The sequence below is a fragment of the Punica granatum genome, chromosome 6, assembly GCF_007655135.1.
Source record: "Punica granatum isolate Tunisia-2019 chromosome 6, ASM765513v2, whole genome shotgun sequence".
Lineage (NCBI taxonomy): Eukaryota > Viridiplantae > Streptophyta > Magnoliopsida > Myrtales > Lythraceae > Punica > Punica granatum.
The window spans coordinates 23,029,658-23,150,911 of record NC_045132.1 but is presented as its reverse complement, the minus strand read 5'-3'; the positions used below and the strand labels follow the sequence as shown (position 1 = coordinate 23,150,911).

General features: G+C 37.6%; 14 protein-coding genes and 2 non-coding genes across 18 annotated transcripts; 11 read left to right on the top strand and 5 right to left on the bottom strand.

Moving 5' to 3' along the window:
- Positions 1-2,083: 2,083 nt before the first annotated feature.
- LOC116210391 (very-long-chain 3-oxoacyl-CoA reductase-like protein At1g24470) lies at positions 2,084-5,504 on the top strand. Its single transcript, XM_031544258.1, has 2 exons — positions 2,084-2,766; positions 4,991-5,504. Exons 1-2 carry the CDS (start codon positions 2,108-2,110, stop codon positions 5,304-5,306), a joined length of 975 nt encoding a protein of 324 aa, XP_031400118.1. The 5' UTR covers positions 2,084-2,107; the 3' UTR covers positions 5,307-5,504.
- A 5,357-nt stretch (positions 5,505-10,861) lies between these two features.
- On the top strand, positions 10,862-14,511 carry LOC116211919 (very-long-chain 3-oxoacyl-CoA reductase 1-like). The gene is made up of 3 exons (XM_031546459.1): positions 10,862-11,474; positions 13,932-14,001; positions 14,105-14,511. The coding sequence occupies exons 1-3, from the start codon at positions 10,873-10,875 to the stop codon at positions 14,354-14,356; spliced, it is 924 nt and encodes a 307-aa protein (XP_031402319.1). The 5' UTR covers positions 10,862-10,872; the 3' UTR covers positions 14,357-14,511.
- A 2,142-nt stretch (positions 14,512-16,653) lies between these two features.
- LOC116212011 (very-long-chain 3-oxoacyl-CoA reductase-like protein At1g24470) lies at positions 16,654-20,395 on the top strand. The gene is made up of 2 exons (XM_031546580.1): positions 16,654-17,258; positions 19,757-20,395. Exons 1-2 carry the CDS (start codon positions 16,735-16,737, stop codon positions 19,830-19,832), a joined length of 600 nt encoding a protein of 199 aa, XP_031402440.1. The 5' UTR covers positions 16,654-16,734; the 3' UTR covers positions 19,833-20,395.
- Positions 20,396-21,906: 1,511 nt separating this feature from the next.
- LOC116210389 lies at positions 21,907-23,007 on the bottom strand. The gene has a single exon (XM_031544256.1). It carries the CDS (start codon positions 22,821-22,823, stop codon positions 22,026-22,028), a length of 798 nt encoding a protein of 265 aa, XP_031400116.1. The 5' UTR covers positions 22,824-23,007; the 3' UTR covers positions 21,907-22,025.
- Positions 23,008-34,153: 11,146 nt separating this feature from the next.
- On the top strand, positions 34,154-36,707 carry LOC116211997 (ultraviolet-B receptor UVR8-like). Its single transcript, XM_031546566.1, has 5 exons — positions 34,154-34,441; positions 34,550-34,899; positions 35,116-35,526; positions 35,782-36,151; positions 36,372-36,707. Exons 1-5 carry the CDS (start codon positions 34,199-34,201, stop codon positions 36,609-36,611), a joined length of 1,614 nt encoding a protein of 537 aa, XP_031402426.1. The 5' UTR covers positions 34,154-34,198; the 3' UTR covers positions 36,612-36,707.
- A 9,417-nt stretch (positions 36,708-46,124) lies between these two features.
- On the top strand, positions 46,125-48,460 carry LOC116212458 (probable pectate lyase 5). The gene is made up of 4 exons (XM_031547084.1): positions 46,125-46,443; positions 46,551-47,294; positions 47,444-47,582; positions 47,968-48,460. The coding sequence occupies exons 1-4, from the start codon at positions 46,319-46,321 to the stop codon at positions 48,187-48,189; spliced, it is 1,230 nt and encodes a 409-aa protein (XP_031402944.1). The 5' UTR covers positions 46,125-46,318; the 3' UTR covers positions 48,190-48,460.
- A 1,347-nt stretch (positions 48,461-49,807) lies between these two features.
- Positions 49,808-50,131, top strand: LOC116212272 (anther-specific protein BCP1-like). Its single transcript, XM_031546834.1, has one exon. The coding sequence runs from the start codon at positions 49,808-49,810 to the stop codon at positions 50,129-50,131; it is 324 nt and encodes a 107-aa protein (XP_031402694.1).
- A 476-nt stretch (positions 50,132-50,607) lies between these two features.
- On the bottom strand, positions 50,608-55,614 carry LOC116211001 (actin-related protein 3). 2 transcript variants are annotated; one of them, XR_004157608.1, is made up of 10 exons: positions 54,985-55,614; positions 54,428-54,890; positions 53,407-53,553; positions 52,998-53,090; positions 52,761-52,880; positions 52,481-52,591; positions 51,788-51,913; positions 51,603-51,701; positions 50,999-51,238; positions 50,608-50,900 (listed from the first exon to the last, which is right to left on the bottom strand). XR_004157608.1 is itself a non-coding variant. In XM_031545182.1 (9 exons), exons 1-9 carry the CDS (start codon positions 55,032-55,034, stop codon positions 51,158-51,160), a joined length of 1,290 nt encoding a protein of 429 aa, XP_031401042.1. In that variant the 5' UTR covers positions 55,035-55,614; the 3' UTR covers positions 50,608-51,157. The 2 variants fall into 2 exon arrangements, 1 of the variants encoding a protein (XP_031401042.1); XM_031545182.1 differs by having other exon boundaries at positions 50,608-51,238.
- A 509-nt stretch (positions 55,615-56,123) lies between these two features.
- Positions 56,124-56,197, bottom strand: TRNAV-AAC. The gene has a single exon. It is a non-coding gene; the product is annotated as a tRNA-Val (tRNA).
- A 244-nt stretch (positions 56,198-56,441) lies between these two features.
- Positions 56,442-61,746, bottom strand: LOC116211665 (protein SDA1 homolog). Its single transcript, XM_031546132.1, has 15 exons — positions 61,279-61,746; positions 60,713-60,889; positions 60,512-60,636; positions 60,297-60,435; positions 59,763-59,912; positions 59,626-59,679; positions 59,323-59,418; positions 59,181-59,240; positions 58,995-59,069; positions 58,862-58,915; positions 58,448-58,549; positions 57,692-58,357; positions 57,462-57,596; positions 57,174-57,281; positions 56,442-56,853 (listed from the first exon to the last, which is right to left on the bottom strand). Exons 1-15 carry the CDS (start codon positions 61,678-61,680, stop codon positions 56,707-56,709), a joined length of 2,490 nt encoding a protein of 829 aa, XP_031401992.1. The 5' UTR covers positions 61,681-61,746; the 3' UTR covers positions 56,442-56,706.
- A 12,654-nt stretch (positions 61,747-74,400) lies between these two features.
- Positions 74,401-77,940, top strand: LOC116210344 (protein terminal ear1 homolog). Its single transcript, XM_031544212.1, has 5 exons — positions 74,401-75,524; positions 75,699-76,332; positions 76,437-76,562; positions 76,776-76,917; positions 77,068-77,940. Exons 1-5 carry the CDS (start codon positions 74,855-74,857, stop codon positions 77,404-77,406), a joined length of 1,911 nt encoding a protein of 636 aa, XP_031400072.1. The 5' UTR covers positions 74,401-74,854; the 3' UTR covers positions 77,407-77,940.
- Positions 77,941-88,619: 10,679 nt separating this feature from the next.
- Positions 88,620-89,566, bottom strand: LOC116209953. 2 transcript variants are annotated; one of them, XM_031543713.1, is made up of 2 exons: positions 89,348-89,566; positions 88,620-88,920 (listed from the first exon to the last, which is right to left on the bottom strand). In XM_031543713.1, the coding sequence occupies exons 1-2, from the start codon at positions 89,450-89,452 to the stop codon at positions 88,831-88,833; spliced, it is 195 nt and encodes a 64-aa protein (XP_031399573.1). In that variant the 5' UTR covers positions 89,453-89,566; the 3' UTR covers positions 88,620-88,830. The 2 variants fall into 2 exon arrangements, 1 of the variants encoding a protein (XP_031399573.1); XR_004157383.1 differs by having other exon boundaries at positions 88,624-89,139; positions 89,348-89,508.
- A 681-nt stretch (positions 89,567-90,247) lies between these two features.
- On the top strand, positions 90,248-95,560 carry LOC116210124 (putative multidrug resistance protein). Its single transcript, XM_031543938.1, has 7 exons — positions 90,248-90,917; positions 90,991-91,045; positions 91,202-91,386; positions 91,458-91,915; positions 92,037-92,577; positions 92,676-94,624; positions 94,722-95,560. Exons 1-7 carry the CDS (start codon positions 90,735-90,737, stop codon positions 95,089-95,091), a joined length of 3,741 nt encoding a protein of 1,246 aa, XP_031399798.1. The 5' UTR covers positions 90,248-90,734; the 3' UTR covers positions 95,092-95,560.
- Positions 95,561-102,429: 6,869 nt separating this feature from the next.
- Positions 102,430-104,034, top strand: LOC116209951 (protein JINGUBANG). Its single transcript, XM_031543711.1, has one exon. The coding sequence runs from the start codon at positions 102,521-102,523 to the stop codon at positions 103,829-103,831; it is 1,311 nt and encodes a 436-aa protein (XP_031399571.1). The 5' UTR covers positions 102,430-102,520; the 3' UTR covers positions 103,832-104,034.
- A 6,958-nt stretch (positions 104,035-110,992) lies between these two features.
- TRNAT-UGU lies at positions 110,993-111,064 on the top strand. The gene has a single exon. It is a non-coding gene; the product is annotated as a tRNA-Thr (tRNA).
- A 7,690-nt stretch (positions 111,065-118,754) lies between these two features.
- Positions 118,755-120,675, top strand: LOC116211234 (cytochrome P450 86B1-like). Its single transcript, XM_031545520.1, has one exon. The coding sequence runs from the start codon at positions 118,842-118,844 to the stop codon at positions 120,420-120,422; it is 1,581 nt and encodes a 526-aa protein (XP_031401380.1). The 5' UTR covers positions 118,755-118,841; the 3' UTR covers positions 120,423-120,675.
- Positions 120,676-121,254: the final 579 nt, after the last annotated feature.

Below are 121,254 nucleotides of genomic sequence, written 5' to 3'. Positions count from 1 at the left end.
TTGCGAATATGTAGAAAAGGAATATTCCTCCGCATCGATCGTGGATGTACAATAAATTGGACCATCCGTTAAACATTATTATACAAAAAAATATCTTTTTGATAAAGAAAAAATTAGATATCAATCTAAAAATATAATACTCCAATTGATATCATAAATATATTTAGTTGTACAAAGAAGACAGATGTTAGAGCATCGCACAGTGGTAAGGTGCGCGTGTGCCATTGCGGAGGCCCAAGATCAAGTCTCGACCGACGCAAAGTGGAGGTGTGAGCACATGGTACTCCCATGTGCTAGGGGCTCGCTAAGCTAGCTCTGGCCTCCTGATAATTGTCTTAATTATTCATATTTTTTAAAAAATAGAAAACAATAAGAAAAATTCGAAATTTGAGGGATTTTTGTTTATATTTTAGAAATAGAAAATTTCTTCTATATTCCGTCCCTAAGAGATAAAAAAAATTGTTTATATTTTCATCTTTATCCTATGGACAAATTTATGGATGGATTTCTCCGTCCCTTGGAGATGGAACATTTCATCTCTATATCACACTTGATATGGTTTTGATAATGCAAAATTTTATCACTTATAGACAGAAAAGTTCATCTATGTTCCGTCGGGGTGTCCATGGAGATGGAATAGGGACGGATAATGTCCGTCTCGTATGGACAAAACTATTAGTCTCTAGTCCGTCTCATAGGGACGGATTAGGGACGGAAGTTTCCGTCGCTAAGCTTTGAGACGGGGTGTTTCCATCTCAATCCATAGCAATGCTAAAATTAAAAACGGTGCCAAGAGTGTCTCTATTCCGTCTCTATGGGTGGTACAGAGAAGGAATAGAGACAGATTTGTTCGTGTCTATCTGATCAAATACTTGTAGTGAAAGTCTTTTTGAGGACAAAATGCAGTGCAGTAATTTATGTTCTCGACTTAAAACAAAATCTTCTATATAGAATGTTCATCAACAAAACTTTGAGTACCTCTTTACATCAGAGCCGACTCAAACCTTCCGTGAAATAGGTAGTCTCTTTATATCAGGGTACACTGGAAAAAAAAAAGAAGGGTAAATTGCACTGGTGGTCCAAAATGTTTTACAAATATTACATGATGGTCCAAAAAGTTTTTTCGTTACATGATGGTACAAAATGTTTCAAAGTTATTTCATGATGGTACAAACCGTCAATTGGCCCTGACGCCGTTAATATTTTGCTTACGTGGCGCGTCCTATGTGTCATTTTTGTTACGTGGAACCAATCATAATGCGCCACGTCATTTAAGATAAAATAAAATTTTAAAAAGTCCAAAAAATACAAAAAAATAATTAAAAAAATACAAAAAAAGAGTAAAAATTTTCAAAAAAAAAAAAAATATTTTAAATTTTGTAAATTATTTTTTAAAAATATAAAAAAAATTTAATTTTTTTTAAAATAAAAATAATAAAAAATACAAAAAAGAGTAAAAATTTAGAAAAAAATAAAAAAAAATTAATTTTAAAATTTTGAAAATTTTGAAAATTATTTTGAAAAAATTTAAATTTTTAAAATTATTTTTAAAAAATTTAAATTATTTTTAAATTATTTTTACATTTTTTAAAATTTTTTAAAATTTTTTAAATTTTTTTTAAAAAAATTATAAAAAAATTTATATTTAATATTAAAATTATTTTAAATTTTAAATTAAAAGTTTAAATTTTTTTAAAATTTAAAATTATTTTTAAAAGTTTTTAAAATTTTAAAATTTTAAAATATTTCGACTACGTCAGCAAGGAGGTGACACGTAGTAGCCACGTCAGTATCGGCTTGACGGCGTCAAGCTTGAGTTGACGGTTTGTACCATCATGAAACAACTTTGAAACATTTTGTACCATCATGTAACGAAAAAAAAATTTTTGGACCATCATGTAACATTTGTAAAACATTTTGTACCACCAGTGTAATTTACCCAAAAAAAGAAAGTACAGACTTCAGTCTAAGGAAACAACAAAACACTGTTTTCTTTTTGGCTAAATAACAACAAAATACTGTTGAGAATTTATAAATGGCTTTTCTTCGTAAGTTCCAACTCATAAAGAGAGGAGACAAATTATATATGTTTATAATATAACGAGTAATGATAAAGAAAGAACCAAACAATATGCCTTACGCATGCAACGAGCAGCTCCCATGGATTCCTCTCATCTCAACTATTGGGTTTCTTATTCTCCTCGGGTACTTCATCTCCCTCATCATATGGTTCTCCAACACCTTCTTCAGACCCCCGAAGTATCTCCGGAAGCATTACGGCTCCTGGGCCATTGTCACGGGGTGCACTGACGGCATCGGCCGGGCCTTTGCCCGTAAGCTGGCTCGAGAAGGGCTCAACCTCATCCTCGTCAGCCGAAGCCCTGACAAGCTCGAGCAGCTCTCTACAGAACTACGTCTAGCCACAAACAACCGTATCCTCGTTCATATTCTCGTGTTGGATTTTTCCGACAAGGATGTCTCGGGCGGCGTCAGGGAGATCGAGGAGATGGCCTGGAACCTTGATGTTGGCGTCCTCATAAACAACGTCGGGATCACCTACCCGGCAGCGAGGTTCTTCCATGAGGTGGATGAGGAGGTTTGGACGAAGATTGTCAGGGTTAACGTGAAGGGCACGCTCAGAGTCACGAGAGCGGTTCTGCCTGGGATGGTCCGGAGAGGGAGAGGCGCGGTCGTAAACATAGGCTCAGGAGCAGCCATTGTAGTTCCTTCACACCCTCTCTTCACAATATATGCTGCTACAAAAGCGTAAGTCTTTACATCTCTTTCCTTGAAAATTTCTTTAGATATATGGTATAATTATATCACACGCACGAACAAATTACTAGTGATTATGGACACGTAAATGAACATTATATTACCATCGTTACGTTAGCAAACATCATCGTTGTTATTGTTGACGTCTAATAATTTCTTTTAAGATAATTATTGCTGAAATTGGTCATGTGATAATAGCCTTTCATGGTTAAGATCAATTATATGTCACAACTTAATTACCTGCAAAATATTACTGAAATTGGACATATATGTTGAATGATAGATCTCTCCATGCATGTGAGCGAATTCATCAGATTTGGTTAAACAAATCATTCATTGCTACAACTTAATTACCTGCAAAACATTACTGAAATTGGACATATAGGAGAATGTGGAATGGTAGATCTCTCCATGCATGTGAGCCAATTTATCAGATTTGGTTAAACTAATTATTCATTGCTACAACTTATTTACCTGCAAAACATTACTGAAATTGGACATATAGGAGAATGTGGAGTGGTAGATCTCTCCATGCATGTGAGCCAATTCATCAGATTTGGTTAAACAAATAATTCATTGCTTGAATTGATTGACCGTATATACATCTGTCTATGTTCTTTCCATAAATCACTTGAATTTTTTTTTTTTACAAGGGAAGCCCGTTGGACTAGTACATTGAAATAAAAATTTTAAATATCTAATAAAGAGTATCAGGTAATTCCGCTGAATATTGAATCTAGGATTTCTTGGTCATCAGACGAGAGATACGCCATTACGCTATACCTTTTCTTGATAAATCACTTGAAAATTTTATGTCACCATATGTACATGATACGTACATATATAGATACAATGTATATATATACATGGCATATGTCACAAATTATAAGAGAGTATGGAAAGTGCACTGCAAGTTAATATATTGAATTCTAAGCAATGAAAATACGTTTTCAAAAATATAAAAAATAAAGGTATCTAAAATAGTTTAATATTATATATATATATATATAACTCTATATAAAGGTTAAGATTAGCAGTCAAAATCCCTCAGTTCTCTTATACACTGATTTTGTCGTTTAGAATTCTTGAATCGATTGAAATGAGTTGATTAATTAATTTTGTCTCGACGAGACACCATAGAGGAATGATTTTCAGCCTTGAATACATAAAAGGTGTGTGATCAATGTAAATGTTGTAACAATGAAAAGGTAATCATGAGTCTTTTTTTTTTTTGGGTGAATTCTTTTTTTTTTCTTTTGTTTTCCTAATCGAAAACAAACATAATATAATGTATATGTATAGATGAAAACATGGGAATAAGAGATAATGAGAATACGAATTTTTCAAATGGGTGACTCCCTCAGATAAATAAATAGGACAATGTTTAAGGCATACATATCAAAATTTTCAAATTTTGGGGGTGGGGAAGATAAAAATACACAAGGATGCTTTCGATTACTGACGAAACTATTTAACAATAAACTATCGATCGATGTCCTTTTAGATTTTCTTATCATAAAAAGTGAAGCCCAACTTGATCTTCCTCTCATGAATTGAATTCTGATCAAATCTAATCGGTTTGACCCACAACGCCAATCCTTTTTTTTTTTTTGAAATGTTTAATGCATGCCCCTTGGAGGAATATTATAAGCTGCTAGGCTGGTTAATTAATTTGTTTATATAAATTGGGTAGCTGTAATATAATGCGTTATATCCATGTGATTCTTCCAAATTAGGAGGAATAGTAAAAACAAAAAAAAAACCGCACAAGCACAGAATTGAACCTGCGGCCCACGCATTTCAATATTAATTGGTGCAATCCATTCGTGGTCCAGTCTCTATATGCATATAATGATTGTGTTGTCCATACCACATTCATAGAAAACCCCTATCTAGCAATTAATATACATAGCAGATACCTCTGCATCGATGTAAAATGTGAAAAAAGGACCACCCGAAAACATTAATATTGACAACGAGAGATTGGTCCAGTGGAAAGTCATTATTTTACATCAATAGACCACGGATTTATACGATATACTTGTGTGTATATTTTATTCCCATAGGTCATTTAATTTTTTTGGTTGTGAAGAAGGTTTGATATATGGATCGTGTGAGATATGAAAAAGAAAAGTAAAAAGATTATGGCATATAAATGGATCTATATATATATATAATTTTTGGTGTGTGCGTGTCTAAATGAATGTGTTTGCAGATTTGTGGACCAATTGTCGAGATCCCTACATGTAGAATACAAGCACCACGGCATTGATGTCCAGTGTCAGGTACCTCTCTATATCGCGACCAAAATGGCGTCCAAAGTGGCATCGATTGAGAGCTCGTCCGTTTTCGTGCCATCCCCTGAGGACTATGCAGAAGCTGCCGTTCGTCACATCGGGTACGACTCACGGTGCATGCCCTATTGGCCCCACTTGGTCCAGTGGTTCTTCGCACGCTTGGTCCCCGATAGCCTTCTCGATTCATGGCGTCTCTCGCTTGGCCTCAAAAGGAGGGCTAAAACACCTCCTTGATAATCGATAGATGTCCTTCCCAATCATCATCTTCCGGCATACATTACATTGCATTTGGTGCATTATAATGTGGTAGTTAACAACGAAAACACGACTTTCGTGTTATATATAAAGTACTCTCTCCATCAACAATTGATTGAAATTTACTTTCACCAAAAGCCAAAAGGAATTAGTATTGGCGGGTTTGCCTCGTACAAAGCTGGCCCTGTCCCAATGGTTTATTTATTTATTCATCTCTTTTTCTTTTTCTCTTTTCTGTTTTTTTTTTCGAAATGTCTCCATTTGTTATAGATAATGTGGGACTGTTATTATAACATAAATTAGAAGTCTAAGCAACACGTTTATCTACTGAATGAAGAAATATATATGAGTCTAAGCATAACGAAGGAAGAAATATGTGAGTCCAGTTTCTCACCGAACAATTTATATATGACTGTTGCTATATTATCCTAACAATCAATTTAAAAGTCTTCATAATTCAAAAATTCTACTCGCAATGACATGAGTGATAATTCACACAATATTCAAGAATTATTTAATATGTACGAGTTTTATGAGAATTATTAGGCATCTATTTTGGGAAAATTTAGCATTTACACACTCAATCCTTTTCCTTTCTTATATACATAAATTTACAGTATAAGCAGCTTCAACAATAATTTAACTTCGGTGAATAATTTTGAAGAAATAGGTTTGCTTGTTTACCTTCTGTGCTTATTTTTCTTTTTTCTTTTTTAAATAATTTTATGTTATATCCGAGATGTGATATCACCTGCTGACACGACCAACGACCATATCTTTGGGGTTGGTGGCCACCAGTGAGGCCACCTCTTTCAAAAGATAATAATTCTCATCGTGACACCCATCCACCCCTCAAAAAAAAAAGATATTGGAGGCTTTGGTTTCTTGTTTTAAATAATTATTATTTTAAAATATTTTTATTAAATGAGGTCAAATGATATTTTTGTCCCTTAAAAAGTCACGTGTCATAAAGATTTGAAACTAGACACATTGCCATTAAGCAAAATTTGCATGTAACGCACTAAAATTTTAACTGTATATATTCTGTATGGTAATTGCGTAGATTTGAGAAGTTATTTAATTTTTTAAAATTATTTTAAAGAAAATTTATATTTTTCGCTAATAAAAAAAAACTTGTTATTTTTCAAAATACACTATTTCATGAAGAGTTAAATTCTTGGAGCGGTCAGAGAAAATGGCTCTGTGGCCCTTTCCCATATCACTTTTCGGCTTTTATGTTGATATATATTGATTTATTATGAGCCATGGGCTGGGCTAGGAACACTACGCTGAAGTGGGCCAGAAACATTCTTTCTTTTGAAATTGGCTTGACTCGAAATGATTGGTTTCAGGAAATTAATTTGTACGAGTTTATTAAACTCTACCTACTCACGATTCGACCGACTTTACCACACAACACATGCATTCTACTACAATCCTACCCAAATCCATAGGTTAGGTGCTTAAAGTCGGCCCTGTCTACGGGTAGATTAAGTCGCGAGTTTGACAACCACATTATCAATCATATATTAAATTTATACATTTGGCGGCACTAGTGTGCATGTGAACTATTCATACAAAGCGGAAGTGCATGTGATACCATTATTCCCTTGTCTGGCATTACAATGAAAGATCGACCAAATTATCTATCATCTATTATTACATGTGAAATCACTGCCTTTTAACATAATTCTTCTTTTTCAAGAATTGACAGAGGAGGCCACTATGGACATGTGCCCCCGCTTAAATATTCAAAGTTTAATTAATTCATTTCACTCTATCTTAATTTTTAATAAAATTCGTCATTATTATCATAAAAATTTTTGTGTATTCTTTAATTAAAAGTGATCTCACAAGCTTAATAAAAGGATAGCAAAAAATAGAATACAAGGACAATTGGACATCTATTTTGCGAAAACCAAATTTAAAACCTCAATAAAACATATGATATTCTATTACTCCCCATTTCTCCTTTAAAGATATACTAGTAATAATTTTCGTGCTTCCTTGCAGAACATACCATCTTTTCTGAGCTCAAAATTTTTTAATGAATTCCATCTGAAAATCTTACTTGTTATATTTCTTTTTTTGCTGAGTTTTATGTAATATATTTCATAATGTATGTATGTATATATATATATATATATATATATATATCCAAAAAGCATATGTAATATTTAGAACTAATAATGTCATCATTATTATATCAGGTCATATATTATTCAATATCAAATATACATATATACACGCACACACGTAAAAAGGTGGTGAACTTTTGTTTTGGCTAAAATTTAAATTCTTTGTCACATTATTGTGATTTAATAATGCAAGTAGAACATTAGATTCTATGGCTTTACATACAGATAATTATAATTATATTATATCGAAATTTAAATATTCATTTTAGATAAATCGTATTGTATGTAACCTATGTTAATTTGAATACCTTAGAAGTACATCTTCTCTACAATAACTTCTTTGATTTACATTATTCAACAAAAGATTATTTTAGCATTTTTATGAAGTTTTATCCATAGATTTCATAATTATATAAGGTAAATATTTTTCTTTCATTCTTAGAATTCAAGAAAGAATGAGAAACAAAAAATAATATGATGAAAATGGAAGGAGTACATACATATAAGAGAATATTATGGGAATGTGTTGGTGCCACGAGGTAAAAAGTAAAACTATAAATTTATCAATATATAGATAGATTAGAGGATTATTTTCAAAATTTATTTCTTAGTTATTTAGAATTTTTCAGTGTGAGAGTGAAAAAAGAGTTCCTTCTACATTAGAACTCGTTACATACTTTGTACTTCTTATTATTAGAAAATATTATGAAATTTTAAAATAAACTATTGAGGGTTATATTTCCATTACCTAATTTTTTGGCATTCTCATAGATAATGTGGTTCTCTTTTGACATTTTCACAGATGATGTGGCTCACTAAGAGAGCTTCTTAGAACTATCCTTTATAGAAGATAGAGATATAGAAATAGATATAGAAATAGATATGGAAATATATAGAATTACATAATTTCTTTTCCCTCAACCATCCCAAACTTAAGGGCCCATCCGATCATCTGTCGTACTTAAATCTATTAGGTTTCCACGCAATAGCATTCGCGTCAAGTAAAGTTTCCGGCCAAATACAAAGCTTAGACGAAGTTCATATGAATGATCATCACATTGAGTTGTATACTCGATTTATTAGTTTTTTAAGGATACTTAATTTTTTTTTCCATGAATCAAGAAAATTTGACATTTTTCAAAAGAAAATACACAAATCTATCGTGATATCACGAACATATATAAACGCATGAATCTCTCACGAAAACTTAAAATTCTTTAAACAGTAAAAAAAAATCAACTACGAGTTAACATTTTCTTTTTTGATTCTATAAAAGGTGTTGCAATACTTCCGTGTATCGCTTTTTGGTTTATATATATATGTGGGAGAAACACATTTTCGATCCTATAAGTTTGGACTTCAGTCAGTTTTGATCTTATAATTTTTAAAATAGCCGAATCAGTCTTATATATTTGCTCCGTAAGACACTCGTAAAATAGGGCAAGGGAGAGGAAGGAGCCCCATTCCGGGGAAAGGGAGCGTCCCTTTCCTGCGAGGTCGCCGAGAGGGAAGGGTGGTCGAAATCTAGCCCCCTTCCCCTATTCTTTTTTAATAATTTATTTTTTATTTTTTTCATTTATTTTTAAAATTTTAAGTTTCAACCAATAAGAAATTGCCACGCAATAGAAATTAACGGCTTGTCAATAGCTCTGTTATGATCGATTACAGAATAAACAAAAAATGTCTTATGGAGCAAACATATAGGATTGATTCGATACTTTTGAAACTTATAAGATCAAAACTGACTGAAAAATCAACTTATATGACCAAAAATATATTTCTCCCACATATATATTGATTAGAGGGAAAAAAAAAGGACCAAAAGACTTTACCTATTGCTAGACAACAGAAGAAAGTAATTTGCTTTTTTTTTAATGAGTAATTTATCATTACTTAAAATTGAGTACAAAGTAAAATATTCAAAAGAAAAAGATTACAAAAACAAATACATCGGAAGGATTCTCTTGGCTAGGTAAAACGGAAAATATGTGTAAAAACAGATAACAATAGTGAAGTACAACATATTAATTGAAGTAAGCCAGTCTTTGCCAAAGATCTGATCACAACCCTCTCTCGAGAAAGTCTTGTATGTAACAGTAATACTGCGTGGCAATGTTACAAGCCAATAAGGGTTTGTCATTTTGGTTTTTAGTAGGTAACCAAAAATAGAAAAAATCTATTGTTGACAAAAATAAGGGAAAAAGATAAAAACTCCATTGTGATTTGGAGTCGGGACAAATCGCACCATGTTATTTTGTTTGGAACAATTAGTCCCCTTATGGTTTGCTCCGTTAGACATAGGGGGTTACGGCGTTAATTTTTTTTTCCATTTTCAGTCATCAATCTTGAGCATTTTAATCATTTTGGTTCTAAATCTTTTTCTTTTATCATTCATATCCTCAACTTTTTATTTTGTTTCATTTTAGTCCTATAAAGAAAATCGAAAGGGAAAGAGGGGTTGGGGCTGCCAATCGGCGACCCCGATCCCTCCACCAAGGTCGCTAGTACTCACAGAGGACGTCGGCGTCGGAGGTCCCTGTTCGATTCAGGGTTGGGGTTGCCAATCGGCGATCTCGACCCCTCCACCGAGGTCGCCGGCGTCCTCTGTGGGTACCGATGACCTCGGTAGAGGGGTCGGGGTCACCGATTGGCGGCCTCGATCCCTCCTTTCCTTTCGATTTTCTTTATAGGACTTAAATGAAACAAAATGAAAAGTTGAGGATATGAATGATAAAAGAAAAAATTTGGAACCAAAATGATTAAAAGGCTAAAGATTGATGACTGAAAATATATAATAAAAAAAACATCGTAACCCCTATATCTAACGGAGTAAATCACAAGGGGGCTAATTATACCAAATAAAATAACATTGTGCGATTTGTCTTGACCTCAAACTATAATGAGGTTTTTGTCTTTTTCCCTAAAAATAATTTATTATTGACAAAAATAATATTTTTTTATATGTCTTGTAATATAATCTTATGTGGTAATACCGTAAAACATAATTCCTTCTCCTTCCCGATCTACATGAACCCAATAAAAACTGGATATGGAGGATCCTCAAGCATATCCATGCAGCTCTCAAACATCTTCGTTCAATGTCCACCCGAGAAAAAGTAATTTGCTATCAGATGATTATTCAAAAATTTAAATGGAGCTCGAGATGATCATTAAAATTAAGGAACGGTGGACACCACAGAGCGAATCATGGGGGAGATATCTTGTGAGATGGATGATAAATAAATATTTATACACACACATATATATATGTATATATATCTGATTAGGTAAAAGTAATAAAAATATTAATATAAAAGAGAAAAAAAAAAACCCCAATAAAGCATGCGTCTCTAGCAACCTTGAAACAAGCTGATAAAGCAACAATAGACATGGAGTTTCAGGACTTAATGCTCGTTGGGGTAAGTGGCATAGGATTCTTCTCTCTATGCTATCGTCTCTTTACCAACGCGAGATGGATCTACAAGATGTTCATTCGATCCCCCAAGAACTTAAGAGACTACGGCTTGTGGGCCATAATCACTGGCTCCACCGACGGCATCGGTAAGGCCCTGGCATTCGAGCTCGCCTCCAAGGGCCTCAACTTGGTCTGCATGGCCCGAAACCTGTCCAAGCTCGAATCAACTGCTGCTGAGATCCGCCATAAGTTTGGCCAAAGGATCAAGATCCGAAACATAGCCCTAGACTTCGACAAATCAGGTCCCACTGAGATATCATCCGCAATACACCACGGGATCCAAGGGCTCGACATCGGTTTACTAGTTAACAACGTGGGGATCACAAATTCTCACCCAAAATTTTTTCATGAATTCGAACCAGAGTTTATAGAGAGCATGGTAAGAGTGAACGTCGAAGCAGCGATATGGGTGACTAGGGCAGTGATTCCCGGGATGATGAAGAAGAAGAAAGGTGCCATAGTGAACATTGGATCCGGTTCATCCGCTACAGTCTCTTCATACCCTCTCTTCACGCTCTATGCAGCTTCTAAAGCGTAAGCATTATTTAATGTTCCTGTTTTACTATGATTAGGACTTCATTTTATCAGGATCACCGGGACATTTTCTCGCATTTTAATTTCAACAACTTGATGATATCTGAAATATTAGTATAGATTGATTTCTTCGGGTCCATTCTATAAAGTCAGCCTGAATACGAGATATATATTCATGTCTACGTATACGTACTGCATCTATGCAAGTATGTTTATCGTATGGCTTTACGTATAGGGATAAAAGCTTTTCACTCCTCTTTTTACTTGGTCGAATAGAAAGATATCTTTAAACATATAAATGAAAATTCCAAAAATTAAGCTCATTAACTTCTTTTTTGACATAAGATACGTAATTAAATCTATGATCCTTTTCACATGTTGATATCAGGTGTAGGTCTGCAATACACGTTTTTTCATGTCTTAAAACGTATATAAGAAAGACTTTTACTAGGACGATTAATGCTTGTTATAATAAGTAATACGGGTTGTGCCCTAAGTCCACCTAAGGCTAACTGGAGTAAGAGGATTCAGTATAATGACATTTACTTTCAATTCAAAATCAATAGGTCATGGGAATCCCTAACTAATCCATCACTAAGAAATCCTGAATTTTATTGTTATCAACGAAATTTTATAGAAAATGCGTTTAGGTTTGTCCCATAAAGAGATCAGCCATTACAAATTTGAAAACAGTCCCATTTTTTAATCCAATTCTTTTCAAGATATCAGCATTGAGTAATTATTCATAACAATCTCTTTCTCGGCCGTTACAACCAAGAGTTTCCAAATTTAAATTCTTGTTAGATAGCCGTCGGATTTCCCGAACTCTTTACTCGACTGTTGTATCCCTTTCTCAACCGGAAAAGTTAGTATAATTAGGCATCAGTCTCTATCACTCTCTCTCTATATATATAGCATAGAGTACTCCATTCCTTTTTTTTTTTTAAGTGATGACTCTTTATCTATTATCAAAAATGTCCTCAAATACACTCATCCAAGAGAAGCTCAAGGAACAAAACAGCAAAAAAAAGATTACAGATCAAAATTGGAGCATCGAACTATAAGGACAAGTGAGGTGCTTAGGTTGCAGATTGGGAATTCACATGACTCTTCCTTTTACATCAGCTATGATCTGCTTGGCGATGGCTTCAGAAATTTGCCCAGTCCCTTAAAACACTATTCCATTCCGCTCCCTCCACATTCTGTATATATAACATGTCCAACAGAGTCTCAAAATGATGATGCCCAAAGATTTCCCTTTCCAAGAAGATGCTATCTCAAGCTCCTCCTCCCAGTTGCTCCTGCTCCATTCCTTTTTTTGTCAGACTTTCGAGTGAGTTCGGATCACCTTCTTATTTGGGAAAGTTAGTTTCCCTCTTCTTTGTCGGGAAATTACATCGGAGGCGGCAATTATAATCAATTCGTGCCAACAGATACTTATAAATGCCCATATCGTCCATATCTTTTTCTTCTTTTTTTTTGGTTAACCGGGATGTTGAGGATTCGCCCGACTAATTCCCGAAACCCAAGAATCCCCTACGGTGCCTAAGATGGGTAAACTGGACCAATTGGCCTGGCAAGTAGTTTTAAGGGATTACGAACTTGGAATATGATGGTTACTTATACTCCCTCTATAAATCAAGCCAAACACCTTGAGGTTTTATCATCTATATCATTAGAGGTAAATTCTTCTACACCATGTGATAGCATGATGGAGACCAATAAATACGCACTTAATCAGCATATAATTATGTTGACGATGTTACTGTAAATTCGGAATTTTCTTATTAATTGGTCCATTGCGTCATGTGGCATATGCAATGCTACATATTGAAATAGTCTACATAGAACGGTGTATTCTGCTTCTGTATATTGACATAAATGAGCATGACGATGCTAACAATTTGATCGGCTGTGGGGCTCCCCCCTATATATGCCCGTCCTTTCCCGGTTCCCGGACGGCTAGATGTAGAATACTCTACTCCTTTTAATTCATATAGACTACCATATTTGCAACTTCTTTATTACTTTGAAATACTGGGTTCCTGACTTTGAGCCTGAGGACCAAAGGATTAATGGGGGTTTGTCCATTGGCTATACCCTCGTACATAGTTTTGCCATAAATTTTTTAGTTAAAGTTCAGCAAAATTTTTCCATTTTTATGGCGAGGCGAGGACCGCTGCATATGAATCCATGTAATAAGATTAGGAGCTAGTGCCCGTATTTTACTCGCAATGTCCAATCTTATGGTCGTTTAATTCATGTTAGTTAAGAAAGGGGACATAATATAGTTACACATACCCTGACCCAATAACTTAAAAATTCAAGGTCCGATTTTCATCATTGAGATTACATATGCTCATTTATTTAACTTTTTTTTCTTCTACTTATTATAATTGAAAAAAAAAGAGTTCCTATTAGCTCACAGAGAACCCTTCTTTCAAATTTATATCTCAGTTTCATGGCTACGCTCTCAAGATCCATTGGCTTGGAATACCAAAGTTTTGGAATAGACATCCAGTGCCAGGTAGATATATGTGATTCCCGTGATATCACACTTTAGTTGATCCATCATTGTTCACATGCCTTATGTATAGCGACGGATAACCGTACATGTCTGCATTTTTCAGGCACCATTGTATATCTCGACCAAGATGATAACGGAGTTAGGGACCAATATCTTGATTGTGCCTGTGGAGGCGTTCAGCAAATCGAGCGTCAGGTGGATGGGCCATAACGACCCCATCTGCTGTCCGTTTTGGTGGCACTCCTTGCAGTCCTACATCACGCAATCCTTCTTGGATGACCTCGTCATTAAGTACCTCTTCAAGACATTTCTCAGGATGCGCCGAGAAGCACTGGAGGAGAAGACGGGACGCTGAACTCGACTCTGTCTTTTATATTCGTAGCTACTATGTACTTCTGATTACATCATTCCTGTTCTTGGGACCTGCTTAAATTAGCTTGTTTAGGATCGGAAATTTGCATAATCATAACACATTAGTCCACTCGGCTTTTGGATCCAATGGGAAATTTATTCAACCATATATATATAGGCCAATGTTACTTTGTTGAGGATCCAACGGGAAATGGCTAGTATTCCATTATTTATTTTTTTCATTTACATCTACAAAGTTCACGAGTTTCCTTTATAATTGAAAATAATGTAAAACACATGCAATTTCCAGCCAAATAATACATGACAAAAATAAAAAGAAAGACTTCTCATTAAAGTTCAATAATCATTTCACGCTTGCGTTGCGAGAGACTGTTACTTATGATCAAAATTTGTATATTTTATTAATTTAAATATTTATATAATTTCTAAAAGGAATTTTTAATATTAAACTCTGAAATTCTTGAAAATACTTAATTTTACATATTTTATATAATAATAAATTACTTATAGAATTTAAATGTTTCAAATTTAAATAATATAAATTTATTTTGTACTTTTATCAATTTCAGTTATTTTTTTATTCCATGTATTTTAAAGTTTACTTAATATTTATTAATTTATTTTGTATTAAAAGCCTACATTTATAGTTTTATTTCTAAATTTTCACTCACATTTTTTAAATTTTTAGTAATATTTTTACTTAATATTTACTCAAATAAAAGTTCTCATCCAATTAACATTGATTATTTCCAGTGAATTTTATCAATTATGGATAACGTATTGATTATTTAAAATTTTTAATTATTTTATTTTTATAAATCGGATTTTACGTGCAATTTATAATCATAAAAGAGATTATTGTTTAATAAAAATTGGCACAATTGACTCATAGAATCAAACTAAAGATGAATTAAACTCATATAAATTGTTATATTTTATTTATTTTCCAAAATTATTTACTATCTCCTGAGATACTACTTCTTAGTTTTTATTTAATGTTAGTTTACTCCAAAACACTGATTAAGTTGAACTTTGAGATATCTATATGAAAATTAATTTAAATATGTAAGCAGAAAATTAATTTTAAAAAGGGTTGTTTCTTTCATTAATATTTTTTAATCTCCCTATCAACAGAAAATTCAAACTTTTAGGTGAACTGTTACCATGAAAATGATAAAGTTCCTAAATTTTTTAAAGTCAATCTTAATCTTTTGAAAAAACAATTCGTTCTTAGATAATTATTTGTAATAAGTTTTTTTATAATTATTATTTTTAGTAAGTTAAGTTTTTTTATTCACTCTAAAATAATAAGTTAAATTTCAATATAATATCTTATATATATTAATTGTATGAGCGTAAAATACATAATAGAAAATTATTTCAAATATCATAATTTCTTTAATTACAAATATATTTTTATTTTTAGGAGTATTTAAACGACTTTATATTTTCTAGAAATTCTTTTATGAATTTTCCAGAAAAAAATTATTTTTTGTAAAATAAGAATTTATATTATAATATTTTTAAAAGATATTACTAATTATTAAATGCTCAAAAAAAATGCTATGAATAGTTTTGAGAAAAGTTGCTTGTAATATTAATTAAGTTTGTTAGATCTAGACATATGAAGAGTCAGCGAATGAGTAGTTATGGGGTTATGTTTTTAGTACAAATGGTGGTATATATAGTGAATGATCGGGTAGTTATGTATTTTATACACACACGCATATATATATATATATATATATATATATATATATTTCTTTCCCAAACTAATGGATCGCGATGGGTAATTCATCAAAGCTAGTACACTGACATTAAGCACATCGCATTAATTAAGCAAACAGGTACATCACACGACGGTTTTACCTAATAGTTAGATAACGAAAAAGAAACCAATTTGTTACCAGAGGATTAATAAAAAATAAAATGGTAGTAATAGATATGATCATGAAAATTAAGGAATTATAGACACGTATATTTCGAATTATATCTATGGAGAAACACAATTAATCATTCTTGTGAATTTCATTTTTATTTTCATAGTGTATATATGGCCGATATATATATTAGCTGCAAAGAGAAAATTGCGTAGTGCATGGATACTCAATCAAAAATAAAAAGGAAACCCTAGATGAAGCGTGCAATTCGCAACTAGATCTACAATGCACAGCTTATTTATAACTTCTTTTTTCTTTTTCTTCTGTTTTCTTTTATAAGCTTATTTATAACTTATAGCTTTAGGGCAGTTACGCATGCATAGACATGGAGTTTCAGGACCGTGTCCTTTTCGGGGTGAGTGCCTTAGGATTCATCTCTCTGTGCCATCACCTCTTTGCTTTCCTCAAATGGCTCTACAAGATGTTCATTCGAAAACCGAAGGATTTACGAGACTATGGCTCATGGGCGATGATTACCGGCTCCACCAACGGCATCGGCAGGGCCCTAGCATTTGAGCTCGCCTCCAAGGGCCTCAACTTAGTATGTGTGGGCCGAAACCCGACCAAACTTGAATCAACTGCAGCTGAGATTCACCATAAGTTTGGCGAAAGGATCATGATCCGAAACATAACCCTGGACTTCGTCAAGTCAGGTCCCAATGAGATATCATCTGCAATAGACCATGGGATCCAAGGGCTTGACATTGGGTTGCTAGTTAACAACGTGGGAATCGCACATGCTTACCCGAGATTCTTTCATGAAATCGAACAAGAGCTTCTGGAGACCATGATAAGAGAGAACGTTGAAGCCGTGATATGGGTGACTAGGGCAGTGATTTCCGAGATGATGAAGAAGAAGAAAGGCGCCATAGTGAATATTGGATCCGGTTCATCTGTTACGGTCTCTTCATACCCTCTCTTCACGCTCTATGCCGCTTCTAAAGCGTAAGCTATTTAATTTATGTTTGTTTTTCTTTCCGTAATTGCAACTTTATTTTATCGGGATGATACGACTGCAACATTTCTTGCATTTCACTGTACATACACCAAAAGAAAAAAAAATCGTAATTACTAGACACAACTTGAAAAGATTACGTCTAGATATGATGATATATTATTACTGATTACGTTATTCGTATATTATGAATATTAGTAGATCATATATGTTTAGTCCGGTTCCCTATGGTTACGAATACAAGATTCATGTGTATGCATGGCATCCATTGATGCGCATATATTGCCCCGTGCATGAAGGTAGAGGATGGCATAATAGGGACGAATTTTCTTTTCTTCGTAGAATAGAAAGATAATGTTATACATGTAAGTGAAAAATTCCAAAACATGACTTATCGAGGAAAAAAGAATCCATAACATGATGCTGATAAATTTCTTCTTGGCATAAGATATATAACTGCTTTTGATACATTTTGTATCGATTTCTGGCGTTGATATCATCTCCCACGGGTGCAATGTGTATAAATATTTCAAAACCTACACGCACCGACTATATATTGCAGCTAGCTACATATTCCTTGTATTGGTATTGCAGCTACATTCTTTATTAATTTCCAGAAGTACAATATATATTTACTTTCACCAGGACTATTGTGGCGTATTAAGCAGTACATATGCGCCCTAACCTAAGGCCACGCAAATATTTATACGAGAGATTTAGTATAGTGATATTCGTTCAGCTCAAAATAAGTGTTTTTTTTTCATAATTTCAAATAATTTTTTTGAATAATTAAAAAAGAATATACTATTAAGAGGTATATTAGGTTGTATTTTTATGGACTTAATATTAAATTCTGAAAATTAAATACTTAAATTTTAAACACTGAATGAAATAAATGTCTAATTAATTAAATAAAAGTTTTCCGATGGAGCATATGTTGAAAATTTAGTGAAAATTTTACTTGCAGTATTCAAACACCACCTTGTCTCACGTATAATTTAATTAGTGAAAAATTTTGTCCGCTAGACAGATGATTGAAATTAACTATTCATGAATATCAAATTCCATCCCATCGCCCTTAATTCCATATAATCCGAGCCATCAAGCTATATTAACCATATAGCTTCCTTCCTGTCTATCGGTAAGGCGATCTAGACTTTAATCCTCTGCGGCCGTTCTTAAATTTTTCCCCTTTACTGGAAGTGAAGAGATTTTAGGCCGGATTCGGACCACTTGCTCTCATTTTCTTAACGTGGAGTCAAGAGATTTTAGGCCGGTTCAAATTCTCGTTAATGGGAAGAATTTTTTTTTTTTCAGTGTGTACCCTGGCATTCGGAAAGCTCAGTGGATCTCGACTAATTCAGTTGAGTCAGATCAGCCTACTGAGAAGTAAAACTCTTCCAGCGTGAATTTTCTCCATTCATAGTACTCCAACCCAGCTTGATTTTCCCGATAGTGGCTGGATTTTCTATGCTTGCCCCATTATTCCTCATTCCCACATTTCATTTATTTGACCGCTAGGCCTCCACAGTAATCAAAAAATTATAAATAATTAGCTCCATCGGTCTCTATCAATCTTATATAGCATAGAGTACTCCATTCCTTTCTGTTCGCTTCTCTAATTAAGTTCCCCTTTTCCTCGTGGGGCAAAAAATCGAAGCAGCCATTATCTGTCAAAGACAATGGCAATTAATTCGTATGAACACACACACACATGTGATGCCATATCATCTGGTTTTCGTCGTAATATGCCAAATTAATTTACGTATTTATGAATACGAATAGTGAACGTAGAGGATAAGGGAATTTCTTATTGGTCTGTTTCACCGCGTGTCATATGCCACGTGATAATCTATAGATGTGTATGTTGTGACCCTCCTTCTATCGGTTTAAATGACGATGCTATATATATATATATATATGGATTCGATTTTCCAACTCCGAAGCTCCCCAAGACCCACCTTTTAATTCCCAGTCTCCATACTCCTCAATCGATAGGTTGCTCTTTTTTATGCATAATAGTAGATTACTATATATTTGCAACTTCTTTATTAGATGTGGACTCATGAGCTGTCCTAAGTCCTAACATTGGGAACCAAAGGATTAATAGGGATTGTCCAATGGCTACTCTTTTTTCTTTTCATTTTTTTCCCCTTTTTTTTGGCTTGAATCGTCCAATGGCTACTCATATACTAGTTTTGCCGTGAAATGTCTATTGGAACCACGGGAAACCCCAATTATGATCAAATTGAACCCAAAATTTATTTCTCTTTTTTTTTTTTTTCTGAAGGCTGTTGCACTGAACACCTTTCTCTAATTATTCATAACTCTGAATTCTTGATTCGCATAGTAGGATTACGAGTACACTTAGTTTGCTTGCGAGCAACCAATTTTGTAATCATATCCTGTGTTTATAGTATGAAGGCATCACCTAGAATGATTTGATTACATATGCAGAACACTTTCGATCTTTCCTTTATTATTTCAGTTTCATGGCAACCTTCTCAAGATCCATTGACTTAGAGTACCAAAACTATGGAATAGACGTCCAGTGTCAGGTATAATCCCCCATGCTATCTACATGCATATAGTCGATTCATCATTAAATAACCTCGGAAGAATCTCATATCCATCCCTGCATTTTCTTACTTATATATGCCTGCATTTCTTTAGGCACCATTGTTCGTCAGGACCAATATGACGGGGTTGAGGACCAACATCTTCATCGTGCCCGCGGATGTGTTCAGCAGATGGAGCGTGAGGTGGATGGGCTACGACTCCCTCTGCTGCCCATTCTGGTGGCACTCCGTGCAGGATTACATCATGCGATCCCTGGACGCCCTCACCGTCAGGTCCTTCTTCAGATCCTTTCTCAATATGCACCGGGAAGCACTAGAGGCGAATGGGGGATACCAATCCCACCTTTGATAATCAGTAAAACAGAGATGTGCTCTTGAAATTCTCAAGCCTCATGGCTATATAATATATATATATATATATATATATGGTGATATAGTTCATGTTCTCCACTAACTGGAACATGGTTTGGCTTGCGTGGGCCTTTACTATTTGAAAAGGCGTATATAAATGCTTCTGTAGACCGAAAATTTGCAACATATGTAAGCATTGGTCCATTGGGCTTTTGGATCCAGATGGAAATTTATTCAATATAGACCCATGCATGTTGCCCGATCGGGCCCACGACCGGATCGGTGGCAATTTCCTCGTGCTACTACCGGCCGTTGAGTCAACTATTCATATGTGAATCGATACGACAGTTTTAAGCCTAAATATATGATGTTGGTAAGAGGAATTCTTCAGCTGAATTGTGGCTGTGGAAGAGATGATGAACATGTACCACGAGAGACACCGATGCCATAATGGTTTGGCAGCAATGACCATGATCGACTCTAGTTTCCTTCATGATTTAGCTTCTCTGCAATTGCGATTCAACAATGTCAATGTTCTTCCTCTTACAAATGGAGCAAAAAATATGTAGTATATATAATCGCATTGCCACGTGATCGTAGTCGTAGAGGAACTTTTTTCCTCCTATTCATGGCGGTCGGGGTCACCGGGGCCTTTCGTGCCAGTTTATATATATATATATATATATATATATATATATCCAGCAATATACTCCTATCATTGCTCAATTTGGTTTCCATGTGTTATTGAACGACCCTTTATATATTCCTAGCCTTTACCTTAAATCTTACTCAATGTAGACACTACATGCTGATTTGGCAATTTTATTTCTTAAGCTAAATTGAACCCCACCAATCATTTTCTTCTCTCTTCTCCCACAAGATAAGAGTCCGCGCTTAGCTGTCCTTAGCCAATATTAAATTCTTCTAACCCAATAATTAGGAAACGTATATATACGGAAAATTATGTTATCGGTCTGCTAAAATTATTTCTATGCTTTGCTTGTGAATACCGATTCTTACATTGAAATTGGCTCCTAATTAACCCGACACTTATATAGAGGCTATCCGACTCCAGATGCCCGAATCGGACGGATCATAGCCTGAATTGGATAATCTCATTTGAACTTCGACCCTATGCCAGCGGCTTATCTAAGTGACTCATGTGACCAGGGCTATATATATGGCCATCCACTTTTACTGACTGATACGTATTGTAGTCCAAGTAGACCGTATTCATTGTGCGATAAAATCACTAGAACGGTAATGGAGATGCCTGTTCTTTAGAGAGTAAGCTCATAACTCCTACGGGATGGAGCCGACGTGGTAGTAGAATCGATCCATGGATTTTCCTTCCTTTTATCACATTTTGCTCAAATGAATGAAAGGAATGGAATGCGATATTGCGCCATGTACGCGTCTCCATCTATTATTGAAAAAATTCTAAATGCAGTAAAGCAAATATGTATCTGAATATTCCTTTAATATGTATTTATTGAGAAAACTTTATTATAGATTAGAAGATTTGTCGGCTCCTTTAGTTTCCTAATATATATATATGTGTGTGTGAGTGTGTGTATGTCGGTGTGATTTATTATTAGAAATTAAGCTTAAGAAAATAGTAATAGAGAATAATCTATCTCAATTATTTCATTTTTTCGAGAAAGAAATTATAGTAACAATGAATTTGTGTAACAAGGGAAGGAATGAATGACTTCACAAACAAATATTCTTGGGAAAAAAGAAAAAGAATTTATAATACAGAAAGAAAAAGGGAAAAAGGAAAAGGAAAGGTAAAAATTATTTTTTTAAAAAAATTACGTTTCCTTCCTAACGATGTCGTATGAGTTGCTTCTTCCTAAAGACAACTTCGGTGTCCAAGCCGAAGCCGTCAACTTTCCTTACGTCGACGACGTCGGAGCGCTTAAACAGCGCCACCAGCGGCTTGACGCTGAAGAGGTCGTTGGCGGAGTACTTGTCGGCGCGGCGGGAGAGGGCAACGTGGAGGACGCAGACGCCGCCGGGCTTGAGGGTGCGCTCGATCTCCCCGACGAAGCGGTCCGGGTAGAGCGCGTGGTCGAACACGTTGGAGAACTCGAAGTCGAAGGTGGCGTCGGGGAAGGGCTGGCGGTGGAAGTCCCCCTCGACGACGAGGGGCGGGTAGGGGACGAGGTCGATCCCGATGGAGTCGTTGACGCCGACGGAGCGGAGGGCGGCGACCTCCTGGCCGACGCGGGCGCCGACGCAGAGGGCCTTGGAGGAGTTGGAGAGGATGCCCTCGCGCTTGAGGGAGTCGAAGAAGCCGGAGAAGACACGCACCTTGCGGCCCCAATCGCGGGTCGTCCATATCTGGCGGAGCTTCGGGTTGAGGGTCTTGTTGAGCTGCCGCTGGATGTAGGCATCGTAGGTGGGGTAACCCGGGCGGATCCTAAGGTCATCGCCCACGGCGACTGTCATAGCCGTGCCCGTGGCTGTCGCTGTCCCCTCCGTGAACTTGCCTCGGCGGAGGAGGAGGAGGAGGAGGAGGATGGACGGGAGGAGGAGGAAGGACAGAAGGAGGTACCTCAATACGACGGACCTCCCCGATTGCTGCCACTGGGAAGATTGTTTCATGGCCTGCTGCTGCATTAATTGATCATGGAATGAATCAATCAGAGCTTTCAAGGCAACAGAATGGATTGACAGGTCGGGATGCAGAGGGCATGCAAGCAGCCAAAGTGGCGATTGCACTTTGCAGCAATCAGAGCTCTCTCTCTCTCTCTCTCTCTCTCTCTCTCTCTGAAACTGAAATTGGTTTTCATTCGTTCATATATTCATATTCGTTTCACGATGACGACGACGCCCGCGAAGTGGGGTGGACGCGCGGACGGCTTTCTGGGGGGCTACAATCGAGTGCGACGCGGGTGTACCTGTAGAGCCACTGTATTTGCCACTTGCGGTGTAAACATGTTGACCAGACATTTTTTTTTTGTCAATCACGGTTTATTATGTAAGCTAATAGACGCACGTAATGGTAAAATGTAATCAGCATGATGAAATGTAAATTGCTGGATTGTGCTAACAATCGATATTCCGATCGTGTATATACTTCTTACAATCGCGTCGGGTTTATATTGCACCCGAAACAGCACGACATATTTCAGAGTACTCGTGATCATAGATGTAATTATACATTTGCACAAATTGCAAACATAGGTCGATGTTCATAATGATATATATATATATATATTATATACGTTTGCTGTGATATGATATATATTATAGTCAATAATAATAGTCCAGCAAAGTGTATTTCTTGCTTGTTATATAGTTAATTAATTACCCAATAAGGGAACTTTTTATAGTAAAATTCTTTGATCATCTCTATGGGAAAACATTGAAAAAATATAAAAACAAAAAGAGAGAGAACATATGAAGCTAGTGTGTGTGTATATATATATATCTATATATATATATATTTATATATAGTGATTTCTTATACTTTTTTTTATGGTTAGTCGAATAACTTAACTATGCTAATTCAAATAATCGAATGAATATTACAAATCGAGCTTTACCGCTGTATGTTCCTTGTCTCCGATGTAAAGCATTGCATGTGAGGTTTGGATGGGAGAAGGACATGCATGACTAACGATTGAAATGTTATGTTCTGTTCTGTTTTTTGGCTGGAAAGGAACGTGAAATTGGTGGTTGGAGTTGATATATTCATTCGTTCGTTCATGCAATGTTTAATTAATTTAAAGCTTTTGTACTCACCAAATATATATGTCTATATATAGATTGCAACAGGACGACAGAGCTTTCGTGTCGATGAGTATGGCAATTCCATGCACGTGTCCTCCATACTGGAAAATTTATTAATAACCTCACAAAATAAGAAAAGCGTATTATAAACTAAAAACATATGACATAATCGAAGTTCATTAATTCATTCCGTCGGCGGAAAATAGTAAAAAATTAAGCAAACATTTTCTATTCAGTATCTTTCCTGTTGGGTGCAGGCCTGGATGTTGGTTTCATTTTCATTCAATTATTATTATTAAATAAATAAAGAAGAAACCAGATACTCATATATAAACAATATAAATGGAAAAAAAGAACAAATCATTGCCATCTCATCATATCAATTGTCATATGATTTATTTGTTAATTTTGTATAATACCAATGGAATTGGCATGTCTGTCCTTCGAAGGTCATGAAAATCATTTATTTAGTATTTCCTACAAGAGGACATCGTCGTATGTATTTTTTCTTTCTGGGCACTTTACAAGGGGCCCAATATGTATATTATGTATATATCATAAATTATTTGCCCTCTACCTCTACTTCTTCGTTCCTTCTCATTCCAAGTAGTCAGTCCATTTCAGATGACTTGTGATTCATTAATTTTTTTTCCAGGAAAAAAAAAACTCAATAAGTCACTCTTCCCCTTTTCTTTCTTTATTTTCTAAAGGTCTTTCTATTCCATTTTTTTTAATTACAATGGACGTTCATAAGTCTAGCGCAATGAAATAGAAATACTAATAGTTAATAAAGAAATACGAATAGTCTCACCACGAGAGTCGAACTTGAAACCTCATCATTGTCAACAAGGACATATGCAAAATTACGCTTCACATTCTAATTTCTCAATCTTTTTTTTTTGTATCACCTGATAGCTGAAATCTCGATGGACCTTAACTAACATATATAAGATCGAGTCCGATTGGCCTATTAAGGGATACATTTCTCCTATATGAATATCCTCATTTTTCAATGTTTGAACTCAATACTTTATTTAAGGAAACAAGTATCGAATCACTTCTACCGACACATGGGTTTTATTCATTCTTTTTGTTCTATAGTTGAACTTATAAAATTTTAATTATTTCTTAACTTTTTGTAACTTTTTTCTCAATTTGACTCATTGAATTTAAATATTATCTGACAGTATTAACTTCTAAATCTATTTTCTTGTAATTAGGGGCAAACTATTTGGGTTCGAACTTAACACGACTTTCTGGATCTCTTCATCAGTGATCGCTTTTTGCAGGAACTCTGCTTGCTCTTGCGATAGTTTTCTGGGAAAGGAACTTAAACTTATATTTGATGCAATTCTTTTCTTTTTCATTTTGACATTTCAATAATCTTGCAAAAAAAGAACTATGAGATAGTATGTTTACTCGAGAAAAATATTATGAGTATCAAATTAGCTAATATATGGTGCAATGCTTTTCTTTTTCATCCAAAAAATATGCAATGCTTTTCTTTTTCATTTTGACATTTCAAAAATAAATTGATATGCCTCAACAAAGTAGTTTAACGTTATTTCAATCATGTTTTAAAATTTGACATGTCGAAAGATCATTCTATTATAATGTATTTCTTGATACAATATTTTGCTCAATAAATTATTTTAATTATATCCCAGCATTATCTATATAATATTAATGTTCCACAGTTCCATATATTTTTAAATAAAATAAAATATATCCGATTTTATTATTTAATTCCTGGTTTCTTTCTTTTTATGGAAACGATATCTATCCAATTTCGACGTGTCTTATATGGAGAGATATTAAAGATATATTAATGAAGGTGTTACAAATAAAACAATACATAAAATTTTTAACAAAGAATAGTTGAAATCAAATATAATCTAAGCATTGCATCCAAAGAAGAATATTAATCTAAATAAATTTACTTATAAAATCAACTCGCGATAGCGCAAGGACTTTTTCTCTCATTTGTAATCTCTTTATTCGATAGGTTGCTTTGTAGTCCATTTTATTAAAAATAAACACCATTTCTCTAATTCCAAGATGGTTTATAAGCAATCAATGTGAGTTTCTTTGGCTAACTCTATATTTCTTCTCTTAAGTAAAGTATCGGATTCGATTTTTTAAATTTTTTTTTATAAAAACATCAGGTTAAAATCTTGAAAATTTAAAAAGAAAATTATGGCTATGAGAGTTTTATCTTTTAATGGATCAACATTTGCTTAGATTAATTACGCAAAGCCCATTGCACTTCCAGTTACCGGTCCTATCGGATGGTGCATGCTAAGAAAAGAAAAAAAAATGTTTTAAATAATCGGTAGAAAAAAAAATTTCCATCATCAATGGGGAAGAAAGGAAAAAATGATTGAAGAAAATCCCCCTCTTCTCTCCGAGAAGATCATCCTAAATATCCTCCCAATTTCTAACAATCCAAACAACACCCAAATATATACATATACATATATATATGTATGCATACATGGAGAGAGAAAGAGAGTCATGCCATAGAACTCTTATAATCAGATTGCATGACAATCCCCTCCCGATCATTTTGGTCAATGAACGCTTCTGGGGTTTATTGAGCATCGGTGGGTCTATATATAGTATACACTAATATGATCGGTTGGCGATTGTTGTCATATAAACCGATGATCAAACTGTTCCTAGTACAATGTTGATGTCCTGTTCTTTGGTTGATTTACGTCTTGCCTCCTTTTGATGCGTAGTTCTCACGATTTTGCCATCTGGGCATGTCGAAAGTTGTCGACTTGATGTGTCTGGCGAATGGAGAAGTGTGACTAATGAAGCTCTGCTGATGAACAATGAATGATTTGCTACTTTTGGGACAAAATGTTCCTATTAAGCCTTTCTTGTTTGTCATATGGGAATGCCGAAAGTTGTTGACGTGGTTTGTCTGGTGAATGGATAACTGTGATGAACGATGCTCTATTGATGATTAATGATTTGCTACTTCTGGGAAATTATATTACCTTCCTGTTAGGGTTTTCGGGTTTGGACATTAGTTCAATGAACTACTAGTCGGTACTCTTAAGCGTTCGAGATATATGTCTCTGCCACAGCAGTTCGTTCGGCAGCCTCGGGCATGGCACTGGCACACTAGTGTACCAGACTGCTCCGAAAGTAGTCAAAGGATTCGGAGATGGCAAGGCTGTACATGTTGCTATGGGAGACTACACCACCTTTGTGGTGCTCGACAATGGCGATATCTATTCATTTGGGGCTGCAATCTGGGGTAATGTAGGACATGATGATGCTGCTCCTCTTGATGGGGAGGTTCGTCTTAAACTTTCCGTACTAATGTTTTCTTGCTAGAAAGACGAGTTAAATTTCCAGGCGTTCTGCCAGGTTACTTGTTACCGTACTTTTCTATACTGCTCGAGGAGACAGAAAAATAGAACACTACGGATGTTTCCGGCTTTCCACAATCGGCAGGCCAAAATCAACTGGGTTTGTTCCCCTTTTTCTTCAGGAAATGCTGGACAACTTCGTGCCGAACCCCAAGTTGGCGACGTCTCTGAAGGAGTTGGATGAGCGGATTGTGCAGATAAGTCCGAGGAACAACTATAAATGGTACGCACATACCATTGCTCTGACAGAATCTGGGAAGATATTTGCCTTTCGCACCGGAAACAAAGGCCAGCTGGGGAGTAAGCTTCCGAGCGGGCAGAAACTGCGGGCAAATCCGGAACAGGTGAATATCGATCTAATTAGTTAGCAGAATCCCAATTGGCGTGGTTCATTATGTGTCCTCTAAATTAGCATTGCCTTGCTTTCCATTAGGACAACACAGATATGGAAACTTAAAAAGGAGAATGACCATTTAATTGCTGAATTGCATATATCAATCTTTTCTTCCTTCCTTTTGGCCTAAGGGGGCCAAGGGACTAGGATTATAATTTACACCCGAAGACTATCTATAAGAGTCTGGCTGGTGTTCGTCCCGTTGGAAATCGTGTACGAAACCGTGAATGGCCTTGGTTGATTCGGCGTAAGGTGATCTTCCCGTGCCCAATTTGACAAGAATGTTTCTATAAAAGCAGTTCGTAATGATATAAATTATATATGTTCGCTGCGATATTATATAATATTATAGTCAATAATTTAGTCTAGCAAACTGCATTTCTTGCATGTGTTATTATATAGTTAATTAATTACCTAATAAGAAAACTTTTCATAATAAAATTCTTTGACCATCTCTATGGGGAAACCCTAAAAAATATTTTTTTAAAAATTAAAAAGAGAAGATATGTGAAGCTAGTATACAGTTGCTTGTGAATATTAGATTAATTAGGATTACATATAGTCATGCGTCGTCGGTGATCTGATTAATATGTGCTAGACAATCGACTCTTCCTGGACTTGATCTTTTATATTTTTTCCGATGGTTGGTGGAATATCTTAGCTATGCCAATTCAAATAATCGAATAAATATTACAATATTGATCTTTATCGCGGTATGTTTCATGTCTCCGATGTTAAAGCGTGCAAGTGAGGTTTAGTTGGGGGAAGGGCATGCATAATTAATGATTGAAATGTTATGTTCCGCTCTGTCTTTTGGCTGGAAAGGAACGTGAAATCGGTGGTTGGAGTTGATATATATTCACTCATTCATGCATCCAATCTATTTATATATTATATTAATGATCGCTCATCAAGGCTTGAGCGACAAGATGCCTCCAATCGCTTGATGATAACTTGCCACGTCAACTTTTTCACTCATTTCTTAGCTCCTCATTGAAAGTCAATTCAAATGCATCCATATGGAAATATCTATTGTATTAAAGAGGAATTTATTTTACCGATTTTTCATATGAAAATAAATTAGTCTTTAATATTAGAGCAATTTATTTTCTCCGTTTTCATATGGAAATAAATTAATCTTCATTATTCCTTTCATTTTTGTGACTCCATTTGATCCGAGAGAACGAGAGAAGGATTAGAATTATGGGATACCGTAGTAGCCAGGGCTATGACATGCATTCCGTGCTAGACTTTTAATTGTCGGAGCCCGACAAGCCGTTACTTGCCCGTTCCATTACATGCTCCAAGCAGTGCTTGCTCTACATTGTGGTCGGCATTGTGATCACCCCCACGTTCCGCTTTGTCCTCCCATCCAAGCCGACCACGACCACCACCAACTGATCTGGCCATCATATCATTCTCTAAATAGATTGATTTGTTTGGAAATAGAGACTGAGGGTTGTCTTGGTTTCAGTGTCCGTTAGATCTCTGCTTCCAAATTGGTTGGCTAAAGGACTCGATCGAGTCTTTCACACCAATTGATTTGCTTGAGTGCATCGATCTGTGAGGGGGGTGACTTTCATGCACTATCAAGCCGTTTGTTGGTTGTTCTTGGGTCTCTGGTTTATATGATCAAGCTCTATCGAGCTAAATATGGAATAAAATGTCCGACAATTGAGGTATGTTGTTGTGACTTTCCTTTTTTCAAATGATATGTTGATTACTTTTTTCTTTCCAAAATATTTGATTAGGCATTAAAACATCCTGAATGGCAATTGTTAATAGGAAACTCTTATACACCAAGATACAAGTTGGGAGCCAATTATATTTTATGTCGACAATGAATCGGGTGAGTATAGCCCCAGAGGTCCAAGCTACAGTAACTATGGTGTAAATGTTGTTCCAACAGAAGAGTATGCAGGAAGGTATGCTTGCAGTTTTCTAAATATGTGTATTCTTATGAGTTTCAGATGAATTTTTATACTTGGACTTTTGATGATTTAATCGGTGGTTGGATCAATGGTTGATTGGGGATGTGAACATAATAATGCTAGACAAAAGAACGGAGATGCAGTGTGTGATTCTTTACCTGTTAGAAGTTTGAATGTTAATATTTAAAGATTATTCTAGTAATGTTCATGAATTTAATTTAAGATATTAATTGAAACTATGACCGTAATTCCTTCTGTCCATTGCGAGCTCGAATCAATGAAATCCTTAATTGAAGAATCATCGCTGCAATCAAATTCTCTGATCAAGGGAGCCAGCAATCAAAATCCTCAAAGGATAGCCAAAATTGAAGGAGAAACGTTGCATGCATGGGTGAAGAAAGTTTTCAATATTTTATTATTTCCTTTTTCCTTCTCAAATCTCTCCATTGACTGTTTTTATTTCTTTATCAAGAGGTTTTCATTTGAAAGGAAAGTAGAGAGGAATCACTCGTTCTTCAAAGTATATATATGTACGTGTATACTACGATATTATCAAGGGAAAATTATTATGCAAATCCTATTTTGTTCCTTGGACATCCATACGGACTAGAGGAAACATGGATGGTGGAATGATATAGAGAATATATTTTGTCAATTTACATTCTAGATTTAAAAGGAGATTCGATAGTGGTAGAACATGGTTGTAGATTTTTGGAAAGCAATAAAATTGTGAATATAATTTATAAAATATCAATAATTAAACTATTACATTTCTTAATATATTTTACCAAAAAATTAGCTAAAATACGTAAAAGAAGGCGCCCACACAATGCGCGGGTAAAAAAACTAGCCTTTAAGTAAAATACATCCTCTTCCCTTTAAGCTTTGTCTAATGACAATTCATCCCATACTTGACCAAAATAGACATTCCACCTCATTTTAAATAGAAAAATTGATATTCCACTCCATGGATAATGTTATAGGAAAAAATTCTTTTGGTCCTTAATCTTTATCTTATTTTTCAATTTTGTCCTAATTAATATTTTGTTCAATTTATCCTTAGGTGTCACTATTAGTTCACATTTAATCTTGCAATTTAAATTATTGCTTAATCTATCGACATGCAATTTTTTTATGAATGAAAAATGATTGAAAATAAAAAAAAATATCTAAAAATTTAAAGGAATCTTGTAGCTACTAGATATGTTCGAGATGGTCAATGACCATTAAGGTTTAAGTTATCTACGGTGCGGGTATTTGCAATAGAGGATGCCCGGCCCTTAACATTGATATCTCAAATTAGAACCTCTAAATTATTTTTTATGGGGGATGGAGACTTTGTTGGCGATCACCTACCATCCATGCTTATAGATGGTGAAAATAGTCGTCTATAATTTCAATGGAGTGTTAATACGTAACACAAATTTCATATAAAAATTTGCATAAAAAATTTTAATGAGTAATAAATAATTTTTAAAAATTAATATATAATAAAAAAAGAAACGTCAACAAGGAGTAAGAGTGGGATGGTGTTGCTACCTCCTCGATGCATCATGGGGCCACTAGACAACCGTGATCTATAGGGGGTGTGAGTGCAAAAAAGATGGGGACTAGGGGGTAGAGGGGCACTCGCACCCACCCCCTAAAACCGAGGACTTCAAATGGCACTTGTAGTCGTCAACATTAGACAAGCTCCCTACGGTGTTGGCTGATTTTATAAATTTATTTTAAATTATTTTTTCTCAAAAATATTGTTAGATTGTAGACATGATCTCTTTGTGTCAAATGTAACAATTTTGAATATCGATTTTGGGATGAAGTCTCACTGACAGACACTCTTGCTCTACACCGTTAAGAGCCTCAATGGGTGTTGACAAATTATTTTCTTTTCTTTTCTATTTCCAAAGTTTTATTATTTTTCAAAATATTGCACATTGAGAGGTTTATCGAAAATTTAGATATTAATATCAAAGTTGATAAATTGTGTTACGCTAAAAATGAGAATAATTAAAAAAAGAATTAGGATAAAAGTAAAAAAGCAAAAATGAATATCGAGGATCAAAAGAAATAGGGTGGAGTGTCTATTTTACTTAAGATTGGGTAGAGTGTCATTAAGTAAAATCTAAATGGATGGGAACACATATTACCCATTAATTTATAGTTTTTTTTTGTACTTACCAAAAATATGTCTATATATAGTTTCCAATAGAACGAAAAGACAGAGCTTTCGTGTCGATGTGTATGGCAATTCCATGATAATTGTGTCCTCCACAGGTAAATTTATTGATAACCTCACAAAATTAAAAAAAAAAAAAGAAAAAAGAGCATATTATAAACTAAAAATATATGAGATGATTGAAGTTCATTAATTAATTCCGGCAGAAATAGTCAAAAATTAAGTAAACATTTTCTTTTCAGTATCTTTCAGGTTGGGCCTGGATGTTGGTTTTATTTTCATTCAATTATTATTAAAAAATAAAGAAGAAACCGGATACATATATATAAACTTTATAAAAGAAAAAAAGGAAAAGAACAAACCATCCCCATCTCATCATATCAATTGTCAGGTGATTTATTTGTTAAATTTGTATAATGCCAATGGCATTGGCATGTCTGTCCGTTGACCTACAGTACTCAGGTGAAAGTCAAAGTTTGGATTGAGCAGATTGATGATACAATGTTAATTACAATCCCATGAAATGATTCAAACGTTCGAGTTTTGATTCTATAATGGACTGCATCCATTGAGTTTACATAGTTCGATTTAATTAATTTTCCGCAATAGGTTAGATTTAAATTAAGCATGCACTAACTCTGTGAGTTTATGATTCAGATATTGATGAGATATACTCCACTATCCAGCGATTGTGATTCCAACGTCTTATCTCTTTTTCTCTAATTGAAAACAAAAAGTTAACAAAATAAACAAATGTCTATGTCTATGACTCTATTGAAGAAATTAAATAAAAGATGAGAAAGAGAGTGTGGAGGTATCAAAACGTGATGGACATAACACACAGGACTTGCCTATTTATAGGCAACAGAAAATCTTGAAACAAATATTCATGGATGCAGAATAATAATTGAATCAAATCTAAAATATCTCAAGGATATAAACTAATCAAATTGATCAATATAAGATCTTATTAAAATATTCCAATTTCTAAAATATCAAGATATTATCGCTCACATCTATGACATATAAAATCTATCTATCTATAAAAAGTTAATTCTAAGGGCCCAATATGTATTACAAGAGGACATCGTCGTGTGTGTCTTTTTTTTTATGGGCACTACACAAACAAAGGGCCCAACATGTATATCATAAACTCTTTGCCCCCCTACCTCTACTTCTACGTCTCTTTTCATTCCAAGTAGTCATCAGTCCATTTTAGATGACTTGTAATTCATAATTTTTAGTTAGAATAAAAAGTTAAGTAAGTACAATTGAAATCAAACATAATCTAACATTAATGAAGGTGTTACGAATAAAACAAGACATAAAAAGTTAAGAAAGTATAATTGAAATCAAACATAATCTAACATTGCATCCAAAGAAGAATATAATGTAAATATATTTATTCATAATGAAACAAAGTAATAAGTCTCTTTCTTCGATAGGTTACTTGTAGGCTTCTTTTATTAAAGAGAAACATCGTTTCTATGGATTATAAGCAATCAAGATGGGTTGGTTCTTCTAGTTCCTCACCTCTTTTTCTTAAGTAATTAAAAACACAAATTTGAATCTTGAAATGGGAGAAAATTTATGATTCAAAAAAATTTATCCATTATTGAGTCGATCTAGCTCGAGTGTGGATTAGTTGAAGCCCATTGGGCTTTCGGACTACTAGCGTAGTGCAAAAAATAGGTAAGTAAATCGGGCATCAGTAGAATAATATCCCCCTTTTCTCTCTAGAAGATCATCCTAAAGATCCTCCCAGGCATTTTGGCTGATGAACGCTACTGGGGTTCATCGAGCATCGGTGGGTCTTGTTGACTTGCGCTCTCTACATCCTTAAATATACTGATATGATCGGTTGGTGATCATTGTAATATAAACGTCCGATGATCACACTGCTCCTGCTACGGTATTGAGGTCCTGAACTGTCCTGTTCTTCGGTCGATTTATGTCTTGCCTCCTTTCATTGCCTGCTTCTTACTATTTTGCCAACTGGATATGTCGTATGTCAAAAGTCGTTGACTTGGTGTGTCTGGTGGATGGAGAAGTGTGATTAATGATGCTGTTTTGATGAATAATGATTTGCTACTTTTGGGACATCTTTTTCGTGTTTGGCCATTCTATCGATGAGCTTAATCAGTACTTTTAAGCGGGTTTATGCTTTTATTATGCAGTTCTTGGACCTGAGGATTGTTGATGAAACGTTGTATTTTGAGGAATATCTCTCTGCCACAGACAGTTCCTTCAAGTTGATTGTGCTTTATAGCGCAGGAATGGGTGAAAATGTAGCTGAAGTTGTCTCCTGTCTGAAATTTTTACGCAGAGCATTCAAGTATTTAAAATCCTCTCAGAAGAAGTTTGGCGACTGCCCAATGGTCCCACAGGGCTCAATGGACGTGACCATGAGTGAGGCTCCAAACGTTCAGTTCAATAACATTCCCGACCAGCTGGTTCCTGATGCTGCCCGTCCACCTTCGCCAGAGTCTCAACGGGAGACTCGCCACTGCCTTGGGGATCCTTCGCCGGGTGAATTCCCATTGGCCTCTGTCCCCACCATGGTTCTCCACATTCTCACGTCGTGCAATCTCGACCCTGTTGATCTGGCAAAGTTAGAGGCAAGCCCTACTACTTTTAACATATTGTATCGCAGACTGAACCTAATTGATGGAACTATGATTACCACGGTGCCTCCAAATGATCTCAAACATTTGTGGCTCTTGCAGGCAACCTGTTCCTTCTTTAGGCGGCCTATGAACCTGATACCTGAATTAGAACTGTCAATGTCTGAGGTTGCAGCACTGGAAATGTGCCAGAAGAGAGCAATATTTAAGCCTATGAAGCCCCAAGAACGGGAAGCATTGAAGGAGAGGTGCGGCGGCTCGTGGAAACTCGTCCTGAAATTCTTGTTAGCTGGAGAAGGATGTTATAGGAGGGAGAAGTCGCAGGTGACTGCTGGTGGCTGTCACAGCGTTGTAGTCACATCCGGAGGAGATGTCTACACTTTCGGGCTCAACTGCTCAGGACAGTTAGGGCACTCCACAACCGATAACGAATGGCAGCCTCGGCAGATCAGGTTGATATATATATATATATATATATATGTGCAGTCAGTCTTCAGAAATTAATAATATTTGAAAGGGTCCATAGCAGCTTGATACATACTTTTAAATAAGCGATATTTGAATGCGGAGCGGATACAGGAAAAATTTTCCTTTTCCAAAGTGAGTTTATCTTCCGTATTCGTAGATTAGGTTGGAAGACCAGCTGATGGAGCTGCACTGTGTTGCAGCTCTCTGAAGGGCATCCGGATCATCCAAGCGGCAGCTGGTGCTGAGAAGACAATGCTGGTAAGTGATTCAGGTCAGGTGTATGCTTTTGGGAAGGACAAGCTCAGGGAACGTGGGGATGAACATGATCAGGTGGAAAGGTCGAAATCGATCGCAATGCCAACACTCATGGAGTCGTTAAAGGGAGTATTTGTGGTTCAAGCAGTTACAGGAGAACTCTTTATGGCTGTTTTATCGAGGGAGGGCAGGGTCTACACCTTCTGTTGGGGCAAAGAGGAAAAGCTCGGGCACCTCACTGATCCTAACGATATGGAACCGCACCCTCTGAACGGAGCATTAGAGAATGTTCCAGTAGTTCAGATTGCAGCAGGACATTGTTACCTTCTTGCTTTGGCTTTTCAGCCTAGTGGCATGTAAGCTTTTTCTTCTGAATCCCATTCCATTCACTTACTAAGTGGAAGTTCGACATTGATGCCATACGGTTTCATTTGTTTAGAGACTCAAGATTCATAACTTTTTGGAACTTTGTCGGTCCAGCATTTTGCATGTTATAATCCGTAGGAACTAGGCCAATTGATTAGAAGTTTGAATTTGACATGACGCCCTGGCTGGATGGAGCATAACGTTGAATTAGATATGTGATTGAACATACATGTATTTTTTACCAGGTCAGTGTATTCTGTTGGGTGTGGCCAAGGCGGAAAGCTCGGTCATGGCTCAACAGGCAGTGAGAAGCAGCCCCGGCTAATCACGCAATTTCAGATGACCTTGAACCTGCAGCCTATGGCTATATCGGCTGGGACATGGCATGCTGCTGTCTTGGGCCATGATGGTCGTGTCTGCACATGGGGATGGGGCTCCTGTGGCTGCCTAGGGCATGGCATCCAAGCGTACCAGATTGTCCCTAAAGTCGTTGAAGGATTCGGAGATGGCAAGGCTGTACATATAGCTACAGGAGAGCACACCACCTTTGTGGTGCTCGACAATGGTGATATCTACTCATTTGGGGCTCTACACTGGGGTAATCTCGGCCATGACGTTGTTGATGGAGAGGTCCGTCTTTAGGGTTTCTCTGTTGATGTTTTCTTGCTAGGAAGATGCGTTAAATTTCCAGGCCTTCCACCGGGTTACTTGTTACCATACTTTCTATGCTGTTCAAAAATATATATATATAGTGCACTAGGACTGTTCCAGGATTTCCACGATCAGTCGGGCTGAAATCAACCGGGTTTGATCTCATTTTGTGCAGGAAATGCAGGACAACTTTGTGGTGAAGCCCAGGTTGGTGACGTCTCTGACTCAGAAGGAGTTGCATGAGCGGATTGTGCAGATAAGCCCGACGAACAACTTTAGGACGCACGGGCATACTATTGCCCTGACAGAGTCGGGGAAGATATATGCCTTTGGCATGGGAGACAAAGGCCAGCTGGGGACTAAGCTTCCGAGCGGACAGAGTCGACGGACGCAGCCAAAACGAGTGAATATCGATCTAAGTTAGAAGAACCCCAATTATTTGTCCTCTAATTTAGGATTGCTTTTCTTTTCATTGGTAGATTATGCATAGATGATCAGGACAACGAATATGGAACTTCGAAGGAGAGTGGCTATTTAATTGCTGAATTGCATATATCATTTATTATTATTATTATTATTGTTGTTGTTGTTGGTGCCAAGGAAAAGGAATCCTACAGATCTGGTTCTTTGTGGGACCCGGCACTTCAGTTCAGGTCGGACCCGTATCAGATGGTCAACGGGGTTGACCCTTTTCTTTTTTTCTCTCTCTTCTTTTTTTTTTTTTTGGTTTGGGGGGGTTCATAAGATTAGGATTGGATGTTGATCGCCAGGAGCTTTCTTCGGCTATGGGCTTTTTCCTGGAGGTTCATGCATAGTTTGGATGTAAGAATGAAGATTAAACTATCACTGTTATTTCTTTATTTTCATCAAGTCATCACTTAAGTTCCTCATTAATTTTTGTCATCGATTTGGCTTACACGTTGGGGTTCTTTCAATCAATTTGGTTCATGCCGTCAATGCCACTAATGGATGTTTGATGTGGTTGCTTTGTTAGACAAAACAGTATCAAAAAAATAATTTTTTAACCTGAATTTCCAAAACGACATCGTTTTGACAATTTTTTTAAAAAAATTATTATTATCGTTATTATTTTTTTATATTTCTTTTATGTTGAAGGAAGTGCAAACAATCATTGTCATCCTTCTACTTTTCTTGAGCCACCACTTTAGTCCTTCATCAATTTTTGCCGCCAATTTGACCCAAACGTTAGGGTTCCGTCTATCAAGGGGGCAGCGGCCGGTCGGGGAGGACCCAACCAATCTTCCCCCCCCCCCCCCCCCCCCCTTCCCGAATCCCTTTGTTTTTACTCTTTCACTGAGAGCGATGCTGTTGATCGAAGGAAGAAATGCATCAGCTCGTTGGAGAGGAGGCGGCTGCTCAAAGGGGTCTGTGGCTGAGCTACTACAATAGAGGAACGCCAGAAAGGGATTGAAGATGCGACCTGAAGCTCGCTATAGATCTCAGGTAAGGGAAATTGAGGCTAGTCGTTAAAGCTGGACACGAGGCTGAACCAGGGGTCCAGTCCAAGCTTCCTCGAACCTAGCGCTATGCTTTCCTCTAATTCAGTTATCCCTCTGCCCAACTCCGAGGTAGGCTCTGTTAAGAGCTTCCTGGTATGCGCAGTAACAATGCCTCCTATTTTACAAAGGGTACATCCTTTCCCGGTAACCTTCGTCACCGTCGTTTCTGAAGTGGGCCAGTCCAAGATCATACTGTTCTTCTATAATAGCCCCCCACATAGCAACTAATTTCCAAACTAAACAACCATGAAATCATCAAGAAAGGGGCGCAATACCCTATTCACAACTCTAATGAATGTCGCTGGGAGTAATATCCTGCATTTTTCTTTCTGTCAATGAAATTTTTTTCCAATCCATGAATATATTTGAATGGATGATTCATGAATCATCGACTTCCCCCAAAAACCATTGATTGGGAGCTAGCTCAAAGCTACAGAGTCCATTGTGGCGGCGATATACTGGGTGGAACCGAACCTGGTGGTTAAGAGAGAGAGAGAGAGAGAGAGAGAGAGAGAGAGAGAGGAGGGCTTGGTCAGAGCCCTGCCGAAAGAGATGGGAGGAAGTCGTCGAGGTGATGAAGCCGTGTGTTTGGGCCAAATTGGTGGCAAAAATTAATGAGGGACTAAAGTGGTGGCTCGAGGAAAGTAAAAGGATGAGTAACTGTTTCCACTTCCTTCAACGTAAAAGAAACATAAAAAAATAATAACGGTAATACTTAATTTTTTCAAAATTTTGTCAAAACGACGTCTTTTGGAAATTTAGATTAAAAAATTATTTTTTGACGCCGTTTTGTCCAACAAGGCAGCCACATCAGACATCCGTTAGTGGCATTGACGGCATTGACCAAATTGATCGACGGAACCCCAACGTGTAAGCCAAATTGATGGTAAAAATCGACGAGGGACTTAAGTCGTCACTCGGTGAAAGTAGAGGGATGACAGTGACAGTTTCTTCAAGAATGAATTATATTTCACGACCCAAACTGTCTATAAGAGTCGGGTTGGTGTTCGTCCTGCAGAAATCGAGTGGGAAACCGGTAATGGCCTTGGTTGATTCAGCATAAGGTGATCTTCCCCCGCCCAATTTGACAAGAACGTTTCTATACAGGCAGTTTCACTAGCAGGCTGTTTTGAAGGAGAGACCAGGACTTGCTGATACCTTGGCTTCGATCATAGCAGCAGATTTCCCGGCATCTTTAAGTCAATCGGCCCCTTGAAAGATTTGCTCTGTGCTGCAAACTACTTTGTTTACTAGCATATGGTCTATCATAGTTCGAGGACCTCATGAAAGATTCCTTGCTAACTACTCCAAGGATGAACTCGACGACTGCGCAACACCTTGTCGAGACTTCCCCAGCACCCTCTTAGAGCACAACCTACCTAGTGGCGGGGGCTAAGCCAGGAGTTGAGGGGCAACTTAGCCAATGGTCCTTGCCTTTGGGGTTCCAGGACATTGGTGCATGAGTGGCCCATCGGTTGGCATCCGCTGGCTGGCCGGCATAGCTGGGCCATGAATGTCTTTTGCAGAGACGTAGAGTTGGGGCCGCAGCTTGGATCCCCTCTAGTGTATTGTACCTGGTCGACTACAATTTAATTGAAATCTGTACAAGACGAAATTTGAGAACGTGCCATACAGGATAAAGTAAATCGGTTATTGCATGATCTTTCAAATCCTACAAATAAAGATGTGATAAATATATCTTCAATATATTGTCATGTCGCTGATAAAGTTTGAAAAATGTCAACTCACTGAAAGATATGAGTTAGATATATATAATGAGCAGACCTTTAAGTATCAACTTTTGAAATTCTAAGGAAAAAATTTCACTTTAAAAATACCCTAATCACAATTTCTATCTCAAAACTTTTCAATGGATGATAAAAATCAACCAGAAAAAGAAGGAAGGAAATGCCTATTTGAGAGAAGAAAAAAAGGTAATAAAATTGTAAACAGAATAATGATTCTGTTGTATTAAGTTCAACCTATATAAATCTAGTTCACACGTAGGTACGGGCTTTCATCTAATTATTATATAGAGCTAATGAAAATTAATTTAGCCCAAAAAAATAGAAAACTCATTGAGATAATATATAATATCGACTAAGGACCCATCTGTTTGAAGTCAAGAAATACCATCTTTTTGGACTATCTAATTTTTCCATATTTATAACGAGGGAGGTTTAGATTTCGTCCGATTAATTACTGTCATTTACATAAATATCCTGCAAGTCCACAGGATAGGTCAGCTCGGCCATATAAGCAGTTACTATTGGTATACTAAGGATTATTCTCCAACGAAATTTGTGGAGTGACTTGGAACAAGTAGAACCGAAATCTAAAGTTGTTTTAGGGCAGGATTTGAATTTTTTTTTTTTTTGAAGTCTAATTCAGATGATGTATGTCTGTATAGAAAAGTCATATAAAACGTGAAACTTCAACAGTTAAAAATTAAATGAAATGGATGGAGAAGAAGATGGGATGGGGCAGCTTCAAATGGGCTTCTGCAGTGAAGGATGCATGCCCATGCATTGTTCTTTCTCATTCATACCCCCAGCCAGACACATATCATGCACGCATGACCAGCTCTCAAAAAAAAAGGACAATGGTTTTCCGCAGAATTCTGCAACGACATCCATCATGCATGCAAAACCTTATCCCCATTTTCCCTCCCTAGCTTGAACTATTGGCCCATGGCCATGGACGATATGCATGATCATACAAGCAACTTAAGGGGCTACCATTGCACCAAATTTCATGACACATTTCATTATCACTCATCATCATCGGCCTCATATCTTCGAGTCGGGTTCCTTTAAAATCTGAAACTCGTAATACTTCATATATCTTACAGCATGATATACCGTTGTAACACTTAAATGAACGAATGGAGACAACGAAGCTTTTCGCTCCCACGTCCACAATAAGTATTCCTCCATCTCAATAATGATTTGCTTATAATGATATTTCTCTTTTTCCTATTTGCTGATAGCACGAGATACTCTTAACCTATTGGTGGTTGAGCCTGAGACGCGCCCTCGCTCCGACACTGACTTTGTCGCAATAATGAAGTACATCTATAAGGTTCGCGCCCTACATAACACCTCGTGGTTTTCTCTTCTTCTTTCGTTTTTTCTTTTTTTAAAGTAATGGGCAGCTGGATGTTTTCTCTTCTAGCTTCTGCCCGGGTCACATGATTCTCATAAATGCGCACAAAACGTACATTATTTTAAGTACTGAAGAAATTCCCTTACACAAAAACACTGTCCAGTTCTCATCATATATAATTATTAATCTTTCCAATTTGTATGTTTTATATATGTGCGTGGCCTTCGGATCGGGACAGGCCGAAAATGAATTCTCCCTCACTCACGCGTCTTTCTTTCTGACTGCTGTCATGTATATATATTCATTCACAACTGAGAAGCCTCAGCTCGTCTTGAAACTCCGTCGGTGGCAACTACATATGTACTTATATATACGACCAATTATAATGTACTTCAATTATTCTCTTTCGATAAAAAAAATCCATGAATTTAGTATAATAAAATAAAATTTTCAATAATTATAATAAATAAATACGGATATTCTCATCATAAAAATTTAATCTAAAACTTACTAATGATTAGATGAGGGCAGACATCACCATGCTATACCATTCTTTCCTTACTTTTTTCGATATGAATCCTGATATCCGGAAACCCAGTCAGATCTCATCTAATCTAGTCAAGCTGAGTCGGCCCACTAAGGGGTAAATCTCTCACAGCGTGAATTTTATATATTCACAAAGATTCGAACCTGAGACATTCCTTAAGCGAAACACACGCCCTTCTTTCCTCACTTTAATTATTCTTCTTGTGCAAAAAGCGGAAGAATCTCTTTTTTCCTTTTTTCTGAAAGGAGCTCATAATTTCTAACTTTACCTTGTCTGACAAGATAATTTTGTATGGCTTTTTTCGCATTTAGGAAGTAATGATCAAAATGATAGCAAAATGCCACTTATATTTGTTTTGGGAGCACATACGCGTCAGTTTGTCACCTTATTAGCTTAATTATTCGGGCACGCCAATAGATTTAATTTTCCAGTACACAATTATTGTAAATGATGCTGCATCTGCCACCAATACATATATACTAGGAAGGAGCACCCGCGCTACGCCGCGAGTCTTCAAAAACTCTTTTTATCAACAATTAGTATATTTGTACAATCGAATTATGGAACGGATATAAGCAATATTGAAAAATATATTAACAAATTAATATAGCATGACTCATTTTAAAACTGAATAAACACTCTAACTTATAAATTCTTTTAAATTTTATGAACATACATGAATGTAGAAAAAAATAAATGAGAAATTTAATTAAATGATATTATAAGATAAGGATGAAAATGTAAAATATTATATGAAATTATAGAATAATGATTAAATAGTTTTTACATGAATAGTAGAGAAAAAGTGATGAATGTATTTGAATTAAAAGTGTAAGATTAGAGGAAAAAATGCAACAAATTAAAGATTTTGGTAAATTATAGAAATTAAAAGAAAATTGTAATAAAGCAAACATTTGAAGGTAATGTCCGCCAAGTCACATGGCTCCCTGAATTTAAGATGGACCGCTTGTAATGTACCGTAAGAAAGATAAAGTATATTTTTCAAGTAATAAGTGGTTAAAAATCTATCTAAATAGTTTTTATTTATTGGAAGTGTTTACTTTATATAGCATGTTTAAAAGAGTAAAATAGTGAGAGCTACAAAATTAGAAGAAAGAATATTTTTATGTGTGTGAGTATCAAAACAATATTTTCATTGTTGTAGGATGTGCCATGTTTTAGTTAATTAATGTATAAATAGTTAAAACTTGTTAATTTTAGAATTTTTTGAAGGATGCGAAAAGTTATCAAAGTAAGGGACAAAAAGAAAAACAATCAAAATTTGTGGCTAAACTTAAACAAAGAAGAAAATAAAAGGTTGAAATGGCAAAGAAAGAAGAGGACAGGTGTGCTAATCCGACGCAAAAGGAAAGCGACAGTTTTAGATTTATTTATAGATTTATAGATTATAGATATGGATGTGTGTGTATGTGTTTGTTGAGGAGAAAGCAACTATTGCAATAAGGAAAAAGAAAAAAGAGCAAGTGGGGGATAAAAAAACAAAAAAGAAAGGCAATCCACAAAGAATGGCACAATTAAATGCCCAACTTCCATATACCGACCTCTTTTTTCTTTTAAAATCCAAAAACTTGAATTTTCCACCCGCCAACGAGATTTAGGGTTCGGTTCTTATCAATGAGATTATTTATACTTTTTATTTAAATTTTATTTTTTTATAGGTTCATGATTCACTTTTATAATCCAAAGAAGGAAGGAAAATTTGAATTGGGTTACATATTGAGAACAATTTTGTTGACCCGGTAATGTATATTGAGAAAGATATCATATTCATTGATCATATTAACTTTATGGTTTACTATAAATCATTGATAGGAAAGTCCACATTCATTGGTGGGGTTACGCCATGTGATGGATTTAAGTACCAAAGACAATTTGTAGTGCAACTTATTAAAAAAGGACCTACATTTTGCATATCCGGCAGGCTTGTGGCTGCATGAATATAAATAGTGGATCGAGGACCTACATACGTAGTGGATTGATACAGATGTAACAATTTTGCTTGCATGACTATGTACCTCTTAGGCTTGTGGCAGACATTCATCTTCCGTGTGGCATGCCTAGTGGAAGAAGATACCGAGCAGCGGCACGCTGAACATCTCTAAGCACTATGAAATATACGATATCCACAGCAAAAACACAGATCGCAAGTATAACTAAGTGACTCTCATTGAAATTCTTAATTGTGATTAGTTCCGAACATTCCGGCTCGCGCGGGCTTGGAAATTATGTCGAGGGTCCCAAAATTAATTTGAAAATGGCAAGTCTCGTGCTCTTGGGAGCCCGAGCTTGGTGACCCCACCATCTGCCTTGCCTGCCCCAAATCGGAAAAGAGACGGCATCGTACGGTGCAGGACTTTCAATCCACGGACAATGGAGGGCTAGGATTGGTCCTGGAGGGTTTTGATTGGTGCGGCCAGGGAGAATCTATGGGGGGACAAAGCTCACATGGGGGAACGTGCCAACGTGCCCACACCTATGCGGCGAGAAATTGCCACGTCAGCATGTTGGCTGCATAGTACGGATCACTTCCCCTTCGCAATGTGGACTGTGGAGCCTTCTTCCCTTCTCCTCTCTCTTTCCCGATTAATATGAATCATTGATGATTGAGAGTGGATTTTAGATTAGATTATTGATGATTATTGATATTGATATAACACCAGAAAGTATCGATGAATTATTAGAATATGATGAGCAACTATAAAGACATCGAGTAGAATAATCTATTTATAGTGATCTATACTCGTGTTATCGCATTGATGGTTTTGTCAGTCATATAAGAGTCTGGATATGCTTATAGTCTAATAATTAGTGATTGTTTATAGAGCAGATCGTTTTCTTATGTCTGTGCAGGTCAAGTTATTTGCATACCATGGAGACCCTTGAGGTTATGAATGATATCAGAGTGGGTGATCCTAGTCTATCGAATATCTCGAAAAGGACAGTTGACCATGGCCTGTAAGACCATGCAAAAGTTGTGTGGATTTAATACATCAGATTGCCCGCTAGTTGGGACTCTTCGGGAATTATATGCTGCTTTAGAGACCCGAAAGGACATTAGGACTTGGGATCGATGATCACGGTATCTCACACGAGTCATGCAAGAAGAATGAGATACATCAGTGCAAACCGAAGAATACGAGCAATCGATACTTCTACAGCCTCCAATGGATGGATCTTCTAAATATAGAATGGTGAGAATAGAAAGAGGCATCAGTTAGTTCCCTTCCCTTGTTACGTTAACGTCAGAAAAAGGAGCTTTTTTCTTTTTTTTTTAAAAAAAATAATTATCAGAAAAGGAGTTGCTGATTAATGCCATGTGCCATTAACTTTGAAAACATCAAAAATAACATTATTTCTTGTTTTATAGATTAATTCTCAGTTTTTTATACTGAGGATTGTCTGCACTTACGATGGAATAATTCTCATGACCCACGTAAATACTCGGTAAGTCCGGAGAATAAATCGGTTTGGCTACATAGACAGTGTAGATGATCTAATAGAAAGAGTTCTCTTGCATAGTATTTTATGGTCATTCGAATTTGAAATTTCACCAAGGATGTCGTGCCCCTTAATTATCATGCTAACCCTATTCACAGTTTTCCTTTCATCCTCGACTGCAGAGTTTGTCAGTCATATATCATAGAATATATGGAAATCAGACGATTATTTAGAATAAGAGGGGATAAGAAATTCTGCCAAAAAAATAAATTCCATAGGAGATCTGCTCCGCCATAATAAATGCTATGTTATTTGATCTCTTCTCTTATAAATTTCAATCAATCGTAGATTTACATGCATGTAACGTAAAATCTTCTATCGTTCAATTCACCGGAATGATTTTCAAGCTAAGAAGAAACATAAATGGGGCCTGACAAGATACTGCCTCCTAGAAAAACCCGAAATTTGTAATCTCTTATCTAAAATTGGAGATGAATATATGGTTCGCTCTTTAGCATTTATAAGCTTGTCAGATATTCAAAACAAGAATGGAAATGGTGTGAAAGTAAGAAATATGGAACCGCATCTATCATTTCGTCTTCATGTCCCATTTATTTCACTGTACGTGTTAGATACCGAAGGCTGGGGGGCCATATCAAGAATGTTAGGGTTCAGGACCGCAGCAGTTTCGACCCCTCATCATAAATGGCATGTTCGCCATGCTAGCGACTCGATACGTGTTCTTGCATCTTGATTGTGCAGTAATAACAGAACAACACCGAAGTACGTGATACAGTACTAGATAAGGCAATTCATTACCCGTTGGCACTCGATTGGACAAACAATATCAATGTAGAGGGACAAACTAGGTATGAGCCTAGCCAGTAATAGTAAGGGGAAAGAGCTGAAATTCGGAAGTGGAAAATCAACCAAATTTAAGCAAAACTTCCAACCGAATTTGGCGGCAGCAATAACTGAAGAGAGACTTGTATGTGCACTTGTCAACACACAGCTCGAACAGGGCCAAGACACTGTAAGAAACTGTCGGTCTGTGTGCTTGTGATTGTAAATGGGCTTTGATTTGTCCAAATGATCTAAGATAACACACACACATACATACATACATACATACATAAAAAAGAGTACTACCTTCGGGTTTTCCGATCACAATGTCGTATCCAGGATCCGTCTCTGATCAGGATCCCCTCTGCTACCATCGTCGGTTATGTTATGTCCTAGACTTGTGGCTTCTTCTCGTAACCTAAGAGTGAGTTAGAGCGCCAAAACCTTAATGTCGGTCCGAGCGGGACCCTCTCGAAAGGGGCCCAATTAGTGAACAGTTCGGGAATTGATGGGGTACTTTTTTTTAAATGGCTCACACAGCCCTCTATAAATTTCCATGTCCTTAGCCTCAAACTTCCTCACACACAGAATTGTACTTTTGTTCGACCGACGTAGTCTGTCTCTAGGCGAGGCAGGTCTTGAAGAGGACCGAGAGTAATGGCATTGTTGCATCAATTAGTCCTCCTTGTATTCCTCTTGCCCAACATTGTCGGTGCAGCTCCCGCATTCGTTCCTTCCTCGGCCGTTCAAGATGCCGAATCAGTCGTCCGAGAAGTACATGAGTAAGCAGAACTCAGCTTATTCACATCGAGTTGCTAATGTAGTTCCTTTGCCGCTCGGTTATAGTGATAAATGAGCATGTAATAGCTTGGATTCCTTAATTATGCAGGAGCATTGTCAATGCTACTAGGAGGAAGCTGGGATTCCTCTCCTGTGGGACTGGGAACCCCATCGACGACTGTTGGAGGTGCGACCCCGACTGGGAGAGGAACCGCCAAAGGCTGGCGGACTGTGCGATCGGGTTTGGGAAGCACGCAATCGGGGGTCGGGACGGGCAGATCTACGTGGTCACTGATCCTGGTGATGACGACCCCGTGAACCCCAATCCAGGCACCCTCAGGTACGCCGTGATCCAGAACGAGCCTCTGTGGATCATCTTCGCTCGCGACATGGTGATCAAGCTCAAGGAGGAACTCATCATGAACTCCTTCAAGACGATCGACGGCCGGGGCGCGAGTGTGCACATTGCGGGCGGCCCCTGCATCACGATCCAGTACGTGACGAACATCATAATCCACGGCCTCAACATTCACGACTGCAAGCAGGGTGGGAACACGTACGTGAGGGACTCGCCCGAGCACTATGGTTGGCGGACCCTCTCGGATGGAGATGGGGTGTCGATATTCGGGGGGTCCCATGTGTGGGTCGACCATTGCTCGCTGTCTAACTGCAGGGATGGGCTTATCGACACCATCCATGGCTCGACCGCGATCACCATCTCGAACAATTACCTGACTCACCATGACAAGGTCATGCTGCTTGGGCACAGTGACTCTTACACTCAGGATAAGAACATGCAGATCACCATTGCCTTTAACCATTTTGGTGAAGGATTGGTGCAGAGGATGCCCAGGTAAGATTGATCTATTTATCTATACTTTTACGTGTATTGTTCCAATTGTGTCAAATTTTATTTTGAATTTTTCCGATAAGATTATAAGCTGATCTCAACTTATTTATTGACATTTCGGTTTTTATTTTATTTTTTTCTAACTATTGCAGATGCAGACATGGGTATTTTCACGTGGTGAATAACGACTACACCCATTGGGAAATGTATGCTATCGGTGGCAGTGCTTCTCCAACCATCAACAGTCAAGGGAATAGATTTGTTGCTCCAGATGGTCAGTTTGACAAAGAGGTAAGCATTCTTATGGTGAACTTAGAGAGAAATCTAATAATTATTGACCATATAGGTTAATCGGGCCCGAATTAATAAACGGGTCGATGAACCTTACTTTTTAATTAATTCTTTTAGTTCGTATTGTACCTTATGGCCCGGAAAGATAAGCGGTGCCCTGCGAAAGAACATGTTGATTTCAAGTTCGTATTCATGTTAATTAAAGCGATATCCATATGAGTGCACTTCATTGCACCCTCTTCCCATTATATGGAGGGGGCTAGCTGGACATACATGGATGTGATACACGTAGTGCGTGTTAACCCCTCACCCGAGTCGTCCATAGTTAATTCCATGATCGTGATTCTTTCCCCGGTTCAAAAACTCGTGTGAAAAATGATATCAGGTGACCAAGCATGAGGATGCGCCGGAAAGCGAGTGGAGAAACTGGAACTGGAGGTCAGAGGGGGACCTGATGGTGAACGGCGCTTTCTTCACAGCATCTGGGGCCGGTGCGTCTTCCAGCTATGCCAGGGCATCGAGCTTAGGGGCGAGGCCGTCCTCGTTGGTGGGTTCAATCACAGGCAATGCCGGTGCACTGAGTTGCAAGAAGGGAAGGCGATGTTAGCCCATTCTATGTACCAATCTATAACTAAACTAAATGACTTAAGAGAAGGAGGCATACATATATATATATATATATATGTATATATACATATGTGTGTTTGATGCCAAGTGTAATTATAGAACACTAGGAATATTTTCCTTTGTATATTTTCTGGTTCCTACCTTCTGCTCTGTTTCCCAGTGGCCCAAGAACCATAGTGGGTTATACGATAAAATTAGATTGAGGAATTGGAGCATGAACGTTGATCGATCCTATCCGAATTTTCCTGCTATAGCGAAGGCCCCCAAAGGATTTACGATCATATGATATTCCTAAAACCGACTAAATGTATGGAAATCTATTGTATCATACCTATCGACATAGACAGAATTAAACTTCGTAACCGATAGATCATAAGGATCACATCGAGTGTGGACCATTAGTGTAATGGCAGTTGCAATCTTGTGGGTGTGGCACCATTGCAAGAGCATTATGGAAGACAATAATACGAATATAGCAACCAATTAAAATGGTTCTATTTCGGTGATAATCGATTTTTCTTTTTTCTTTTTTCGAATCACTTATTGGACAGTCTTTCTATCATCCAATGAAGAGCAGTATAAAATTAACAAAGCCGACCAACCATCCTATCAACAAACACCAAGAAAGCAAAAGGCTAACATTGTTGAAGATCATGTCCCCGACGAATGCAGCCTTTGCCATTAAGTAGCCACCAAATCTCATTTATATGTCCCCAGCAAGACAGAAACACTCAATCCCATCCCATCCCATCCAATAAATATTAACTCCATTCATTTACTCTCACCGTCGGCGCAAACAAAAGCAAACATAAGAACTGTCCATGTCATTCTGTGCTAGTGAGTGATAGACCACCAGGGTCAATGCTCCATTATTAAGGGTAGAGCGACAGAAAGGGGCAGTCTTTATCTTTCCCTTTCCTTTTCTCCATTATTTTCGGGCTTCAAACGAGCCATAACATCGTACTGATGGTCCAAAGATATGTTGATTAATAAAATTCATTTGGATTTCAATTGTTTATCTTCGTATTATAAAGCCTAAAGGTTCCGTCTGCGCAAAGCTACGACCATCTTTTGTCCCTGCATATCAAGAGCCTACCTCGACCTCCAAAGATTATCTGAATATCGACGTAATGCAATCCACATCATCGCTAATAAAGTCCTAGAATGACATTGTCTATGCTTGCTATAGCACAAACATGCACTTTTTGACAACCTTAACATAATCTCTCTCTCTTTTTTCCCTGAAGTGTTCACCCCTAATAAACTAAGTTTGACCTTTTTGTCCCAAAAAAAGGAAAATCCAAATAAAGAATCAATAATTCAACCCCACATTGACACAAAGACCACTATCCCATTCTAAGATTAGGCTTTTGAGTTTCTAACCATAAGCAATTGGTTATTTGCAGTCTCATGGCTCTCCTCACAAAACGGTAAGGCCCTTCCCACATTAGCCATCCCCAGCCTCCTTCATAAGCCTCGTCCCCTCTCCCCCTCCATCCCAACGCAGTGTTTCTCTTATTTCTCAACATCTAAGAGAGATATCTGCAACAACTCGCCCCAACCGACCCTCGTAAAAACGCCTTCGTATCACCCCAAAAATGGCACGCCAGGCTGCAGTCCTCTTCGTCGTCTTCATGGCTGTGATTGGCCTTGCCTGTGCCGCCAGCTACGATGACACCATTGCTCCCGTCTCACCCGGTGCTGCATCCGAGGCACCGGACTCCGCCATTGGTGCCATCGATGAGGGCAGCTCTCCCTCTGGCAACGTCAACAGTGCCGAGGCAGCCCCCATTGGTGGGCCTGTCCCCGCCGGAGCCTTCCCCCCTACAGCACCCGCTTCATCTCCCAGCAGCAACGGCGCCACCGCTCTCAAGGTCTCTGCTGTTGCTGCAGTCGTCACGGCCGCGGGATACTTCTTCTAAGCAGTAGTGCTCCATCCTGAATAAATATGATCGCCTGTATACAACTGTTCACGTGCCATCTAGCATGGGAACTACGTACATATAAAAAAAAATTGCAACAATTGAACTCGATCATCTCTTCTTTTCTTTTTCTTTTTTGTGTTTTTTTGTGTTAACAATATTCCACGCTGATATGCAATCGAATAAAGCTACTCATTGATTACATAGTTCGGTGGATATCATTGTAGACGTTGTCCCAGTTCTGTTCAGTAGTTATGGAAAATTATTTTGGCATTCATATGAAGACATCCAACCAGTCTTCGGCTTGTTCGATTACCGAAAATGAATGTATACTCAATCTTATTTCCTCTTGTTCCGCTCGATGGTTTTTCCAGGAATACCGATGTCTCATTGTCATATGCATCTTTCTGCTCTGCCAGTATACTGATAACGAAGTCCTAGAGCTTTCCCAGAGACATAGAATGCCCGAATCGATCATTTAACTCAGACGTGGTAAAATTTATAAAGCATTGGGCAGAGTTTACATCGAAATCGTTTTCCATAAACAAATCATCCAACTGGATCAGAAAGAATCTTATGCTCCGCTTGGAAGTGTATATTGACAAGTAACAAAATGGTGGAAGAACTCCAATCATTATCATGCCTAATGCTGAACACAAAAATTGCAATTCAGCATCCATGAAAATGTACCTGAACGAGGACTATAAATCCGACCCCAAAGTCTCCGTGGCAGACCCCTTCTAGCTACAGTTGCAGCATCCTAAGATCTCTGCCAAGGAAAAAGAAAACTAGCTCCCTAGTAAAGAATGAACACAAGAAACCATTTCTTACAAATGCAGGAACAAAATTTTCCATATTTTACACCACCTTGAGAAGCAACTTCGCGGATTCATGTCAGTGCCAAGTGAATAAGGGCCCACTGGAAGTAAAATCGAGGAACCAGATGGAGGGTGGAAACCCTCCAGGCAATTTCGAGATACTTCTCACCAATTATGCTCGCAGATGATTGGGATTTTTGTTCTTGATTCAATACATTCCCTTGAAAACTGGATTTGTACGACAAATACTAGCTCCATACTCCTCGTACTCCGCTTTTGTATGACAAGCCTGCACATAGAGCATGGACTCAGACCATGGTACTGAAAAATCACAATTATTTTGTTACAGTTTCACTTATTAAGCCCAACTTACATACGGATCATAAAGATAACTGATTGAAATTTATTGTGTCTTTTTACATGATACGGACCCTGAATTGCTTAAAGCCAGCTAATGCGAGAACATGTTTCATGTGAAACATTGTATAAGAATACCAAAAGCATGCTCCACTAGAATTTTTGAGTTGTCATAGGCACTTCTCATTTCTATAGAATTAAGGTCGAGGACTCTGAAAAGCTAACCTTAGGAATCACATGTGAAAATAAATAAATAAGTAAATAAATAAAAGGTATATTTGGTATTGCAGGCATGCCTCGAAAAATTCAGGTGTAGATGCGAGTACAGAGCCACCAAACCAAACCGCAAATCTCTGGATAGGATGGCTTACAACATTCACTTCTACTGGCTGTGCCTACAGAGGGAATGATGAGATGAGAAGAAATCCTTTTCCAGCTCATAGAATCAAAGGGAATCACAGCAGAATGTTCTTAGACTTACTTTTATTTCCCCACCAAGTCGAGCTTCAGAAGCAAGGACTCGAGCATCCACAATCTTCTTCAGATCTCGTTGCAACCTCCTATTAAAATCCTTGAACATAGTTGATCCTCCAGACAAAACTATATTCTGCGAGGGTCAAGTTTCATGAGTTGTATTTCTTAATAAATTTGCCAAGCATCTTTAAGCTGCTCTGTAAGGGAGAAATTTACCCAAAAACTAGAGCTATCTGAATCTAGAAATAGAATTTTGATTTAGTCGAACAGATGACCTTGATGGCTAGGGAGAGATATATATGCCGAAGTCAGGTTCACTAGAGATATATGACTCCAACAAATTATTGCCAAATTGAAGCAAACCCTGACAATAATGAAAGTCAAGTCTACAATGCACCTTTCCTCAGTAAAAGACCAGAACACACTATCCGAGACAAATCCCAAATGAGTCCCCTCAGGGATCATCTTCCTGCGTACTTACCACCATTGTGATAGCTGAAGAAAATTGATAACCTTCATATTTGTATGCTTATCATTTCAATGCACTCCTACCAATCTAAAACCAAAAATGATTTCTTAGTAGATGCCTTATAGGGCATTTACTAATTTTTCCCCCACTGGGTGAGCCAAGCAGGACAGTTACTACTTTACACTTGATCGCATTTATCAGCCACCAACTTGAAAGGTTTTTAAACAGCACCTTGTACAACGCCCTCCTCGTGTCAATAGGGGCAGACTGTATACATTTGTCGATGACATCAGGTAAAGGAGTAGTGAAATCAGTGCTGTAAATTTCTGGATTAAAGAAAACCTACACAGAACATTATAATCATGTTAGCACTCCACAATACTAGAAAACAAAATACAAATGCAACTCAAAGAGACCAAGTTCACAAGGAGCAATATAAAGACATAAGATCATGACTCATCTCTTGATTTGATTACGAAAATAGAAAGACAAATCATAAGTGAAAGCTAACCTCAGGACCAAGAAATCGTTCGTAGCCTATGTCGCAAGAATATGGTGCTCCTGTCTTTGGCTTAGTCCCTCTCCATTGCTTGATATATTTGGATGGTTCTTTGTCATGCTTATTAAATTCCTGCAATTCAAACACCATATTATCCCTCGGCTGCATAGTATCAAAAACATTAAATCTATCCCTCTTTTCAAGATTATACTTATAGATGAAAACAAGACATAATTTAGGGCAGAACACCTTGACGATGTCAGAACAAGTATAGCAATACGTTTCCTTCACTTTACGGGCTACTTCAAAGGAGTCTTCCGGTGGTACATTCTCGCCTCTCTCCTACATGAAACCGCATAAAGTGCCAGATTCAGTGATGCAGACCTATGGTAACAGAATCTTCCTCAGAGCTATACATTTGAGTAGAGGTATCACTATCAAGAGACTCAAAATCCTTTTTATTCCCCAAAGTTTTATCTTCCAAAACAAAACTAAAACAATTTGGTCGGACGAGGAACAGAGAGAGATTAATATTAGAAGACACATATGATCTGGATTACTACCTCTAAGATTCAACAGTATAAACCTAACTGCTAATAAGCAAGCTCCATATAAACGTGCATTACTAGTGTCTTATGTCGAGAGCAAGAGAAAGTACCCGCATGAGCTGCTGGATAAAAAGAGTAACATCTTTCCCAGCTATAGGAATAGATTTAATGCTGCTACCAATGACATAACCATCTGCAACAGGTACAACATGAGTAGCCCCATCGCCAACATCAACAACCACCCCTGTCATCTCACACTAAGAAAACTATCGATCAATGTTAAAGAAGAGAGTTGAGCAGGGCAAGACAATTAAGAGGCACATAAGTTACACGAGATAGATGATTCCAAAACCAAGGACATTGAAAATTTATCTTGTCTTAATGTCAAAATTTATTCCTTTAACCACCTAATTGCAAGCCAAAACATGCATATCATCCAATATTAGGAAAAGACAAAACTGTGCCAGATATCCTATCTCAAATCAGATACATATAGGTGAAATACTCGACAATCTTCTCACATGACAAATAAGGAGCAATTTCTTCAATAGCTAAATTATGGTTTTCCATAGGTGAAAAGTTTAAAACTTAATATTTTGATAAGGCAAATATCCCAAAGTTTTTTTTTTTTTTTGGATAAGCAATATCCCAAAGGTTTTACGAATCATAAACTCAAAATCCCTCAATTTCCAGAATGAACTGAACAGCTTTTTGATACTTCCAACTTTAACAGGTTTAGCATATACTTCTCAGCCAACACAAATAACTTTGATGTTGGAAAACATTTCTGTGCATGTGACATTCGACTACTCGGGAAGCACATTATTCCGCTAAACTGAGAAAATTCGTGAAAGCTAAGAAGCAGGTAGCAGCTAAGGATTATTAAGATTGTCAAAATTTGGAATTCCAATTCAAGTTCAACTTTCAACAAACATTCCCAGGGTCACTAAGCAGCATTCCTATAGCGGCTTCTTCTATATATGACTATAAATACCAATAATATTGGGTAACCATAAGAGCAAAATTCAAGCTTTGAACGACAAATTGATTTGGAATTCCAAAACACCAAATAATTCTCCGGAAATGCAACGCAATGCAACTACACAGAATTCTCCGAGTTCAAACACCAACCTTGGATGTCGTGTACCCGGCTGCAAGGGCGAGGACAGGCTGGACAGCAATGTAGAGCCCGGGGACATTGAACGTCTCGAACATGATCTCTCCGGTGTATTCACGGCTCTCGGGAGGAGTTAGGGGGCTCTCCGTCAACAGGAAGTAGTGATCCTCGGGATCGCAGCGGAGGTAGTTGAAGATGCACTGCTGCCAGAATCGCTCCATAGCGTCCCAGTTATCGACCTGACCATGCTTGATTGGGTAGCTGAGGTTATAGGTGCTGCTGGATCTCGACCTCGAGACCGCCTCATCCCCGATGAAAAAGTCAAGATCGGCCATCACTCCCGCGCTGTGCTGGGCGAGCCAGTTGCTGCTCTTGGAGGAGGCCCGAGACTGGTTAAGGAACGACTCGTTCACGGCGACCACCGTAGGGACGATGAAGCAGGGCTCCACGTTCCCGGCGAACCCCATTTTAGTGTACCTGCGGATCGAAAATGCCAATGAATTTCACCCTAAAAACCTAAACCCCGATAGATACAACCCGAGACGGAGGAGGGAGAGGGAGAGGGTAGTACCCGGTTCCGTTGTCGATGACGACGGCAGGGCGAGAGGTGGCGGGGTCCATCGGAGGCAGAGAGAGGAGAGAAAGAAGCGGAGTGGACCTGCGACTGAGATCCAATAGAGCGAGGGAGGCAAGGGGTCATATTCAGGGGGAGCGCTTGGACAAGCGCGGAGTGGAGGTGGTTGGTGGTGATGATGGTGGGGAGGCGGCAGCAGCAGCAGCAGGAGGCTTGGATTGGAAGCGAAAGCGGCAACGCAACGAATGTCCGAGCTGGTAAGATTTGTTGGACAAGAAAAAGGCAGCGCCGGTGGTGATTGAAGAAGCTATCTCAGCAGCAGCGGCGGCGGCGGCTGCGCAAGCTGAATCGAGTGAGGGCAGTGACTGTCGCCGGCTGCTTCTCCATCGTTGGGTTGGGGCCCCGATCGATTGCTAGTAACACCGCTCCGCCGATTCGAATCTGAGCTGAGATGGGATGCTTTCCTTGGGAACGAATCAAGCCAAAACCCAAAATCAATCACATCAAATCAAAAGGGGAAGAAGCTGAGGATAGCAGAGCAAACGACTGACCCGACCCGATACTCTCCCTTCCTTCCTTCCTTCCTTCCTTCCCTCCTTCCCGACGGGATTTTCTTTTTCTTTTTTATTTTTTTTTTTTTTTTGCCCTTTCTGCTTTTGGCTGGCTCCGACGGATTGTTATTGTATTGTATTGTATCATTGACCGCGATGTGGACCTACGGAGAGGCTGTGGGCCGTCGGATTAGTGGACCTCGCAGCCAGTAACGGTCGTGGGATCCTAGGTCTCAGTGGGACCAAGAAAATTTACGGACATTTCAAGTGATAATACCACGAGTCAATAAGAATTGACCGTCAGCCGGCCCCAGAGAAGCATCGGAAGTGAGACTGGCCGGGATCAGGTTGGCGACGGTGATTGGGCTGTGGGAGTAGGAGAGGGAGGAATCTCGGTGGTCTCGGGACCACTGGCTGCAGTTGAGGTCCAGTGGGCTTTTAATGTGTGGGCCTGAGAGGTGGAAGCCCAACGCTGGTGTCAAGCCATTTTCTTCCTTCTCTCTCTTTTTTCTGTTTTTTCGGATTAAAAAAAAATGAAATAAGAGTGGAAGAATGGGGAAAAAAAAAGGACAAACTAAAATAAAATGGCGTCGCCCGGACTCGAACCGGAGACCTTCAGTGTGTTAGACTGACGTGATAACCAACTACACCACGACACCCCTTTTGGTGTTTACCTCCTAGCATAATTATACAACAAAGAATGCAAACGAAATCATAAAGACTTAAGCACAACGCAACAATTGTTAGGCAGTCAACTTACTAGGCACCGAAGAGATAATGTCAATTTTTTTTTTTCCCCTTCTATACTTTAACTTGGTAATCTGAAGCTTTGTAACGAGATTAATATCATCAAAATTACGTGAAGTTGTAAAACATACGCAACATTAAATGACCAACGGAAGAGGGGAAAGGAGGTGGTTAACTTTCTCGTTGATATTAAATCTTCGAGAGTTGGAGGTACAGCAATTACCAACCTCATCCTACCCAAGAGAAGAACATTGACGTAATCGTCAGATTCTGGGGAAAATGGAAAACTCCCCCGAAGTATAATAAACTCAAGAAAATGGAAATCATTAAGCAGAACGGATGACCGCAATTGCAAAGCTCACTACATCTCTCGGGGTTCAAGTAATGTATCTTCCTCCATCTATGAGTCGGCATCTCCACTTCATTTCCATGCTTTCTTCCCAGAGAACTGTTTGCCTCCGCGCTGTTTCCTCTTCTTCTCTTGGCGAGATCTCGCTACCTTGGCTCTCTTTGCAGCAAGTGGCATAGCCTTCTTGTGTTCCTTCTGCTTATTGCTGAGACCACCCGTCTATTATATCACAACAGCAGAAAAGATCACATGTTAACTTATAGGTAAGCGCAGTAAAACCGGTAATTGATCTAATAGTCAGTAGAGAGTAAAACTCTTATCACATTCATATAAGACCGCCAAACGAATCTAGAGGCTCGAATAAAAGTACAAATGGGAAATGAATGCAGTTCCAAAACATTATACTTTGGACATAATTTTATCCCATTCTAACATAATTCCATCATACCAATCAGGCGGTAAAAAGTAGACCATTGAAGTGGCAGGCTCCAGAGGTCAAAAAAGAAAGTGGCAGCCTCGGAAAATGCAACATGATTTACCTTTTTTTGCTTTACAGCGGCTCGTGCCTGATACTTTCCTCTATCCTCTCTTCCAGCCCTCACCAGTGCCAGTCTCTCGTCTTTGCTTAGCTTATGCCTCACATGTGCCTATAGTTTGTGACAAACAGGACAGGTTAGAATAGAAGTCCACGACTTAAGCTTTGATGGGATTAAAACAGCAGAGTAGGAAGCATTTAGAAATACAACAAAAAAAAAAAAACATTGATATGTGGCATTTTCTGTTGAAATTCCTTCTAACTGTAAGCATAGCTGTAGAATGGAACTTACTTCAAGTTTTGCAGGATCCATGGGCTTGAGACTCAATTGGTCGGGATCAGGCAACTTGAAACCTGTCGTCTTGGCATCTGAACCCTTCCCTAACAACCCATGCTTGGTCAAGGCAGCCTTCGCATCTTTCTTAGCCTGATACGCGAATCAAAAGGCATTCAAGACTCATCACATGGTACCATACAAGTTGACATTATGCTGAATTCTGACAGCATGGTGAAACACCAAACCTTAAGTTCCTTAATACGCTTGAAGTCTTCATTAGAAAGAATCCCGTCTCCTGAGTCAGTCGGGGCCTTGCTCAGCTTTCCTCCTGCTAATTTCTTCAGAGCACGAAGACTGGCGTCCCCAGCGATCAGCTGACCATCAAAATCAGAAGCTTTCCTCTTATTTGTTTTAGATGATTTATTATCATTTCCATTATTTACTGAACCAAGAGATATATTAGCTTCCTCGTAATCCGCTCTATCACTATCACTTTCTTCATCATCACCCTCCAAATCATTGTCCATATCCCCCTTCTCATTTTCACCGTCACTACTAGCATCATCAATATCCTCATAAGAGCAAGAGTTATCAACTTCAACCTCATGTAAGCTCTTATCATCACTGTCGTCATCAACCAACATTTCATCTTCCAAATCCTCGTCTCCACTCAGAGCATCCTCATCATCCGATCCACCAGACAAAGGCTCATCTTCTACACCATTGATGTCCTCATCCGAGCTTTCATCGCTGTCTGCGTCATCATCCTCACTATTGTCACCATCATCATGCTGAAGCAACTCCGCACCAGGAACGTCTTCGGCAACAGCAACTTCTCCATATGCTTTTGGCCTTGCCTTCGGGTCACTCGGACGGCCCCGGTCTTTCTTCACAAGCATCGAGGGACAAAGCTGCAAGAAGTGGAAATTGTAGAGTTTTGAGTCTCCACCCGACTCTCTTTATTATAGAAATACCACATACACAGAAAGGAATAGAAATACCTCTCTAAATAAAGACATTAGAGCTCGAGCAGCGGTTGAAACTGCCTTCTCGTGTGATTTCCTATACAGAACAAGATCTTGCAGCAACTCCTCTGTCATCAACTACACAGTGGGATAATGTGATTAACAGATGCAACTTTCCCAAGGAGGGGTACTTAGTCTCAAAGAGAAAACATAATGGGACTTATTTATATATTAAAAAAACAAAAAAAACAAAAAAAAACAACAACAGAATAGGAAAATCATTTCACGTGTAACATTTGCATTAAGTTCAAGAATAAATCAAGGAGCCTGAGATATGCCAAACATGCATCTTTACTAAAAAAAATTATAGATCCAAGAAATTAAAACTATGCAGATAGTTATATCCATAGAGAAATTTACAGGTAGAAAAGAAAAGGTGAAAAGAGTTACCAAGGGCATGCGGAGGCATATCTCCCTCACTACATTTATTCCAACAGCAATCGCCTGAAATGAAAAACCACCAGATTAAGAACAATTTACTTATCAAAAGAAAAGGTTGAAAGCAAGGATCATTAAGTAACACCTCGGGACGTGATCGATCGTGTACAAACTGGTTCACTATTTGTTTGAAAAGAGGCTCAACTGCATCAGGAGGCACCTACATAACAAGCAACAGAACTTATGCATATGGTGGCATAGACACACATTATTATATTGTCTGAAACATAAATATTATAACTCTCCATTCAAGCAAAGCAGCAGGATCTACCATGTCATGACAGGCCTGAACTGCTGCTGCAAGTAAAGTTGTGACATCACGTTGATGGGGCTGCGGTGAAAAATGCACAATACTAATAGTTAAAAACTTTTCAGAAGAACAGAAACTAACATGCAGTTTTCCAGACACATACCTGCACATACTTCATAATGAAAGGATAAAATTTCAATAAGAGTAAGTGGTGCAGCCCAATCACACGAGCAACTACTTTCAAAATCATCACTTTAACCTGCAGCAAGTGTATGTGTGTTAACACGAGGAAATATAAAATTTGCAGCTGACTCCAGCATCATCATATAGAGTTCTGACAGGTAGATGAAAAGAAACTTGCCCTAGCCACCATAAGCTGCGGTCAGTGAAAAATATTTATATGCTAGCTTTCTCTGCCATTGTACAATGATCAAACATCCTCCTATTGAGTGAGGAAATAATTTACCTCAAAACGTTCATTGCAAGTCTGGAGGCGCGAGAATAGCTTCTCAGCAAATCCCTAGCCACAAAAAATAACATTATCAGCAGGATATATATAAACAATTCCTCCACAACAAAGGAAAAGTAGGAAAACAGGAAAACCTGTGCATCCTTCAAATGATTAAGGGGAGAATAATAATTTGAACTGCTTCTTTCAGAGGACATCCGCTGTTGTTTTTTCATGCTTCTCATTGCACGTTTCAGCTTTGCCTTCTTTTTCTTCTTGCTTGCCACGGTGCCTTTATGGTGAGCCTGCATTCCAAATTAAATTCATAATAACATTTAAAAAATAAGCATGCAAAACATTTGTTCATCATATATATTATACAATATCCAACTTCAATGTACTGGTTCAGTAGTGAGATTGCTAAGCCATGCAACCTGAAAATACAGCAATAATAACGAGTTCACTTATACTGCATGCAAAAGTTTTTTCATTATTTATTTTCATTTTTGCAGGAGGCCCTACCAGATACAAGGAACTAAATGCTTATATGTCCAAGGTCTTCATATGAGAAGAAAACTCTTCCAACAGATATAAATATAAAGCATACAACATCCGGCATTTAAATAAAATTATTATATGCTTATGCTAATTTATAATTCAAATTGACAGGGGAACCAATTATAACTAACCTTATAGATGGCTTCTCTGTTAAAGACAACTTGGGCTGTCTGTTGAGGTGATTCGTCCTCGCTGCTTGAGTCATCACTGTCCGTATCATCCTCAATCTTCTCATAATCAAGAAGAAATGATAGAGCAGCAATCATGATCCTATTTGGATCAATATTAAAAATCACTTCACATGGATATTAGGGAGAATGAAGATGCCAATGGAAATAGTCCCTACCTTGATGATGGATGAAAGCATGCCATGCAAATGGCATTGGCTGTTCTATCATCAAACCACACCTTTCTTCTGTGAAGCTCACAAAGTGTAATAAGTGATCTCTTAGCTTTTGCTTCCTCCTCGTTCTACAAAAGTGTAACAAAATCAGTAAAAGTACAGGTATAGAGTCTCGTAAAAAAGGGAAATTCTATGGGTGCAAACCTGTAACAATGGAAACAAAATATTCTGAAAGCCTCGGTTCACAGCTTCATTCTTGTGCTTCTGATTCATCTTTCGAATGCTGTGCACAACATGCGAGAAAGCGAGCTTCCTCAGATTCCGATCGTCCAGCGTTTGTAGTTCCATGAACAAAGCAAGAGTCTCCCGCAGTTCGACCATCTAAAAACACAAATTGCGGCATCAAGCGCTATTCATCGTCCGAAGCTAAATATACCAGATTTCTCAATCAAATACTCTTGACAACCGTGTCGGAACTGTTCAAAATACTTCCATGCCAAGCCCGAAGCTCGATAATATTTACAATAAGGAATATAGGAATTGCACAAAGTAAAATCACATTACGTTAATTCAATCAGATTAGAAGTCAATCAAAATTCAAAAAACCGCGCTTTCAGGCATATAGAACCATTGATTACAAGTAATTCGATCAAGTCAAACGTCAAACAGCACTCAATCCAAATCGACTAGATCGTTAACTTATCGAAATTCGTAACACCAAATTAAGGAATTCCCAATTCTCATTGACATATGATTAAGCAAAATCTCACCTTCCGGTTGACGAGAAGAATGAGCGCTTGCGTAACGTGACACCTGAGCCCAGAGGGCAATGACCTCGCGCTGGTGCTCAGGAACTCGACGAGTTCACTCGGGAACCGAGACAAATGCTTGGGATAGAACGGAGCGACGTGGGCGAGGAACAAGGCGCGGTCACTGAGGTCCTTGACCACGGTGGAATCGGCACCGACGCCGCTCAAGGAGCTGAAGCTGATATCACCCTGCTGCTTGAATAAATCCATGGAGGATTGGAATTGGCGGAGGAGTAGGATCAGCTCCGACTCGTATCCCTCCGGGTCGCACTTCATCTTCGACTGCAGGGCCGGGAGGCTCAACTTCTCGGAGCTCCGGCTTGACGCCGTTAACGGCTCCGGCAAGAGGTGGGCGGAGTCCATTGGCTCGTCTTCTTTTGGACGCTCAGCAGCGGACAGAACCCCTCGTTAAACCCTAAAGAGAGACGAAAATCAACTGAAACGCGCTTTTAAATGTCGTTTTTGTTCAACCGAGCACGGTTTATTATGGCAGCGGCGCGAAAAAGAAGAAAAAACAAAAACAAATAATAGAGTAAATTATCATTTTCGACCCTAATGTTTCCTCATGTCGTCAATTTCGTCCCTAAAGTTGAAAAGCCATCAATAGAGTCCACTACAATTTGAAAAACCCGGTCAAGTTAGTCATGCCATCTACTTGCCGTAATAGAAAAATTACCAATGTCAAAAAATGGGATTCACATGCCATGTGGTGCGCTATGAATTGATGGCTTTTTCAATTTTATTTTCCACCATTCATATTGTGCCACGTGGCACATGGCCCTATTTTTCACTCCGTTAATATCTCTGTCACAAATCAACAAAAGTGTTGGTTGAGTAATTAGCAGCTTACTCAGTAAGGAGGAGAATACAAGTTCGAATCCCGGAAAGCGCACTTGTTAGGAGGGATAATAACATTTAATACTCGATCTCCCGACTGGATTAGTCAGATCCCATTAGACTCTGGATACTAAGGTACACACCTAAAATATCTTTGTCACGAAGAGTAGATAGCATAACTAAATTGAAGGGATTTTTTAAAATGTAGGGACCGAATTGATGGCTTTTTAACTTTAGGGATGAAACTGATGATTGGCTGAAACGTTAGGGATGAAATGATAATTTACTCCAAATAATACGAACAGAGAAAGAGAGACTGAAAGAATCGGGGCTGAGCTCACCTGTCAGAGGAGACCTGGAAACAGATAAGAGTCACACACAACACAGAAACGAACAAGAGAAGAGAAGAGAAGAGAGTCGGTGGCTGAATTGACCAATCAAAGGAGGATCTCGCGACCTCGGGCTGTCGGGACACGGCGACAGCAGCAAAGGCTGGGGGAGGGGGAGCTTAACGTCAGTCGAGGGTTGGGGCCCTTTTGGGGCTGAAAGTAAAAAGGCCTTTTTTAAAATTTATTAAATAACTAATTTATTACATTTTGATTTTCGGTTTGAATAAGACTGAATCGAAAATTCTCATGGAGAAAACCAAATCGACCTATCCGGTCCGGACTCGGTTCAGGCCGAAATAAAGACAGCCTTAAATCAAACCCAGAATATGGACCCGATAGAAATAACCTAACACCAACGTTGCCAAATCTCACTCGGAATATAAAATATGCTAGGCGTGAAGTCTGTGCAATGTACGAAATAGAACACGATCATATTTTTCCTAATTTTTGTCTATTTTATACATTATATGCGTGAATCAATAAAAATATATTATATATTAGAAGTATACTGAAACAAATCCGAGCTACGCGTATAATTTACAAAATTTCAAATAGCTGTTAAATAAATTGAATTAATAAAATAAGTTTAAGTAAAAGAAAATGTCATATTGATCTAGTGCAAATCATGGACCAACATAATATTTCTCAAATTAATCAATTAATTAATAAGTTCGTTTTAAAATTAAGTAATAAATAAATTTGAATTGAAAACAAAAAAACAACGATACAGTCAAAAGATTAGAGAGAGATAATCTATCTATATTTATAATATATAAAGTTTGAGGCAATCACCGGAAGCCACCATCTATGTACATTTGGGAAAATAGAGCCTTCTTATGCTTTTGTAACCGCCCTCGTTAATTAGTCATATGTATTTAGTCCGATTGCGAATAACATAACTTTAATCGCATAAATATTCAATATCATAATTAAAAAGAAACTAATTATAAAAAAATTGTGAATTTTAAAATAATTTAAGATCATGTACTTTATTATCTTATGTATATAAAAGATATCTTGAATTTTCATTTGAATATACTAGAGTGAAATAATTTATAAATTTAAGTTAAAACTCAAAATAAATAATAATTTTTGATATTATAATTAAAAAGAGACTACTTACTCAAAAACCGTGATTTCGAAATAATTTAACGTTATATACTTTACTAAATTATCAATGTAACAAAAAATATATCCAATTTTAATTTAATATGTAGAGTAAAACAATAACAAAGTTAACCCAAAATAAACAAAAATGCTGAATATTAAAATTAAAAAGAAACTAATTATTAAAAATCATGAATTTTGAAAAAAAATCTAAAGCCATATACTTTATTATTTTATGCATGTAAAAGATATATCAAATTTTAATTTGGTATATTACGGTGAAATAATTAACAAATTTAAATTAAAACTCAAAATAATTAAAATCGTTCAATGTTATAATTCAAGAAACTAATTATTCAAAAAAATTTATTTCAAAATAACTTAACGTAATATACTTTACTATCTTATGTATGAAAAATATATTCAATTTTAACTCGGTATATTAGAGTAAAATAATTAACAAATTTAAGTCAAAATTATATAATGTAAATTTTAAGCCAAAACTCATGACTTACAAACTCAAGAATCGTGAGTTTTGAAATAATATAAAATTATATATTTTCGTATGTAAAAATACATCAATTTTTAAATTAGTATATTAGCATGTAATAATTATAAAATTAATTTAAAACTCAAAATAAACATAAATTTTCATATTATAATTAGAAAGAAACTAATTATTCAAAATCATGAATTTTTAAATTATTTAAACTTATATACTTTACTATCTTATGTAAAAATATATTTAATTTTAAACTGGTCATGCTTCACACAGGGGGCATGCTCGGCATGTCCGAACTGGCTCAAAGGTACAAGTCCCATTTCCGGATCCTGAATGATCAATTAAACGGCTAAAAATTTGGAGATAGTCATGTTGTATTTCCCAACCAATGTTTTGAGGTATATTCTTCCATCCCAAAGTAGAAGAAATGTTTATGCATTGTACAACAGCAGAGAATACTCATGTTTTGCTGAAGGTTAACAAGATGATTCGGAGGATGGTTGCTCGCATGATTGGGCTGCACCAGTTCCTCTCGCTGAATTTCTATCCTTCAATCAGGAAGTTTGTGCAGGAATGTGGCTGAAAATCTTCTTGTTAATTTCTAGTCTAGCGAAAAGTTTTTAACTGCGAGTGTTGTTCATTCTTCACTGCAGCCCCATCAACACGATGTCGCAAGTATACTCGAAGGAGCAGCGGAGTCGTCACGATATGGTACATCCTGCACTTTCTGTTTTAGACAATATGATCATTTGTGTATATGCCACCGCATGCAAGAAGCAAAAGTCTGTTATTTAGGTGCCCCCGATGTAGTTCAACCTCTTCCGAAACAAATAGAGAACCAGTTCATAAAAGATCATCAAGCATGTCCCGAGGTTTTTCCTCATAATCCTTTCTTCCAAGCATTTTATTTATCTTTCATGAGTAAAATGCTCTTAATCTGATAGTTTTTCATATCAGGTGATTACTTTTGGACTGAATGCGGCGAGAGACATGCGCTTCCGCATGCCCCTTGGTAACTAGTCGTTACCTTTTCTTTCTTCCCTATATGGATTATCGTTAACCAAATTGTGCGTCATTGTGAAGTTGATGGAAGACAGCCTTTGGCCGATGATGAGGATGATTCTGTGAAAGGAGACGAGGAAAGCTAATATATCTCCTGGTTCAGTAAAGAATGAAACTGACAAGAACGCAAGGGAAGCTTCTCATTTGATGGTCAGCCGATTGATGGGGCCGGCTACCAGTCTTCGGGCTCTGAAGAAATTAGCAGGAGCAAAGCTTAGTCGGGGTTCAGATGCCAAGCCATCAGGTTCCAAGGTCTCCAATCCCGAGCGACCGAGTTCCAAGGCCGTGGATCCTGCAAAACTTACAGTAAGTTCCCTCCTTCAGTTATGATACGATGAATACGTTGACGTAGCTCTGATGGGATATTATTTCCCGACCATTTTTCAGGTGTGGGAACGTGATGGAAGGCGAGCTAGAGGTATGCCAATGAATCGCACAACAGACGGGCATTCTTTTTTATCCAATCTATAAATTGGCAGCATGGGAACAGGCAACTTCACTCAACGAGGAAAGAACAGGTGATGCTAAACTGGTCATGCTTCCAACAGGGGGCACGCTCGGCATGTCCGAACTGGCTCAAAGGTACAAGTCCCATTTCCGGATCCTGAATGATCAATTAAACGGCTAAAAGTTTGGAGATACAGTCATGTTGTATTTCCCGACCGAAAAGAGCTTTACCAAAATACTAACAGGAAGGACAAAAGCTATGTACCTTGATATGAAAAAATGCGCGCAGCTCCTATGGACTAACGTTAATGGCCCATGAGATGAGATGAGATGAGATGAGATGAGATGCTTCTTCTGGTTTAAAATGGAACCCAGCTTGTTAGAGAAACTGGGTCTATCATTAAGTCGCTTCTTTTTTCTTTTTTTGTTCCTCTTTCGGAAGTTGAATGGGGCTTCCAAAGAAAATTAAACGATACAATAGCGGGATAAAGAAGTCCCGGAAATGTCCCCTATTAGAATAGGGCTAAGATCATTGGGAACCGAATGAAAAAAGTGAACACCCAATGACCTGACGATCACTCTCCCAGCAAGCCAATATGCATAGTAATTCCCCCCGCAGTATGTGGATAGGATCCTGACCTCGCAGTCTCGAGCAAGCAGGTTCCTAACAACTGTCAACAATGATGGAAGTAAAGGAGCTCTCATCATCTGAACATTAATGTACATTAATGACCTCCCAGCCTCTTTTTCTTCTTCAAGTTCTATTACGGGAAGGGAAACGATGGAAAGGACTCACATTTGGCATGCACTAAACATTAATGTACATTTCCTTCTATATATGATTGAATGTGCGAGAGATCTAATAGATGAAATCGATTACGCTACATAAAATTCATGGGGCATTTTATTCAAGAAAGCGCCAAAACTCGTAAGAACTTGCCTTATAGTCATCCTGGCATAACTCCACAGTCGAGAGATGCAGATAGTAGCTAGGATCTTAGCATATGGTGTTCTTAGACTCCTAATATGTTGTCTAGCATCTTTTTAAGGCGACAGGCTTATGAGCATAATAGAATATTTAAATAAATAAATAAAAAAGAAGAAATGTAAATTTTCAATTTTTAATAATAGAAAATAAATACATGAAGAGAAAACGAACAGAATGGGAATTTCGCTTATAAAAAGGGTTTCGTCCTTCCATTATTTCAGACAGCAATTTATTGGAATCGCTGAAGGATATGCATTATTATTTTGTACATTCGGTCGCTTCAACTAAGCATATAATATACATATATAGTATAAAATTGATATATATATATATATATATATATTTAATTATGTATGGTGGTGGATCTGACATATAATTGCCCCCTAAAAGCCACCTTGAATCTCTTTCACATAAATTAGAGAAAAAGACCGTGGAATATTTTACTACTGCCCCACTTCCCAATAAGTTGCAATTGCAACCCGATTCGCCACAGTGAGAGGACGCAAAGTGGTCCATCCATGTTGACACACAATCTGACTAGAATTTATGTTTGTTAAACATATCTTGTTATAAAATTCTAGCCAAAAAGATATACACTTGAATAGAACCAATCGATTATATCAAAATAGAATTCAAATTTATTAATCAGTCAAAGCGGCGGATAAGACAATATGGCTATGCCGAGTGAAACTTGAAGTGATGGATCACGATAAAATTTAATCGATGCGGCAATTGGAGTGATCGATAGAAATAAATCATTGTCCACCGTAGGTATAGGAAAAGCAACCTTTCACGGCCATGAATTAAGGTTAAACCCAAAAGGTGGTCTCTATAGATAGGATATATCTATAGCATTCCTGGTAGGAAGGGAGAGGCAAATAGGGATGGTCCCATTGCCTCTCCCCCCGCTTAACCGATACCTTTTTTTCCCTTAATCTTAAATATTTATAATAAAAATAGCAAAGTGATATTAATTAATCAATTAATCATAAAGTGATGTTCCTTTTTGTTTTTTTGTTCTTTTGTAGATAAAAACAAGCAAAAATTTGGCACTCGAACCCATTGCCAACCAACTGAAATGGGCGTGCTGGCTAGTGGCTGCTCAAAATTCTTTTATCTACATCCGACTTCATCATTTTGGTTGGATTCACTTAATCTCTTTTTGTCTCTGGTAAATCATGGTATCCGATGTCTAATAAAAGGGTACATCAACATGTTCATCGATCGTATCATAGCGAGTTTATTGAAATTTGCATGCAGCTAATTTAGCACATCCATTTTATACTCGATGACCCAGACATGAAAGCTAGGGGGAAAATGAAGTCAGGTGTATAATTGAAAAATTATATACATGTGCATATATATATATATATAGATATATAGCTAATGAAATCGATCCCCTTCTCTTCATCCATAATAATTGTTCGATGAGAGGTTCTGTTCATTTCTTTTGCTGAAGAAGAGCTATAATTTATTACTTCAGGTAATAGGTCCTAAAGTAGAATAATTTATTAAATTCACTTATGGAAAAATCAATATATATATATATATATATTCTTCGAGAGTGCAAATGATTGTTTAAAATGTTTTTTTTTTTTAGAATAATAGGTATGTTACCATTTCAACCATACAGTAAGTGATACTAATAAAATGTTGAGTTAGATAAATTGATAACTTATTCTCAGCAAATATTTTAACGAATTGTATACTTAAAGTATAAAAACTCAACCGGATCTATAAGCAATGGGATCCATATGTCTTTACCAGAATATTAAACTAATAAGACAGTGAATTCAATCATTTTATATACTTAGGAAATTCTTTTCAATTTTGATATGAGATTACAACAATTCTAATTAATACTATATACTGTCGGCTACCTCCAACAAATGTTAGGTATAGTGCGTAACAATAATAATTTTTTTTTTATAAAATTAGTAAAATTTTTCAGTACCTTTCAGAAACTCGTTCCATATGTCTAGCTATATGGTAGATGAACTTCCGGTGATACAAGTCCCGTAAAGGAAAATGATCAAATGGTATACATGCATGGGAAACCATTCCTCCAGAAAACCGAAGATTGGATGAAGGTTACTATTATTTAATAAATAAATAAATCAAAACGTTTCTGACACTATTAATATTTTAGATCAGACGGTTGTGGCATCGCAAAATCTAATACGGTGTCAGAACACAAGTTCAATATGTCGCGCACGCGTTTGCTTCTATTTAATTGTATTTCAAGCAATGGACCTTCAAAATTATTTCAGTCCATGCATGAATATGAGTATTGAGTAATACATAAATAAATCACAGTCTCTAACTAGATTAATCCTTTAAATTGAACGGTTGCGATGTTCCCAAGTGCCACGGTTACGCCCAACACAAAGCAAAGGCCATTCTCCCATAATTTGCTTAAAAGCTGGAGAGAGTGGAGCTGTGGGACATTTTTTTGGAGCACTAGCAAATGGAATGTCTATGTGCTCTGGAATCCGTTAACAGTGGCTTCCTTAAAATGGGGGAAGATATGGCAATGCGATACAATACAAAGAAGACAACCAAACATCACTTTCACTTACTTTTGGAGACCCCCTCATCCAAGAAAAGGAGCCCTAGCTCTTTGCGAAAGTGTTTGTGTACCCGTGCTCGACTGTACGGCCATGACAGACACCGTCCCGATATCGGCCGTCACTTAAGCTTAATATTCACTACTTCTAAGTTTATTAAAATTGATAACAGTATTGATTCGATGTACTTAGATATGTGTTAAGTATGGGCATAACCAAATACTGTAGGCGGATATACTGTTTACATTCATGCCTGTGGAGAAAATGGGGGACACACGCTTTGCAGGAAACCATACTGGCTGCTGCATGCATTTATATTTTGTAATATATATGACATAATTAATTAAATACTCCCCACTATGAGATGTTGAAGGGTTTGGAAAAAGTTGGAAGTCATTCATTTGGAGAAAGACAAGGTAATAATGCAAGCTTTATGTGAGGCTTCAATGGTGGAAAAAAAAGAAGGGATGATTATATATATAACTGTAAGAGATATGGAAATTTTACTTTGATTGATTTAACTAGTTTGATGCTTATTTATTTTAAATAAAATTTTGAATTCGAATTTTATAAATGTAAAATTATTTTTTAACGAGTGATCTGTCCTTAATCTTGAAATAGTCAAGTTGAATTGGACTTTTGTGCATTAAGCAGTGCATGTCCAATGATGGAAATCCAGTAGCCAATGTTCAATGATGGAACTCGATTCAATTAATAATAAAGGCTGACGACGATTTGATAGATCATTTTCAGGTGGGCTCATTCCTTCTTTTGGTTTAGTAGCAATAGCTACATATTTTCGAGATAAAGTTAAAAAAGAAGAGAAGCTATATATATATATACATGCATATTGAAAATTTATGTGAGAAATATATGGCTTTATTTATCTTGTTTGGCGTAATTCGAAAACCCTCAGTGGCCTTTGATATGCTGGAATGTTAAATTACAAAGAATATTCGATTGCAGAGAAAGTAAGTCCAATAATATTAGATTACAAAGAATATGATATTATTGTATTTGATAAGTTATTATATATTTGAAAAAATATAAGGTAATGTAAAATTACTACATTTGTTATATTAAATATACCCGATACATTATATTTTATTATTTTTTAATTTTAAATATATTTATATATAAGTATTAGTTATATGTTTATAGTAATATTTAATATTTAATATTTAAATAAATATTTTTTTTATAAAAAATATGTATTTAATATTTATATTAACTATAAATAAAATATATTTATTATAAGTATAATACATAAATATTTAATATAACTATATAATATACAATATTTATATAATTATAATACATATATTATTTATTTAGATATTTTATATTAAATATAAATATGTATGTATTAAATGTAAGTATTTAATATAAATATTTATATTTATCTTAATATAAATATATAATCTATGATATTTATAATATATAAATACAAATATATATAAGAACAACATTACACTATTGCTGTAATCCCTCTAGGCCCGGAAATCTCAAATTGAGGTTCCCGGGGCTGAGTCTCCTGCCAAACGCAAGAAACTCGGATGTAATCTAGGGGAATCTCGGATTCCTTCATAGATTACACCGAACCAAAGGATCCCTCAAGCTAAAACTTATAACAAAGAAAAAATTATGGTGGATCAATCACGTTTAAATGGCATCTTTTCTAAAAAGGCAAGTTAATTAATTAGCATGAAAAAACCGATTATATATGGACACTCATTCAATAATTCATGTCAAGTTATCGTAATCAATATATATATGTCGGTGTACACGTTACCTTACGTTCCGGGTCCGAGACGCATTAGTGCAAGTACGTGTTATATTATATATGTAGTTCATGAATGAGATTTGGATTATTTTTATTTATGTTCTAATATTCAAAGAGAAAAGGTTGGTGTGCTCTGCGAGAGGACACGAAGTGGGAGACAGAGCCATGCAAAGCATCGAAGCACACATTATTATAATGTCACTACTAAAGAAATGATTAACTAACGACACACATTAAACAAACAAAACACAATAATTAATGTATGGAGTGCTCTTTTTTTCTTTTTTTATCGTGCATATGAAAGGCTAATGGATTTTGAATTATTCAGTTGGAGCCGAATTGACACTCAAAAAGGTAAAATTCTCTTCACATGAATTTTTTCAATTCACAAATTTCGATATTTTATTTAAGCAAAACAAGTGGTAAATTAGATGAACCTCTTAATTTTAGCCGTGTTTATATATATATATATACACATATATGTATGTATATAGTAGAGACGGTGGCTTTGGGGAAATCCCATTATTATTATACAAATTTGGACTGGTTAATTCAGGCAGTGCAATCTCCGGCGCACGTGTGCCTCCAATATCACATGCTACGAATCAATGCCTCACTCGTGGGGCAACACGTGTGTAATTTGTGTGTCGCGGCTCAATTATAAATTATCAACCGAAAAATTGCATGCATGAAACGTTAATATATGTACACATACGGATACATATATATTATCATGCGAGCATATAGCGATGGAGAGTTGGGAGCACTGTGTCTGAGATGATGCCACGTGCTTAATGGGAATGTTCCATTCACGAATCATTATTGAATGTGTTCTGAGATTAGTTAAGTTCAACCTCGTTCTATCGACAAGTTAGGTGAAGTTCCCCTTTATCGATGTTTCTAGGCATTCTTAACTACAAGAAGAAAAGCGCGTAACACATTAAGAAAAAAAGGTATTGCCTCTCCTTACTGGCCTGTGTATATGCATTAGATGAATAATAATGAGTGTATTGTTTAACATTTTAGATAAGGCATGATTTATTATTTTATTACTCAATATCAAATCCACATTTCATATAAAATTTTAATCAAATTTATTAAAAATTGCACTTGTCTCTAATCTAAAAATTCAAGTTAATAAGTTGTGAGATCCAACCATTTATAAATTTGCGGTCTACTACTTAATGACTCAAAAGCCAATTCTATTGTATGATATGATGTATGAATTCGATATGGCCTAATAGTATATGAAGTGTAATCCGAAATTATTGCCATTATTATGAGACCCATACATTCATATACCAAATGCATGTCCAAGAAGAGAGTGAGTATGATGAAAAAATTTGCTTCAAGTCTTCAATCTGATCATGAATATATGAGAAAGTGTGAAAAATATATATATATGATCTAAAGATGGTCCAATTATTGTTATTTGTTCCATCCAATCCAAAAGAACTGATAAAATTATTGTTATTTTAATTATTACACATTCTCAGCTGCAAAAAAGCTTAATTGATCAGATCAGACAGGGAGAAGCCTGACTGTTGAACAGTAATATGTCCACAGCCTTTTTCTCCTCTCCTCTCCAGTCTGCAGTCCCCAATTGATTTAGTTTAAAAGCCGCCAAAATAGAGCACATTAATTTTCCCCCATCATATATATAAAGCAATTTCCCACAATATCCAACCCAAATTTTTAAAAATCATATTCATAATAATTTTCAATTAAAATAAAGAATAACTTTTTATGTAATTTAAAACTTTTTTTTATTATTATAAAAAAGATCAATAAATCTAATAAAGCAATAAAAATGAGTCTCATGAACTATAATCAAATTTAGAATATTTTAATATCTTAACGAAAACTTAGAGTTGGCATTGCATTTCATCTCATTTATCATATAATTAAGATTTCAATAATGAGTATATCTATTAATTTACAATGGATGGAGGAAGAAACATTTTCATCCATCGGCATTGATGTATCCTCTGAACAAAATTATGACCTCCATGATTACATTAGTTAAGTCTTTAAAAGAGATAAATAAGCGAACAATATGACATCCATGCATGAAACAAGAAGCACAAGCTTACTCAGATCCCGTCAGAACTTGGTAACCTAACGATAGCTCAAGTTTTTTTTTTTTGAATGGCAATTAAGTCAAGGCAATTAAAATTAAAAATCTGGCACTTATATATATATATATATTATTGATTAATAAAGGGGAAAAAAAAAACGTGACAGCCCAGAGTCAGAGGGGTGAAATGAATACTTGCACGAATGAGGCATACGAGTAGTCAAAATACCAACATGAAAAAAGCACCTCCCATTTTCATCATGCAATTATAGTCGTCAGTTCTTTTTCTTTCCAAAAAAAAAACCCTCTCTCGAATTTCGTCATTTTTTGTCTTCTTTTTTGGATTTATATGTATATATTACCTTTACAAAGATGTTAACTGTTAAGTTGTCAATATATATATATATATATATAATTATAATTATCCCTCTGATATTTATTTTGATAAAATTTCATTGAATGTAATAAAATTATATTTTTTTTTGCTTTAAATGTAATAAAATTATCTCATGTCATTATGAGTAGTTAGAAAAATAATAAGGAAAAATTTTACGAGAATGAATCTAGCAAAACTTTTTTTTGTTTTGTTTTGAGTGAATTCCCTAGCAAAACTCTTTAATATAAATTACTTGGTTTTAGCAATAATCTTGAAAAATAGAAAATACCAAGAGACTTTTAGATACAAAAAAATAAAAAATTTAACCCCTCCATTTTCGTTTTTCTTTTTTTTTTTTGGTTAGAGTATAACCTCACGGGCTTTGGAAGAAATAAAGAAAAATAGAGAGATGCAAAAAGTGTCATTAATATAAATCGTCGGTGGCCAAATAAAAGAAATATAAATAGTCGAAAATCTCATACTAAAGGATCGACTATCTTATACGGATATTTATGCTGATTATATAATTACCGTTGCCTATATCATTAATGATATGCATCATTCGTTGTCAAACGATCCCATCGATGGATAAGATACTCTCTCAAGCTGAACTCTCTTTAAATTTCGCTTTTGTACCTTTAAACATTCCCATTTTGCCACGTGTATGGCGCACATTCCCTTCTCATGCAAATATATATAAAAAGAAAAATGAAAGAACCTGACTGTACTATTAGGACTAATAACATGTAAATATCTGGCTCGAAGGGAAGGATTAGCATGGTAAACGACATATATATGTATGTATATATATGTATGTATTGGCGCGAGTCCCCAGGTAACATGGGGCATTTTGGTAAATCCGTGTCCTCGGCTGGCAATGGTATTAGACGGGCAAAGGACATTTTCCGCTAAACTCTGCTCACTGGGGTGCTTCAAATGAAAGGAAAAGTTTGAGAAGGAGAAAGCAAAGCCAACAGCCAACAGCCATTTCTTTGTGCCTCTCCACTGATCAACTTGGAGAGAGAGAGAGAAAGAGATAGAGATAGAGATAGAGAGAGAGAGAGAGAGAGCCTGTCTGCTCCGTTTCGAGAGCTCTGGACGTAGAGAGAGAAACACTGCCGGATAGAGAGAAAGGAAGAATAAAGAAACATAGAGAGAGAGAGAGAGAGAGAGAGAGAGCAGCGTCTGTGTGGTTGTGTGTGTGCTCCTGTCCTAATACTTGGGAAGCGGACACAGACATGGAATTACGCGGTGTGCTGCCGGAAAACTACCTAATTTCCGGTCGTTGACCGGTCAACAAACTCCCTCCCCTAAAACCCCCCCACCTACCCACGGCTTCCCCCCTCCCCCCCCGGCGAGGGTTTGGTTTTGGTGAAGACAAACTTCTCCTCGACTCCAAGTCATGGGCGAAAACGGCGTCCTCCGGCTCCCCCACGGCAGCTTGGACCCCCGGGCTCAGGAGTTCCGGCCGAGGCTCAACCCCATGCACCAGCCCCAGCCGACTACAACCGCTCCCCCCGCCCCCTTCTTCGGGACACCTCCCCCGACGGTGTACTACCCCTACGCTGCCCCCTACGTGCCCTACCCGGCCCCTCATCCTCCCCCCGCGCCGGCGTTCGCGGCTTCCCCGCTGCTGCCGCCCACCGGCACCGCCACCCGGGCGCTGGTCCTGAGCTCGGTGCCGCCTGACGTCACCGAGGCGGTCGTGAGGCGGGACATGGCTGTGTTCGGTGAGGTGAGGGCGGTGCAGATGGAGAGGCTGGCCCACGAGGGGACCGTGACCGTACATTTCTACGACCTCCGCCACGCGAGGAGGGCCCTGAGGGAAATTCGGGAGCAGCATATGCAGCAGCAGTGCCGCGTAAGGGACCACTACGGCGGCACCATCGTCGGGGGCCTGCCGCACCCGCCTTCTGCCCACGGGCTTGTTGCGGGGCGGGCGGTGTGGGCCCAGTTTATTATCGCTGCAGCGAACTCCATCCCAGACGGCCAAAATCAAGGGACCATCGTCATCTTCAATCTCGACCCCGACGTCTCTCCTGATTCCCTCAGACATACCTTCGAGGCCTTCGGTATAGATATATTAAGTTCCGTTATATTCGGATTGATTCCATTGAGTTTGTATATTTTTATAGTACAATGCTCGAATTATTATGTGATAACTTCGTGCAATCACATTTCTTTTTGGTGCATGCTAATGTTGCGATCAATATTGATGGCCCCAGTTGTGTGTTTTTCTAATTAAGGCCCGGTCAAGGAATTGAGGGACACCCCTTACAAGAAACACCAGAGGTTCGTGGAGTTCTATGATGTCCGGGATGCTGCCAAGGCCCTCCGGGAGATGAACGGCAAGGATATCCACGGCAAGAATGTCATTATCGAATTCAGCCGCCCGGGTGGCTACAGCCGCAAGTTCCTCAACTCCGGAGGCTCATGCATGACCGTCTCTAAAACCCCAACACAGCCTCCACTGCCACCTCAGGCGCAACCGATGCTGCCTCATCCGATGATATTCCCCCAGACAGTGGTGCACCAACTCCCTCAAGCGAATGAGGTCCCGATCGAGGCCTCGATGTGTCGCTTGAGCCTGGGGTTCGAGGGCGGGAACGACAGTAATTATAATGAGGAGAGTGAGGTGGGTTCGAAAAGGCAACTATTAGGACCGGTTTTCAAGAAGAGCGGTAGTGGGAAGAAGAAGCACGGAAAGGTCGTGAGTGATGCCAAGCAGCAGCAAAGTCGGGGCAGCAAGCCGTGGAAGAGTCGGCAAGGGAGGAAGTTGGACAGCCGGTTCGTCATCAGCGACGATGCTATTGGGGAATCTGGCAATTCCGGGGATTCCAGGACCACGGTGATGATCAAGAACATTCCCAATAAGTACAGGTCAGTATTTAATGATAATGCCTTTTCATCCGATTCTTACATGAGTGATCCTTATAACTTAAAGCTTTTTCGTTTTTATTTTATTTTTATTTTTGCCGGAACAGTCAGAAGCTGTTGTTGAATATGCTGGACAACCACTGTATAAACTGTAATGAGCAGATCGGGGACGAAGACAGTCCCGAGCAGCCCTTCTCATCGTATGACTTCGTCTACCTCCCGATTGATTTCAAGTAAGTGTACCTTCTGTTCTTCTGCGATGTATTGAAACTGCTGTACAATGATCCTACACAAAAATAACAATTCACGAGCATTTTTCATCTGATCGTTCTATGTGATAGTACCCCGGTTTAGTTAGATATTCAATGCCTTATTCATACGGGGGAGTGTGTTCGGATCTGCGATATATGTGGGGAAATGATATGTTGTTTCTCTGGGTCACACAGCAACAAGTGCAATGTCGGATACGGGTTCGTGAACATGACCTCGCCGCAGGCTGCATGGAGGCTGTACAAGGCCTTCCATCTCCGGCACTGGGAGGTCTTCAATTCCCGCAAAATTTGCGAAGTCACCTACGCTCGGATTCAGGTATAAATATATATATATATATAGATAGATAACCTTTTATAAAAAAATCAGTTTAAGTTATTTTTATCGATTAGTAAAATCAGTTTAAATTATTATGAGTTAGAAAATTGTGAATTTATCTAATGTGATTTGATGATTATTTAAATAAAGGGTTTGGAAGCGCTGAAGGAGCATTTCAAGAACTCGAAGTTCCCGTGCGAGATGGACCACTACCTTCCGGTGGTGTTCTCGCCACCTCGGGACGGGCGGCTTCTGACCGACCCGCAGCCTGTTGTCGGCCAGAGCTCCCTGAGTAAGCAGCTGCTTCAGCCGCTCCCAGTGGAAGCCCGCAACAACGACGAGATGGACAGCCAAGATGGGCTGGAGAATGACCATGGCAATGACCACGACGACCACGGCCGCTTGCTCGTTGGAAGTTCAAACGGCGGCGACAGTGGTGATGGTGATGATGTTAAGGATGGTGGGAGTGAGGTGATGAGGTTCAGTTAATTGATGCAAAAGCACTTATTTTTGGGTTGACAGATGAAAAGGGCGGGAAAGGATAAAAGACTGAAGTGAAGAAGGGTCAAGGCATGGCCCAATGGGGTGGCATCGTTGAGGACTGAGCCGCCGCAGGCCGTCGGCGGTATTAACACCAGCCTATATATGATATCCATATGGCCTATACTACTCAGGTAATGTTAGCTGGTCGATCAGACCCTCCGTCACACTCCATTAACTCTCTCTTTTATGTCTGAGCATTTTGGTTTCTTTTTTGGTTTTCTTTTTTTTTTTTGGGTTTAGGTGAAAAATGATTTTGTAATATTTTGGGAAACCAAGGAGAAAGAAGTGGGGGAAAATATGTGTAAGTGGTGTTTATGTCTCGTTGGTAACCAAAATCGAAGTTCTTCTTTATATTAACTATGAAGTAAGTAATTTTGAAATTAATTTGTAGACTTCCAGAGACATTTGTTTATTCGTTTTTTTTAATATTTAAATGATAATATATATGTGTGTTTTGTGCATGGATATGTATTGGAAACATCGAAGCATCTAATGTCTGTCTACCATGCTTTATTTTTGCATATTATTAATTAATTGCTCCCTACTTCTCTCCTGAATGTTCCTCCAATTGATTAGATGGGACGGTAAAATAATTATTTACTTTCAAGATTGTTAAGATGTTTATTCGTGAAAGAGGGTGTGGTACCCTCTCGTTCGGTGATATAGAGGTTTCAGTTCGGTGATATAGAGGTTTCAGTTTGATTCTTATTGTAGGACGGTAGGATGTAGAGCTCTTGTTTATCATGACAAAAATGTAACAGGGAAGATCTGTTTTTGAGCCATTCTTGCGCCTAATATAGTTAAGTCCAGCAAAACGAAAAGAAAAAAGTGATCTACTGTACATACAAACATGCTCCCGCAGCGCCCTTAACCTGGGCTACATGTGGGTGCGTTTGTTTTCGCAACAAAGTTTAATTCAACTCAATTTAATTTCATTTATTTTCAATTCAACATTACAATCATTATTTTTTTATTTTTTAAATATTTAATCATTTAATTCAATTTTTAATATTAAATTTTTTTAATTATTCATTACTTTTTTACAATTCAATAATTTAATCATTATTTTTTTTCAATTATTTATTATTTTTTCACACTTTTTTTTTTATAATTCAACAATATAATAATTACAAACCAATTAAAATCAAAACTAAACTTAACTCAACTCTCAATCCAAACACACTCTTAAAGTCAAACTATGAATTTTATTTTTATAATAGGAGATTTATGTTATATTACGATGAAACAAAAATCTTCAATCGAGTAGTTTTATTACAATTATTTAGGAATTTTTTAATTATCAAACGAGGGAGTATGTGAGTGTATAAGAACTGTTTTTTCGGCACATGTTACTGCGTTAAAACTTTTGTTTGGAGAGATTTTTTTGGATAATGAAAGAAAAAGAAAATCTTTAGTTTGATGGAAATCATGGAATTTAGTTAAGAGTTGAGAAAATCTGGTGAACTTGCTTTTCCGAGCAAAATCTAATATGATTTCTTGAATTCGTAAAATCCTAATTATAGTAACTAGACATGTAGGAACTTGGAACCGCTGGATTTTAATTTTGGGGCCCTTGAATAATTGGATAAAAACTAAAGAAAAATGAGGATGCATTGTGGATTTGGAATTAAGAAATCTCAGATTTTATGTTTTTATATGGATGGATAATTTTATGTTCTTTTATTTCGTTTAATTCCTATATTAAGCTTATGTACCTTTTTTATAAATGAAAAAATTGAGGATAATAATACATTTATGTAACTATAAGTTTCAACTTCTTAATAATTAAGGAAACAGTGCATGTCATCATATATATAAGATGACGAGCTAATTAAGTCCTTACCACAAACAGAGCATCAATCAAATTACCCATGTCGGACGTTCTGAACAGGTAATAATTACATGTTCCTTTCCCGGCTTCTGTAATGTTTCATCACTGCATGCAAACTCCATAAGTGAGTGGGGAGATGTCGTTGCAAGAAAAATTATAAGAACTTTTTTATGTTAATTCTCTTATGTCTTAATACTCAAATATTGGGATGCAGTTGCTTTAATTAATCTGGTGCAAAATTATCAGAGTTATACCCCTCTCTCGATTTAAAATCAAGAGGCTGTAGATCCGATTTTTTTCATCATTATTGCGTAGGATATGAACATTATGATTTTATAGATTGCATATAATTAATATATGATGAGAATAATATCACATTAACTATTGAACTCAACATACTAATGTAACATATCTTTTTTTATTAAAAAAGTTAGTATAACAATGAGAAAATTAAAATAAAGAGTAAGAGAAGTTCTACTACTGATGATAAGAATTGTAGTCATGACCTTATAGTTACGGGGAGTTGTGCTATTATGTTGAACTTCCTTCCTCAGATACATGTCCTTTATTGTAGCATAAGTTGTGAGTCTTTCTATCTCTTAGTTCAAATAAAAACTTAATTTGGAACTAAACAAAGAGGTTAAATGCCCAATAAATCTCTGATTCATTTTCTCTCATTTTCGTCGGTTGAATTACAGAGTTAGTGGAGATTTCAACAAAGTTTAATAATAATAATAATAATAATAAGAGGAATGGGTGCTATGCAATACCACACCCTAGAGATTCTTGTGAATGAAACTATATATATCATTTTATATAATTTTAAAATCCGTCCAGCCTGACATGGAGTTACAATAATATATTTAATATATTTAGTTTAAGTATTTAATAATTTTACTATTCGTCACTAATACATGCATTTATTATTTTTACTTTCATTTCAATTTTTTAGGATTATTAATACTTTATACTGTCCATAACAAATAATTAAAGCATTAAACACTTGAAATAGAGTAAATATCTATCACTTTTAACCTCTTATCATTTCAGAATTTCATTTGATTTAAAATTATTTTTATTAGACTCACTGCCTTCGTTATTAAAAAAATAGAGAATGATAATAGTTTCTGCCCATGGAGAGAGAGAGAGAGAGAGAGAGAAGGGATTGCCGGTGATGACGCGGGGAATGTGGCTGAGGAACGTTTGACCTTCAACCTTCCCTTCCATACCTAATACTCGAGCAAATATTGAATAAATATTACTTATCTATTTCGATTAATAATATTCAATTAAGATATTTAAAAGTGGAAAATTAGTTCATAATAAACTAACAAATATTTTGTCTAAATACTCATGCATGCAGGCTGATATACATATTTGCAGAAAGAAAGAAAGAAGAATGGCAGATCCAGAGCTCATTTTTGGGTTGACAGATCCTCTCTTCCCCTGCTCTCTCTCTCTCTCTCTCTCTCTCTCTCTCTCTCTCTCTCTCTCCCCTCCATCCATAGCATAGCCCAGGATGGAAACCTAAACCTACACCGCATTATAGGATGCATGCTGCTATACTCATATATATGCATAACCTAACTAATGCCTAGAGAGAGCTAGAGAGAGAGAGAGAGAGAGAGCGAAGTCATAGAAAAGGGCTACTATAATTCCTTCCCACCCTAAACTCATCGGTTCCTCGACATCAAGAAAAAAAAAAAAACTCATCAATTCCTCTAGTACTTGTCAATCTTATCCTATCGTACACGGGAGATTTTAACATCTCGCCAACGTATGATATCGCCAACGGATTAACAAATAAATAAAATATCGGATTCAATGACTATAAAGGTAACGGTACTGTAACGCCGGTGGGATGCCAAAACTCCTTATCATGCACATATCATTTCCCACTTAACTTTTATATATATATATATATATATATTCCTGCTTAAAACTTATATTATTGGATAGCCACTAAAGTGATTGAATAACAAAACGAGCTATAAAATCCACTAGAATTACTTTGTGATCATGATCATTTATTGAAAATATTTGTGATCTCATAAGAAAAATTTAGGCCATATTTGGATTCAAGAACAAAAAATTTTAACTTTAATTCAACACACTACACAATAAAAACACACATTTTTCAAGTCAAAAATTTTAACTTTAACTTTAACTCAATACACTACACAACAAAAACACACGTTTTTCAAGTCAAATTTATAATCACATTTCATTTGTCATTTTTCACAATCAAAATCAAAATTTTTTAATTCTGAATCCAAACACACCCTTATATTATTGCAACTCAATAGGATTAGTTTGGCGATTAATGGTGTGACTCCCATGAGGAAGTCTCGAATTTAAGTAACCTCGAAAATTATGTAGGAAAATGCTTTCCATTAGATTTTGTAAGTAACCTCGAATTTAAGTAACCTTTGTTGCAATTTTTTGAAGGGAAAAAGGAGTGATGCGCATGAAGCTCATCCAATAAAATAGTCATTTTTTTTCTTTTTTCTTTTTAGGGCTCGAACCATATTTCATCTTATTATTATTGAGACGGTTGATATATTAGTTACACATATATAGATATACGTGTGTGTGTATACGTGAACATGCATAGGGCGCCTCATACATTCTTGAAAGGTTTCTTAGAATGATAATATTCACTATAAGATGGTCCAGCACCCTGGTAGACTTGGTTCTCATCAGGATACGTTGCTATCTACGTAGATCGATCAACTTTCACCAAAAAAATAAAATGGATTATAATATTCAAGGAATGTTCTAACATGACATTATATCTCGATGACATGAGATCTCTTCACCGTGAAATGCTTAATACGCTGCGGGACCCACATGCATCCAATGCAGAGGAAGCTGTGTCTTCCTGATACGGTAGATGAACTCCCATATATGAAGTTCCCACATCAACCTGAAAATAAACAGAACAGGACACCGGAATGGTCTCGATCATAATCGTCCCACGCATCTATATACAGTACCCGTATAATGAGTATGATTAGTATAAACTGATAGATAACTGATCAATTAATCCAAGATTGATTATGTATTTATTATCGTTTAAGAGAGGATGGATGAAGAGAGAGCTTATGAGGCCTGTGGTCCTGTTATCTCCATTTTCACTTATTAACAAATGAAACAAAAATAAAACAAGGAAAAAGGAAATAACAACAGCAAACCCCACCGCATCCCACAATAGCTACTTTTCTCAGATTCGCACTCATCACTCTATTTAATGCCACCCTCTCATCTCAGGTCCTATCCTGTCAGATAGACCTACACACTCTCTCCCTCTCGTCTAGCCCTTTTCTTCCTGATGTCCTGGGGTTCTGCCACGTGGACGGCCCGATGCCGACCACCACCCACGGGGTGACCCGACCCGACCCACTCCCCTGTCAACGGGTCCTTGCCCGAACCCCGAATAACCTCGTATAGTTGGTGTCAAGTGTGCTGAAGCTGCTGACAAACGTTAGTCACCCAAACAAAAAATAGATGATGAGGAAAATTATTTATTTTACTTTTTTTAAAAATTTGTTTATGGGCCCTGACGGTCAGTCTTCTGTTGCGCTATATATATATATATATATATATATATATATATATATATATATATAGGTTTGTTGTCTTTTGACCAACGCTGGCTAGCTGGCTTCTATTCTAACCATTATGGAAGACAAATCTATACGACGCCTACCCTTCTCCTTCCAGCTTCTTGCCTTTCTTCTGAACAGAGGAATTGATTGCAGGTTGGTTGGTTGTAAAATGTAAGAAAATTTCTTAAAAAGTAAAACAAAAAATAAAAACAGAGAGGAATTGTTGTATAGGAATTATTTGATCACTGCCAAATGTCTGGGAGAGCTAATAAATGTTCAATTTTTGGTGTTAGCATTGCGCATCGGCTGAATATAATTTTCCTTGAGTTAGTTGAAATAAAATTTTAAAGTAAATACTTATATGTACCGTCCACAAACTTTTAAGTGTATGTATTATAAATTTTTCATTCAGAACGTGTATTCCTAAATAAATAATGGACAGAAGAGGATGGCATGATCGATTGTAATTATATGTTAACCAGTCATGATCTAACATGTGTATTTAATTTGTGTGAGTGTGTGTGTATATATTATATCTTTGGGATTTGTGATACGATCTTCTCTTCTCTCCGAAAAGTTCTAATTTGATTATGATACATCCACCGCAACAATTAAGCTACTCAGAGATCAAACAAGATTAAGATATTGTGAGGCCTTCTGATCATTTAATATATGTATTTCAAAAAACTATCCATGATTCCATAATGATTCGAAGTAATTGAAAATAGGCTAATTAAGGAACTTACGAACCACGTATTAGTTGATACCATTACTTTCCCGAAGGTCGAGAGAGGATCTGGGCCGGGGTGGTCTTCCTTTCTCAATTTTCCTGGCCCAATGCCTATATTTTTACTCGAAATTATCGGTTGAGTTGAAAGCATATATATAACTGCAATCTCTCTCACGACGAACATACTATATACTATAATAATTGGCCAAGATAACATGCAGAAAGCTTTTTATCATGTTTGATTATCGCGTGCTTAAACGACAATGAATGACTTCCAATTACGTAAAGATTAGAGGCGGATTAAGACGATAAAAGAGCTATATACATACACTTACATAATATATGTACATATATATATATATATATATAATCACATAGTATTCTTTCATATAACGAGGTTGTTGGAAGCAGGAGCGAGCATTGGGTCGAAACGTTTGGTGTCTTCTATTTTTATTTATTTCATGTATATATAAATATAACCATATAATAACAAATTAATTATTCATCCAAAAAAGAGAAAAGAAAAGAAAAGGGCGCCATTGGCGCCGACAAACATACGTGCTCCGAAGAACGTCAAACCCAACGCATAGTAATGAAGAGGAAAAACAAACTCCATTGCCATCGTCGTCGCCGTGTGGCCGTCTCTTCCAGTTGCCCTCCCTCCCGCCATTTAAAGCTTCCACATTCTCTCTCTCTCTCTCTCTCTCTGTGTTCGGTTTGGTCGGGTTTCTCAATGTCGTCCACCATTTTTCCTTCTTTTCCTATTCCCAAAACATCTCGATAGTTTATTTATTTATTTGATAATTAATTTGGGAGGAAGTGGGGATTTGACCGTTCCTTTGACCGGAACCGTGAAAGACCGGTACATATATATATATATATATAGCCGTTCAAAGACACGGCCGCACATCTCACGGTAGAAACTCTGGAAGGAGGAGTGGTGTGATAACATATTTTACTGTTTGTTAACTTAAAAATTTTAAATTCGGTTCTCGTAATATACTATTCATATCTTTTTATCTTGTGTGTAATTGAATCACGAACATCCTTGGTTAAAAAAAGAACTCTTACTATAAGAATATGTAATCTATTAAATATATTGATTTGAGCCCATCAAAACCACACGGTCGATGCCACTTGGCCCCACCTTATTCCCAGACCCCACCACTCCTTATTTTATTGCTTAATCTTTTCTTGAGCTGGTCCAGCTAAATCAATATATGTATGGTATTCGAACTCGAGACGACAAGGCGATGAAATGAAACAGCTGTCTGAACTAGGAGTTGGTTGTTTTTTTTTTTTTTTTCCTTTTTTCTCTCTCTTTATCTCTTGGAAACATTATGTATGTTGGTAGAAGAGAACATTGGGAAGTGGTAATAGACCATTCGTACGGCCGCTCGGCTCTTCTTTATTAATGCATATATATATATATATATATATATATATATTTTTTTTTTTTTTGATAAGTAATATATGTGTGTGTATCACATGCATGTTTGGATTTTGTTTTTGTTCTGTTCTTCCAGTCCCTTCTCTGCTCTGCGCTAAAGACCTACAGTACACGCCACCGTATGATAAAGATAAACCTCATCCATCCGAGGAAAAAAAAAAAAAGAAGCCCAATAAATTCACATTATTGGGCCCACATTCACCTTTGGGCTTAATTAAGGTTTGGTGAGCCCAATTTGTTGGACCGAGTCATTCTGTAACTAGGCCCAATAATTACCTGCCCACATGAGAATCTTTCTATTACGATGAATCCCATGAGAATCTCTCATGAGTTGAACTCACCGGAGATTTGAACCCTAATTTCAACAATTTTTAGGAGCTTGTATATGGATGAAGGTGTTTATTTCAACCTAGTGACGAGGACTAACTTGACACCTGAACAGCGATTGGCCTCGACTTATAAGATGACGACTCCAAGGGTTAAGCGAATAGCACCAGAAGTGCGATTGGTTGTTGCTGAATTATGGGGTATTAAGGCCGGGTTGGAGTTGGCATGGGCTCTCCGATTCATACATCGTCGCAGAGGTCGATTCCAAGGTTGTTTGAGAACTAGTTTTGAATCAGGGTGGATGTAATCCTCGCGTTCAAGGGCTGGTTACTCTGGTTCATCATCTCCCAGTGAAGGAGTGGCAGGTTCGGGTCCCTCATATATTCAGAGAAAGAAATTCGTGCACTAACGGATTAACCTACAAGTATGAATCTTTCGTGGTGCTTCAATTCTCCTCCCTAGGATATCAATAATCTCCATCGTGGCAATATTTCTGGGGTTTTCATACCCCGCTCTTATGTAGTTTAATTTTTTCATTAGGACTACGATCCCATATTCACAGGAAAAAAAAATGACGATTCAAGTTACTCTCATTGAAAAATATGTATAATTTACTTTTATTTCAAAATTAGTACAAGGACATATCCGCCGGTCCTACTTAAATGTATCCAAGGTATTGATCTAACAAATCTAGGGCTCTTATTAGAGACATTTATTTTATGATAGTGGGGGTTCGAGCTTGAAACAAAAGTAAAATTAAATTACACAAGATTGAGGTATGGAGATTCTGAATATTATCACAAAAAAGATGATGAATGCCTTTAAAAAGTCCAAAGATTTGCGCACCAATCAGTGTGGCACACGAATTTTCTTCTCTTTTTGGGGATAAAAACCTTTATTATAATTTCTTCTATTTAAACATAGATATCCTAAGTATTGCTCTGGCAAATTTAGAGCCCATGCTTAAGGAAAAGCCGCCTTTTGGGTACTGTTAGAGGATGAGAACTTGATAAGGTACAATTGCATCCATGGCAATACCGCAAAGGGCCCTGTTTCTTGCGGAGTCGTGACCAGGGTAGGGATCACCACGGGAAATAACCACACCGACAAGGCCAATGATGAGTCGTACAATGTGGTGGGCTCTTAAACACTGCCCGAGTCTGAGTGAGCACTCCCTGCAAGACCCCACCAAAACGACATCAGACTCGGCCTGTGTTTAAGAGCCCACCGCATTGCACGACTCATCCTTGGCCTTGTACGGGTAGTTATATTTTATGGAGATCCCAACGCTGTGCTTGATGAACTCTGAAAGCAGTCACCATAAGCCCACCATAACACTCGCGGTATTCGGCATTGCGGTTGACCAGCTCTTGCTCGGATGGGGAGACTAGCTCCTTCGTTTTGATCTGGTTTATTCCCTCCACTGCAGTAACAATTTACAGCCAAAAATGACCAACAGCTACCTGTAAAGTTATCTGGATAACAAATTATATTCTCGAACAAGAGATAGTCGAGAGAAAATAAACTTCAGCTACTAAAGATGTAGTCGAGAGCTTCTGCAGCGCCATAAAGTTCATATGTTTCTTCTAGATATGTGATAGTGTAAGATTTATCGTGCACTTTTCTTAGGTTCCATTGATGAAGTGGAACCAAAATTAACTCAGACGAGTCTATTCAAGGAAGCTTTTTGACCGTGAGTCTTGTAAAAATAGAGATAATTCATAGGATGATAAAATTATTCTGCAGACTGAGTCCACGGGATGTTCCGATACATATAAATGTGCAGTACACAACGAGCCTTGCTGTCGTCTGTTCGGTATTTAAGGAGCTCATTCCAGCAGTAGTTGTCACTGCTTCACCGATCATTATAGAGTAACCTTTAGAGACAGGCATGGCATGATTATAGGACTCTGAAACTTACCAGATTTGCGCTGGTTATTGACACCGGTGACAGCCACTCAGTATAATGTGGCGGGCCACCTCAGATCCCGGATATGAGCTCACAAGCTCATGGTTCCTCGTATCAGCGAACTCATTCAGCCTCGGCTTATAAGGCTTGCTCATTTGTTAAATTTGTGGATGTGTTTTACAATTTCTTTGAAAACATTGAAGTGCCTCTGCTTCTCCCTGATGTCCCCGGAGAGCATGTGGCGGGCAGGACTGTCAATCCCTCCACCTCTCGTACAGATCGCACAAGCTCCTATCCGAGGCCAAGTCCTTGTCCCTGAACTCAAGGCTCCGGCTAATGCTGAGAATCAGAGCGACAGGAAGTATCATCAAGATGGCTTTTTCTCTACCATCCATTGGTGCAACCTAAGGTAACAATGGACCAATGAAGCGGTGGCCAAGGGAACTTGGTTTGTCAACCTGCTTGTCTCCCCTTTATAATGGTACTGTTGCTCTGTGAACTTTGCGAGATTAATTCTGAAAGTCGACGGTCGCCATGAAGGGACCAGCAATGTTTTGGCAATTGCAGTTGCTGGGGACCCATGAATCATGGGCCATACAAGTAATGCAACTTCTTCATGTAGATTCTTTGTGAAGGATAAATCAGGGGAAAAGGAACATAGCTATGGACGAGGATATGCTTGCCAGAGGCGGTTTGTATGTATTTGAATCGGTTATGGCTGCTTCCTTACGACCCATGCTATCTTTCCTTAATCGCTTGGACACTAGTGGCGCCATGGCAAAGACGCCACTCGAACCTGCCTCCATCTTGCTATAAACTTCAATGGATGCAACAACAATCGATCAATCTCACAAGTCACTCACGGCCCCTTAAGATCACTTAGGGCTCTGATACCACTGTTGTTCAATTTTACTGTTTCTGCAGAATTCATTCTCACACTCCCACGGGACAGAGAGAGGTGAAGGAAGAAAGGAAACATATATTCACACTCTGCAGAACAGAGTTTTGAGTACAAGGAACAAAACATAGAAGAGCGACAGAACAGAAACTGCTCTCAAACGTATAAAGAATCTGCAGAACTGCTCCTGCACACATGTCTAACAATCCTTATATAGCTACAAATTAATAAAACTGCTTAACAAACAAAGAAACTACAGACGTTTAACAAAGACACAGCAGCTCTGAGACAACATGCAACACGATTGGAGAAGCGACAACAATGTATAAGAAAAACATTAGCATGACCTGATAATGTGGCTTCACTACAACAGACAGAGAGAGAAAAGGGAGGAGAATTGCAGCAGTGGCTTGAAGGAAAGGGCAGTTTATTGAGGCAGCAATAGAAAGACGAGAGCAAGTTCTTCGCCTTCCCAATGAGAAGGCATGTGTTGTAGTTCACAGAACAATCATGTATTCATGATAGAATCGAGTCTCGAGAAACTTATGGAAATGAATACATTGACAAAGTTTCATTTCGACAAGAAGGACCACGACACGGAAAATAAGCACAAGAGATCACGCAAGCGATTCCTTTTGCTTGGCCTGCTCCTGCAGCAGCTGTTCGCGGACTCTTCTTATCTCGGCTTCCTTCTCCAACCTTTCCTTCTGCAACAACGAAAAGGATACACAACCAATCAACCATCCACCGCGGAAACCCGACTAGATGATTTCAGATGCATCTACATTCCTCAAATGAGTCTTCAACAATGAAAATCAATCCCCACTAGTAGCAATCTCGGTGAAAAATCAAAACTTCATGCGGAATTTCCGACTGATTCACTCGATTGCAGCAACGATGCCTACCCACTTCAAAACCTAATCAAGCTATTGAGGCACGATGAGTTGATTAGGGCAAATCACAGAGTATCTGAATTCCTAGCTAGGAGCAGAACAAATTAGAGCACCCGAGGAGCTCCCGAGATGTAAAGGGAGGCACAATGCGAGCAGCAGAAGATGCAATTGCTAACGGAAGCAACATTGAATTGGAACAATGGGGGGCAGATGAGCAAGAGAGAGGGGGGGAGTGGCAGACCTTCTCGTCCTGATGGAGAGCGATCCAGACGTGGACACGGTCCATGGTTGACCAGAATAGGAAGGCGCCGACGCACATCCCAAAGCCGGTCACCACTCTCACCATCTTCTCCTTCCTTCGTTCCTTCTTCCTCAGTCAGCTCAAGCTCCTCCGTCTGCAGCCCGGCGAAACCCGAAGTCGATCCTTTCGATTCGATTGCCCAGTAGCAGCATTGCCGAGGGGAGAAGATTGCGCAGGCAATTGACGAAACGACGCCGTCTCCGTCTCCTGGGATGGGTACCTCAGCTGGGCCGAGACTCATTTTAGCCCTATTGTCTTAGATGGGCCGGGCTGGGCCAAGCCCAAATTATTAATCTCCTTAATTACCCATCACCTGATTAATTATCGAGAAGTGCGTGGTCTTACATCATATCGGGACCTCCGCATCAATCGACCATCAGGCCGGTCCCGTAAATATTCTGGTGGAAGGGCTAAACACGAACAGATGATGCCGGCAACGCTGCTCCAGGAAAGGAAAAGACTCAGCAGACCAGAAGACAAAACCGAAACCAAAATTTGTCACTTTTTTCTTTGTTTTTCCATGTCATACTGTTACTATGCTCTAGATTTGCATTGATTCCGTCAACTCCCCGATATTGTGAGTTAGAGCATACGCATACATATATATAGCTATATATACATGTCTGTTAGTGTAAGAAACTTACTCTCAGAGTTGCTCTCAACGGCTGAAGCACGGAACCACGCAGTTACAAGTTTATTAACTGAAAATCCACCCAGGACTATGACATAAAGGTCCCGGAAAGTGAAAGTATGAGTCGTTGTCGGAATCTTTCGGCCAAAAGATTATTTACTGGTCCCATGCGAGCACGAGAGATACTTAGACGGAGCAGATGAAGCCCGGTTCCTTGCTCGAAGAGGATTGGCGTTTAGGGAAGCAAAGAACATTGGCATCATAAATTTAGATTCTCTTCTGCCTCTGTCCCTTTGTCATTTGCTTGGACTCTCTCAGAAATCGGACAACCTCTTTGGGTTCTGGCGGTGTCCAATGTTCCATGAGGCTGTCAAGACAGTCCAAATGCAGGAACTTGAGCGCTTGGAATTATGGAAAACGGACACTCCGACAAGACTTGAGCTTCCAACAAATGCCGATTTAATCCAAAGCGTATGTCTCTCTTCGGACCAATGGAAAACGAGAAGCACAAGGAGGAGGAGTCCGTCCATAAGCTATATATTTCACATCATAGACAAGTGTAGTATGATATTTCTATCTTAATGACTAGGTATTAGTAATCAGTACTGCCGATTTTGGAGCTCCATCAAGTAAACAGATCATCAGCATATCTTTCTCGGCCATTTGATTGAGATCAATAGGCTATAGATCGGTGGGATGGGCAATCAAGGTGGCCTTTTCAGGTTCGCCGACAGTGTAGATAAACTTTTCGTGGTGCTGGGGACGTTGGGAAGTGTTGGGGATGGGCTGATGTCCCCGTTGACGATGCTTGTCCTGAGCTTGGCTATTAACGACTATGGTGCGGAGGATGCGTCTTTCTCCAATGAAGTCGTTGACAAGGTAGGCATACTGAGAACTTTCCTTTATTGGTTCTCGAAGAATGTTTTCTTACATATTGCCTGATTCTGTACAGCATGCGCTTCGGCTGTTCATTGTCGCTATTTTTGTCGGAGCATCTGCTTTCACTGGTGAGTTAAATAATTTTATGTTCTCTACTCACCCAGTTCCATTTTTATAGCTCCAAATGGATTTAAGCATAGTTTCCACTCTTGATATCAAACTTTGGTTTTGAATCTTGCATTGCCGGTCCGTTTTGATCATTATACTGTACAATCATTCTGCAGAAGGAATCTGTTGGACCAGGACTGCAGAAAGACAGTCTTCCCGAATCCGAATGGAATACCTAAAGTCAGTTCTAAGACAGGAAGTTGGGTTTCTTGATAGCCAAGATGCTTCCTCCAGCACTTTCCGTGTGGTTTCCGCAATATCTTCCGATGCCCATTCTATTCAGGACGTTATTGCTGAGAAGGTAACAGATTTTAATATCAGATTTCCTCTTATTACTTATGAACACATTCTGATTGCAACCAACAAATGCAGATACCAAACTCCATTGCTCACGTCTCGTCATTCATCTTCAGCCTTGTAGTTGCATTCATGCTCTCCTGGAGGCTTGCCCTTTCTGCTTTACCCTTCTCTCTAATGTTTGTCATTCCAGTGGTCGGGCTGGGGAAGCTGATGATGACTCTAGGGGCAAAATCAAAAGAAGCATACGAGGTTGCTGGTGGAGCTGCAGAACAGGCAGTTTCATCCATCCGAACTGTCTACTCATATGTTGCGGAACGGCAAACTGTGGCTAGATTTAGCAACGCCCTTCAGAGGACTATGGAGCTTGGGATTCATCAAGGCTTCATAAAAGGATTGCTAATCGGGAGTATGGGAATGGTTTTTGCTGCTTGGGCGTTCCAGGCTTGGGTTGGTAGCATGCTCGTCTCCGAGAAAGGTGAAAAGGGAGGAACCGTTTTTGTCGCCGGAATTTGCATTATCATGGGAGGATTGTGAGTATCTCGACTGCGGAATCCTCTTCTTTTCGGATAGTTACAAGCACCATCTTTTATTGGCTCGTGACAGATCTTGCCATGTAACTGTTATTATCTCACCTTTGGGTTGCCTTTCCAGGTCTATCATGACTGCACTGCCGAATCTCTCTTCCATCTCAGAGGGAGTTACTGCTTCCAGCCGAATCTGCGAGATGATCGATCGTGTTCCAGGTATAGACTCGGAAGACCCAAAGGGAAAGACACTCGCATATGTGAGGGGGGATATCGAGTTTAAAGGAGTTGAATTCAGTTACCCATCAAGGCCCAATAACCGTGTCTTAAGAGGGCTTAATCTCAGTGTCCGAGCAGGCACAACAGTCGGTTTAGTTGGAGGCAGTGGTTCGGGCAAGTCCACGGTTATCTCCTTGCTGGAACGATTTTATGACCCAGTTACGGGTGACATTTTTCTTGATGGGCACAAGTTAAAGAAACTGAAGCTGAAGTGGTTAAGGTCCCAGATGGGTCTAGTAAGCCAGGAAACGATTCTCTTCGCCACTTCCATCAAGGAGAATATTCTGTTCGGCAAAGAAGGAGCTCCGATGGAGCTTGTGGTTAATGCTGCTAAGGCTGCGAATGCACATGATTTCATCATGAAGCTACCAGATGGATACAATACTCAGGTAAACGGATAACTATTTCAATTAGGACTTCTCTCAGTTCAGTTAGAATGCAATCCTAATGTAGTTTGGATTAAATGTTCTTACTTTTCGAACTTCAGGTGGGGCAGTTTGGAGTGCAACTGTCTGGAGGGCAAAAGCAGAGGATCGCGATTGCAAGAGCTCTTATCAGAGACCCCAGGATTCTCCTGCTCGATGAAGCCACAAGTGCTTTAGATGCACAGTCGGAGAGGATAGTGCAGGAGGCACTGGACCAAGCTTCCGTTGGAAGGACAGCTATTGTAGTTGCTCACCGCCTTTCCACAATCCGGAAGGCTAACTTAATAGCAGTCCTCCAATCTGGAAAGGTCGTCGAGTCCGGGTCCCATGATGAGCTGATTAAAATGGATAATGGTGTATACGGCAAGATGGTGGAGCTTCAACAGGCAGGTATTGAAAATGAAGCATCTAAGGATCCCATTTATCCGACCGGAAACACGGATCATATTCACCAGAGAGGAATGAGTGCACAGAGTCCCTATTCACTGACTACTGTTCGATACAGCTCCCAAGGCAGCCCGGCCTACTTATATAGCCCTGTGTTCTCCATAAGCTTGACGCCCTCAAATCAGTTCGATGACTACAGCAGAGAAGACTCTGGGAAGGATCATCACCTGAAATCATCACAATGGCGTTTGCTGCTAATGACTGCGCCAGAGTGGAAGCGAGCAGTTCTAGGATGCTTAGGCGCTGTCGGGTTTGGGGCAGTCCAACCTGTTCATGCTTACTGCCTCGGGACGGTCGTATCTATATACTTCCTCAAAGACGGTTCAGCTATAAAATCCGAAATCAAGACTTACATTTTCATTTTCTTAGGACTGACGGTGGTCAGCTTCATCACAAATCTCTTGCAACACTACAATTTCGCAATCATGGGTGAAAGTCTAAGAAGGCGGGTCCAGGAGCAGATGTTGGAGAAGATCCTTACTTTCGAGGTGGGCTGGTTCGACCGGGATGAGAACAAGAGTGCTGCAATCTGTGCAAGGCTCGCGAGTGAAGCCAGTGCCGTCCGATCTATCATTGCCGATCGAATGTCGTTGCTGATTCAGGTGTTCTGCAGCGCCACGCTCGCATTCGTGTTTGGTTTAATAGTCACATGGAGAGTAGCCATTGTGATGATTGCTATGCAGCCTTTTCTCATTCGGAGCTTCTACTCCCGGAGTGTACTGATGAAGAAAATGTCCGAACGAGCTCTTAAGGCACAGACCGAAGGATGCCAGCTCGCCAGCGAGGCCACGATCCATCACAGGACGATCACGGCCTTCTCCTCTCAGACCCGAATGTTGGGTTTGTTCCAGGAGACTTTAAGAGGTCCAAGGAGGGAGAACATCAAGCAATCCTGGTTCTCAGGTATTGGGTTGCTCGGTTCCCAGTTTCTGACGACTGCATCCATTGCTCTTACTTACTGGTACGGTGGGAGGCTGATGAACCAGGGACTCGTTGCCCCGAAGCACCTCTTTCAAGCTTTCTTCATACTCATGAGCACCGGCAAGAACATTGCTGATGCAGGAAGCATGATGAGTTCTGATATCGCGAAAGGTAGCAATGCTGTCAAGTCAGTCTTCGCTATCTTGGACCGGGCAACCGAGATCGAGCCTGAAGATCCAGAAGCGGTTGTGGTTCAAGAGACCATCGAAGGACGCATCGAACTGAAGAATATATTGTTCTCTTATCCAGCGAGACCGGACCAGTATATCCTGAATGGTCTGAGCCTCAAAATTGAAGCGGGAAAGAGAGTGGCCCTTGTGGGGCAGAGCGGTTCAGGCAAGTCTACGATCATCGCGCTGATTGAAAGATTCTACGACCCTATAAAAGGACAGGTGCTGGTAGATGGGCAGGACATCAAGAGCTATAAGTTGAGAACATTGAGGTCTCATATTGCACTCGTGAGCCAAGAGCCCACTCTTTTCGCAGGAACCATTCGCGAGAACATTGCATATGGAAAGGAGGATGCAACTGAAGCTGAACTAAGGAAGGCAGCTAAACTCGCAAATGCGCACAAATTTATAAGGTATGAAACCTTAATTACAGGTGCAGCATTACGTCTAGTGATTGATTAGCATCACCCTTTAGTTCCAATATTGACAATGCTGTTGTACATAATGCAGTTCTATGAAAGACGGGTATGATACTTATTGTGGGGAGAGAGGAGTGCAATTATCGGGTGGGCAGAAACAGAGAATAGCAATTGCTCAGGCGATACTGAAGAACCCGGCAATCCTTCTGCTGGATGAAGCCACAAGCGCGCTGGACAGTGTGTCAGAGAATCTGGTTCAGGAGGCGTTTGAGAAGGTCATGGTGGGGAGGACGTGCGTCATTGTGGCTCATCGACTCTCCACCATACAAAGCTCCGACACGATAGCTGTGATAAAGAATGGGAAGGTTGTCGAACAAGGGTCACACAGGGAATTGATCTCGATCGGGAACCGGGGCTCTTACTACTCGCTGATCAAGCTACAGGGCAGTCAATCTCCCTGAGAGCAGGAGACAGTTGATATGTGAGCTTCGGTTAAGCAGATGCTGTAAATTTTAATTAGTCCTTATAATACATGGGAAGTAGTTCTCTCTGTCATGGATTATATAAGAAAATATGGTTTTGAATAAGTTAGGAATTAGCAGAGATTGACGAACGCCTTTTCCTTTGTTCCAAATATGTTCTGGACAACAGATTTTTGTTGTAGACAACAAAAAACAATGCGAGAGAACCTCACCAAATGTGCAAAAACTGAGCTACAGATCGTGGAATATGGAAGTTTATATTCCGTTAGAAATCTCCTATATCAGTAGGTACTAGGAACTGGTAGAAAAGTGAAGTTTTGGTCTGGTCTTTGGGTCGATGACGAGCCTTTGAGAGCTCTGATCAGTGGACCTCTTGTTGAAAGAGACAGTTCCCTTTTTCCAAGTGATGTTCTTAATAATGATATGGTTCTCGTAATTTGCATAACATTTCTGTGGTTCTTCCTCAGTCCATCCTTGACTGCACGGTTGGTATCCCGAGGTCATCTACTCCGGGAAATGACGATTGCATTGTTTGGAGATACTTTCAAACTGACAGTACTCAATGACGATCGAACATACTTTTCGATCGCATTGTTTGGAGATACTCAACGTTTGGAGATACTTCCTCAGTCCATACTTTTCGACCATTTGAACAGCCTATACTATTTGTTGCGGGAGAGATCTGTCCAAGTCTGGTCGAATTGGAGTTGGGCATGGAAGGCTCCTACTCATCCTCGTAATAACATGTTTCTATGGCAGTGCTGTCACCAAATAATAGCTACTGCTTTTGTATTGCCCAAGAAAGTTATTAGGGCAGTAGAGCAAAAGTGCAAAAGCTTTCTGTGGAAAGGGGGCAATAGAGATGCTAGGGTAGCTAAAGTGGAATGTGGTCTGCAAGCCAAAAGCAGAAGGTGGGCTAGGGATCAAGGATATTGAGATATGGAATATTGCTTGCAACCTGAAACTTATTTGGCTTTTGCTAAGCAACGCAGGATCCTTATGGATAGCTTGGGTAAATGCATATCTCATCAGGGGTAGAAGCTCAAGACACCTGATTTTTGCTCTTATGCCTGGAGGAAATTATTGAAGCTTAGAGAAACTGGTTACCCCCTCATCAAGCAAAGATTGGGGGATGGAAAAGATACTTTATTTTGGTATGACAATTGGAAGGAATGCTGTCCCCTAATCAACGAAAGCTATAGACGGAGATAGGGGATTCCCTTTATGCAACAGTAGCAGCAACACAAGGTGATACAAGGTGGATCAATAGACAGATCAGAGATATTGGAAGAAAAGAAATTCCAAAAATTCTTTAGGAAGTTCAGCTCTGCACTGAGAAGGACATTGTGATCTGGGCAGCAGAGAAGAATGGGAGATGTACCATTATAAGTGCATGGAATGAATTGAGACAAAAATGAAATACAGTCAATTCGCACAAACTTGCCTGGTTTCAATGGGCAGTGCAGGCGGTTCTACTGAAGATTGCTTGGTGTGCCAATGTGTATTCCACTTGGAAGTTCAGAAATGACTCAGTGTTTGGAAATGAAGGGTTCTTTGAGGAGAAAGTGTGGAACTTGATTCGCAGATCTGTGCAAGGTAGAATGATGGGCATACCTAATCTCAGAAGAAGGGTTGCGACAAGTTTTCAAAGAACGCTTCTATGTAACTGGGAGATAACTGTCAGCTGAGGGTCCGTATTTGTAAGCCCAAAGTTCTGGGTTTTCTGTATTTCGATGATTGCTTATATTAATGAGATGAGCACCACTGTTTTCGTCGAAAAAAATAATAGCTACTGCTTCTTTCCTTGGTCATGGCCTTCAACTTGATCCGATATGTTCTGTTTGTCGAAGGGCTGAGGAGGATACTCTTCATGTTTTACGTGATTGTCATGGTTACGAAGTACTGGAGAAAACTGGGTATCCCAGTTTTTAAAAGAGATACCTTATCTCTTCCTATCTTTGAATGGCTGCAGGCTAATAGGTTGTACATCAGATGTATTCCTTCTCCCTTGGGGTGGATGAAGCTCGACACTGATGGCTCAGTTGGAAGCAATCTCGGAAGATGGGCACAGGAGGTGTCTTGAGAGATGAGAATGGGAACTGAATCCGCCCCATTATTCGGGAGCGACTAACAGCTTAATCGCAGAATTGTGGGCTATTCGTGATGGTCTTCTTATGGCTCACAACCTCGGCATTCGGTACCAGCCTCTTAGTAGAGAAATGGATGCCAAAATGGTAATTGAGATGATCAATGGTTCCTCGGTTAAAAATACCTTACTTAGTTCTCTTGTCTCCGATTGCAGGAGGATCACCAGGAGGTTCAAGTCACAAGTGACGCAGAGTTATCATGGAGCCAACTCGGTTGCCAATGCCCTAGCTAGATATGCTAGGAATAGGTGTATGTAACTTGCATATTTTGACCTCCATCCTCCGGAGGTGCCTAATTCTCTTCTGTCAGTTGGTCTAAGGATGTATACCTCGAGACTTTTCCGCTCTGTACCGACCGACACGGTCAGAGACTAATCTTGTATAGTTATAAATTAGCCTAAGTTTTACTAACAAAACACACCTTCGTTGTATATGACACCACAATATTTTAGACACGACAAAAGGTCGGTCCCAGTTATACACTCACGAACCATATCGATGATGCTGTAAATGTATGTACGTTAGAATTTTCCTTACCCTAGGGTAGAATAATGGTTGGCAATCAAATATGACTTGGGGAAAGAAATAAAAAGGGTCCAACCAAGCTAAATTTTCCAAGATAGAGTCCAAAAAGTCTTCCTAATGACTTTTATTGACTATTACTAATGCAAGATTACACACCAAGTGACCATACTTTGATGTACAAGGAATGGTGATTTTTTTGTATCTCCGCTTTCGTACCTAGGCCGCGGTTGAGGGTAATTAAAGAGCGGAAAGGGAATCGAATGGAACGTTTTTTCTATGGCATTTTTAAATTTTCTATCTTTTCATTTTCATGGTACACAAGAATGCCCTGCGTGACTCATATACATTTCTTCGAAGGTTAAGTCTTCAGCCACGATTAAAGCGCACATATAAAATTCACGGGGATGCTGACGGAAAGAGATGTAAATTATGTCGCGAATACAAAATTGAACTTTTTCTCGAACGGTCGACGATACGCATGTCTCGTTACGAAGTTGCCTATTTGGATTTCCCGTCTTGGTTGGATGCCTTTGTTTTGTTAATCGTTTAATTAGTTAATTCAACGTAAAATAACTTGCGTTTGCACATGCGCGTGCTCATATACAATGTTGATGTCTCTGTGTTGCTCTCTGCTCATCGTGACTTTGCGTGGCCGAATATTAATAAATTAATAAATTAAAATTTTTTTTCCACCAAAAAGAAATTAACTGATTTTTTTTTCCCTTTCTGGGCCAGTTGGATTTATCAAACTGACCCTTATCAATTATCATTGTCCCCATCTCTCTCACTCGTTATCCATCATATCAATGAAGAATGGACCATCATATCATTTCAATGTTTGTCTCTATCATAGCATTTCACAACAGAGGACAATTTCATCATATATTTATAGACTGGACTGATAATCCCTCCCAATTTTTACTGGATCCATGAAAAAATGCAGCGGGCAAGTTGTGATCGGAATTAACGGTTTGAAAAAGATCAAACACAGAATTGAATTATGTAATATCGCTATTCCATTCTGTTCCAATTGATTATTCCATCAAGGGACACATGCAATTAGTTTTTTTGATCTTATGGCACTCATGCCTTCACATAAATTGTGCTCGACATCTTTACTAGTCCTGAAATTCGTTGTTGGGCAACATAGTTAGGGCAATATTAACTAAGCCTGGTCTTCATCGTTTGATCGAAGTATATAAGAATACTACAATTATTAACATTATTATCTCTATTATTATTAATAGAGATATTAATATTTCTATTATTATTATTATTATCACTAATACTACTACTACAAGTCTTTTTCTTGCTAATAATAGATTAGTAGAAAAAATGGAAAAAGCGAGCACCGTGAGAGAGAGACAGCTCCATCCCAATGTATCATCCGTGGGCCCACCGGAGATTAAAGCCCAAAAAGCAATTGGGCCCAACACCCGAAGAGAGAACCGACGCCAGCGCGGTTCCATGTCTCTATCATCATCAATGCATCTGCTTATCCTCCGATACCGCAGGCCAACCCATCTACCCCCCAGCTTGTATTATTGCAGCCAAAAATCATCGATTCGCCGTAATTCAATTTCGATTGATCCAACCGTATATATAAATTCTTAGATGAATCCATTTCAAACCGACGTATTCGAGAAAAAAATAATAGAGCTATTGTAATTAATTACACTTATAATAATTATCCATGTGATTAATATCCCATATACGAATTTGTTACATTTTAATTAATTATTCCTCATATCGCATAACGAGATATGATCATCGAAAAATTTTGTCGCGCATGCTACATACGTTTATTGGACTAAATCCGAAATCGCAAGGAGATGAGACCATCTAAGCTTATTACTATTCCTTAAAGGATTAATTGCATCGGTGGTCCAAAAGATTTCATGAATGTTTCAGGTTGATTCAAAATATTTTTTCAATAACTTGTTGGTACATTAAGTTTCAAAACCGTTTCAATGTAATACATTCTGTCAATTCATGATTGACGTCGTTAGCAAAATGCTGATATGGCAAGAATATTATAATAAAAAATATTTTTTCAATTTTAATTAAAACTTCAAACTTTTTAAAATTTCAAAACGACCTAAGTTTTTGAACATTTTCAATTTTTCCCAAACCCCTCTCTCCCCTCCATTGTTCATCGTCTTCCTCCTCCCCCTTCACTGTTCATCGTCCCTAGGACCCCCTTTCTCCTTCGACTCGACGAGTTCCTCGTCCCTCACTCGGTCCCCCAGAACAACCTCAACCAAAACTAACAGCAGCAACGGCAGCGGCAGGGAGTAGATCAAAGCTGGGAAGAGGGATACTGCTAGCTAGACCAGACCCTGCAGAAGCTCGAGACCTTCCCATCGTTCCTCGGCTTCAACCAATCAACAGTGCTCGGGTTCGAGCTCGACATTGTGGCGTCGCAGGCCGCCTTGCGGCGGTCTCTCTGTTCTGCCTGTCGCAGAATTTGAGGAGAGAGAGAGAGAGAGAGATCGAGTCCCTCTGCTCTGCTTGTCGCCGTTGGAGGGATGAAGAACTCACTGGGTCGAAGGAGAGGGGGGGTTTGGGGACGATGAGCAGTAGAGGGGGAGGAGGAAGACGATGAACAGTGCAGGAGAGAGAGGAATTGGGATAAAATTGAAAAAATTCAAAAAATTTAGGTCGTTTTGAAATTTTAAAAAGTTTGAAGTTTTAATTAAAATTTTAAAAATATTTTTTATTATAATATTCTTATCACATCAGCATTTTGCTAACGGAGTCAATCATGAATTGACGGAATATACTATATTAAAACGGTTTTGAAACTTAATGTACCAATAAGTTAACAAAATAATATTTTGGATCAACCTAAAATATTTATAAAATTTTTAGATTACCAGTGTAATTAATCCTTTCTGGGAAGCTCCCACTGTCCCACCAAGTTTATAGATCGTAAAAAGTTGATTGGAGGAAGATTTGAGAAGTGTGGCCGAAGGTAACAGAAAGATTCCTCTTGTCGTCCCCGTTTGGTTTAACTCCGGACCAATCGACCCCTTGATTCGTCCTCTCCTCCCGTCTTTAGGTGTCATATTTATCCCCTCCAATGTCCTCAGTTACAAAACACGTTATTATCAACGAAGGTCATTCGACCACTAACTTTTGAAATTTTTTACTTTACCTATATAATATATATATATATATATAATCAATAGCTTAAAATATGTGGCGTGGAATATATATATATATATATATATTGAACAAACGAAAGAGGATTTTATAGTACAACGGCATATGCTCTAATCTGATAATCAAGAATTTTCAAGTTCAATACTTAATAGGACTATTAATGTATAATTGAGTAGATCATTTTTAATTTTCAAGAATAATTTTTCATAAATTTTTTTCATGAATTTTTTGACGAAAATTCGTTAGATATTTATATATTTTCCAATTGAATATACATTTGTTTTGCTGGAGATCCCGAAAATTATTGTAGTGATTCTAGTATAAGAAATTAAAATTGCCCATATCGTCAACTAAGAAGTGATTTGAGGTCCCATATTGCAATACTGGGGAGTCCTCTTTTTTTTTTCAAAATTTTAAAAATTATATTTTTATTTTTTATTTATTAACTATATAATATAGGTTTTTTTTTGGTGTATACCACCTGGTATTTTGAGTCTAATGAGTTCGACTAATATAAGTTCGAGCAAGATCGGCCCGCTAAGGGATCCAATTCTCTCAATCATGAATTTTCTCTATTTATAAGGCTTAAACATGCGACCTGCTTATGGATAATAAATGTTGAATCACCGAAACCAACTCACGTTGGTAAAATACCTAATGAATAACCAATTTAAGTTGTTTCTTTTCATCTTTGACATTACAAATGTCCTAATTGTTTCGGTTAAGTGCATTACACCAGACTATTGGTTGAGAGTAATTTTCACTATATTATTGATTTGGTCATGACCGCGAGATACTTTTAATGAATTTTTCGAACCCTATGTTGCAAATAAATTCCATAAATTAAAAGTTAGCGGCAACTCAAGACTTATTGCATTGCGGTGATTTTATAATTAGAACTATTGAAAATTGTAATTATGAGACAATATTAGCTTTCATACTGTATAAAGTATTAACTAGTACAATCTTGTACAGAAAATTAAGATCATTTACTATCAGTCCATTGTTTATAATATTTACATATAAATAGTTTATAATTAGTTTCATTTATACTTTATATTGATTATTACATAAATTACTGTGGTAAATTAAAAAATTGACAAAAATATTTTTCCTGACATCCGTAGTGTTGCACGGGTTGGATCCTAATAGTATCTTATAAGGCAAGAATAGTTTGTAATTTGCACCCACTTGGGTCCTAGATAATTGCAATTAAGAAACTCCTTTCCCTCTCTCTTTTTTCCCCCTCGCCCGCTTGCTTTCAAACGATTCTTTTATTTTTTTGGAACTTTAGTATTTGAAAGTTTAATTAGAGCCCAACTAATTCAGTCGAGTCGGGTCGTTTTATTAAGGAGTAAAAACTCTCCAAACGTAAATTTTTACATTCATAGGGACTTCAACCCGAGTGCCTACTTAAACGGAACGAGTGTCAAATCGTCTCGATCAAGCCGCTTGATTAAGGGTCCTTCTATTTAACAGCTATACATCCTTTCCTCTGCGTCCCTCCCAAAGTCCCGCCCAGCTTCTTTCTCGCAGTCCACCTTCTATCCACCCAAACAGAGTCAGACGGCATGAAGCTCCGGCCATGGCTCACCGCCACCTGTTCGTCCGCCGACTGCACTGCCGCTGTCGACTCCACCGTCCCCTTTACTCCCCCATCCTCTTCCAACCAAAGAACCTCCTCCGATACGGCCAGCACCTCCACCTCGATGTCATCCTCGCCCGGGACCACCACCACCGCAAGCAGCAGCAGCATCCAGTCCAGCCTGTCCCTCCAGACCCTGCCATCCGTCCCTTCCCTCCAGAGCCTCACCCTATCTCCCGAGTCCCTCCAGCTCTCCGTATCGCATTGCTCCCTCACCTCCCTCCACCTTCGCGGGCCCCACCCGATTACCTGCCTCGCCACTGACGGTCATCTCCTCTACGCCGCCTCCTCCCACATCGTCGATGTCTACGATGCAGTCACTCTCGCCCACCTTGAGTCGTTCAACGCTGGCGGCCCTTCCTCCGGCTCGGTCAAGTCGGTCGGCTTCTCTAACGGCAAGGTATTCACCGCCCACCAGGACTCAAAGATCCGAGTCTGGCGACTGACGGAGAGTAAGCAGCACAGGTTGGTCACCGCTCTTCCCACCGTCAACGACCGGGTTCGCCGCTGCATCCTCCCTAAGAACTACATCACCGTGCGCCGCCATAAGAAGCTGCTGTGGATCGAGCACGCTGATGCAGTAACTGGCCTCGCGGTCCATGAAGGCCTGGTCTACTCAATTTCCTGGGATAAGTCCCTCAAGATATGGAGTGGGCCGAACCTACGCTGCGTGGAGTCTGTCAGGGCGCACCATGATGCCGTCAACGCAGTTGCTGTCGCCGGTGACGGGACTGTCTACACCGGATCGGCCGACCGGAATATCCGGGTGTGGGCCAAGCCGCCAGGGGAGAAGCAGCACGGGCTGGTGGCAACTCTGGAGAAGCACAGGTCAGCGGTTAATGCCCTTGCCCTCAGCTCGGATGGTTCGGTTCTGTTCTCCGGCTCGTGCGACCGGTCCATACTGGTCTGGGAGAGAGAGGACAGCGCCAATCACATGGTTGTTACTGGAGCCCTGAGGGGCCACGATAAGGCCATCCTGTGCCTCATCAACGTCTCTGATTTGCTGCTCAGCGGGTCGGCTGATCGGACGGTCAGGATCTGGCGGCGGGGCGCTGATGGGAGGTTCTGCTGCCTGGCCATTCTAGAGGGTCACCGGAAGCCGGTGAAGTCGCTAGTGGCAGTTTCCGATGGGAAAGGGCCCATTCATGTGTTCGGTGGAAGCCTTGATGGAGAGATCAAGGTGTGGCAGGTCTCAAGTTCGAATCTCGGCAGCCCATCGAAGTGGGATTGTATTTAGAATATCGAAATCATCAAATTATAAAGTACAAACGAGAAAATTAAATGGTTGGATAAATTTATTTGGGTGATTATATGACGATGATTTTAGGCACCTTTGCCTTTTTCTTTTTGTTTATTTATTTATATGTATTTAATTAAAATTTATTGATACTTGCAGTCTAGTGGTAATTTAATAGAGTGAGTGCGAATATATTTATAATTTATACAATATTGACAAATATTGGCGATGAATACATAAATATAAATATATATTTTTATACCTTATATTTCGTTTTACATATTTTGGTTTCTTATAATGTAAGTATTGATGTGTAGCTAAACAAGAGTCGGCTTAAATGCGATGCCGCAAATTTAACTGTCCTCGATACTGAAAAAAAAAAGAGTAGAAATATAAACTCATGAGAAAAAGAAAAACAAAGATTCATATCATTTACTATTCACGCTTGTTATTTTAAATTTTTAAGACTTCAACTTATTGATTCAAACGACATTATCGAACAAATAGCTTTATCGAGTCTTTGTTCGTAGTATCCATTGAGATAATAAATCCATTATATTCATACATTTTTTTCATCGATAGAATATATGCAAACACACAAGAGCATATGATTTTAAATGTAATATAATTGGGTCTGCCCTATAATTCACCCAAAAAAAACTTTCATGTTATTGATTAAATTAACCTTAAAATTTTTCATATAGCAAGAAAAAGCCTTGTTTTCTCTATTCAAATAAATTGGACAGTCGAATCAAATCAAAACAAAAATGAGCTATAATTCATATAACAAAATTAAAAAATTATTTGAGTGAGGAGCTGAGAATTCTCCATTTACGACTTCACAACATCTTTGCTTAGCTTTTATATATATTATATAATATATTGATTACAAAAACGTCAACTCCGAGTCCGTCTCGAGAACTAGTTCTTAAATATCGTCATGGGCCTTTCTTTTAGCAATTTGGAATATTCTAATCTTATGTATTGTCGTTTGCCAAACCAAAACAAAAACAAAACAAAAGTTGAATTTCCCTTTATCTTGAAAATTACAACGAGATAAATGCCGATTGGCAGCATATGCGAGCTTATGTTAACAAGGAGTTAGAGATGCAAATCTACTTGCAGATTTATGATTTATTTTTAAATTAGAAAAGATAACAAAAAGAGTATTTAACTATAACCGGACTCATTGAAGAGAAATAAGATCTAGTTCAATGACATATGCTCTCGTTAGGAGTTAAAATGTTTCAAATTCAATTTTTGTCAATAAGGCTCCTATATTCCTTTATTTAAAATTTTACTTCTTATAGGAATCAGGAATCTCGTTTGTGATTAAAAAAAAAAGCCTCATTGCAAGGTCCAATTCATATTTAAATATTATAAACTAAAGGTAAATAAAATTAAAATCGTGTCTAGAACAGTCCAAATTGATATTCCAGTTTCCACACACAATTAATCCAAACCAAGTCAACGAATTGTGAGATATAAACAATGCAGGTTATAACGTGGGGATCGATGCGTGTGCAGTCAAATCCACTGGCAGACTGCACATGCATAAATAATTAGTGGCGATTTGTGAATTTAAAGAGATCTGGGGAATTAAGTATCGATGAAGACAATCAATTAACTTTAGTAAACTTTAATAATTTAAATAGTGTTTAGTAATGAAATTAAGTTTGTTTTAATTGATTTAGTTTGATTTGAGGAGATGATGACAAAAGTAGTTAAGAAAGTATGTGAAAGAATTTGAAGAAAAAAATAAAAAGTAATGATTGTGTTGTTAAATTGCGGAAAATGTGTTGAATAGTTCAGAGAATTTAATATTAAACAATTTATTATAATAATAAATAAGAAAAAGTATGAAGAAAATTTGAAGAAAAGATAAAAAAAAGTAACGATGTGTTATTAAATTAAGTAAAAAGTAAAGTTAAGTTAAATTAAGAAAAATTTGATTTTGTTACCAAACACACCTACTAGTAAAATTTTTATGCATATAATTAGCTGTATAACTCGCATTATTTGAACTTGTTCTTGAACTCTGCAAGCTGCATGTCCTCTTGCAAAAAACCCCGTATTTCATCGGAAAATAGAAGAAAAATTTTCAGATTATGAAAATTATGTCGTGTACAACATAAAATACCTCCGGGAGCGAAGCTTCGTTTGTAGAAGGAGATGAGATCCTCGACGAGACCGACCATGCATGAATTGATAGATTTGTCCAAGTTGAAGTTGAATGTCATTTTAATTACATGACTTGGAAGATATATATATATATATATATGGCAAAATATGTCTATCAATCTATATATATATATATATTTATCTTTATATTTATATTCTTTTGCTTCCCGCGTTCTCGCTTTTGGTGTGTTGTTGGAGCAAAATTCCACCGAGAAAGAGGGAAGAAAGGAGCTGCATTGCAGGACTAGATTAATTAGTATATATGGAGCAAAATTTCCAGAAATAGAACAGTCTGTCTTTCTGGACCACCTAGTCGATCACCAAATAAAATGTTTTTTCCTTGTTAATCCATTAAAAAAAAAGTTTCTTCCTTCAAAATTTAATCGTGAAATGCATAGGCAAAAAAAGACATTTTAAAAAAAAACACATGTTGTTACATTAAAAACAAAATGGTGCCTTATGCATGTATATGATTTACAAAGATGATTTCTTTTTTGATCAAAATTGAATAGAGATTAATTCATTTACTTAAAAAACACCGCCTTTTAGCAGATTTTTCTATCTTAAATTACTTCATCCGGCAGTTTCTAGATATGGTGGTTTGATCAAGATCACACAAGCCGTGTAGATTAAGATAGGGATAGTGGGCTATATATTATCGGGGTTTCGAGTTGGCAAGTTGAGAGGCTTCTATAAGTCACTAATGTATTAAGAATTACACATGATAAAAAATGTAAGATTAATTAATCATAAGATGCTGTGGCTAGCTAAAGGAAGTTTTGTGTAAAAATATTTTAAGTGATATTAAAAATCTATATATGCGCTTACAACACATGCACGCATGGTTATTCTTCATGAACATGACCACGCACCCAATTGATATACACACACAGACACACATTCATACAAAAAATATTTACTCCTTTTTTCATATACAGAACTCTAGTCTAATATTATGTCAATTGCGTTACAGATGCTAGTTGATCAACGTGGGGTTTGTTTATTTACGGAAATCAACCAATTCGGATTTATATATCGAAAATGTATAGTTAGCATGTGTCACTACAGTTTGATTTGCATGTAATATTCCTCCAAGTGTTTCTGAATATTTTGTTTTCTCAATCTAATTTTTTTTCCCAGGTCTATCTGATTTATGAATTATCCAGCAAGCAGGAAGACTAGATGTCAATCAGCGTGAGTAATTTGTTACATAAAAAATATAAGATTGACTAATTCCAAGCAACCATAAGATATATAAAAAAAAATGAATATTTAATTGGTATAAATATCTAATGTCTTAGTGTGGATGAAATAATTTGAAAAAATCACGAGTATTGGCTTAGATGTACTTTGACAAGATTGTGTAATTATAAATTAAAGAAACAATCAGATTCTTTCAGGACACAATTTGCTGATTGACAGTTAGTACAGGACAGTCAGGATTATATGCATGTGTTGAAACATAATTGCTCACTGATTAGCAAGAGCACAAGATTAATCTTCTTGAATATAAACAATTATATTTTATTATATATTCGGACATTACATATGGTGGACTTTTTATAGATTAATTCCGATTCATAAACTAGAACCAAAATATTAAATGGGTAAATTACACTAGTGGTTCAAAAAGTTTTACAAATGTTTCAATATGGTACAAAATTTTTTTTGTTACTTGATGGTATAAAATGTTTCAAAGTTGTTTTAATATAGTACAAACCGTCATCTCGCCATTGACGCCGTCAAGTCGATGCTGATTGTGCAAAACCGATTTTTGTGGGACGTTACATGATAGTGCAAAATGTTTTGAAGTTTTAACTTAATAGTAAAAAATATTTTACGTAAGTTACATGATGGTACAAAATTTTTGTAAAGGACGGCTTGACAGCGTTAATGACGGTTTGTACTATACTGAAACAACTTTGAAACATTTTGTACTATCAAGTAGTAAAATTTTTTTTTATACTATATTAAAATATTTATAAAACTTTTTGAACCCCGGTGCAATTTATTCATATTAAATAAATATATACTTATATCCCCATGCACGCGCACGCATATACATACATATATATATATATATATATATATATGTATATTCTCTTTCTTCGAAAGCTCTATGGAACATTATCACCAAAGAGCTAGTAATAAATCAAGTTTGATTCACACCAAAAAAAAAAAGAAAATCAATTTTGGTTAATTTTAAGGATAAATTGCACCGGTGGTCCAAAATATTTTACAAATATTTCATGATGGTCAAAAAGTTTTTTTCGCTACATGATGGTACAAAATGTTTCAAAGTTGTTTCATAATGGTACAAACCGTCAATTGGTCCTGACGCCATTAACATTTTGCTGACGTGACGCGTCCTATGTGTCACTTTTGTTACGTGGAACCAATCATAGTGCGCCACGTCATTTAAGACAAAATAAAATTTTAAAAAGTCCAAAAAAATATAAAAAAATAATTAAAAAAATACAAAAAAAAGTAAAAATTTTTTAAAAAATAAAAAATATTTTAAAATTTTGAAAATTTTAAAATTTTTTTAAAAAATTTTAAATTTTTTTTTAAAAAAATATAAAAAATATAAAAAGAGTAAAAATTTAGAAAAAAAAAAAAAAAATTATTTTAAAATTTTGAAAATTATTTTTAAATGATTTTTTTTATTTTTTAAAATAATTTAAAATAATTTTTAAAAATTTAAAATTTAAAATTTAAAATTAAAATTATTTTAAATTTAATATTAAAATTATTTTAAATTTAAAATTTAAAATTTAAATTGAAAGTTTAAAATTATTTTTAAAAGTTTTTAAAATTTAAAATTATTTTTAAAATTTTTAAAATTTTAAAATTTTTAGAATTATTTAAAATTTTTCGGCCACGTCAGCAAGGAGGTGACACGTAGTAGCCACGTCAGCGTCGGCTTGACGGCGTCAAGCTCGAGTTGACGGTTTGTACCATTATGAAACAACTTTGAAACATTTTGTACCATCATGTAGCAAAAAAAACTTTTTGGACAATCATGAAACATTTGTAAAATATTTTGGACCACCAGTACAATTTACCCTAATTTTAACCTGTTCATTACGAATGGTTTTGACAAGCGACGTAGTCTGTAAAGTGAATGCATGTATCTTCCGGGGGAAATCAAACTTATGCATATCACAGTTAAAGTCACATGTCTAATTAATCACGCAATCTCATAACTAATGAATCAACCTTTTCCAACCTAATTTAGCTGCCCATTTGAATTTGCCATCCAGTAGATTCTCCAGGAAATCTTACGGTCAAAATATGTATGCAATGGATAATGGAGATGACGAAGCTTGGGTTGCATGGATCGGCAGATCTTGACAAACTGATCGAGCACTATTCTAATGATATATATTGATCGATTACTATTCCAATGATATATACTACGTACTGATCTTCACTTAATTATGTCATATATACATGTGAAATCACAACATAGTTTAATTAGTTGTCTTATGACAATTTGTTTTTTGGTTGATTATAGTTCTTACTATAATAATTAGTTTTTGGAGGACCTAAGGGGGAAAAAAGAGAGACAGAAAATAGACTCATCACCAAACAAAAATAGATAACATGGGGCTCAGCGGTCTTGTCTCGTGCTTGCACACATTACAGCATTTGTACCGGGAAAACTTATATTAATTGAGATTGTTATAATTTGTGTAGTTGGTACAACTATACTTAGCGTGTGCATGAGATCGGATGAAGTGGCCACTTCACTCTCTTAAGATTTTTATTAGAAGAATATAACTATTTAAAATCTTCAGATAGACCGTCGTCATAGTAAAGTAAATTGCATAGTCGACCGATCAATAATTCGATTGTACTGTTTGTTGATGAAATGTGCATATGATTTCTTTAAGTGATTTCCTGCATAGCTCCTAGCTGGCTCCTACTCCAGCTTTCATCATTAGTCACAAGTTTAATTCAAGAGTTTCTTGACGTTGCTTATTAGTGTGATATGACCCGACTCATGATTAATTTAAATAAATTTGACTCCTCCACTTGATAAAAATATGCCATGAAAATGTGATAATACCTTCACCTACCAATTCTTGTAGCCACCTTTTAATTTCAGTATTTGACCAGGATATATATTTATAAGCGGGTGTGAACAAATTCGCTTATATATATAATTGTGCCGAAATTTCATGCTTTCACACTCCATATATATGCAGCCATGCATAGATATGATTATCTGAGGCAATCGAGCTGTATATCTATAATAAATCTAGATATATACTTCACCAATACTAATTGGTTCAAATAGTTCGATATATGTGTTCCTTCGGATCCGAGTCTTATAAATGGAGAAATTCATATTTGAAAAGTTTTACTGACCTCTTAGTAAGTCAATTCCACTCGAACTGAATTAATTGGAGCTCGTTGTGCTTTTGGATATCATAATGCATACCGGAAATCCATACATATACTTCATGTAGTCGATAGTCCAAGTGATATTTTTCATTAGAAACGTAAATATTACTTCTTTAAACTTGGAAGCAACATATAGAGAGGCTTTCTGTCTCGACCACCAAATCAATATCTAACATACAAATTCATTTGAGACTGATCACCGAGTTTCTTTATGTGTGCGTCTCTTTCTTTGTTTTTGTTTTTTTTAATTTTTTTTAAGCAAAAGGGGTTGGAGTAGCAAACTTCCATGAATGTAACCATACATCGATGTGGAAATGTCCAGTTCAAGTCATATGTGGCTACACTAGGATCTAATTTGAGTATGGGCTCATCATTCCGGCACTAAGCAGGTTTATGTATGAGTCTGTCTGTTGTATGTGTTACATGATATGTGCATACATACATACACATATATATATATATATATATAGTATCGGTTGTTAATTAAGCTGCCGATCAATGGGCCTTTGGACTTAAATATATGTTGATTATTCGATTAGAGAAATCACAGATATCCAGATTCTGTCAGAAGCCCCTATAGCTCAGTGGTAGAGCGTCAGTCTTGTAAACTGAAGGTCCGTAGTTCGATCCTGCGTGGGGGCATCTTATGCCTCTCTGTCATTATCTTTTTATCTTTTTTTTTTTTGGGTCTCTCTCTATGTCAACCCTCCAAGATGACCGTCATTCTCGAGTTTTGTAGAGCCTTAGATGGAACTTCCAACCCTTTCGATGTCTCAAACTTTCGGCAGCCTTAGATGGAACTTCTAGCCTTCTCGATGCGAAGAGCGCATATCACGGGTTGGTTGCTAGTTACGGTTGCATTATTGAAGTTTTGTAATTCCTTTGAACCATCATCCATGATCAATAAGAACCAATAGGCTTCTTAAAGGCTGCCCCTGGGCTTTTTTATGCTACGACGTTCCCCCAGGTAATGGGCCAGCAGAGCCCAGCTTCCATTCATTAGCTCTGGAAATCCATATCCCTGTCCTTATCGCATATCCAATCGGTTCCAAAATATTTCTTCCCATGGGATATGACTTGTTTTTACAGAACGCGGTCGAAAATATTTTAGGAAAAAAGAAAAATCATTAACAACCACTGATATTGGATCATTTCCTTGAAGCTTAAGGACTAACAATCTTGCTTGAGTCATTAGCAGCCACTGATAGTTGAAGAAAGTAAAAGGTATTAATCATTTGCATAGTTTTTATCGTTTCAAAAACAATATTCCATTTTTTCTCTAGAAAAATCTGGTAAAGCGAACTCCATGGATATCTTTTTAAAAAAGTATTTATGTATATATGTGGCAGGAAATATAATTTTGTACGTATTGAGAGGGCCAGGGACACCAATTTTGGGGGAGGGTGGGAAAATGAAATGGATAGTGGTAGCCTGGTAGGAGGGAAAGATAAAAGATAATAATTCGAGGGTGTTCTCGTTTAATCACTTAAAATTGGAACGAAGAAATAGTCCCACTCTATTCAAAATTCTCATATTCGAAGTTCGAATAATTACTTTTCCTAGTTTTTTGTCCACATCATTTATTGAATGGGTGTACAGAGTAGGACTTATTTTTAGGATGATAATGACACGTCGTCGAATGCAAAGATTTCTTGGCATGCAATCTCATAATAACGAGGATACAATAATGGAAGTTAAAGAGATGGTTTTTTTTTTATGTATATATATATATTCCTAAAATACAAGACATGTTGTTATTTTCTATATTAAAGATGAAAATTTAGTACAATGAAAGAGATGAAATCTTCTTTATATATATATATAATAATTCTCATATATATTATTACAAATTAGAAAATTTAGGAAAAAAATTAGTCCCATATTTTCCTTCCATATATGCCCTTTCTATTGAATATAGAGATGCAATTTGTTATGAACAAATATGTTTCGAATTATCAAAGAGAGTGTGGTACAATAATGTACATTTTCGCTCGGTAACCAAGAGGTTATGATTTCTGTGTCAATGTATTAGAATCGTGGTCCTCTCCAGTAAACCAAACATTAGGAAGATTTTCATCTAATCGTGAGAAATGGAATGTTTGATAAATTGCGCTGTTAAGAAATGAATTTTACCAATTTTTTATGGATTAAAAATTTACTATTCATGTGCAAACGAAGACTAATTTTAGGGAAAAGGCTGATGACAACGTTTCCTGCTCGCCCCTGCTCCATTAGTTGTATGGCTTCCATATATTCAATACCAATGATGACAGTCATCGTTCTTTTCCACTCTATATTTGATTTAATGTACGATTTTCTGCCATATCTACCGATTTCTGCTTTTGTTCAATATCGGGCATCATGTTGTCTTTTCTCCTCTCGGATCAGAAATATTTTTATAATGGTTTTCATTTTTTATTTATAATTTTGGGGTTAATATGTATCTCTTGCTATATTGGGTCTTAATGATGAGACGAGACGATACCATTGTCGAATGGAAAAAGAGAGCAGTATCTAGGCAGACGATATATGTAGACCAAGATAATAACGATCGGACACACGTGCATGTCGAGGAATTTATTTTACGAAGGAGGAACTATGCATTGCTTATTGTTCCTACCCTTTACTTTTGCAAATATTGCATGGTTCTCTTTCATGTATGTCCTCCTCTTCTGGCAGGTTAAATTTTATGTCGAAATTTGATGCCCCACAAATATTCTGATAATTACTATGATATACATACACACATATATATAGTGCAAGTTGAAGAAACAGATAAAATCTGAATTAATGAATGTAGAAAGGCAAAATAGATCAATTGCCACTACCCTTTTCTATTTCTAATCTCATAAAAAAAGTTATTGGGTGATCCTACCCCGTTACGTAACATAAGGAAGTACCAATTAAATTGTATGAAATAAATGAATTTATGCTAATAATTTGAATAATTGTCATAATTATTTTTCATTAAAAATTTTTATTGATTTTTTTTTCATACACTGTTAGTATAAGATATAATCTATTAAAATTTTCGCATACTCACAGGAGCAGTTCGTTTACGCAGTTACCAATGATTCCTCATGGGGAATGGATCTTTTTTCAACTTCCAACGGATTCGTCAGCATAGCTAGGTCTATATTTGTCATTTTTTTAGGAAAAAAAAGTTATCCATGTTATACATTTTTTAGTTTTCATTTTTAAAAAATATATGTTTTTTAATATTTTTTTGGGGATTGTTTTTTTATAATGCAATCTTTTCTTCTTAATATGTAACATTTGTTCTTGCCAATTAATTGACTGACTTGCAAACTTGACCAAGTAATAATGTTTTTTCCAACTAATAAAATATGGGCTTTAAATCCTATCGATCTCTTGATTGATAAAATCAGTGATGGATTGGGAGGCTTACAACATTGCCTTGGCACTTTAAGAAAATTTATATGTTATTTTTTTAATTTACAAAAAAGTTGATATTTTTCGTAATTTAGTGAAAGATTTTTCTACATATTTATAATATTTTTCCTCAATATTTCCCTAACTATTAGAAACTAACTTTGTGAAATGATACTCATCTCTTAACTTGAAATGAAGATTCATAGTATTAAGTCTATGTGTCTCTCTTGTAATCGAGATTAGAAATTTTGAAATGAAGAGATATTTCTTGGTTTAATTCCCTTTAGTAAGACTTTTTGTACCACTTTTGAAGAAATAATACAAATTTTATATATTAGTTGTACCATGTTTTTCTTTTCCTTCACGAATTTGTATATTTTTCAATTTTATATTTCATAAACTTATTAATTACTTTTGAACTACCAATGTCCCAAGATAATCAATGCATGCATTATATATATATATAAATGTAGATTGACCTTCCAAGTTCCAACAACTAAATCCTTTTTTGGCAAAATTCTTTAGTTTTATACTTCTAACTGCATTTGGTTCGCCTATTTCATCAATATTAATTTATTTTCGTAAAGTCGCACAGAGAATATCTCCATTAACTACTCATTGTTGGGCCGTTCATCACGCAGTGTTAAATTGACATAGCTACCATGCACCATAGAATGCCGATGTTCATCCAGTCATAGTGCATCTCATGGGACATCGAGTGAATCCATGTGTGTGTAACACTGTAGAAAATCTTCCGCATAATCATGAATATGACGAATTATGAACCTTTTGGGACAATTTCTAATTAGAATATACGACTTTTCCGTATTGGCATACAATAATTTGACCATCTCATTATGGATATTGATAATATTGAACTTATAAGTGTGTATCCAAGTGACTCCGTGAGTATTTGAAAATTTAATGTGTTTATTTTTCGATGTGAACCCTGATATTCGGAATCTCAATTGAGCCCCGACTAATCCAATTGAGCCGGGTAAACCTACTAAGGGTAAAACTCTCATAACATGGATTTTCTACATTCACAACAACTCGAACTCAAAACCTTGCTTAAGCGGAACAAGCGTCAAACTTCTTGAACCAATTCAGGTTGGTTTAATGTGTTTATTCTTTTGCATAATGGTTAAAAAAGTGCATTTATAAGTCTTCATGCATGTATATATGCATTTTTCCCTTTATTGGTGAGATTACGAGATATTCTCCATTCATTTATTGAGACTGAATTATTAACATGCCATATTTACAAAATTAGCCTATAATAGGGAAATGGAGTTGATACAATGGCACCGCCTTAGTAAGTCCAAGCAGTTTGATGCTTGTTCCCTTTAAGTAAGGTTTTAGATTCGAGTATTGTGAATGAAAAAAAATCCTTGATCGTGAAAGATTAATCCCTTAGTTAACTAACCTGACTCAAACCGGATTAGTCAGGCCTTGTTGAGTTTCTCGATATTAGAATACATATCGAAAAAAGAGATTATTAATTCAATTTTCATCAATATGATTCTCGTTACTCTTGGTTTGTTAGGATTAGATAGAAATGGGAAAGGAAGGGGGAAGAAGGGGGTTCCGAATCTCTTATTTGACATTATAAAATTTAAGGGAAGAAAATGGGGCAGTGCTACAACACACGTTTTCGCTTGGAAATCATTAAGAGGTTTAATGTTCGATTCTCGTCGGTGGAAATATCTATACCTCCTTATTTAGAACTCCAATTCTTTAAACTGACTCATGTGTCTCCTTTGTAATTGAAAAATATTAAGGAAGGGAGAGAATGAATGGATTCATCTGCCGTATAGACTCTTCAAATTTTAATTGACCCTCAAACTAGGGGAATTTAGAGGAAAAATGATCAATTGAAATGTTGTAAACTTGATGATTAATGTCCCATTTAATATTAAAGACTAAATTATAAAAAAAAAATACATAATTAATATACAATTGATTGGGGTAAATAACTTTTTTTAAAAATTACACATTTAATCTTATATTTTTACTGACTTTTTCACTTTCGTCTTTTTCCTATTTTCTTTTCTATTTTCGTCCTATATCTTACATTACTTTTCTATAATCATCATTATGTTAACTTCTCCATTAACTTTGTTGAGTTGGCTTCCCTTGTGTTCTCCATCACTGACACATCAGATACTTTGATTTGCTCCACTTTAACCAGATCGAGCAATTGGTAGTGTTAGAGTGAAACTGGTTCAAATATAGCTTCTTTTTTTCTTTTTTTTTGGTAGATAGACGAGGTGTGATCCTGGAAAAACTAGCAGCTTAACTCATGATATTTCATCTCTGTAAAGAATTTATGTTAATTCTAAAATATAAGAAAAGGTTATCAAATAAAAAAATGAAAGTTCGAAAAGAAAAGAAATCGATACACAAAGATTGATGAATAAAGAAAAAAAGAATATTATGAACAACAACTCTTCCTCTTTGTCACTGAGTTTAAGCAAATTAATTTCCCAAATCAAAGAAAAGTCTCATTAAAATCAATTCACACACTTATCAAATTAACAAAAACCTAATTTAATCATGCAAATCTCCAATTTCGCTTCAATATTCTCATTTCATTGCTTAGTGTCATTTCATTGAAGCATATTGGCTTTTAAAGCATATTCATTCCATAGGTGAATCAATTCCAAGAAGATTTGTCCAATTGTAAAATTCAAATCTACACCCTCTATTCAGTCTTTATCATATTCACCTCGTTCACTTTTATGTAATAACTTCTCCCTTATTATTTATCAATTTTGGCATTTTTTCAATATGAATTTTGTAAATTTTCGATCATTCTGTGTTAGATCTTAGATGATAAACAATGGAGAGCCAAGGCGAAAGTAGTAAAGTTGGATTCGTTTGTTACTTTGCTTGGTTCCGGGAGGAAGAGAAAGAAGTAACATTGTGATGTTGTCCATGTTCTTCTTCGTTCTTCAAGTCTCTCTATTTTTTGTCTTTAATTTTTAACCTTTTAGGATTTTTATTTTCAATAAATAAAAATTTGTTGATGTGTCATTTATGTTGCATCCACAAGGATCCAACTCTGCATTTTTAACGGAATCGTTAACGGAAGGATGAAAAGAGATAAGCAATGAATGGTATAGGACGAAAATAGAAATGAAAATAGAAAATGATGAAAATAGAAAAGTAAGTAAAGGTAGATGACTATATGTGTAGTTTTTTATATTTTTTTCTCTTCCTTTCCTTTATCATTCTGATCCTAAATAATGAACAAAATTAATTCACTCCATTTACTTTTTTCTTCTTACCTAAGTGAAACCTAAACAAAGGATTAATTCTCCTTCTCCCGCTTCCTTTTAAGCTCATGAGACTCATTTGCTGAAAAAGAAGAAATGCATGCTGGCCAGAAATTGCAATTTTTTTTTTCGGCAGTAGAAATTATTGCAAGTTGCGGACGGCGTGGAGTCCACAAATTACTCAGCGAGGGGATCCATTGCATTAATCATGCATGGATCGATTTGGAATTAAATGCATTGTTTTTTTATTTTTTTTAATTTTTTTTCCTAATGAATTTTTCCTATTCTCATTTATAGTAATAGTGAATGAGCAGCCATTATAGCAACGTCCCTTAGACGACAGGACCATGGCGTGCATGCGAATCGTCCTCAGCTTGGTCTCCACTGGATGACATGGCTGGCATTTCATGCGACCCAACCGATTCGCGAAAGGTCCTCGTGTGTCACTCATATGACTCGAAAATAGCTACTAATTAGCACTACATTAAAAAATAGTCGTGATGCAGTCAGGTAATATCGCAATAATGATTCTTGGGCACTCTAATTGTAGCACGGGGGAAACAGTGCACGTAACCGATCTCTATCAACTGAAGCGAAACCCTAATGTCTAGTGTCTACGTATTTCCAAATTAAGCAATGTGATTAACTCTCATTTCGTTTCTAAAGTCTAACCATCATCATCAGTATATCCGCCAACATCAGCATTGGCTGACACATTTTGCTAGAATTGGAATTGACTATGGCTTTATTCTGCAAATCTTCAAATCTGTTTTTTCTTATTGGTAATTGGGAAAGTAAGAAGTTCTTGTAAGTAGCAAGAAGTCTGACCGTAAGAGAGACATTTCGCTCAACCCAATGTAAAATATATATCGGTGTCATTAATTGCCAACGGGCGGGGACAACTGGGTTTGTTCGAAACCTAATCACATCATCAAATTCATTAATTTGCCCAACTGCAAGACTAATCTCGTGGACTAATTGAGTAAAGAGAGTTCAGCACAGTAACGATATTCTTGACTCGAAATTAAGAGGTTTCATTATTTTAACGATATATAAGATCTTGATTTCCTTTTTTCCATCTCATTCTAATTTCACGAGCGGCCGAGGACGTAAATCCAATTTGTAGATTTAATATCTTCTGGACAATGAACGAACAAGAAGTGGATCACACGGTCCCATGTTCTTGTCGAATTATGAAACGGATCAAACAAAAGCTTTTTTTTTCCCCGGCGTTCATTGTTTTCTCTAAATTAAATTATTGTTAACTACAAACACAGATGTACGTAGAAGAGAACTTTGCTTGTGGATAACCAATGTCTTCATCATACGAGGTGCATGTCACCTCAATTTGATCTACAAACGGAATCATGTCCCCTTGCATTTTAATTTGTGGCCGTATAATTAACGATTGAGGATATAGGAGAAAAACGAGAAATTTATCTCAAAGCAGTGTTAACATACTACATACATATATTATGTAAATATTATATGTTGATCATATTAATAAACTGTAATTATTTTTGGTTCTCAGAGAAGTTGATATCACCTAACACTTGTCATCCACAATTACTTCTCTTCAACCCCTTCTCGGATCACCAATTTGATCCTAATAAATATCGATAGACCCCATCACACTCTGTATATCTGGTGCAAGTCCCTGACCTTCTTCATCAGTACTGTCTCGGTCGATCATATAAATAATTACAAACCCAACCTCGAGGCCAGAAAGAAATTAAGAGAGTCGACAGATGAGGTCGCTATTCGATTTCTCCAGGGTATTAGATTGGGTGACCAAAATGTATGGCTACATATCGTTGCTGGACGTGATCCTGGCCTTGTTGGGCTTATTCGTGTTCAGCTGCGCGGTCGAGAAGTTCATGAGCAAGGGCCGGCGGCCCATGGTGTGGCCTGTCTTCGGGATACTGCCTTCGGTGCCTTCTAAACCGGAGAAGATCTACGACTGGTCCACTCAGGCCCTGATCGGGTCTGGCGGCACGTTCCCGTATAGAGGGATGTGGTTCGGTGGCGCTTATGGAATTGTAACCTGCAATTCCGTCAACATCGAGTACATGCTCAAGACTAGGTTCCACAACTTCCCCAAGGGCCAGTACTACAGGGACCGGTTTCGGGACCTGCTTGGGGGTGGGATATTTAACGTGGATGAGGTCCCATGGAGGGAGCAGAGGAGGCTCGCCACCTCCGAGATGCACTCGGCCCGGTTCGTGGACCACTCGTACCGGACAATGCAGGAGCTAGTACACCAGAAGCTATTGAAGCTCCTAGAGAAGCTTGCGGGCACGGGGGACCAGATCGATTTTCAGGATTTGTTGCTGCGGTTCACGTTCGATAATATTTGTACGGCAGCTTTTGGAGTGGACCCAGGCTGCCTCGCACTGGAACTGCCCGACGTCCCCTTTGCCACCGCCTTCGAAATGGCCACAGAGTTGACCCTATTTCGATTCCTGCTGCCTCCATTTGTATGGAAGCCCATGAGATACTTCGGGCTAGGGTACGAGGGGCGGCTCAAGAAAGCCCTTAAGGTTGTGCATGAATTTGCTCACAAGACAGTCCAAGACCGACGGGCCGAAAGGACCAAGCTCGGGAGCTTGCGCGACCGCTCTGACCTCCTGTCCAGGCTCATGGAACGGCCAGATAACTTCTCCGACAGGTTCCTTATGGATTTCTGCGTGAGTTTCATACTTGCAGGGCGGGACACGAGCTCTGTCGCTCTGGTGTGGTTCTTCTGGCTAGTCTATGAACACCCAGATGTCGAGTCTAGGATCCTGCATGAGCTCCAGGAGATCCTATCCCTCCGTGGGACTGCAAACAAAGAAAAATCATCGTCGGAGGAAGTGGTCTTTACGACACAAGAATTGAACAAGATGGTTTACTTGCAAGCGGCATTGTCCGAGTCCCTGAGGCTGTACCCTGCCGTTCCGATGGAGATAAAGGAGGTGTTGGAGGACGACGTGCTTCCGGATGGTGCAGTCGTGAAGAAGGGCGCCCGGGTTCTGTATTGCATCTTCTCAATGGCGAGGATGGAGAACCTATGGGGGAAGGACTGCTTGGAGTTCAAGCCGGAGAGGTGGATGAGAGATGGGGAGTTTGTGGGCGAGAGCCCGTTCAAGTACGCGGTGTTCAACGCGGGGCCGAGGCTGTGCATCGGGAAGAAGTTCGCGTACATGCAAATGAAGATGGTGGCGGCCTCGGTGCTCCTAAGGTACTCCATCAGGGTGGCCAAGGGCTCCTGTGCAATCCCAAAGATGACCACCACACTCTACATGAAGTACGGGCTGCCCGTGACCGTGCAGCCCAGATCGAACCTGTGACATTGTAGACCTCGACATGTTTACTATCAAGTTCATCACCGGCAATTTCTCGATGTAACTTCTTGTTGCAACATATAATGCTTACCGGACAGGTTGCCTATGATGCAATTCGTTCGTGCGTAAATTTCGTATTCAAGTAAGTCGTTTTTAATTTTTCCTGGTTCAAATTTGGTTGTGTGTTCATTCTAATTGTCCCCTATTGGAACGAAGCACGCATATCTAGTTTGTAAATGATGCATGAACTGTTGGATCATCTTTGGGAACCCAACGATCATATTATGTAAAAATAAATATTTCTGACCTTGTAAATTATATTTTTATAATGTGGGATTGGTTTGTTAGGCAACAAAACCAATAACTGGTTATGATATTTAGCCCGTGTTCCACAATAATATTAGCTGGAAAAGGGAAAAAAAAATTATTTCGCCAAATTTCTTGAAACTAAGTAGGATATTAGAAACTCACCCATGCATAGACGGCCTAATCCGTGAATACCGCATTTCATTTTCAATGATTTTTCTTTCCAATACCCTCATGGATGAATTGATTCGAAAGAGGAAGAAAAAAAATTGAGGATAAGAAACATTAAAAAAAAAATTGAAGATAGAATTTGAAAAAAAATAAAATAATAATGTGATAGAACATGTGGAATTAAGAGATTAAGGGAGAGCAAAAAATAAAGAGGACAGGGTTAACACATAGAGAAAAGGAGAATAATATTAAATGGACAATATTACCATTCAACTATTTCCTTTTTTTTTAACTTTAAATTATATCATCATATTTAAACTAGAAATTTACCCATGTAGAGGAAAAAATTAATTGGAGATAA

Bases quoted from the DNA above. Each gene is read 5' to 3' on its own strand.
- LOC116212272 (XM_031546834.1), top strand. From the start codon at position 49,808: ATGGCACGCCAGGCTGCAGTCCTCTTCGTCGTCTTCATGGCTGTGATT.
- LOC116210391 (XM_031544258.1), top strand. From the start codon at position 2,108: ATGATAAAGAAAGAACCAAACAATATGCCTTACGCATGCAACGAGCAG. The intron at 2,767-4,990 runs GTAAGTCTTTAC...ATGTGTTTGCAG, and splicing joins ATATATGCTGCTACAAAAGC to ATTTGTGGACCAATTGTCGA.
- LOC116211001 (XM_031545182.1), bottom strand. From the start codon at position 55,034: ATGGACCCCGCCACCTCTCGCCCTGCCGTCGTCATCGACAACGGAACC. The intron at 53,554-54,427 runs GTTGGTGTTTGA...TAGTTTTCTTAG, and splicing joins CCGGGTACACGACATCCAAG to TGTGAGATGACAGGGGTGGT. The intron at 52,592-52,760 runs GTTAGCTTTCAC...TGTTCTGTGTAG, and splicing joins AACGATTTCTTGGTCCTGAG to GTTTTCTTTAATCCAGAAAT.
- LOC116210389 (XM_031544256.1), bottom strand. From the start codon at position 22,823: ATGCAGCAGCAGGCCATGAAACAATCTTCCCAGTGGCAGCAATCGGGG.
- LOC116211997 (XM_031546566.1), top strand. From the start codon at position 34,199: ATGGTCCCACAGGGCTCAATGGACGTGACCATGAGTGAGGCTCCAAAC. The intron at 35,527-35,781 runs GTAAGCTTTTTC...ATTTTTTACCAG, and splicing joins GCTTTTCAGCCTAGTGGCAT to GTCAGTGTATTCTGTTGGGT. The intron at 36,152-36,371 runs GTTGTTGATGGA...CAGGAAATGCAG, and splicing joins GGGGTAATCTCGGCCATGAC to GACAACTTTGTGGTGAAGCC.
- LOC116212458 (XM_031547084.1), top strand. From the start codon at position 46,319: ATGGCATTGTTGCATCAATTAGTCCTCCTTGTATTCCTCTTGCCCAAC. The intron at 46,444-46,550 runs GTAAGCAGAACT...TTAATTATGCAG, and splicing joins GTCGTCCGAGAAGTACATGA to GAGCATTGTCAATGCTACTA. The intron at 47,295-47,443 runs GTAAGATTGATC...TAACTATTGCAG, and splicing joins TTGGTGCAGAGGATGCCCAG to ATGCAGACATGGGTATTTTC.
- LOC116210124 (XM_031543938.1), top strand. From the start codon at position 90,735: ATGGGCAATCAAGGTGGCCTTTTCAGGTTCGCCGACAGTGTAGATAAA. The intron at 90,918-90,990 runs GTAGGCATACTG...GATTCTGTACAG, and splicing joins CCAATGAAGTCGTTGACAAG to CATGCGCTTCGGCTGTTCAT. The intron at 91,916-92,036 runs GTGAGTATCTCG...TTGCCTTTCCAG, and splicing joins TGCATTATCATGGGAGGATT to GTCTATCATGACTGCACTGC.
- LOC116209953 (XM_031543713.1), bottom strand. From the start codon at position 89,452: ATGGTGAGAGTGGTGACCGGCTTTGGGATGTGCGTCGGCGCCTTCCTA. The intron at 88,921-89,347 runs GTCTGCCACTCC...TCGTTGTTGCAG, and splicing joins CTCTCCATCAGGACGAGAAG to AAGGAAAGGTTGGAGAAGGA.
- LOC116209951 (XM_031543711.1), top strand. From the start codon at position 102,521: ATGAAGCTCCGGCCATGGCTCACCGCCACCTGTTCGTCCGCCGACTGC.
- LOC116210344 (XM_031544212.1), top strand. From the start codon at position 74,855: ATGGGCGAAAACGGCGTCCTCCGGCTCCCCCACGGCAGCTTGGACCCC. The intron at 76,563-76,775 runs GTAAGTGTACCT...TGGGTCACACAG, and splicing joins TACCTCCCGATTGATTTCAA to CAACAAGTGCAATGTCGGAT. The intron at 76,918-77,067 runs GTATAAATATAT...ATTTAAATAAAG, and splicing joins TCACCTACGCTCGGATTCAG to GGTTTGGAAGCGCTGAAGGA.
- LOC116211665 (XM_031546132.1), bottom strand. From the start codon at position 61,680: ATGGACTCCGCCCACCTCTTGCCGGAGCCGTTAACGGCGTCAAGCCGG. The intron at 60,890-61,278 runs GTGAGATTTTGC...TTGTGTTTTTAG, and splicing joins TTCTTCTCGTCAACCGGAAG to ATGGTCGAACTGCGGGAGAC. The intron at 58,358-58,447 runs GTATTTCTATTC...CACTTCTTGCAG, and splicing joins TAATGTCTTTATTTAGAGAG to CTTTGTCCCTCGATGCTTGT.
- LOC116211234 (XM_031545520.1), top strand. From the start codon at position 118,842: ATGAGGTCGCTATTCGATTTCTCCAGGGTATTAGATTGGGTGACCAAA.
- LOC116212011 (XM_031546580.1), top strand. From the start codon at position 16,735: ATGTTCATTCGAAAACCGAAGGATTTACGAGACTATGGCTCATGGGCG. The intron at 17,259-19,756 runs GTAAGCTATTTA...TTATTATTTCAG, and splicing joins CTCTATGCCGCTTCTAAAGC to TTTCATGGCAACCTTCTCAA.
- LOC116211919 (XM_031546459.1), top strand. From the start codon at position 10,873: ATGCTCGTTGGGGTAAGTGGCATAGGATTCTTCTCTCTATGCTATCGT. The intron at 11,475-13,931 runs GTAAGCATTATT...TTTATATCTCAG, and splicing joins CTCTATGCAGCTTCTAAAGC to TTTCATGGCTACGCTCTCAA. The intron at 14,002-14,104 runs GTAGATATATGT...TGCATTTTTCAG, and splicing joins GAATAGACATCCAGTGCCAG to GCACCATTGTATATCTCGAC.